Source organism: Molossus molossus, unplaced genomic scaffold (genome assembly GCF_014108415.1).
Source record: "Molossus molossus isolate mMolMol1 unplaced genomic scaffold, mMolMol1.p scaffold_m16_p_4, whole genome shotgun sequence".
NCBI classification, from domain to species: Eukaryota; Metazoa; Chordata; class Mammalia; order Chiroptera; family Molossidae; genus Molossus; species Molossus molossus.
The window spans coordinates 30,233,485-30,377,663 of record NW_023425377.1 but is presented as its reverse complement, the minus strand read 5'-3'; the positions used below and the strand labels follow the sequence as shown (position 1 = coordinate 30,377,663).

Genomic DNA, 144,179 nt, shown 5'->3' with positions numbered 1-144,179 from the left:
CTGCCACCCGCATGACCAACCAGGGCGGGGGACAAACTGCAACCGAGGTACATGCCCTTAGCGGGAACCAAACCCGGGTCTCTCGGGACCGCAGGCCGACACTCTAACCGCTGAGCCAAACCGGCCAGGGCTAGCATGGCACAGCTTTTAACCTGCCTGCCCACTGGAAACTTGGAGCCCTTCCTCAGTTTTTGCTTCTAGGTCTGTGGGTGCCTGACTTGATGGTTAAACTTGCTCCAGGTCATTGCTAGCCTTTTCCTCATGGAATCGGGGTTTTAGCATTGCACGGGGGGCTAGAAGCATGCCCTTTGTCACTGGAGAAGCGAAGAAGTGAAGTGATCAACCCCAGTTCCTCTAACCAGAAGCAGCAGAGCCTGGTTTATGCCTGTCTCCACCCACGTGCGCATGCACACAACTCATGCAACAACCCCGTGCGCACCCCACCCTGCAGGTGCTGGGTATGCTCGGTCCTGCGGTTCCAGTTGTGATGGAGACAGACCCTATCCCTGCTCTCCTCACCCTCACAGCCCTACAGAGAAGACAAACATGAAATGGATACATTGCATTAGTAAAATGTGCACAAATAAAAAAATTAACAAAAATGCGAGCTGTGAGAGTTGTGAAGGAGACATTCAGGTGCTGGGAGAGTGTGGGGGTAGGAGACTGCTCCAAGGAGGAGCTAACATTTAAGCTGTGACCCCCATGAAGACTCCACCTGTGAAGAACTGAACTGATGAGGTAACCTTGTCCCTTGGTCATCCTGTCAGGACCAGCAAAGTAGGACAGAGCCGTTCCTCTCACCCGCCACTCCACACTTAAACCACGAAGGAGAAAATTTCCTCCCACTGCAGAAGCCTAACAACATAGGGAATTTGCTGGTCCCAGAACAGTTTGGAAGATTCATCCAAGATGAAGAAGACACGGTTTACTGCAGGATCCAGCTCACCTGCCTGCTCTCTGGGGAGAGAGTTCACACACCTTGCTCCTACTTTATCGTTAAAACGAGAAGGCAGCCAGGTTTGTGTGGGGGTGGGGACCACAGCCCAGCAAAACAGCTGCTAACTCTTCTGGGCCTCGTTAATGCTTCCCACCTGGTGGAGAAGAGGCCTGCTGGCCACAGCCTCGGGCAGGGCCAGAGCAGCTGTAGAGGGGAGCTTTTCTACTGAGCTCTTTGTCCTGACCTTTCTCAGGCCCTGGTTTGTGCCAGCCATAATTGCTTAATTTATGTATTTCTGGTAAATTTGAGTGTTGCTCAGAGCTATAAAAGACATTAGTACAGGCCTGGGACCCAGGATGTCTAGAGTTGAGCTGAAGCATGACTGTCGATCAGGTCCATGACTCAGCGAGCACCCCTCAGACCTCTGTTGCTGGAGCGTATGGGTGTGGAAAGGTGAGAAAGGAACTTTGTAAAGAGCAACTTGATTTTTTCATGACTGTGGCCCAGAAGCACAAAAGAGAGAACCTGTCTTCATTTCATTTTAGCACCATTTGAGGTTGATGTGATGATCTCCATTTCACAGATGAGAAAACTGAGGCCCAGGGTATTCATTTGCCCAAGCTCACAAAGTACATAACTGATGGAGCTGGGATTTGAACCCAGATCTTTCAGACACTGGACCCTGCCTAGAAATGCTCCTCGAGGGCCAAATGGCCCAACAGAAAATAGATCTAATACTTGCTTCCGTGTTCACCCTTTCCTTCTTGTTCAAGGTAACTTGTTTCAGCAGTTCATTACCCAGCAACACGAGATGAAGGGCCTGAGCAGAAATGGAGAGAGCAGCCTTTCTGTTTGTTTTACAGCTAACCATGGGTTAGCGTGACTAAGGGGAAATACCATTTTGGGGGGGATGGGAAATGCACTGTGGATTTTACAGTCATCTAACTTGGTGATGGGAGGGGTGGGTCTAGAGTCTGAATCTTATTCCTCATCAGCATATGTGAACCTATAACTGCTGCTGGGCCCCTAATCCAGAGATGTCTGTAAACTCTCTTAGGAACAGTCCCTGTCACTTTTCAACCCCAAAAGCCCTTGCGGGAATGCTTGATCTCAAGATGGTGTGTGCCAGCCTGAGGAGGCACCAGGCACTTTGTGAGGTTTCTACTTCTCCAACCCAGCTGTTCAGTTGTGTTTGAGACAAGGATCCAGTCCAAGTGCCAGTATCTCTGTCTGGATAAAAATAGTTCAGTCTTTGAGGCTGATGAATGTGGCTGAATCCTTGAGCAGGAAAGCAGTAGACTGAAAAGCATTCCCCAGCCCTACCCACACCCGTGGACTGCAGAGGACAGGAACAGGAGTGCCCCAGGCCCACTGCGGGTTTAGTGCGTGCTGCTCTTCTGTTTTCAGGGTTCCCAGGCATTCCCTTCTCTTTCTTACTGCTTCTCTGGACCAGTGGGAGTCAGACCTGGGCCAAATGCATTCCCTTCTTTAAGTCTTAGCTCCTTATTGACAAATGGAGTGAGTGATTGGATTGGAATTTCTCTAAGACCGTGTGTAGTTCAAAATCTGTGGTTCCTCTTCATCTACCGTGTTTGTCAGACCAAGGCAGAGGTGGGAGTGAGATGGGTGGGAGGGGACAGTGGGAGCAGTGTGACATGAGGCTGGCAATATGGACTTGCCTTGTCCACAGAGAATTTAAATAATAAAACCAACTAAAGCTACTGTGCTTTTTAGTATGAGCTAGTAATTCTAAACAAGGTCAGGATAAAATGCCCCTCACGGAGGAGTGTTCTGTTCATACCACTCTGCTCTTGGTTGCTAGTGATAGAAACCCAACTCAGAATGGCTCAAATTAAAAAAAAAAAAGGAGTCTATTGGCCCACAAAAGTAAAAAGACCAGGAGATGCAGTTGCATTCAGAACCATTTGTACCCACTGCTCCATGATGTCGTCTGAGAGGTGCTCCTCCATCCCTGACCTCAGCCTATGGTTCATTTTTAGGAATATTTGCCCCTTATTGTACCAATGTGGCCTCCAGTAGCTCCAGGCAGACATTCTAACAGCTGAAGTACCTCTCTGTCCCAAATTTGCAGCAAAGTTCCTGGGTTTTACCTTAGAATTGCCTGGGTTGTGTGACCATCTGGGATCCATTGGGAGATAATCTGCTGACTCACCATCTGCCCACTCAGAGCTCAGGGGCAAGGTCAGCACTTGTACTGAGAATGATAGAGGTGTCCTTTCTCCCAAGGCACAGTGAGGGGGGTGTTACTAGAAGAAGGGGAAACAGATACTCAGCCACTAAAGCAATAAATGTTCATCATATCTCTGCCTTCAAAGATGGGCTCACATTGTTTGTCTGGCTTGGGGTCCCCTTTCCCTCCTAACCTCCCACCCACTTCTCTCCCTTTTTCCTACCTGAGTGAAGATCCCACCTCCTACTCCCAAGAAGTCTTCACCCATCTTGAGTTGTTCTTCCTTTCAACTCCAAAAAATTATTGTGCATGCCTGTCACGGATAATTAACTAAGATCAACTAGTTATTTGTCTTCTATTATAAAAGTAACACATGTTTATTTTAGAAAAACAAAGAAAAGGGAAGAAACAAAAATGTTATCTGTGGCTCCACTATGTAGTGACAAACACCAGTTTTAGTTTCTTATATCCATAATTTTTAAAGTAAAACATATATTTTATATAACATACATGTATATACATGTATACATGCACACATATACACAGATCAACTCAATGAACTTTCACAAACTGAACCCATGTTACCAGCACCCAGAATTTAAAAATAGAATATTATCAACATTCCAGTAACCTCCCACCGTACTCCTTACTCCCCTTAAGGATAACGACCGTCTGATTTCTAAAAGCGTAGATTAGTGTTGTCTGTTTTTGAATTTTGCATAAACCATATACACTTTTAAAAAACATAGTTTGATCATTGTTATTTCAAATTATAGTATAAACATCTCGTTTGTTAAGCCTTTGCAAACACTCTTTTTCTTTTCTTTTTTTATCTTCACCCAAAGACATTTTTTTTTTTCATTTATCTTCAGATAGAGCGAGAGGGAGAGAGGGAGGAAGAGAGAGAGAGAAACATTGATATGAGAGAAACAGATCAACTGGTTGCCACCCACATGACCCCATCCGGGGCCGGGGACAAACTGTGACCGAGGTATGTGCTCCTAGGAGGAACTGAACCCAGGACTCTCTGCTCCGCAGGCCAACGTTCTGACCGCTGAGCCAAACCGTCCAGGGCCAAACACACTTTTAATAGCTGCATAATCCTCAAGGAGGTACTGTAATTTACCTAACCATTCTCCTCTGGCTGCAAATTAATATTCTGTGGACAAAGGCTTTCCTGCTGGCTAGCCAAATCTGAAATATATAGAGCAGGCCATCAGGAAGGGTGGGTTAGAACTCAGGGAGGAGCCACAAGTATAGTCCACAGGTGGAATTTCTCAAAAGTAACTTTAGTTCTGCTTTTCAGGCCGTTCAAATGATTAAATCAGGCCCACTGAGATTATCTAGGATAATGTCCTCTCATTAAAGCTAATTGATTACAGGCTTTAATCACATCTACAAAATGCTTTTACAGCAATATCTAGATTAGTTTTTGGTTGACTAACTGGGGACTGTAGCCTAGCCAAGTTGACACATAAAACTGACTATTACAAGGACTTACAATTGTTCTAATATGTTGTTTAATGTATTCTAGGACCATCCTTTGGCCACTGCTATGCAATGCCACCTTTAACACTAATGAAGTACATTTTCTTATTGTCTGCATCTGTTTCTGGAGTCTCCATTGGCCTGTTCATCTATTCTGCTAATACCACACCATCTTAATAATTGTAACTTTTATAATAAGTCTACACATCTTGGAGAGCAAGTCCTTTCATTCTTATTTTCAAATATAATGTATAAACTGTTTTAAAGAATAGTATTTCATATTATTTCTTTATTTGGTTGTTTCCAATTCTTTACTACTATGAAAAAAGCTACCATGAACATTCATGTACAAGCCTTTGAGAGGACCTATATTTTCATTTCTCTTGGGTAAATATATAGACTTTTAAACAGAGTAACCTAGTAGTAACTTGCCATGTTGGGAGCAAGTACAGGTTGGCACTGTCACAGAACAGGTCTAGGTCCCAAAGTGGAAAGCCTCTACCTTAGATGGGAGCACCTGCCCACCCCAGTCCTACCAGCTAATAAGAGGACAGTTTCATGGTTCTCATTCCATTTGTTGTACTGCACATTATTAACCAGAGAACAGGTGCCTTTCCTCTTCTCATGTCATGTACAGTTTACATGAAACTAAAGCTGATTCAGGATGCATTTATTATGAATGACAATAATGGCTAGCATTTATTAAACATTCAGTATGCTGACCATTTCACATATGTTTTATTACTGAATCCTCACAACATTGTGGAGTTGGAACTGTTGTTTCTCCATTTGGCAGACTAGGAAACTGAGACCCAGAGAGGTCAAGCAACTTCTCCATCGTAAATGGTAGAATCAACATTTGAACCAGGCCTGTCTCACTTCAAACCCTGTGCTCTTAAGTCCATGTTATACTCCACATACTGCCTGACTCATACTACTTGCTTAGTAATATTAATGGTGGTCTATGCTTAATTGCTGATAGCTTTCCAATAAGTCAATTAAGGTATACTCAGATGGCTTTATATTTAATTATGTGGAACTCAAATCAAAAGTAGCTCCCTCCACCCACCCCTAGAGGGGGGGAGGGAATCCTTCAAAAAGGCCACATAGTCCATTCTGTTGTAGATTCAGCCGCTCATTATTCCATCCATTCCCTCATGAAATATTTCTTGAATGAGTGGTTTGTAGGAGACACTGGATGACTCTCAAACATTCCCTCCACCTGTAAGGGGAGCTTTTAGTCAATCACGGGTAGTCTGCTCTTCCCTGGCACTGACAGGTTGAGGGGCGGGCGGGCCCAAGCCAGTTGGGCCAATGGGAGGCAAGTACAGAGCGCTCAAGGCCTTATGGGAAGAGGCCCTTCTGCGCCACGGACAGGCTCGTGGGCCACCATGTTGCAGCCCGAGGAGAGCCCGCGCTACGAGGTGTGCCGAGCGCGGCCTGTGAGAACCCGCCTTCCAGCCGCAACCCCCTCCTGTCTGAGGTACAGCTTTCCTTTGTGGGTTGCTAAGCTGGTGGGGGTCGAGTTGCTAACTCGTGTGAGCCACTTTTTGAAGTACCTGCCCAGGTACGTGGGGTGCCTGTCTCACCCTGGGAGGCAGGTGTCAGCGGCAGGTGGGCCTGCCCAGTTACAGCTCTGAGCAGCCCCCCACGCTGCCCATGCTGACTGTAGGCTCCCTGAGGGCAGGGACACCCCCTAATTTATCTTGGCATCCTTGGGGAACCCTTAGGGAGTGGTTTTTGTGGGCAGCCTGTGTGCCATGTGTCTATGTCTTTCCTGCTTTATTAATTAATTAATTAATTAATTAATTAATTTGATTGGGGTGGGGAGTGAGGAAACATGGATGTGAGAGACACATCGACTGGCTGCCACCCACACAACCCCAACCAGGACGGGGACAAACTGCAACCGAGGTACCTGCCCTTAGCAGGAACTGAACCCGGGTCTCTCTGGTCCACAGGCTGAGGCTCCAACCACTGAGCCAAACTAGCCAGGGCTATCTTTTCTACTTTAAATCATTATTATTTTCCAATTATAATTGACATAAAATATTAGTGTTGAGTGTACAAACCAGTGCTTAGACTTTATATGACTTATTGAGTGATCACCCCGATAAATCTCTTACCCATCCGACACCATACGTAGTTATTACAATATTATGTGTATTTTTTCTCTCAGAAGTGAAGGGTTCGGGGAGGGGTGTTTACATTTTTGAGTAGTTGCTCTCTGTGCCAGGTGTTTGACACATACATACATTAATTTCTTCCTTACAGTGAGAGCCCAAAGCTTAGGTGCACTATTTAAGCTCACACACCTGTCCTGGTGGAGCTGGAAACACACTCTGTTCATGCTGCACAGTTCCCGCAGGCTCTGTGGTGCAGCCCGGAGTGAGCCATCCTTATCCCAATGTGGGTGGTGGCCCCAGACCAGAGGAATCCCTTTCCACCAGAGTAGATGCTGTTAACTAAGCATTAGAATGTATCTTCTGCTCTCTCTCTCTCTCCCTCTCTCTCTCTCTCTCTCTGTTTGTACAGCACTGTGTTTTTTCTCTGGGGAAGAACACATTTGGCTAGCTTGTCCATAGAACCTGAGGACGAATGACTTTATCTTGTCCTCTTGATCGTGGGATCGAGAGAGGAATCAGTCTCTTCCTGTGGGCCGCCTGGCTAATAAGGTATATAATTGCTCTCAGCTGATCCTTTGCCCAAGATGTGAAAGGATGGTAGACTTCTATCTTGTTTGTTCGTACTTATTTGATCTTGGAAGAGTGACCACAATCAGGAAATGTTTAGGAATGGAACCTGAGCCCTGGCTGAGTGGCTCTGTTGGTTGGAGCATCATCCCATACACCAACAAGTTGTGGATTCAATTCCTTGTCAGGACACATACCTAGGTTGCAGGTTTGATCCTTGATTGAGGAGCATAGGGGAGGCAACTGATCTCTCTCTCTCTTTCTTTCTCCCTCCCCTTTCCTCTCTCTTTAAAAATCAATAAATGTATCTTCAAGTGAGGATTTTAAAAAAAGAAAAACAGAATGGAGCTTGAGAAATCCCTCTAAAAGTTCTCTCCTTTTACTACTTTTATAAGTAGATATATAAGGTAGATAGGCAACACTTTCTTAAATTTTAGTTTTACAGTGGCTTAGTGTTATTATTTTATTCTTTCATAGAGATTTTATTTGTTGTTTTTTATTTTTATTTTTTTATTTTATTTTATTTTTTATCCTCATCCGAGGACATTTTTCCATTTTTTGTACACACAGAGTGGGAGGGAGAGAGAGGAAGAGAGAGAGAGGGAAACATCGATGTGAAAGGGACACATCGAGTGGTTGCCACCCGCACGACCAACCAGGGCCGGGAACAAACTGCAACCGAGGCACATGCCCTTAGCGGGAACCAAACCCGGGTCTCTCCGGACCGCAGGTGGACGCTCCAACCGCTGAGCCAAACCAGCCAGGGCTATTTGTTGTTTTGAGGATAAGTACACAGACATTTCAATTTGTGCACAATTTTTAACTTTTTATTTTTTTGGTGCATAAGTTATATAGTTGTAATTCTTTTCTCAACAGTTATTCCAGTGACTTTTCAGCTTAAAATTTGGGGACTAATTCTTCTTAACAGAATATCAAGTACCAATATCAACAAATGTTGACACACTGTTATATCAAAGTCCCACTAATTCATAATTTAATATCATATACTCTACATAATAAAATTTTCAGTCTTTTGCAGCACATTAACAAAGTTACTGGGAAAACTGGTCTACCACACCAAAAATGTTACAGAGTACACATGGAGAGCCAGGATTAAGGAGTGGTTTTCTTTAGGAAACAGTTCTACCAAAATATGGCAATAGAGGTAATTTAAAATGTTCAAGACATATAAAGTGCATGATTGACTCCAAATTGCCACCTAGTATGCTTTGCATAATAGTATATACAAACTACTCCCATCTATGGAATGTTAGTTGACACCCAAGACAATCATATCCTCCCATATTCAATATTCCACAATTTTCCCGGTGTACCAAAACATACCCAGCAAATGATTTCACCTTAAAAAAAGGATTTACACTTAAAAAATGGGATGAGGTGGAATTCCCTACTTCCAAATGTTTATTTTTATTTTTTCCCCAGGATCCAGATGAATTTTAATTTATAAGATAAATTACTGATGTTCAGGAGACATCCACCCTCCTTACTCTTTCTTTTATTTTTATATATTTATTTTTTTGTGGTACGTGCCCCTAGCGGGAACTGAACCTAGGACTTTCTGGTCCACAGGCCAACACTCAGCCGCTGAGCCAAACTGGCCAGGGCCAAATGTTTCTTGAGTTACTAAAATACTTTCATGTACAAAATAGTTGATAAAAATATTCCTCTGGATTGTACAAGAAGGGATATATGGACCACCCATGAGACATGGTATGTGATGTTAATCAGACTTGGCTTCTTTCTCTCCTGCTTCATCAGAGGCTGAACTCATCCTTGTTTTTTGTTTCTCCGTTTTCTGCAGGTAAATCTTGAATTTCTTATCCACTTCCCTCTGTCTTCCCTTTTTTTTTTGTTTGCACTTTTTTTGCCTGCAGATTTATCCTTTTCTGCTGCCTTTTTTGGCTTTATTTCCACTTTTGCAGAAGCTGGTTTATCTGACAACCTCTTCAGTCTCCTTCAGGAGCTCACTTCCTCTTGGGCATCATGGCAGCAGGGCAGGGTAGTTGCCAGGTGCTTGTGAACAGCTGTGCCCAGAGCATTCAAGAAGCTGGGTGGCCTGACAACGACCACTCCTCCCATCGCCCAAGCTGCTGGGACCCGCTGCTAATGGCCGGTGGGAAAGCAGAATAGCTTAGCATAATTATTTTAGGTTGTGGTTTTCATCAAACATTAATTTAAGATATATTACTGATAAAATGCTAATCAGTGTACTAAGCCCTGGGGCTAGGTGATTAACACAAATATATGCCTTGGCCCTGAAGTGCATATAATGTATGGTATTGTGAGCTTGGTTTGAATGTGTCTTGACCATAAGAATCCCTGCTAATATCCTACAATTGGGATTTGGAGAGTAGACAGTAAAGGCATAATCTTTTTTCGTTAAAGATCAAGTGCTGAGCCCTGGCTCAGTGGTTAGAGTATTGCCTGCCAACCAATGAGTCGCGGGTTCTCTTCCGGTCAAGGGCACGTACCTGGGTTGTGGTTTGTCCCCGGCCCTGGTTAGGGTCATATGGAAGGCAACCAGTTGATGTGTCCCTCTTATGTTGATGTTTCTCTCTCTCCCTTCCTCTTATTCTATCTGAAGATAAATAGAAAAATATCCTTGGGTGAGGATTAAAATAATACTAATTTAAAAAAAGATTGAGTGTTGAAAATTTCTCAGTGAATTTTGGTGTTCTGGTTAGTTGGCTCTTTATCTGCCCTCATTATTGAGATTTTTACCTCCCTGCTAAAGTCAATGGTTCTTTTCTAGATATTGGTGATACTAATTACTATCCTTGGGACAGATTTCTTTCCAACTACACATACTGGCAGAGTTCTTTTAGGATCATATTTATTGCAGTGCCTTATTCCCATGATGTAGACGTAGAACAAAATTTCTTACAAAACACCTCACTCGGTCAGGAAAAGTAGTATATTCTGTAAACATTTGTAATTCAAGCTAAAAATGCTGAGACTTTCTGTGGAACTGAAGGTCAAAAGATGGATGTGGCTAGAGCAAGGAGTGCTTGAGAAACATGTTTTCTTCAGCTTTGTACTTAACCTATGATATGTATATGAAATGAATTCTTGAGACTGTCAACATAAGAAATGTTCAAACCTGTGAAGTATTTTGTGCATTTATTTGAGCCAAACTGTCAACAAATGCCAGGAAGCAAAATCTCAACAGACTGAGATAATGCTCCAGAGAATGGCAGTGTTTCACCTTAATTTATACATTACAATCAAAAGAGAAGAGGTACCCAGCTTGTGTGGCTCAGTGGTTTGAGCATTGTCCCATGGACTGAGAAGTCTCGGTTTGATACCTGGTCAGGGCACATGTCCAGGTTTGGGCCCAATACCCTGTGAGGGGCATGCAGAAGGTGGCCAATTGATGTTCTCTCTCATTGATGTTTCTCTCTCTCTCCCTCTCCCTTTCTCTCTCTCTAAAATCAATAAAGAAAAAATATTTTTTAAAAAAGTGAAATGATAGACAAATCCTTCTTTTACATAGGTGGGTACAGGGATGGTTAACAGTCCACAATTCACATAATAATAACAATGAAGGGATTTGTGATTTCCACCCTAGTGCATAGGTTGTGCTGTGAGGGATCTGGAAAAAAGGAAGTTACCACACATTCCAAAGGTATATTATCTTAGATGGAGGGGGGAAAAAAAAGGCACAATTAAGGTGAAGATAGACCTTTGTCAGGGAAGATGCCAGTCTAGGACCTGACTACCTGCCATAAATGACTTGTAGTTAAAAAGTTTAAATTTCAGACCATCCTTTGTTATTTCTTTAGGTCCTTGAGTCTGCAAGGCTGTCACCCAGGCCTTCCCTGAGCTTGTAGGTTAGCATATGGCCCCTTTTCGTCCACAGGACACATTAACCATAAAAGATTTCAGCAGATCTGGTCTTTTAGCTGAATTCCTGGCAGCTTTGTATATCTTAGGTGGTGATACATCTGGTTTGTTTGTGGTTTGATAGTGCCGATCTTTGACTCTTGGCTGTCAGAAATTGTGTAATTTGTGATCAAATAGTTAAGGAGGAAACAGCTAAACTGATCATGGCCTCCTGGTCACAAAGATTATGCCTTGTTTAATCAGACGCATTGCCCAGCTCTGACACACTGTTTATTTATTTATTATTTTTATTTTTTATTGATGACAGTATTAAAGATTTCCCCATTGCCCCCTCCCCCCCCCCCATATAGGCCCTGCCCCACCCCAGGTCTTTGCATGTATGCATATAAGTTTTTTGGTTAATCTCTTCCCATCCTCCCTACTCCCCTTTCCTCTGTGATGTGTCAGTTTGTTCCAGACATCCATGCCTCTGGACCTATTTTGGTCATCAGTTTATTTTGTTCATTAGATTCCACTTATAAGTGAGATCATGTGATATTTGTCTTTCTCTGAGTGGCTTATTTCACATAGCATAATAACCTCGTTTGATCCATGCTGTCACAAAGGTTAAGATTTCTTTTTTTCCCCCTACAACCATAGTATTCCATTGTGTATATGTACCACAGCTTTTTAATCCACCATTCTACTGATGGGCACTTGAGTTGTTTACAGAATTTAGCAATTGTAAATAATGTTGCTATGAACATAAGGGTGCATATATTCTTTCTGATTGGTGTTTTGGGATTCTTAGGGTATATTCCCAGAAGTGGGATTGCTGGGTCAAATGGCAGTTCCATTTTTAATTTTTTGAGGAAACTTCATACTGTTTGTCACAGTGGCTGCACCAGTCTGCATTCCCACTGGCAGTATACTAGGGTACCCTTTTCTCCACATCCTTGCCAACACTTATTGTTTGTTGATTTACTGATGGAGGTCATTTTGGCAGATGTGAGGTGATACCTCATTGTAGTTTCAACTTGCATTTCTCTGATGATTAGTGACATTGAGCATTTTTTCATATGTCTATTTACCATCTGTATGTCCTCTTTGGAGAGTGTCTAGCATGTCTTTTGTCCAGTCTTTTTAAAATTTTTTTTTCTTTATTGATTTTAGAGAGAGATTAAGTGAAAGGGAGAGAGAGATAGAAACAACGATGAGAGAGAACATCGATTGACCGCTTCCCGCATGCCCCACACTGGGGATCGGGCCCACAACCTGGGCATGTGTTCTGGCCAGGAATTGAACCGGTGACCTCTTGGTGCATGGGTCGATGCTCAACCACTGAGCCACACCCTCTGGCTTTGGCCATTCTTTAACTGCATCGTTTGTCTGTAGGAATTCTTTATATATTTTGGAAATTAACCCCTTATTAGATGTATTATTGGCAATATGTTCTCCCATACTGTGGAGGTTGGTTCCCTTTTCATTTTGTTGATCATTTATTTTGCTGTGCAGAAGCTTTTTAGTTTGTACTCGCATTTTTTTTACTTTTTACTTTCTTTCCCTTCCCTAGGAGATGTATCGGCAAAAATACTCTCATGTGAGATGTCTGAGATTTTACCGCCTATTTTTTTCTTCTAGTATTTTAATGATTTTGCAACTTACATTTAAGTCTTTTTTCCATTTTGAGTTTATTCTTATGTATGGTTGTAAGTTGTTGGTCTAGTTTCATTTTTTTGCATGTACCTGTTCAGTTTTTCCAACACCATTTATTGAAGAGACTGTTTTTACTCCATTGTAAAATGTTAATTGACCATAATGGTGCAGGTTGATTTCTGGGGTCTGTTATCTTCCATTGGTTTAAATGCCTATTTTTGTGCCAGTACCAGAGTGTTTTGATTACAGTGACTTTGTAGTATATTTTCATATCCGGTATTTTTATCTCTCCAACTTTGTTCTTTGTCAGAATTGATGAGCCTATTTGGGGCCTTTTTGGTCCCATATACATTTTTGGAATATTTGTTCTATATCTATGAAATATGTCCTTGGTATTTTAATAGGGGTAGTCTTGAATCTATAGATTGCTTTGGGTAGTATGGATATGTTAATGATGTTAATTCTTCCAATCTATGAACACAGTTTATACTTCTACTTGTTTGTATCTTCTGTTTCATTTTTGAATATCCTATAGTTTTTTGAGTACAGGTCTTTTACCTCCTTGGTTAAGTTTATTTCTGGGTACGTATCTTATTTTTGTTGCTGCAATGGTAAATGGGATTTTTTTTGTTTTGTTTTTTTTTGTTTCTCTTTTTGAGAGTTCATTATTGGTGTATAAAAATGCCATCGATTTCTGGATGTTAATTTTGTATCCTACTACTTTGTTGAATTGGAATTAGGATAATGTTGGCGTCATAAAAAGAGTTTGGAAGTCTTCCTTCCTCTTGAATTTTTTGGAATAGTTAGTGTGAGGAGGATAGGTGTTAGTTCTTTGTTTGGTAAAACTCACCTGTGAAGCCATCTGGTCCAGGACGTTCGTTTACTGGGAATTTTTTGATTGCTGCTTTAATTTAATTAGTTATGACACACTTTTTTTTTTTTCCTATTTTCTCAACAATACTTTATTTTATTTTATTAATTAATTTTTGTTACAGATGTTTCTCCTTTTTCACCCACTGATTCCCCCCTCCCCCGTCCCTCCCTGCCCTGTCCAGTTTGTTGTCCATGTCCACTGTTCATGCATACATGCATATTAGTTCTGTGGTTTATCTCTCCCCCACCATCCCCTCTTCTGGGGATTGTCAGTCTGTACCCCACCTCCACATCTCTGGGACTACCCCATTCCTCAGACTGTTATGTTCATTATATTCCACAAATAAGTGAGATCATATGATACTTGTCCTTCTCTGTTTGGCTTGCTTCACTCAGGATGATACTCTCCAGGTCCCTCCATGTAGTCTCAAAGGACAAGAGATCTTTCTTTCTTACAGCTGCATAGTACTCCACTGTGTATATGTACCACAGCTTTTTTATCCATTCATCTACTGATGGACACTTGGGCTGTTTCGAGATCTTAGCTATTGTAAATAGTGCTGCTACGAACATGGGGGTACATATGTTCTTTCTGATTGGTGTTTCAGGCTTCTTAGGGTATATTTCTAGAAGTGGGATCACTGGGTCAAATGGAAGTCCAATTTTTAATTTTTTGAGGTAACACCATATTGTTTTCCATAGTGGCTGCACCAGTCTTCATTCCCACCAGCAGTGTATTAGAGTCCCCTTTTCTCCACACCCTCGCCAACACTTGTTGTTTGATGATTTGTTGATGGCGGCCGTTCTAACAGGTGTGAGGTGATACCTCATTGTTTTAATTTGCATTTCTCTGATGATTAGTGATGTTGAGCATTTCTTCATATGTCTCTTAGCCATTTGTATGTCCTGTTTGGAGAGGTATCTATTTAGTTCCTCTGCCCATTTATAAATTGGGTTCTTTGTCTTCCTTTTGTGGAGTTGTATGAGCACTCTATTTATATTGGAAATTAACCCCTTATCTGATATATCATTGGCAATTATGGTCTCCCATACAGTGGGTAGCCTTTCTGTTTTGATGATTGTATCTTTCGCTGTGCAGAAGCTTTTGAGTTTGATGTAGTCTCATGTGTTCATTTTCTCCTTTGTTTCTATTGCCTTACATGATGTATCAGTGAAAATTCTGCTGCGTATGATGTCTGAAATTTTGTTGCTTACAGTTTCTTCTAGGATTCTTATGGATTCATGAGTCACATTTAAGTCTTTTATCCATTTTGAGTTTATTCTTGTGTAGGGTGTAAGTTGATGGTCTAGTTTCATTTTTCTGCATGTAGCTGTCCAGTTTTCCCAGCACCATTATTAAAGAGGCTGTCCTTACTCCACTGTATGCTCTTGCCACCTTTGTCAAATATTAATTGAGCATATTGCCTTGGGTCCATATCTGGGTTCTCTGTTCTGTTCCACTGGTCTATATTCCTGTTCTTGTGCCAGTACCAGGCTGTTTTGATTACGGTGGCGTTGTAGTATAGCCTGATATTCGATATTGTGATCCCTCCTACTTTGTCCTTCTTTTTCAAGATTTCTGTGGCTATTCAGGGTCTTTTCTGGTTCCATATGAACTTTTGAAGTATTTGTTCTAGTTCTGTGAAATATGTCGTTGGTATTTTGATGGGGATTGCATTGAATCTATAGCTTGCTTTGGGTAGTATGGACATTTTAATGATGTTAATTTTTCCAATCCATGAGCAAGATATGTGTTTCCACTTTTTTATATCTTCCTTTATTTCTTTTTCAATGTCCTGTAGTTTTTTGAAAATACTTTGGTTAAGTTTATTCCTAGGTATCTTAATTTTTTTGCTGCAGTGTTTTTTTAGTTTCTCTTTCTGTGAGTTCATCATTGGTGTGTAAGAATGCTGTTGATTTCTTGACATTAATTTTGTATCCTGCTACTTTACCAAATTCATTTACTAAGTCTAGTATATTTTTGATGAAGTCTTTGGGGTTTTCTATGTATAGTATCATGTCATCTTTGAATAATGACAGTTTCACTTCCTCCTTTCCATTTTGGATCCCTTTTATTTTTTCTTCCTGTCTGATTGCTGTGGCTAAGACTTCCAGTACTATGTTAAATAAGAGTGATGAAAGTGGGTATCCTTATCTTGTTCCTGTTCTTAAGGGAAATGCTTTTAGTTTCTGCCCATTGAGTATGATGTTGGCTGTAGGTCTTTTATATATGGCCTTTATTATGTTGAGATATGATCCCTCTATTCCCACATTGCTGAGCGTTCTTATCAGAAATGGGTGCTGGATTTTGTCGAAGGCTTTTTCGGCATCTATTGATATGATCATGTGGTTTTTATCTTTCATTTTGTTTATGTGGTGTATCACATTTATTGATTTGTGAATATTGTACCAGCCTTGCATCCCTGGGATGAATCTCACTTGGTCATGGTGGATAATTTTTTGGTGTATTGCTGGAGCTGATTTGCTAGTATTTTGTTCAGGATTTTGGCATCTATGTTCATCAGGGATATTGACCTGTAGTTTTCTTTCTTTGTAGTGTCTTATTCTGGTTGTGGAATTAGAATTATGGTGGCCTCATAAAACGAGTTTGGAAGTCTTCCTTCTTTAATTTTTTGGAATAGTTTGAGGAGAATGGGTGTTCGTTCTTTTTAGAATGTTCGGTAAAACTCCCCCGTGAAGCCTTCTGGAGCTGGGCTTTTGTTTGCTGGGAGAGTCTTGGTTACATCTTCAGTTTCCTTAGTTGTTACTGGTTTGTTCAGGTTTTCTATCTCTTCCTGGTTAAGTTTTGGGAGACTGTGTGTTTCTAGAAATTTGTCTATTTCACTTAGACTGTCCAATTTGTTGTCATATAATTGTTCATAGTATTTGTTAATGATCCTTTGTGTTTCTGTGGTGTCAGTTTTTACTTCTCTTCCTTTGTTACTGATTTTGTTTATTTGGGTCCTCTCTCTTTGTTTCTTGGTGAGTCTAGCTAAGGGTCCATCAATCTTGTTTATCTTTTCAAAGAACCAGCTCTTTGTTTCATTGATCTTTTGAATTGTTTTTTGTTTTTCTCTTTTTGGTCCCTATGTCATTTATTTCTGCTCTGATCTTTACTATTACTTTTCTTCTACTTGCTCTGGATTTTTCTTTTTGTTTGCTTTCTAGTTCTTTAAGTTGTGAGATTAGATAGTCAATTAGAATTTTTCTTGTGTCTTGAGGCAGGCCTGTAGTGCCAAGAACTTTCCTCTCAGGACTGCTTTTGTTGTGTCCCATAGATTTTGTGTTGTTGTGTGTTCATTTTCATTGGTTTCCAGGAAGTTTTTAATTTCTTCCTTGATCTCCTCAGTGACCCATTCATTGTTTAATAACATTCTATTTAGCCTCCATGTGTTGAAATGTCTTTGCATGTTCTTGTTGCAATTGATTTCTAGTTGCATGCTATTGTGATCTGAGAAGATGCTTGATATGATTTCAGTCTTCTTGAACTTGTAGAGATTTAGTTTGTGTCCTATCATGTGGTCTATCTTTGAGAATGTCCCATGTGCACTTGAGAAGAATGTGTATTCTGTAGTTTTGGGGTGTAATTCTCTGTAGATATCTATTAAATCCATTTGGTCTAGTGCTTCATTTAGAGTCTCTGTTTCCTTGCTAATTTTTTGTCTAGAGGATCTATCCAGTGATGTCAGCGGGGTGTTGAAGTCCCCTGCTATGATTGTATTGCTGTCAATTTCTCCTTTGAAGTACTCCAGAAGATGTTTAATACATTTTGGTGCTCCCATATTGGGTGTATATATGTTTACCAAGGTTATGTCTTCTTGTTGAATAGATCTTTTCAATACTTATTCCTTTTTGATGACTAAATATTATTTCATTGTTTGGATATACCATTTTTTTATTCATTCATCAGTTGATGGACATTTGGGTTGTTTTCACTTTTTAGGTATCGTGAATAATGCTGCTATGAACTTTTGTGTGCAAGTTTTTATGTAACCATATTTTTTCAGTTCTCTTGGATATATACCTGGGAATGAAATTGCTGGGACATATGGTAATTCTGTGTTTAACTTTGAGAGGAACTGCCAGACTGCTTTACACAGTGGATGCACCATTTTACAGTCCCAACAGCAACATATGGGGATACCAGTGTCTCAACAGCCTTGCCAACACTTTTTATCGTCTTTAAAAAAATTTTTTTTTTTTATAGCAGTGCTGGTAGATGCTGACACTATATTTTGCTGGTAGAAAAGTATAACCACCATATTTTCTCATTTTCAGAATTAGAGGCCTATTTCAGTACAAAGTAAGCATTTGTATCTTAACCTTTGTTTTATTTTTTACTTCATGAAGTTTGCAATTAGAATAGTTGTACTCTTGTGTTATTTACTTAAAGTTATAGGTTAATCTTTGAAATTTTTAAATTGTAACTTGAGTTTTCTCCAGCTCTCAGGTGGATATTATTGAAAGTTCTAGCTATATCTGAAAAAACTCATTATTTAGATAAAATGATACAATTATTTTAATCCCTTTGTTGTATCCCTCTGTCCCAGACTGTATTAATGTCCCAGATAATTAATAATGTTTTGAAACAACTGCTAAACACAGATTTTCAAAAGCATTACTAAACAAATGCAATAGCAAAACTCTCTTCTCTGCTTTATAAGTCACCCCAACCATCACTTTGAAAGCATTTCCAAATTATTTATTAACATTGTGCATTAAACTCTTTGTTCAGAGAGGCCTCTGAGAGCCAGAAAAATAGTAATTGTTTTCTAACATCTTAACATTTTTAAATGTATGGTGGAATATCCTTAACTAAGCACAGTGTTGTCGGCCAATCTCTTGGACCTCTTGGTCTTGCATGACAGAGACTTCATGCTCACTGGTTAGCAACTCACCATTTCCCCCTCCCTCTAGCCCCTGGCAAGCATCACTCTACTCTCTGATTCTATGAGTTTGACTGTTTTAGATATCTCATATAAGTGGAATCATGCAGTAATTGTCATTCTGTGACTGGCTTATTTTCCTTAGCATAATGTCCTCCACGTTTACCTGTATTGTTGCATATTGCAGAATTTCCTTTTTTCCCCCAGTCTAAATAATATTCTATTATGTGTATGTATATATCACATTTTCTTTATCCATTTAATCCCCTGATGGACATTTAGGTTGTTTCCACATCTTCACTATTGCAAATAGTGCTGCAGTGAATATGGTGAGAGCAGATAATCTCGTTAAGGTCTTGATTCCAATTCTTTTGAATATATGCCCAGAATTGAGATTGCTGGACCATATGATACATCTATTTTTAATGTTTTGAGGAACTTCTATACTATTTTTCATAGCAACTGTACCATTTTTCATTCCCACCAATAGCATACAAGGATTTCAATTTCCCCGCATTCTCACCAACACTTGTCTTTTGACTTTTTGATAAAACCACCCTGACAGTTATAAACCTCATGGTTTTGATTTATATTTCCCTGATGATTGGTGAAGCTGAGCATTGTTTTATATTCTTGTTGGCCATTTGTATTCTTTGGAGCAGTGTCTGTTGAAGTCTTCATCCCGTTTTTATTCAGGTTGTTAGTTTTTTTGCTGTTGAGTTGTAGGTTTTTGTATATTTTAGAAATTAATCCCCTATCAGATGTATGATTTACAGATATTTTCTCCCAGTCTTTAGGTTGCCTTTTCACTTTGTTGATTATCTCCTTTGCTGTGCAGAAGTTTTCAGTTTCACATCTCTATTTTTGCTTTTGTTGCCTGAGCTTTTGTTGTCAGATCCATGAAATCATTGCCAAGACGAATAGGATAGGATGACTATTTCCCCCTGTTTTCTTCCCAGAGTTTTATAGTTGCAGGTTTATGTTTAATTCTTTAATCCATGTTATTTTTGTATATGGTATGAGATAAGTTTCATTCTTTTGCATATGGATACCCAGTTTTCCGAGTACCGTTGGTTGAAGAAACTATCTTTATACAATGTGTTTTCTTGACGTGTGTGTTGATCAGTTGACTCTCAATACACAGACTTATTTCTGGGCTCTCTGTTCTGTTGCATTGGTCTATATGTCTATCTTCTGCCAGTTCTATGCTACTTTAATTACTGTACCTTTGTAATATATTTTGAAGTCAGAAAGTGTGATGCCTCCAGCTTTGTTGTTTCTTAAGATTGTTTTGGCTATTTGTGGTCCTTTATGGTTCCCTGTGAATTTTAGAATTTTTTTTTTCCCTATTTCTGTAAAACAAAATGCAATTGTAATTAAAAAAATTAAATTTAGTGTGGTAAGATTGGTTAATAATATTATATGAATTTCAAGTGTGCTATTCTATAATATATCATCTGTATATTGCATTGTGTACTTACCACCCAAAGTCTAGTCTCCCTCTACCACTATATATTTGATCCCCTTTAAGCCCTTCATCTTCCCCCCATCTCCCTTTCTGTCTGGTAACCTTCATACTATTGTCTGTGTCTATGAGTTTTTGTTTGTTCATTTGTTGCTTTGTGTTTTATGTCCCACATGAGTAAAATCATATAGTTTTTGCTTTTTTCCATCTGACTTTTTTTGATAGGGATTGCATTGAATCTGCAGATCACTTCTGGTAGTGTGGGCACTATAACAATATTAAGTATTCTATGAAAAAGGGATGTCTCCATTTGTTTGTGTTTTTAATTTCTTTCATCAGTGTTTTGTAGTTTTCAGTGTACAAATCTTTCATTTCCTTAATTAAGTTTATTCCTAAGTATTTTTTTCTTTTTGGTGCTACTGTAAATGGGATTGCTAACCTAATTTTCTTTTCAGATAGTTTGTTGTCACTGTGTCGAAATGCAATTGATTTTTGTATGTTGATTTTGTATCCTGCAACTTCAATGGATTTGTTTAGTAAACTTGCAGAATAAATTTGAACAGGTATTTTGTGTGTGTATGTATGTGTGGAGTCTTTAGAGTTCTCTGTATAAGATGATGTCATCTGCAATTAGAGAGATTTAAATCTTCTTTTTCAATTTGGAAGATTTTATTTCTTTTTCTTGTCTAATTGCTCTGGCAAGGACTTCCAGTACTATGTTTACTAGAAGTGGCTAGAGTGATCATCCTTGCCTTCTTCCTTGTCTTAAAGGAAAAGCTTTCAAGTTTTTCATCACTGAGTATGATGTTAGCTGTGAGTGTTTCATATGGCCTTGACTGTGTTGAGGTCATTTCCTTCTATTCCTAGTTTGTCGAGAGTTTTTATCAAGAAACAATGTTGAAGTTTGTCAAGTGCTTTTTTGCATTTATTGAGAGGATTATATGATTTTTATCCTTTATTCTGTTAATGGGGTATATCAGATTCATTGGTTTTTATATGTTGAATCATCTTAGCATCCCAGGGATAAATCCACTTGGTCATAGTATATGATCCTTTTAGTCTACTGTTAAATTCGGTTTGTTAATGTTTGTTGAGGATGTTTACATGCATATTCATCAAGGATATTGGCCTGTAGTGTTTTTTTGTTTTTTGTTGTTGTTGTTGTTAGTTTTTTATGTGTGATGTCTTTAGCTTTGGTCATATTGGTAATACTGACCTCATAAAACAAGTTTTTAGGAAGGGTTCAAGAAGGATTGGCATTAATTCTTCCTTAAATGTTTGATAGAATTCACTTTCGAAGCCATCTGATCCTGGGCTTTTCTTTATGGAGAGGTTTTTGGTTCCTGATTCAATCTCCATATTAGTTAAAGGTCTGGTCATACTTTCTATTTCTTTTTTTAATCCTCATCTGGGGATATGGTTTAGAGAGAGGAAGTGGGGGGAGCAGATATTGATGTGAGAGAGAAACATCAATTGGTTGCCTCCCATATGCATTCTGACCAGGGATCCAACCCATAGCCTAGGTATATTCCCTGACTAGAATTGAACCCACAACCTTTTGATATATGGCACAGCACTTGAACCAGCCAAGCTACCCAGCCAGGATACTTTGTTTCTTTATGATTTGGTTTTGATAGGTTATGTGTTTCTAGAAATCTATCAACTTATTATATTATAGATTGTCCAATATTTTGGTGTCTAAGTGTTCATATTACTCTCGTGATCTCTTCATTTTCTGTGGCATCATTTATAGTATCTCCTCTTTTATTTCTGATTTTATTCTATTTGAATCTTCTTTCTTTTTCTCTTAATCTAGCTAAAGGTTCATCAATTTTATCTTTAAAAAAACTATTTTCTGGATTTATCACTATGGAATTTGTCCATGAAGTGACGAATTAGTATGTTTGTGGGAATAAGGAAGGTTCAGGACTTTCTATTCTGCCATTTTGCTGAGTACTAAAATATGGTAACTTTTTTTCTTTATTACTACTGAAATGTATGTGTAGCCCCTTATAGTTCACAAAATCACCTTCACAATGTCTTATCTCATTGTGGTGATTATAGTACCCCCATGAAGGCAGGTATTGTTAACATTCTCATTTTATATATTCAGAATGTTTATGCAAAAACAAACAAAACACCTAACAATTGCCAGAGGTCACACAGCTAATAAGTAGCACGTAAGGGCTTTCACCTCTTGCTTTTTTTTTTTTTTTCTCCCTCTCAGAGCACTCTCTTCTAAATGTAGAATGCTCTTTTAACATATAAAAAAATAACATCTATAAAATTTTCAACAGTTCTTTCCACACTGCTTTACTGATATGAAAAAAAAATAACTTTATTTAATAAGCAATTCTCAGTAACAAATTTGTTATGAGTATCTGGCCCACCAAAGCATCTGTTCACTTTGAATGGAGCTAGACCCTGGAGAATCAGAGCTGAGTCAGGACATGGTGCCTCTCTTTGAGGAGACCTCGCTTTATGGAGTGCAGACAAGTCAGCAGATCATAACATCGTGTGCCGAGTATTGTGAAGGAGGTGTGTGCTGTGTTTATACAGGGTAGGGCATAGGCCCAGAAAAGTCTCCCCAAGATGACATTTGTGTAGAAGAACCCAAACAGAGAAGGGCAGTTCAGCTGGAATGAGTTTTATGAGCCAGATGGTACAGAGGCCCAGAAGAGATATCAAGTGGAAATTTCAGGTGGTCTGGATGATATGATTTCAAAGTGTACTGTGAATACTGAGTTAGAGCATCAGCCCATGGACCAAAGGGTATAGGGTTTGATTCCTGGTCAGGGGCACATGCCTGGGTTACAGGTTCGATCCCTGGCCCGTCAAGATGAGTGTGGGAGGCAACCAATCTGTGTCTCTCTCTCACATCCATGTTTCTCTCTCTCCCCCACCCTTCTTTCTACTCTCTCTAGAAATCAGTGGAAAAAATATCCTCAGGTGAGGATTCACAAAACAAAACAAATTTCAACCTTTACCCATAATTTCTCTCCATTTTCCCCTCCTCCTAGCAACCACTAAGTTATTTCCTTTATAGATTTATCTATTCTAGGTATTTCATATAAATGGAATCATAAAATTTGTGACCTTTGTCTGACTTCTTTCACTTATAATGTGTTGGAAGTTCATCCATATGTTGTAGCATGAATTAGTACTTCATTTTTATGGCTGAATAATATTCCATTGCATATATATATATATATATATATATATATATATATATATATAAAACAATGAACTTATTTACTCATCCATTGATGGACACGTGGGCTGTTTCCACTTTTTGGCTATTGTGGATAGTACTGCTATTATTTGCTTGAGCACCTGTTTTCATTTCTTTTGAGTATATACCTAGGAGTGGAATTGCAGGGTCATATGGTAATTCTGCATTTAACTTTTTGAGTTCAGTAGCTTTTTTATTCTTCACTATTGTGGATTACATTGGTTAATTTTGAAATGTGAATCCTATCCTATATTCCTGTGGTAACCCCTTGGTCATATGTCGTCCTGTTAATATATTGTTAGATTCTGTTTACCAAAGTTTTGTTTAGAATGTTTTTGTATATGTTCATGAGGGATATTAATGTATAGTTTTCTTGTGATATTTGTCTAATTTTGGTATCAGGCTTCAAGGAATGGATTGAGAAATATATCCTCCTCTTCATTTTTGGGGGGTGGGGGGTGGGAGTAAGAATTTCTGTTGAATTGGTATTATTTTTTTTCCTTAAGTTTTTGATAGAATTCACCAGTGAAACCACCTGGGCCTGAAGTTTTTTGTGGAAAGGTTTTGAACTACAAACTCAGTTTAACTGATAGCCCCAGAGCTATTTAAGTAATCTATTTTTTTTTTCATTCTCACTCAGATACCATACAATTTACCCATTTAAAATGTACAATTAGAAGGCTTTCCATATATTCAAGAGGTGTGCAACCATCAAAACAGTTTAATTTTAGAACATTTCCATTAACCTGAAAAGAAGCCCAGTACCCATTAAGCCCCCACTCTTCAATATTCCCTCCTCCAGCCCCTTGAAACCACAAATCTACTTTTTCTTCTATCGATTTGCCTATTCTGGACATTTAATACAGGATGGGGCAAAAGTAAGTGTACAGTTGTGAGTTTGCAAAACACAGTTTATTCTTGAATTATTTATTAATTGTTGCATTGTTTTCCATACAAGCAACTGTAAACCTATTGTGCCCCACACTATATAAATTGATTTGTAAAATATTTGGTTTTTTGTCACTGGCTTCTTTCATTTATCATGTTTTCAAACTTTATGTTGTAGCATTCCTTTTTATTGCCAAGTGTTTTATTGTGTGAATATACCACATTTTATTTATCCTTATATTAGTCAATGGATATTTTAATTGTTTCCACTTTTTGAGCATTATGAATAATACAGTACTGCTATGAATATTCGTATTTTTTTGTGGACATGTTTTCAACTCTTTTGAGTATATACTAAAAAAGATATAATTTGGTATTCAGCTGATTGTCTTCTTCTCATCAATGATAATTAATGAATTTTAATTCATATTTATAGTGAAAGCCTGGGGAAACTCTCCATGTAGGGTAAAAGATGAATAGGCTGATTCCTTTTCTTTGCTAGTATTCTTAGTGACCAGGAAAACATCTGTATAAAAGACTAGATCAACTTAGTCTATGACTTTCCCTCTTCTTTTTGGATCTCAGTCGCCTTGGCACTGCCCTCATGCACTGAGACGATAAATGGAATGCAAGGTGCTTTCTGAGAGAATGTCTGGTGCCTCTGGGGACCCCTGCCAAAGTCTGACAGTTGGGAATATCTGAGATAATGAAAATATAGGCCAGTAACATAACAGCCTGCCCTAGCCCTGTGCATGACCTTTATTAATTAGGATATGTGAGGTTGGAAATTTATATATTGTCCTTGTGTTCACCTCTCTCTGTCATTCACCTTGACTTTTTCTGTACATTTTTGGGGCAAGCACTGAAAAAATTCCCTTTTTCTCTTAAATTTCTCTGAGGATTAAAAAAAAAACAGCTAACATGTCTCCAGCACTTGCTATGATAGGAACTGAGCTAAGCAGCTTAAATAATTTTATCTCATTTAATTCTCTCATTCCTTTAAGATGTTGTATTAGTTCCATTTTTTAGATGTGAAAACAGGCCTAAAGTGGCTATAGAACTTTCCCAAGATCACAGACTTAGTAAATGACAGAACCCAGATTTGTCTCATTATAAAGTTGTAACTACTAAGGTCATAACAGTTCTTAACACTTAGTATTTGTGCAGCACATTCCTGTATATTTAAAATGGGCAGGCATGTGTGCTATTTTTTTTTTTTTACTTGTCATATTGGTGATCTCTTTGCATATGGTTGTTATTTCAGGGCAAGTACAACATATCTAATTAAATATTAGGGGAAAATCTGTTACTATTAAATGAGTAACCCGTTGAGCTGCTAAACTTCAGCTCATCCTTTTACACAGAGCACAATGAAAAGATCTTCTCATAGGCTTTCCTGAAAAACAGCTGCACCTGCCTTTAAGTATTTAAAATACCTTGTGTGTGCCCAGCCAGTATGGCTCAGTGATTGAGCATGGACTCATGCACCAAGAGGTCACTAGTTCGATTCCCGGTCAGGGCACATGCCCAGGTTGTGGTCCAAACCCCCAGTGGGGGGCATGCAGGAGGTGGCCAATCGATGTTCTCTCTCATTGATGTTTCTATCTCTTCCTTTCCCTTCCTCTCTCTCTAAAATAAAGAAAAACAATTTTTTAAAATACTTTGTGTGGGCTCCTCATACAAGTGAAGGGCAATTAAACATTTGCTTATTTGCCTATTTTTAAAAATATATTTATTTAAAATATATTACTTAAAAATATACTTTTGTTATTGTTAATCCTCACCCAAGGATATGTTTCTTATATTTAGAGAGAATGGAAGGGAAGGAGGGAGAGGGAGAGACAGAGAGAAACATCAATGTGAGAGAGATACATCAAATGGTTGCCTCCCACACACACCACAAGCAGGGTCGGGGATTGAACCTACAACTCAGGTGTGTGCTCTTGACCAGGAATAGAACTCGTGACCCTTTGGTGTGAGCGGGCCACTGCTCTAACCACTGAACAACACTGGCTAGGGCAATATATATATTTATTGATATAATTTACATACCATAAAATCTACTCATTTTAATCATACAATTTAATGATTTTTATTAGATTTACTGGTTTGTGCAACCATCAGTATAATCCAGCTTTAGAACATTTCCATCTTCCCAGAAAGTTCTCTCATGCCTATTTTCACTTACGCCCTAATGTTATTCCTAACCATAGGCAATAATTGCTCTGCTTTCTCTATATATAGATTTGCCTTTTCTGGACATCTTATATAATTGAAATCAAATAATATGTAGTCTTTGTGTCACAACTTTTACATAGCATAATGTATTTGCAGTCTGTCAGTATTATAGTAGGCATCATCTCACTCTTTTTAAAAAACTGTTATATGGTATTGTTTGTATGAGTATGCCACATTTTGTTTATATATTTATCAGTTGATGAACATTGGTTATTTCCACTTCCTGGTTGCTGTGAACATTTGGTAGCAAGCCATTGTGTGCGCATATTTTCACTCCTTTTGAATGGATGCATTGGAGTGGAATTGAGGACCATCTTTGATTCGTTGTGGACAGGAACCTCACCTTGAAGTTTTAGTATTGCCATGGTGTTCTTCAGATTGACTCACCTAGCATGCCTGCCACATACTGGGTAGAGAAACTGATCAGGAAATATTTATGAGATAGTCTCATGTTTTATGAACCTTTTGTTTGGTTTTTATGTACACTCCCTCCACCTCTCCCCCACACTTGGAAATAGTTTTATTCTTATCTCAATTCCTTGCAATGGTAGCCAAAATCCTAATGGTTTTGGATGGCCTAGAATAGATTCTTCTTTCGAGCACAGCCCATGTATACTCAAAGATGGTGCTTCATACCATGTCATACTAGCAGTAATAGAATGTAAATGGATTATTTACATTGTGTACACGTTATTATTCTATTGACTATTTCTGGTGAGGTATAGAAGATGAGTAGGTTATAAATGGTCCCTTATTAGAGTCGGCTGGATAGAGTGAAGAAGGTTTTTGGGGTGTCTGATGTGGTCTACATGAACTCTTTTCTTCTGAGATTAACATGTCTGTACCCAAACAAAGTAAAAATGTTTCCCTACCAAAGCTTTGCTTCATTTTAGGAAACAGAAGCCTGATATAACAAGGGGCTGGGTATTTTCACCAAAGAAAATGCTAAAGTTATTAATGCTGTTAAAAGTCACTTACTGCCAAGTAGGAAGATTAGTTGAAGGTCTAAAAAAGCATTCAACTAGTGTAAATAAATGCCTCTGTGTTTTCAACTCCATTCCTACACCTGAATTCTGGCTCTTTACTTGCCAAGTTAAGAATAAATTTTGACTTGCATCATTTTTTACTTATAAACATCTTTCTTCCCCAGTTTGAATATAGCCTGTGTTCTGCCTCAATTGAAGAAATAAGTTTGTTGGTTTTCCTGAGGCTATTGGTGAGACAGGTTCCTTATTGCATAGTATTTGACAAACTAAAAAGTATTTTCATTTCTAGGCAGCTTGTATTTTTTACCATCAACACCTCCAGGGGATAGGATACAGGCTTTTAAGAGAAGGAAATATCATTGTTAAATGACTAAATCAGAACTAAATATGGTAGCAAAAGGGATTAGATTAAATGAGATCATTTAATGCCAAAAGGCCCGACACATAATGTTTAATATGAGTTCATTTAACTGAGTTTGGAGATTCATATTAATAATTTCTCTGTAGTGCTTATGAGCATGGACTTTAGAGCTAGATGCAGTGTTTAAAAAAAAAAAAAGGTCCTACTTAACAACTTCCAAGCTAGGCAAGTTACTCATTTCCTTAGGTCATAGTTTCCTCATGGAAATGCAATGAGGTTGACAGTACTATGGTTGTACTTTATAGTAGCACTTTAAAGGGCCGCTAAGCTTAAATGAGATGATATATTGAAACATGATGTCTGGTACATAGTAAGTGTTCAGTAAATGTAAAACAGTAAAGTTTAAAAGCGGAAAACACCCATAGGAAGCTTATAGACCAGACAAATTCTCTGACATGTAGTAAATGGCCTCATCACAGATGTTCCATTCAAACTTCAATTAGATGGGAGTTAGCAGCTGGGAACCAGTTGTTTAACCTGAGCCCATTTTCTTTTTTTAAACTATTTTATTTTTTTATAAAATGGAGTTCATGTGTTCAACATTTGTTTTCATTTCATTCATCCACTGGATGGGGATTAACTGGTATAATGTATGTGAAGGTATTCTACAAATGTAAGATCAATACATGAAGTGAATGGTAATGTATTAATGTGTATACATACTGGTGCCATATCTGGTATTTCTGCATTGTACCTCAAGACACTGGGAAAGTGTTTGTTCCTACACACATATCTACTCACAGATTCTAGGTGACTGAGGATAGTGATGGTGTTTTTCTTACTTATAGTCTGTCTTCAATATTTATCTAGTTGGTATGTCAAATTTGGCTTTTGAACCATGCTTTTTTCCTTCAGGATGGAGGTCACTTGTGGAGAAGAGTATTATAGGAAAAGTTTGTTAGATTATCCAATTCATGGAGATGATCTGAACACAGTATGTTTTTGGGAAAAATGAATAGATTGTTTAGAATAATTGCGCAACATGGTTATGATATATACTAAATATTTATGCCCTTTTCTGCAAGAGTTCATTTTAAAAATAAGGTAATTTTGACTAGATAACATTTGTTTACATAAAATGCCATTTTCCATGATAGATTGTTATATTTGGAGAAGCCTAAGGAGTAAATTCTTCCTTCCCTCAGTACCCTTTGCAGTAATTGGCACATGACCATTTGAGGCATGGATGGGACAGTCTGTGGGTCTCTAGCACCAGGGTTAAGCTCTTTTTGAATGGAGCCATATTAGCATGGAAATGTTGCCACACCAACATTTAAAGGCCTACTTTAGCATCTTAAGGTATCTGAAGTGATAACTACTTTCAGTAGGAAAAGGAGGAACAAAAGTAGGAAAATTGGGACTGCATGAGTTCTACAGAGCATATTGGAGTCACATAATGAAAAAGCAGATTTTTTTTATTATGATGTTTCTCCATATTTGGCATTGCTATAAATGGCTAACTAACATTTACTGCCAATTCAGTACAAATGTGTGGTTTGGTAATACCAGAACAGCAATTTAAATGAAAAATAAAAGTTAAACATTTCCACACAAGATTTTACAGTCTGACATTTCACTGTGTAGGTAAAAAGACATTTTTTTTTTTTTTACTAGAGATTATTATTCAGCAGAATAAAAAACTACAACTTTTATTTTTAAACAGGAGTCACTGGTTTTAATTTTTACACATTTTAAAATTACTGTGATAAAAAATAATGAAAAAGCTTTTTAATAATGCCGTACACAGTATAATATAGATTTATCCCCATTATATAGCATTTGTTTAATATACAAAATAGAATATTGACACACTTGAATCTATATGTAGTAAAGCATATTATTCGCGGAGGGTATTTTCATACAGCCTTCCATCAGAAAACAACACCCTTCTTTCAGGCATTTCCTAGAGAGAAGCCAATCCTTCCCCAAAGAAACCTGGTCACTAATCCTTGGTGGACCAGGCTGACTGATAATAGTCTGGAAAATGAAACTTCCACTCAAAGTGGTTAAAGTGTCCTTCTTACACTCGTATTTTCCATTTCAACTCTCAAACCAGGCACATAAAAACACATTCATCTATAGCTACAGTCTTCTGAATAACCAACCAAGACTGAAATCTAGTGAGGGCTGCCATGATTAACTTTTGACAGATCAGAGTACAATAATATTGTTCATTCCACGGAGATGTAGTTTTGGGGTGTTTAATGGAATTAAAATGATAAGACTTGATGATAGTAGGTTGTCTAGAATAGTAAAATTGGAATTGCTTTTCCCTCCCACCAGTTCTGAAGTGACATTGGCTTTCCTTTATATATATGCACATCCAGAATGAACCCTATGCTAGTTATAATTACCAAGCTCTTCCAAGACCCTACCATGATGTTAGTTTTCCTTCTGGGGCGCTCTTTTGGATAGTCTAAGAGAATTGGGTCTATATACCCCCAAAGCACTTGCATCCCACAGCAAGGCCTAAAAACACCAAGAGGGTCACTTTTTTCCCACCAGTAATTAAGCCACCTAGGCCTGTCACCAGCTCTCACTAACGTTACTACAAACTTAAATAGTTTGGGATGGCAAGATACCACATACATAGAAAATGAAGCTACTTTCAAATAGCACCATCTTTTTTCACTTAAATCCATAATTATACTCAGAGGAACAACATAATAACTTTCTTCTTTCCCACATACTAAAAAAAAGGGCACAGCTTCTTTTTCCATCTAATGTACAGTCTCCTATAGTTTGTTGTTAAATCATTCTTTTTAACAACAAAGTGCACATAACTTTTGTTCACTTACCTCTCTTTTTTATTAAGAGCTGAGAATGTTGGGACTAAAATATGATTAATGTGTGATATGCTTTCTGGTTTTAACCATATAACATTCTATAAATGAATAATAATTACCCTTCAGAAATTCTTTTTGAAATTTAACACTGTCATTGATGATAATATTCAAGCGGTATTTCTTAGGCACCAAACATTTCACATCCATCTGGATTACAAACCATTTTAAAATACTTTGAGATCAATCAACAATAACCAAAGGAACATTCCCTTTTAGGTAGCATTCAAAAAGCAAATTACTACACTTTTTATTAAATAATTTTTCCAAAATACTGAAAAATAAAAAATAACATTCAAAAAGCATTTAAAGAAAACACAAACATGTCCTCACTTTGTTTGGAAATGAATTCTTGTAGGATAGAAAGGAATTAGTGTACTATTGGCAACCTATGATATTCTGCACTATTTACATATTGCTGGTACCTCTATGCATATTATTGCCAGACTTCTAAAGCCTCTGTTTTTATTAAACTGTTGGAGAGCCTGTATGTGAAAATAACCACGATATTAGATGGTGCCTGTCCCTGTGTAAGTACCACCTTTCTGTCTCCTCTTACACACTTTAGCACAAGGGGAGATTTAGTCAACTAAACCTGTGCTGCCAGACTCATCGTTGGAATAAGGGTGGTCATTCTGGGAGGCAGAGGATACTTCCTCTGTGATCTGAGTGGGATGGAGCCTCAGCCACCTTCACTGCACACAGGGCCAGTCTCCATCTCCCTCTTCCCCTAGAGCAAACCTGTTTGGTTTTTGAGACCATTGCTGCCTGTATGAATGCTTGCACTCGCTATAAATCATATCGGTTATCCATCGACATTTGACCCCTACAAAAAATATATAGCATGTTGTGATAAAACAGTCTCATCTAAAAATCATTCTTATTTTACACTATACAAACTATTTTACAATCATTTAAGTAAATTGCATGTAAAGCTGCAGTAGCCCTTCCCTTCCCAGATTAGTGAATACCAATATGATATATATCTGAAACTATAACTAAATATAAAAATATATTAGAAGTTTCATATTTTTAATATTAGATATTCAGTTTTCTATTACACAAATAATTTGGCCACCTTGAATAGAAATCAGATTTCTGTGGCTTAGTAAATGAGTTTTGAGTTTACAGAAACTTGGTAAGGTGCACACAGAAAGGGCTACTACAGCTTCTATTTTGTTTAAAATGATAATTCTCAACAGTGAGGAGGAAAGATTCACAAGACTTTTGTTAAACTCTATGGCACACATAGGGACGGGAGGGATGTGTAGTTTTACAAACATGGAAGTCTGACATACAGTTCTAAATCACAGAAATCAGTAGCTAAGCTTTCCTGTACCACCAGGAAAGTTAGACCAATTGGTGACAGATGGGAATGTGAAAATGGGTGTCTAGCCACTTCTGCCATATTAGAGATTTATCTTTTTGGGTAAAGTTTAGTGAGAGGGATTACTTGGTCTGATTAAAATCTCTCAGCTTTGTTTCAGCTGATTATATGGAATCATAACTTTAAGTTATACAAACTATAACAAAAGGTCCTGAAAGACAGTATCTTAACCTTCACTCCATCTGACCATTGCAGGGGTAGGGCATTAGGTACAAACAGGGCCTCTTGATAGGTTTTGTTTTTTTTAATCTTTTGCCACCATCATCCACAGTTTACCCAGCAGGTCACAGGAGTAGGTGCTCTTACACCAGTTAGGACGGTTGATTTGCACAACCTATATAATTCTCCACTGAAGCAGATATATACAAAATATGAGCTTTTTTGGACCAGAATACTGGAGATTTGAGTCAATTTTTATGGTCTTCTGATAGCTAAGTGCCATCAGGTTAGAAGCACCAACCCATTTTCACACAGAATATTAATGTTTAGAGTTTATTTAGGAAAGCTATGAACTAGTTGCCCATCTTAAACAGCTGTACAATAACTTGAATACAAAATTATGTAAGAAAAAAATGAGTAAGCGTAGTTCACTGAATATAAAGGAAATTGTTAAAACCAGACAGTAATAGCTATAAAAGGCACAACTTCCCTTTTCTGATATACACTTGTAAACTGTTTTCAGGTTTCCATGCATAAATCAAAAAATGTTATCCTAACTATACAGGGGAAAATACACCCAACAAAAAGTCTAGAAAATTTTGTCCAGCCAACTGTGAAAAATATGAGCAGAAAGTTTATTACACAGAGTTTGGGCACTGGTAGTTTGGGTGCCATCTTTCTCTGACAGTGAAAATTACCCCACACCATTGTTTCTAATTTGCAGGATCCACCAATTCTCACTTTCTACTTTTCCCATCGCTGAAAAACGATGGCTCAACTGCTTCTGTCGCCAAGTCTTGGCCCTCTATAAACCACATGTAGTGCGTATTTAAAACAAAAACAAAAACCAGACATAAACGAAAAAGAAGAAGAAAACAAAAACAACAAAACTGCTATAGGATAAGTTGATAGTTTATACAATAAAAGCTATAAAGTCAACTTTCTTTAAGGCAACCTTTCTTATTAAGGCAGTCACTTTTGATGAAACATAAGTTTTTTTACATTTCCAGTCGAAAATTTTGGTAACTGATTGGTGATGATTTCAGCTAACATCTCTGGGAATTCAATACTCATGCTCTTATCCAAAAATGTTTGGAAGCAAAAGTGAAGGAGATTTTCAGCTACCTACAAGAGAAGATACAGTGATGATTAGTCTTAAAAACCTATAGTAGGAACATCTCATGCTTGTTGGCCTCTACTTTTTAAATAACCTACACAGAATACTCCAATCTCTACTGGAATTCCCCAAGTTAAAAAAAAAAAAAAAAAGTTTAGCCCTGGCCAGTTTGGCTCAGCGGTTAGAGTGTCGGCCTGCGGTCCGGAGAGACCCGGGTTCGGTTCCCGCTAAGGGCACGTACCTCGGTTGCAGTTTGTCCCCAGCCCTGGTTGGTCGTGCGGGTGGCAGCCACTTGATGTGTCCCTTCACGTCGATGTTTCTCTCTCTCTCTCCTTCCTCTCTCTCTCTCCCACTCTATCTGTACAAAAAATGGAAAATATCCTCGGGTGAGGATAAAAAAAAAAAAAAGTTTAATTAAATGAGCACTCAGGTACCAAAGACATCTTGAATCCCTTAAATTGTATATAGAATTATATGGAATTAAGTGTTTCATGATGAACTGCAATACTATGATGCATGAAAGACATCCAGATTTAATGGATTAATCATGCAGAACCAGGGAATTCCATTTTTTAAAAAACAGTGCTATTAAATTCTGTACTAGCATCATGATGTTATATGCACATGACTAGATGAAATGGAATTCCATAACTGGCCTCAGGAAAACTGTGTGCTGAACTGAAGCCACAGCTTGAACTCAAACCATCATCAATAACCACAAATGGGAAAAAAATATTGGTGTATAATTATACACACTAATTAGAACATACTAATTAGAACATACTTCATATCCCAGATAACTCTTCTGAAATTTGGATTTGTGTTTGACACTTACCTCATGCATGGAGTCCAAGAGTTTTGTCAGTTGATAAAACCGCTGCCAGTTCTGACTGGAGTTTCCTTCCCTCTTGACAATGGCTTTCCCTAGCTCTTTGATGTAGGTCATTCTAATTTCATCAAATAGCTCTTGGCTCTTCAAACCTTCGTGAGGAACTAAAAGATTAAGATGTAGTCAATTAAATAATTTTCATGTATGCAAGTAGGGCATTTAATTATTGATAGCATATTTCATGACTTAACATTGTCTATATGCTTTTAATGCACTCTATTAAAACATAAGCATTTCCAAGGATCATGAAACTACAGCAAAGAGAATATGCGCTATCAGGAAATTAGAGGACTTAACCCTAGGTAAATTACTTTGTTTCTCATTGTAAAAAGCAGCTGATGATGATACCTTCCTCTCTAGTTCACAAAGTTGGCTTAAAGACCAAGTAAATAGCCCTGGCCGGTTTGGCTCAGCGGTTAGAGCGTCGGCCTGCGGTCCTGAGAGACCCGGGTTCGGTTTCCGCTAAGGGCGCATACCTCGGTTGCAGTTTGTCCCCGGCCCTGGTTGGTCGTGCGGGTGGCAGCCACTCGATGTGTTCCTTTCACGTCGATGTTTCTCTCTCTCTCTCTGTTCCTCTCTCTCCCTCCCACTCTACCTGAACAAAAAATGGAAAAATGTCCTCGGGTGAGGATTAAAAAAAAGACCAAGTAAATAAAACAGTGACTGCCGTTCTGCACTTCAGAGTAGTTCTAGTACAGACATACAGAAAGCTTCAACAGTGTTTATACCACTAATTACATCTTAGAATATATGTGATATTGCCACCAGTCAATTAGAACCTTAAAGTCAGCTTGTAATACATTTTATTAATCAATGTATTATAACAGAGTTAATATGACTCCAATCTAAAAAGAAACCTGATTTTTTTTTAAAAAAAAAATGATTTTTCTTTATTGATTTTAGAGAGAGAGGAAGGGAGAGGGAGAGATGGAAACATCCATAAAACATTGACTGTTCACCTCCTGCATGCCCCCGACTGGAGATCAGGCCTACAACCCGGGTATGTGCCCCAACCAGGAATCGAACCAGTGACCTCCTGGGGCATGACTCAACAACCACTGAGCCACACTGGCAGGGCTGAAACCTGATTTTTTTTTTTAAATGTAGCCTATATATTTACCTCCTGGGATGAAAATATTCGCCTGCCTTATGTACTCAGAAATACAGAAAATACCTCATGAATTGTGGATCATAAAATTGGTGTAAAATCAGCTTTTTAATACTATTCAAAAACTGATACTAGTAAAGACTGTGAACAGATAGCGTGCTACATGTCTCAAAGTGTATTTCTAGAAACTCTGGTTTTGTGTTAATGGCTAGGGAAAAGAGGATTTGATGGTCCAAATTTAAGCAAAGCTAAATGTTTAATACAAAGTGAGGCAAATTTCTGAATTTCAGATCTTCTCGGAGTTATAATTATGGAATCTCCAGAGAGGGGAAACACTGTTTCCCAAATTTCACCACTGCTGACATCTTAGGAAATGCTGACTTAGAGGAAAAGCAGTGGATTTAGGAGCAAAAGGTCTTAATTTAATTCTTACTTGCCCTGTGGACTGTTTCAGGCTCTTACTCACTAAATTAATTAAACAATTTTTTAAAAATTTAGATATTGGCATAAGACATCATGTAAGACTCAGGCATATAGCATGATTACATATTTGTGTATACTGCAGAACAATCACTACAGTAAGTCTAGTTAGCATCTGTCCCCATGCATTGTTAGAAAAGTTTCTTGTGATGACAATTTTTGACTGTCTTAGCAACTTTCAAATATACAGTGCACTATTATTAACTACAGTTACCATGCTGTACATTATAGCCCCAGGACTTATATTTATAGCTGGAAGTTTGTACTTTTTAACCCACTTCACCAATTTTCCACACCCTTTGCCTCTGGCATCCACCAATTTGTTCTCTGTATCCATGAGCTTGTTTTTATTGTTCGTCTTTAAGATTCCATGTATAAGGGAGATCATATGGTGTTTTGTCATTTTCTGACTGAATTCTTTCACTTAGTGTAATGCCTCTAGGGTCCATTCATCTTGTCACAAATGGCAAAATTTCATCCTTTTTTATGGCTGAATAATATTCCATTGAATATAAATATCTCTCTCACATTTTCTTTATCCATTGATAGACACTTAGCTTGATTCCATGGCTTGGCTACTGTAAATGATTTGGCAGTGAACACAGGGGTGCACATATCTTTTCATGTTAGTGTTTTCATTTTCTTTGGACAAATACCCAGAAGTAGAATTGCTGAATCATATGGTAGTTCTATTTTTAATTTGTTGAGGAACCTCCATACTGTTTTTCATAGTGGCTGTACCAGTTTATATTCCCACCAACAATGCAAGAGGGTTCCCTTTTTTCCACTTCCTCACCAGTCCTTGTTACTGTCTTTCTGATGATAGCTGTTCTAACAGGTGTGAGGTGATATCTCTTATCTCATTGTGGTTTTGATTTGCATTTCCCTGACGACTAATTATGTTGAGCACCTTTCTATGTACTTGTTGGCCATCTGTATGTCCTTTGGAAAAATGTCTATTCAGATCCTCTGCCCATTTTTTAATTTGATTGTTTTCTGGCTATTGAGTTATATGAGTTCTTTATGTATTTTGGATATTAACTAACCCCTTATCAGATACATGGTTGCAAATATCTCCCATTTGGTACATTGCCTTTTGTCTTCTTTATGGTTTCCTTTGCTGTGCAGAAGCTTTTTAGTTTTATGTAGTCCCACTTGCTTATTTTTGCTTTTGGTGTTAGATACAAAAAATCATCACCAAGATGGATGTTAAGGAGCTTACCACCTATGTTCCCTTTTAGGAGTTTTCATTTTAGGTCTTACGTCTTTGATTTTTTTTTTTTTTTTGGTTAATCCTCACCGGAGGATCTTTTCCACTGAATTTTAGATAGAATGAGGGTGGGGGGCAAAGAGAAAGAAAGAGAAATATCCCAGGACCGGAGATCAAACCTGCAATCCAGGTATTTGCCTTTGGCCAGGGATCAAACCCGTGACCCTTTGGTTCACAGGCTGACACTCTAACTTCTGAGCCAAACTGGCCAGGGCAAGTCTTTGATTCATTTTAAGTTAATATTTGTGTGTAGTATAAGATAGTGGTCCAGTTTCATTCTTTTGTGTGTGGCTGTTAAGTTTTCCCAATACCATTTATTGAAGAGACTCTTCCCAATACCATTTATTGAAGAGACTCTTGGCTCTTTTGTCATAAAATAACATTTTAATAATATTCTTCCAGTGCACAAGCACAAAATATCCTTCCACCTGCATCTTCTTCAATTTGTTGCATCAATGTCTTATAGTTTTCAGTGTATAGGTGTTTTACCTTGTTGGTTAAATTTACTTCTAGGTATCTTATTCTTTTGATGCAATTGTAAATGGAATTTACAATTCCGAATTTCACTTTCTACTAGTTTGTTATTACTGTGTAGGAATGTAACAGATTTTTGTTTATTGATTTTGCATCCTTGATACTCAGTTCCAGTAATTTTTTGGTGGAGTCTTTAGGGTTTTCTATACATAATATCATGTCATCTGCAAATAGTGAGTTTTACTTCCTCTTTTTCAATTCGGGTGCTGTTTTGTTGTTGTTGTTGTTTTTCTTAATTGCTGTGGCTAGAACTTCCAATACTACCTTGAGTAAAAGGCAAGGGTGGGCATCCTTGCCTTGTTCCTCATCTTACAGGAAAAGCTTTCAGTTTCTTACTACCGAGTATGTTGTTAACTGTGGGTTTTTATATGTGGCCTTTAACTGTCAAGGTATGTTCCCTCTATACCCACTTTATGGAGAGTTTTTAATCATAAATAGATGTTGAATTTTGTCAAATGCTTTTCTGCATCTATTGAATATCATGAGTTTAATCCTTTATTTTGTTAATGTGGAGTATCTCTCTCACTGGATTTCTATTAGGATTAGACCAAAGAACACATATGAAAATGTTTTGATTCCATAAAGCAGTAATTGGCACTTTTGAGATGTCAGTATTAATGCAAAAATGAAGGCCACTTAATCAGGAATGGTAAGAGCCTACCATATTAGTTTAGTATTAATTTTTTTTTTTTTATCCTCACCCGAGGACATTTTTTCATTTTTTTGTTTAGATAGAGTAGGAGGGGAATAGACAGAGAGAAACATCAACGTGAAAGGGACACATCGAGTGGTTACCACCCACACGACCCAACCAGGGCTGGGGACAGACTGCAACCGAGGTACATGCCCTTAGTGGACACCGAACCCGGGTCTCTCTGGACTGCAGGCCAACACTCTAACCGCTGAGCCAAACAGGCCAGGGCTGAAATGTTAATTTTATACATTATTTATATTACAGGTAATCTAACTATTGCTATTTTTTAAAATGGTGATTGCTTATTTATGTATTTTTTCCTGCTGGTTATTCTAATTCTAAAAATGAGAGAAGTCCTATTTGATATTTATATTTAAAATAATTTCATCCATCCCCAATTATCCTTTGTAGTTCCATGAATTTTTGCTTTATGTTGCTGGAGGCCGTATGTTTAGAAATATTTTTCCTGGTGAACGAATACTTTATGTACATAATGAGTATCTTTAAAGATAGAACTTTTTCTTTTTCTTTTTTGCCTATTTTGATAGTGACATAGCTGCTTCAGCTTTCTTTTGGTTAAAGCAGTGGTCAGCAAACTATGGCTCATGGCCCAATCCCACCTGCAGCCTGTGTTTGTAAATAATGTTTTATTGGAAGACAGCCTTGCCTGTTTTTATGCCACAAGGGTCAGAGTTGAGTAGCTATAATAGACTATATGCAAAGTCAAAAACACTTACCATCTGGCCCTTTACAGAAAGTTTGCCGTTACTGGGCTATACCATGCATAGTATATCCTTTTATTTCAGCCATTAAATATCTTTATTTAGATATATCTCTTGTGAAATTACTAATATGTTTGAATTTATTTGTACCACCTGTTACTTCCTCTTATGATGTTTTTGTCTACACTCCACCCCCCATTTCTTTCCTTCTTTTGGATTGTTTTTTTCTTACCATGTTATCTTCTGTTCCCACAATGGTTTGGTATGTTATATGCATAATTTCCAGTTGTCATCCTTAAAATTTAAACATTCTTAATTTATCAAACTCTCATTTTTGCTTACATGTAATTATTGTGTACTTTTTAAACCCCTGAAGGCATTACTATTATTTTATACAGTAAAGGTTAGTTTTAATTAGCTACCTATTTACTACTTGCTTTGTTCTTTTTATCTTCCTATCTTAAAGATAGGATTACTTCCCCTAAGTATATCTTGTAATATCACTTTAGTAAGGATCTGTGGCAGCAAACTTTGTGTTAGTCTTCATTAACAACAGCAGCAAAGACAATTGATATATTTAGACCATTTAAATTTAAAAGCAATTGTTTGGTATATTTGGCTCAATATCTGCCATGTTTGTAACTGTTATTTGCTCATTGCACTTACTGTTTTTAGTGGTTGCCCTAGAGTTTGCATATACATTGACAACTATAAGTTGCCCCTTAAACAATGTGGGGGTTGGGGGTGTGAACCTCCATGCAGTTGAAAATCCACGTATGACTTCTGACTCTACAGGTGGCCCTTTGTATTTGTGGATTCAACCAACTGCAGTTGGGAATGTGAAAATACTGTTTTTGATCTGTATTTGGTTGAATCTGAGTATGCGAAACCCATGGATGCAAAGGGCTCACTACTTAATTGGAAAAAAATCCATTTATAAATGGACTGGAGCAGTTCAAACTTGTATTGTTACAGGTCATCTGCAATCTAGTCTCCTTTCAAATACTATAGGTAGTGCACAGGTACCTTAAAACAGTATTCCTTCCTCCCATCCCTTTTAACATTGCTGTCACTCATTCAACTTGCCCATATGTTGTAATCATCTAATACACTGTTATTATTACTTTAAATAGTTATGTTAGATCAATTATGAAGAATAATAAAACTTTATCTTCATCTATTCCTTTTCTAATACTCTTCCTTTCTTTATGTAGATCCATGTTTCTGACCTGTATCATTTTCCTTTCAAGAACTTAACTTTTAACATTTTATTAAAGGCAGGTCTGCTGGTGACTAATTCTCTCAAGGTTTTGTTTGTCTGAGGTCTTTATTTTGCCTTCACTTTTGATGGGTAATTTCACTGGATACAGAATTCTAAATTGGTGATTTATTTTTATTTCAACACTAAATGTTTGATTCCACTTTCTTGCTGTATGGTTCCTGATGAGAAGTCTCATGTATTTCTTACCCTTGGTTCCATCATAGGTAAGCTGTTCTTTTCCCTCTCTGGCTACTTGTAAGATTTCTACTTTATTTTTGGTTTTCTGCAGTTTTGAGTAAAACAGACCTAGGTGTAGATTTTGGGGTATTTACCTTTCTGTCCTTAATTTTGGAAAATTATTAGCCATCATTACTTAAAATATTTCTTCCATTGCTTGCTTTCTTTTACTTCTGATATTCCCATTAGTTGTATGTTACACCTTTTGTTGTTGTGCCCACTGTTCCCCTTTTTTTTTTCTTTGCAATAGAGAGTTTGGTAAGTTTCTATTAACAGTCTTCAAAGCTCAATGATTCTTTCTTTGGTGTGTCTAGTATTCTAATGATTCAACAGCATTCTTCATTTCCATATTATAGTATTTTTAATTCTTAAAATTTCCACCTCTCTGCTGACAATATCTGTGTTCTTACATTTTGTTTACTTCTTCCATTACAGTCCTTGACATATTAATAATCAGGAATTTCAAATTCCCTGATAATTACAACATCTGTGCCATATCTACATTTTATTCTAATGCTCTTTCCCTTCAGGTTGTGTTTATTTCTTTGCTTTTAGCGTATCTTGCAATTTTTTGCAAAAAGCTGGAAATTATGTCAGAACTAAAGTAGACTTTTAAGTGTGAGATCCCTGGGCTGTGTCCTTTAGAAGTGTTTCTGAACTTTTTCTTCTCCCTTCTCTTAATGATACAGAAAGGTAGAGGTGGCTGGAATGATCTATTCCCCGGGTCAGATAAAGCTTTGTTACAGCATAAGGGCAGTTTTCTCAGGTCTTCACAATGAGAATCTGTTGGGGCTTCAGGACGTAAATTCCAAGAAAGTATGGGGAGACGAGCCCGCGCCAAGACTGGGTTCCAGAAGTTCTTAACTCTCAAGCTATTCCTTTTTGGGTCTGCAGAACTCATCAAAATTACCAAAAGTGTCCCTACCAGTTACTGGCTCCAGAAACTTCTGTTTCCAGTAAGCTGATCTTGGCTGTGCTTCTCTGTATTTGCCTGTTTCTACAGATTTTGAGGTGGTGGTTTGCCTTGTAATCTCAAGTCTCTGATGGATCTAAGAAAAGTCACTGATTTTCAGTTTGATAAGCTTTTTCTTATTGTGATGATAACTTTGAAGCTGTTTATTTGTCAGAACTAAAACTGAAACCATCATTCGATATTTTTTTCTCTCCTGTTCAGTGATTTTCTTGTTAATTTGCTGTTCAGACAGCTGGATTTTATTAACATACTATGTGGAATTCATTGCACTGGCTAGATATAGGGTTTGGTGTCTTTTTAAAATTCTGCAAAGTTTTTAGCCATCATCTCTGTATAATGCCTTTTCCTATTTTCTTTCACCTTTCATTTTGGTTTTCTGATGATTATGTTAAACCAGAGCTTTTTTCAGCTGGTGTACTGTGAATGGGTTACCAATGTGTTGATAGTGATTTTGATAATGATTTGCTGGTTGCCACTAGTTGCAAGTAGCCTTTCATTTATTTGTGTGCTATGCTGTACGAATGCTATTGTTTATGTTCATTATGACATGAAAATTTTGAGTTGTAAAGCATTGTTTTAGACTTCCTCCCTTAATCATGCCTCCTATCCTCTTGTTCATTTACATACATACATAACATATATAGGCATTTAAAAAAATTGCATTTCAGCTCATTTCTTTAGATTTATTCTTTAAACTTTTTTTCAGTTTAAATATCTGTTCAAATTTGTTTAATCTGCTCTTAGATCCATCCATTGTTTTTTCAATTATATTTCTGACCCTCTCTTTAAACTTACTAAGTAAACTACCTTACCAGGTTCTGCAAATACCCTCTAAGAGAAGGCTAGCTTCAGAGTGCATCTTACTTCTTTGGGTTCCTGCCTGCCCTTAGTTTGTAGTCCAGCATTCTATCAGAGTAGAAGTCTAATTACATCTTAGGGTATGTATTTTCATCCTTGTGATTTTATTCTTTTTTTAAAAAAGAATCAGTGATATGTACCAGTTCAATTTATTTTTTATTATCTACAATTAAAAAAAATACATATAACTCAGCCCTGGCCAGTCTGGCTCAGTAGTTAGAGTGTTGGCCCGTGGACCAATTAGTTGTGGGTTCAATTCTGGTCAAGGGCACATACCTGGTTGTGGTTCACCCCTGGTTGGGGTTGTGTAGGGGGCAGCCAGTCGATGTGTCTCTCTCTCTCCCTCCCACTTTGAAGATAAATGAAAAAATATCCTCGAGTGAGAATTAAAAAAACAAACACATAAAGCTCAGTGAATCAGATATGTATAAAACTTGAACCATGCTCCCCCCCCCCCCCAATAAGATTGGTTAGTATTTTGGCCCTGACTTATACCTGGATATTAATCAATATCATGATCAGAACATTAATTATTTGCTCAAATAACATCAAGCTCACTTCCTTAATAAGTGTACTGCCGTTGGTAACCTGAAAAGATACATATATTTTAAAAGTATTCAGCCATCAACTCAGTATTTTATAAACACTAACCTGATACATAATTTTTGCTGGATGGCCTGAAGTTTATAATACCAACTGGTTTACACTCTTATTGTTGAAAATGCCAAAAATGCCATAATTTCACTAATATAGACAAGATACTTTGTATTTTTCAAAAGTTGTCTAGTTTTAACTAAGTATGCCTTTAGTAGCTGAAAGTAGTCTCACTAAAGTTTATATACCACTAACTTTATCTAAACTTTCAAGATAGTTTTATAAACTCTCGTTGCTGTTTCCTAGACACAATACCTCACCCAACAGTCCAGCTCTGATGCTGCATTAACCAATCCTCTAGCAGTAATCAAGCACACCTTTTGTAGGATGTATCTTTTTTCCCCCAGAATGTCTTATACATGGTAGTACTCATTGTATAAGTAAAATTTTTGACAAAGTAACAATGTAGTAGAGAAACAAAACAAAATTCATTCCAGTTGGTTTTCTTTTTCCACATCTCCGATAGAGGAGGTGTTATCAAAGGTCACAAGGAGGAGGAAGTCTACACATTCCAGATCAACAGAGACCTCTGTGCAACTCATTTACTTCTCTATTTCTCCATGATACCTATTTGTCTCACTGATCTTGGTATCATTTGCTGTGCATTTCTAAAATTTTACATTTATGAAAACCTGACTAGCAGGAAATAGTAGACTTGATGTAAGTATTAGTGCTATGTATAGAAATAAACCTTTGTTTCTAGACTTCTGTATTTCATGCTTTTGGCACATTTAGAAGTGAATAGGTGTTCTACAAACCTGATGAGAGAAGCAGTAAGGTTTTCATGCAGAGATACTCTTCATAAGACACCTGAAGCCTGTGTAACTCATTGGAAACAAACAGCATATGTTTACATTGTTCATACATGCAGGGTAGCTTCATTCTCTGCCTGTGAAAGACAAATATCAATGTTTGAATTAGAAATAAATAGTGCTCGTTCCAAAAATGTACATTTTATTTTAGTCTTATTTTGCAAAACTATGAACTCATAAAGGAAAATCTATTGCTATTAATGCTAATTCCCTATAGATCAGAATTTAAGGAAACTGCTTAAAACTTGTTCCTGAGTCTACAGCATATAGAGACCAATGAACAACCTAATTTTACATTGCAGAAGTTGTTTTTCTATCATGCATGATATATATTGTTTTAGTTATGTGCTTAAAATTTATTACTCCTACAGGATATATTACCACTTGCTCATTTAAATCAAGGTTTTATGGTAGCATTTGAATACGTATGGCCAATTACACACAGTTTTAGATCCTACCTATTCAAAAATTAAAAGGTATGTTTTTCACAGCATTCCATTCTTAAGTCAGCTCTGAGTGATGCTGCATATAGTTACGCAGGGGTCAGAACTCGACTCTAGACTTTCTGATATGCCAAATATGCCTCTGACAGACATTATATGACTAAATATTCTCTTAACTAAAGGTACCAAATGAATTCTCAATTAGAATTCTCAACAATCATGATCACATCTACATAGATCCCTAAAGTTTCCTAACTTCTTAAATGACACTAGAGCCTGAATCTGGGCCCAACTCATAGTTTTAAAAATACTTCAAGATCTATTTTTGTCAGTTTTGACAGAAAGTGATCTTGGACTTAACAGAAAAAAACAACTTTTCTCTACTGAAGATAGAGTTCTCTTCTTTATATTACAGTCAGACATGAATGGCATATTGCCACAAAGATGACAGAGGAGCTCTGTGACTCTTCACATTTAAAATCTGCTTTACTATGGAGGCACCTTCCCAATACCCTAATAGGAATTGAGCATTCCTTTTCTGGGAGGTATCTTTTAGTTTCTAATATGTTGTAATTTCAACACAGTTATAGTGTAGTAGAGTAAAAAATCATTCTAGTTGGCTGTTAAAAAAATATATATATATTTTCCACAATTTTCTGAAACCCAAATCTGCCTATCACAGACACCAGAGTAGTGTGGAAACACAGTGGCTAAAAGAATGTGAAGTCAGAATGGCCTCTTCAAAACTATTGTTCAAATAAGCCATTTATCCTCCAAAAGAGCTGAACATACTTTATGTAAGGAATGTATGTGGCATGATCAGGTTATGCTGTGATTGTTTAAATCTAGATGTGAGTGTTGCCAAAATAAAATAAAAATCTCGAATTAAGATTAATTTTATAGAAGAGAAGGATAAATTGGTGTTTCATATAACTCTCCATTCAGTTTTAATCCCAATCAAATGACTTAAAATTGCTTTTTAGACAGTGACTGTAAATAAGCATGGCTGGATTCTGAAATAAGCAAGTACTTAGGGATTTTAAATGTCTTTGAGTTTACATATATTCATCAGTTAATTTAAAATTTGATCAAACAACTTAAATCTTGTTAAACTGTGATGCAGTGGTTTGAACAGTCCTCTTTTTGGCAACAGTCAGTCAAGGTGACTTCCTTCTCTGACACAGGTACCTTAAGAGTGTGTCTGTACGAAGATCTGGTCTGGTCAGTGCCTCTGTGGAGGACAGAGATATGGCCCTTCCTTGGAATACAGACTCTGGCTTATGTATTTCACATTGCTTCTCACTATTAGGCTTGGTCCTTTTCCTTTAGGTCTCAGTTCAAATGATACCTCCAAGAAGCTAATAGCTACCCTATCTGAAATAGACCTCTCCCTAGTAAAAACTCATAATCTAAAATTTTACTTATTTCGTAGTTGTATGTGTCTCCTCCCCTACTAGAATGTAGGCAGTAAAGGTGAGGAGCCTTGTCTTATTCTCTCTCTGCTATAGTACCAGGAAACACAAATTAGGGGTATGAGTATTTGTTGTTCCCCTTTAATCCAGTCTCTCCATCATGTTATCCTTTAAAGTATGTTTTAATTGATTTTTTTTTTTTTTTTTAAAGAGAGAGAGGAAGGGGGAGATAGAAACATCAATGTGAGAAACATTGAGCCGGGACTCAAACTGGGACCTCTCAGTCCATGGGATGATGCTCATCCACTGAACCATACCAGCCAGGCATCATGTTATCCTCTTTTTAAAACCTTCCACAGGCCCCTTGCTCCTAGAATAAAATCTAAACTCTATTCCATGGCCTATAAAATCCTGCTTGACTTGGTCCCTGCCCACTTACCTAAACTCATCCTCAGTGGCTCTCTCTCAATTCCTCACATATGCCAAGGTTGTTTCTAGCCTTTGCATTCATTTCTTCTGCCTGAAATGCCATCTCTTCCAAATAGTTCTATTTAGTGCTCAGCTATTTAGAGAGGTCTTCTATGGTCCCCAAATCTAATGTAGCACATACCCCTCTCTCCTCCCCTCTATCACACTATTATATCATGGCTAGCCAACATAATTTTGGTCATATGGTTTTCCCCCATCAGAATGTTAGCAGGGGCATAATCTATTGTATTCATTATTAGAGCTGAAGCTCCTAATACAGTATCAGGTACTTGGTAGGTACTCATATAGTTATAAATATCACCAATAGAGAAGAAGCAATACCAAGTTTAACTCAATAGTTCAGCCAGTTTTGTATGCAACTAGCCTAATAGAGGGGAAAACCTAAACTCTGCTTTAAAAAAAAAAAAAAATGTTTTTATTGATTTTTTAGAGAGAGAAACATGGATCTGCTGCTTCCCGCATGCCCCCTACTGGGGATCGAGCCTGCCACCAGGCATGTGCCCTGACCGGGAATCAAACGGGACCTCTCAGTCCATGGGTCAATGCTCAATCCACTGAGCCACACTGGCCGGGCAGAATTCTCTCTATTTTTTTTTTTATCCTCACCCGAGGACATTTTTCCATTTTTTGTTCAGAGACAGAGGGACACATCGAGTGCCTGCCTCCTGCACGACCCAACCAGGGCCGGGGACAAACTGCAACCAAGGCATGTGCCCCTAGCGGAAACCGAACCTGAGTCTCTCTGGACCGTAGGCCGATGCTCTAACCGCTGAGCCAAACCAGCCAGGGTTCTCTGCTTTAAATATGCATATTTATCATGCCAGATACATGGTCTTGGAATTATTTCATAGTAGTATATAGTATAAAGAAAATGTGTCCTGAATCTAGAATTACCCTACTACTCGCTCCTTCTTGTACAACAGCTAAGAATTTCCTTTAAAATATCTGGAGCTAGTATCATCCAGTCTCTATTAAAACAAAATAATGTGAGCTTAATACATCATAAGGCAGGCCTTCCCATTTAACACTCAGCTCAAAGATGCTTTTTTATAATTTCTATTAATTACTTTTGTGCCTGGAACACACAAGAGATAAAACAATGTTTGCTTTATCTTCACAGGATCTCTCTTTAGGTTGTCTTCATTGCTTTCATGTCTCCTTTTCACTTTCCTCCAAATATCTCCTGTTCATGAACTGATGTTAATGTCTAAACTCCTTGCCACTCTGGACATATTTAAAGTTATCACTGTTACTTTTAATATGGCATCCAGTTCTGAACAAACTACTGATGATGCTGGACTCATATAGAGTGCTATGGCACTATTATTCTAATAATGTGGTTTAAGAATTCATTACTTTTTTTGAACCCTTGTCAATACTAAGTATCTAGAGCTCACAATTAAAGAAATGTCCATCCTTTTTTCACAAAAATCCCCTTCATTCTTTGCTCAGGCCATAGATGTATGTGTGTTTGTGATTTCATATGTATTCTAATAAAAGAGATAAGCTGTGGGCTTAAAAAGTAGTATTGTAAGGTAGAAAGTGGTAAGAGCTTAGCATACATAGCAGAGAGGTCTTTTATGGTGATGTGAACATCGTGAGCTGAGGGTTGTGTATGGAAATTGGATCTGAGTGGGAAGAGGGGTATGTGAAGGAGAACGAGAAAGTAAGGCCAGGTCTGGAGAGAGAAAATCATGCTGCATGTACTGGTGGTCAATGAGATGTGAACATACTGCGCTTAAGGAAGAAAAAAATTAGTCAACGTGATGGCAGATACACTAGAGGCAGAAAACTAATTAGGAAACAACTGCAATAAGCTAAGGGAATGGACATCTGAAATATTTCACAGATAGAAGCATAGGCCTAGAAGACCAGAGAATGAGCTGGTTTATAAAATCTTCAAGCTTGGTTCTCTCCCAATTAAAAAAATATTTTTGTTCCCATGTTCTTTCCAAGTAATAAACTCTGAGTGAGCCGGGGCATGCAGAGATACCTCTTCTCTCTGGATTTGTACTTCCTACCCTCTCAGCCACGAGGTCAACATGAATTAGGTATCATGCTTTTCCTTACTGGAATAGGATTATGTAATTAAAACAATACACCACAAGATTCCTTTTTACTTGCTATAGCCTTTACTAACACAGAAATGCTCACTGTTTAAGTAATATTGCCACATGTACACCTTATACCTGGCTTGTCTTAAGCACTGATAAACAACTCTATTTCAGGTTTTCCCAGATACCTGGTAGCACTGATTCAGTCTTGAATGATCACAATAGCAGTCCATCGGGAAAATATCAGCTGATTAAAATACCTTATGAATACAGGGGAAATGATTCACAAATGACTTACTCATTAATAATCAAATCAGGAGCAAAACACAGCAGGTTTGCACCTGCTTGTTTGTATGATCTCCATCCCAGGGCAAATGCCATGAGGAACATCCATGAATATTGCAGTAGGATCATTTGGTCATCCAGGTGTAAGTTCCTGAATCCTGAATTAAGAGAAATAAAGATGTGAGAAAAACTAGTTGCCAAAGAGAAGATAATTTCTCTGGAAACTGCCAAAGACCAGATATGAATTAGTCTTGTCTTAGGGGACCTCTAACCAATAGAGGAAATGAAGAACCAAGTGGGCTCAGTTTTCCTTTGTCACATGACATATGAAGATCAAAGCCCATGCATTCAATGTTCAAAAACTTAAGAGCAGTTAATTTTTGTCATCTTTTTCCTACTTAAGTTAATATAAACTAAACAGTAAAAAAGAAAGCCAAGAGTTTTGGCCTGGGACATTATTCATTAATGAATTTAAATGGAAAACTTTCCCCTGATCTTTATACCTCTTTCTCCCTTGTAGGGATGATAGGTCAGTCACTTCAGTCTTGTTCTGTCTCTAGTTGTGTGTACAATTCCCCTCTAACTGTCAAGTTAGAGAAGTTAGAATATTCTATTTTAGTACATTTTAACAAAGTGTCATCACGTCTGATTTTTACCAATTTTAAAAATAACCAGATTATTACAAGTGATACAGTGAAGGAAAACTGAAATCTAAGCAATATTTTACATTTTCTTCTCCCACTTCAGTGTAAAAGGAATTTTGAGTAAATTCTGTAACTCTAGTAGTGATGTTACATCGTCCTATCTGAAATTACTGTGCTCTGAGGAATAATCTGAAAAGCAGGGAGCAGTGTACAACTTTTATTATAGCCTCTCCACTCTCCCATAACTGAGTATGAGAAACAAGACACACCATGGGACCAGGATGACAAAGATTCAGAGTATTTTTGTTTAAGAAAGAGACTCAGAGATAGAGAACAAACTGGTGGTTGCTGGAAGGGGATGGATGAAACAGGTGAAGGGGAGTAAGAGCTACAAACCTCCAGTTATAAAATGAACCACAGGGATGCAATGTACAGCACAGGGAAGAGTCAATAATATCTTAATAACTTTGTAAGGTGACAGATGTTAGTAGACATATCATAGTGATTATTACATCATAAGGTATAAAAACAGACACCTGAAATTCATACAATATTGTATATATCAACTATAATTTTTTAGAAAAGAAAAATACAAAAATGTGTGTCTTCGTTTTGTCATCTTTTGCATTTTACCTGGTATTGCCTTTGCCCATTTCACCGCTGCAATCACTTGCCGTCCACCTAACATGTTGAGGGTGGTCATGATCCGCCAGGTTGTATCTGGAATAGAGCTATCATATCCTGCAAATAACACCTCGGGTTCAATGACCTCCAGCAGTGACACCAGGGTAGGTGTGAGTTGTGGTAATGTTGCAGGAACTACTGTTTTGTTAAGATTTTCGCAAGTTTCTTGTGGGATTCCTGTAGTGGTGGCCTGCTGAATTCCTTTTATCTTTTTCTTTGTTTTTCGAGCTGTGGGTATTTAAAAAATACACAGAAATGAGTTGTGATGGGAAGGTGGAGGTGGCAAAGTTTATTCAGGAGGTATTAGAGAATTTTTTTCTCTGAAAGAAAAGGACCAAGAGAAACCCATTTGTATATTAATTTTTGCTACAAAGTAGTTACTTCTTTGTTAAAGTTATACTTTATACAAAGTAACTACATGTCTTGCAATACTATGTTAAAGCAGTCTAAACAAACCACTTTCATAGATTCATTAATTTCTGTCTCACTTGCACTTCAAAGTCAAAATTTTCATCGTTTATATAAGGGAAATTACTTTTACTATCATTTACATTGAGTAGAATGGTTCCATCTGGTAACGTCATAAGCCTCTTTGCCTTTAAGTCCCCCTTGACTCTCTATACCAAAAATAAAGCTATATTTGGAATGACTATAATATACCTTAAAATGAGGTAAACGTGGGATAACCATTAAAAACCTTATCTATATGAAAATGCTAGGCACTTCAGGCAGTGAAGAAGGCTGCCTTAAAATATTTCTTGAGAATTATTTGGTATGGGGCACCAGTATCAAAATATACCCCTTATAGTACACTTATGGAGAGAATTAGATTCAGAGAGCTGGTGGCTTCTGCAAACTTACTCTGGGTTATCATGAAACTGCCTGGCTTAGGGGAAACACTCCAAGGAACATAAGAATAGTTCTAAAGATTGTAAAAAAAAAAAAAAAACACTATGAAACACGCGGCTCATCTATATTGTTCTTAAGTATTATGGTCTGCTATACACTGGAATAATTAAACACAAAAATGAGCCTTTTACACTAAAATCACACATATGCAAAACACCATTAACTGAGATATTTAAAAGCCTTTCAGTTTTTCTACAAATTATCAACTGCATGATATGTGCTAATATATTATTAAATGACAAACTGGAACTATGTAATCACACCTATAAATCTACTTATATTTAAAAACACACCCATAGTATGCACTAAATAGCTCTCACAGTTAGTCTCTCTTCTATCAAAAGGACCACATGGCTCCCATTCTTCCTCTGATAGCACCATGTCTTGTTAGATTGGTCTTTCTAAAATACAAATCTGATCATGTCTCTGACTTATTTTCACCTAATTCCTACTTAGCTTTTTTAGATTTAAAATGCAATGTTGCTTCTTCTAGGACAGAATTAATCGACCCTCCGCCTCTCTGTGGCTCTTTTCCTTTTGCAGTGTGCCATCCCATTTTGTGATGACTCTGTAAATAAACTAGAATACAGGTCCTGTTGTATTGTCTAGTGCCTGTCTTCTTGGTGAGTATGGCTGAGTAAAAGTGCTACCACAACAAATACTAAGCTATTAGATCACCATCATCACCTTCATGGAACTTGCAATTTCAATTAAAGCAGAATTCCTAATTTTCCGAAGGAAAGTTTTTAAATGATGAGATCAATGTTAATTATACAACTTGTTATATACACAGGAATATGAAAATCAAGCTTTTAACTAATTTCAGGTTTCTTCTTTACTTTGAAAAACAAAACCCATCCAAGGCCACCTTGAGGAGTTCTACAAAAATAACGTTGCTCCAAGTTTTGTAATTATTATAGAATTTCCTTTTTTTAGTGCATAGTCTGGCTATACTGAATTGAGTAATAAGAGCTGGTGAATAAACTTAAGCAAAATATGAAATATTAATTTAAAAACTAAAAACTTCTTTTATTGAGCAGAAATATGAAATTGTGCTCATCAGGCACACATATACTGTTAACTAAATTATTACATCTGCTTATATTTTAAAAAGTGAAATAAATTCTTATATGATGCATAGACAGTTCTCTTCAGGCCTTCACATTACCTTCCAGGTTCATTCCAGCTTGAAGACATTTTCGGTAGCGGCATGCTGGGCAGTTTTTTCTTCGAATTTTATCAATGATACAATCATTTCTTCCAGCACAAAGATAATTGTGCTGTCCTATATGGAAAATAAAGGCACTGTTAAAATTTCACAGGTCTTAAAGATATTTTTTCTGGAGTGACTGTTTTTGTTTTAGGTGGAACAAAGGCATTGATTGAGGAAGGTACAGTGGAGTTGCTTACATTGCCGTTACAATGTTGAAAGGTCTCATTCTATTTAACAAATTAAACATGATTAATTAAAAAAAAACTTTACACAGCATACATATAGAAAAGTGCATTTTCATAAACTGAACGTCTCCATGTAAGCAGCTCTCAGATCAAGAAGCAGAACAACAGTACCCCATAAACACTCAGGCACTCCCCACCAAGGGTAACCTCTTTCTTGATAAATTGTACTTTAAACAGTTTCTTCTTTTAACAGTTACAGGAGATGTCTATAATTCCTATTTTATTATTAGTTCTGACATACTGATGCTTAAGGACTAAAACTGGCTTTACAATACTGCGAAAATCCCAACGAGTCAGTGACTTTCATTCGACATTATGCACCACATGCAAATAAAATGCGCTCCCCTACCAATTTCAAATGAGTGATAGTTTACAATCTTGAAAGTTAAGGTTGCCATCAACTAGTTAGGTGAACACAGACTTGGCAAATTAAACTCCTGTATCTAGATCTTATAGAGAATTGTTAATTATTTCACATCTTATATTTTAGAATATAAGAATGTTTGAATTCACCACTGATCCCAAATATTAAAGACCACTACTGTCTAAAATCTTGTGGTACCCAGGTATACGTAACGTGTTAGAGGTAGAAGTACAATTTTCACTTGGCAAAAGTTTTCACGGAAAAGTTAAAAGGAAAAGACTAGCTATGGCTCAGCAGTTAGTGTCAGCCTGTGCACCAAAGGGTCATGGGTTCGATCCCAGACGGGGTCCAAGCAGGGGGCAACCTATCAATGTATCTCTCTCACATCGATGTTTCTCTCTCCCCACCTCACCCTTCCTTCCAGTCTCTAAAAATCAATGGAAAAAATATCATTGGGTGAAAAAATAAATAGGAAAAGACTGAAAGTCTCCCTGCCTCCTCCTATATGCACAATCCTATAATTTTCTTTTTTATTAGAGAAAGATAGAAACACCAATTGGCTGTCTCCTGTACACCAACCCCTCTGCCTGGGGATCGAACCTGCAGTCTGGGCACATGCCTTGGCTGGGAATTGAACCAGGACCTCTTAGTCCATGGGATGATGCTCAATCCACTGAGCCATGCTGGCCAGGCTCTTGTAATTTTCTTTTAATCTGATTATTGGATGTTGAAGAAAAATACCTGAGGATCTACTGGCCTGGCAAGAACAAAGGATCCTTCTGCACAAGACCAGCGTGTCAAATACACTAGACAACTAAGAGTCTACAAACCTTATACTACAGGAGGTGGTCTTCACAAGACTACAAGCTATTTCTCTTCTCAAAAATAAATTATATTCAGAGGAAAGCGAAAAATTCAATTCACTAGGTTTACTATACCTAGTTTTGATTTTTAGGAAAAGACTCTTTCTGCATAGAACAACTTGAGACTTGCCTTGGCTGAAAACAAACTATATTTACTTCTTCCTGATATGATAAGTCACAGTGCTCTTTAAGCATTCGTTTTGGGTAGATGGTTAACTGTATCAGGTTCAATTCTTTGTGAGCAGTAGGCCACTGAGTTGACTAATGGCCCTGTTCCAGAACTGCTGTCCACTGCCAAATGTCCAAACCAGCTGTTTCAATGCCTTTCTACATTGTGTGTGTTTCCTTGCTGTTTTTCTTGAACATAAAGTGCAAGCATCAATGCAATAATTCTATCCTCTATTAAAGCAAAAGTAGGAACAACAGATGTATCCATACTCGAAGCAGTTATAAAGAATTTCTACTCTATGAGAATATCAACAAATTACTGTCCTGCAGTTAATGAGAAAAGACTTGACAAATTACTCATTGAGAAAAACAGAAAATATTCTAATGCTTTATTTATGTCCAAGCAAAATATAAGGATGTGCATATTGTGCTAATAATGATTTCTTTATCCCAGGTATGTATTAGCTATCTAAGAATCTGAGCTAGAGGATCAGGGGGCACTGAATCTTTAAGTTAAGTTAGTCCTATCTGGTTATTAGTATGAAGTTGGACAAGTCTGTGTCTCATTTATAAAATGAGGAGTGATCACTATTTTACAAGGCCTGGACATGAACCACTAAAGTCAGTCATCAATCATTTTAAAAAAGACAGAGGGATGTCTTAGTTTGGAGTCCCTGGTCTTATACCATTTGGGAAATTCCCTTTCTAACTAATAGAGAGTAGATGACAGGAAAAAGCCTTCAAGCCAGCTAGAATTTCTTTTTCTTTATCCTCACCTGAGGACATTTTTGCATTTATCTTCAAATGGGTTGGGGGGAGGCGCACATCGATGTGTCTGTAAGAGAGACACACTGACTGGCTGCCACCCACATGACCCCAACTGGGGCCGGGGACAAACTGCAACCGAAGTACATGACCTTAGCGGGAACCGAACCCGGGACTCTTTGTTCTGTGGGCCAATGCTCTAACCGCTGAGCCAAACCGGCCAGGGCCCAGCTGGAATTTCTTAACATTGTTTTGTTTGCATCATATTTATTTTTGTGGGTAAATCTATTTTTGGCAAGTGATTCTAGTTTTTATTTGTGGTAGATTTAGTAACCAACCTCCAAGATGGTCCCCAATGGTCTGTGTAGTCCCTTTCCATACTCTATCAGGATTGGTCCATGTGACCAATAAAGTATGGCAAAAGTGTATGTCACATCTGAGATTAAGTTCTAAAGACACTGTTTCCATGTTGGTAACTTACTCTTGAGGATCATTTGTTTTGGGGGATGCCAGCTGTTATGCTGACAACAGTCCTAGAGGAGGCCCACACAGTGGGGAACTGAAGCTTCCTGCCAAAAGCAATGTTAATGGGGTGGAAGTGGAGCCTTTGGATGACAGCAGCCCCAGCAACAGTCTGAATGGAACCTCACGAGTGTCCCAGGACTACCCAGCTACAAAGCTGCTCCCACATTCCTGACTCTCAGAAACTGCATGACATAGTAAATGCCTCTTGTTTTAATTTACTCATTTGGGGGGGGTAATTTGTTATACAGCAACAGATAATACAGTAGGGGATAGTAAAGGTGTGCGTGTTTTTTTTTTAAATAATTTATGTTTAAAAAAGAGTGATCTAGCCCTGGTCTATTTTGCTCAGCAGTTAGAGCCTTGGCCCGCAGACCAGAGAGAGGGGAGTTCTGCTAAGGGCACGTACCTCACTTGCAGTTTGTCCCTGGCTCCGGTTGGGGTTGTGTGGGTTGCAACCAGTCGATGTGTCTCTCTCACGTAATGTTTCTCTCTCTTCCTCCCTCTCTCCCTCCAGCTCTATCTGAAGAGAAATGCAAAAGTGTCCGCGGATAAAAAAGAGTGATCTAAAAAATGTTAAGCCTTGGCTAGTTTGGCTCAGCGGTTGGAGCGTTGGCCTGCGGACCAGAGAGTCCCGGGTTCAGTTCCCGCAAAGGGCACGTACCAAAAAAACCCAAGGACTTTTGCCCTGGCCGGTTTGGCTCAGCGGTTGGAGCACTGGCTTGTGGTCCAGAGAGACCCGGGTTCGGTTCCTGCTAAGGGCACGTACCTCGGTTGCAGTTTGGCCCTGGTTGGTCGTGCGGATGGCAGCCACTCAATGTGTCCTTTTCACATCAATGTTTCTCTCTTCCTCTCTCTCCCTCCCACTCTATCTGAACAAATAATGGAAAAATGTCCTCGGGTGAGGATAAAAAAAAAAAAAAGATAAATAAAAAAAATGTTAATAAATAGGGCAGTGATGCATAGACATGGACAAGATCCTGAAAGTGGTACAGGGAATTGGTAACACAGCAAAGGGCATGTTCTAGGGTTTTTTGCAGTTTGTATACCTTATTTGAAGTAGCCAACTTTATTTTTGTTTTTTTTTGTTAATAATCCTCACCCGATGATATTTTTTCCATTGTTTTTTTTAGAGGGGAAGAGGGAGAGAAATATCAATGTGAGAGAGACACATCAATTGATTGCCTCCCTCACAACTCCTACTAGGACCAGGGATCAAACCTGCAACCCAGGTAAGTGCCCTTGACTGGGAATCGAACCCATGACCCTTTGGTATGCAGGTCGACACTCTGAACCATGCCTACAGTAGCCAACTTTTAAATGTGAACTGTGACGGTCAGGGCACATACCTGGGTTTCAGGCTTAATACGGGGGGCGGGGGGGGGGGGACGTGCAGGATGTGGCAGCCGACTGATGTTTCTATCTCTCTCTAAAAAAATCAATAAAAACATATATTTTTTTAAATTTTAGGGAGAGAGAGAGATAGAAGCATTGATGAGAGAGAACACTGATTGGCTGCCTCCTGCATGCATCCCGCTGGGGATTGGGCCCACAATCTGGGCATGTGCCCTGACTGGGAATCGAACTGGTGACCTCTTGGTGCATGGCTCGACGCTCAACCATCAAGCCACACTCTCTAGGTAATAAGAACATTTTTTTTAAAAAAACCCAGTGTGATATAGTAGAAAGTGCACTGGTAAGGTGCCAGGAAGCTGATGATCTGAATCGCAGCTCTATTTCCTAACTATGTGATCTCAGTAATGTTTATTAACTTTTCTGAGCCTCTGCTTCCACATCTGTAAATCTGGAAAATTAGCACCTGTCTGGCTGGGCTTCTATAAGGATTAAAGGCAGTTGTGTAGAAGGTTCTTCCAATAGTGCCTAGCACATTGTAAGTACTCAATAAATGATAGCTATTAAATAATGCCTGTGTAATAACTTTCATCTCAGAATCTAACTAGATTATAAACTGCCAGGTGACAGATTTTTATCATATATCTCTCAGGGAGTCAGTGTGACACTGAGGTTAAGAGCCTGTTTGGAGATAGCTGTTTCAATCCCAGTTGCCAGCTACACTCTCTGAGCCTCAGTTTCCTAGTCCATCAAATATGAATCATAATAGCATCTAAGAGTTCACGGCTGTTAATTAAATGGTATGATCTTTTAAAACACAATACATGGTACATGGTAAATTAAAAATTAAATGTATTTTTGTACAAAGGGGCTTGAGGGAAAAAGGATCACTGAACTAGTAGTATACATCAAAAGGAATGAAGCTGCCCAAAGTTCTCTTTTGTATGCAGAAGAATGACTTACAGAATATCGAAAAAAAATTCAAAGTAGCTATCCTTGATTTGAGTTGTATGGACAATAAATAAGCCAAACTTCTGCAAATTTTCTAAAAACAGTTCAATGTTTGGGTATTTATTATAATATGCCAATTTTTGGGGAAAACTTAGCACTCCATTTATAACACCTGCTACAAAATGATAAGTGTAATGCATATCATACGACCTATATCTTCATAATTTTTAAAAGGTGTGCCAAAATATGCATCTGGGTTTTAAAACATTTCCATCATATCTAGATAGGTTGTCAAAGGACTACAGAATTTTAGAGCTGAAAGGGACCTTGGAGAACATTAAAATCCAAGTAAAGGATTTCCTTAACACAGTCCACATTTAAACCTCTTCTTATTAACCATGTAATCTAGCCATCACACTTAACTGAACTATTTGAATGATAAACATTTTGAAAAAGTAGAGCTAATATTTAATTAAATTTTACCCAAAGACAAATATAAGAATTTAATTCTAAAGCAGAGATTAAGATCAGAGGGCATATAGCTTGCAGTGAGAAGTATATTTAGCTTTCTTTTTAAATTGCATTTGGATGCTTTTAGGTAGGACACGCTTGACTTTGTAATAGCAATAGCTGCCCTCCTTCCCCCAGTTGTATTATATTTGGCCAGAATGACACAGTGGGTCCCTGCAGGCATTTGAATTTGCAGCCCTGTTTTAAAGAATATTTTAGTTAAAATGGAGAAAAATGAAAAAATAATTTTTTTAAATACCCTATTTCTTTTAAGGCTCCACAATCTCACTCTCACTTTCACTTTCAGAAATCAATTTGTTGATATTATTTATGTACAGCAATACTGTACTTCTGTTATCACTGCATTTATATCATGGAAATAACTAACCAGTTAAGAAAGTGATGATTCAAGTAAAGTGAGGAAAGAAGAAACTTCCTTCTCTAGGGTTTGCTGTAAATACTTTGTTAGAGGCATTTCATTAAGCAAGGGTGGGCTTTACTCAGGACTGTACTCAATAGCTGGGAGTTACTAACCCAGTCAAAACCTGCTTCCCTATGCTCTAAGCGGGTAGCGAGTAATTTTATAGTTTGCTAATGTATTAAAAAAGTAATCCAAACAAAAGAAAATGACTCGTCTAAGTCTTAAGGATGCAGACACAAATCTAGCCAAATGATAATAATAATCCTTCTCATACTGTGAATGAACAATTATTTCTTTAAAAATTAATATAATCAGAGTAATCGTTAGGTAATAATCCACTCACTCAGGCCACACTGCCTTCAAACTGCTTTACAGATGACTGAATTACATCATTTTTCTCAAGAGTATTCACTGGCAATATCAGAAAATTTTAGTGACTTCCAATAATAATTTGCTATGGAAGGAATTTCTCCTTCTTTAAAGAGCTGATACTCTTGTCCTTGTCAGCAGGCTGAGTGTACACCAAGGGTCAAGTTTATATTAATACAGTATTTGTAAAGTCAAATCACCATCTCCAAAATACCTTTTCTGACCTCCTCGGGCAGTTGATCACTTGCTCTTCTGTATTATAATCTCTGTACCTTGGTAACTCACCTTTCACCTGAAGTAGACTGTGACCTCCCAGAGGGCAGGGATCAAGTTTCATGTTGTGTTTATACCAGTGAGCACAGTGCCCTGGCCCAATAGCAGAACAGCGTTTCCCCCTAGTTCTGTCACTCATTTTTGCCAGGCTGAAACAGTTGGTGACTTTAAAAACAACTAATTTATAGGAATTAAAGCCCATGACTCTAATACAATGAGTACTGCTATTGCCCGAATCTAATACCGTTATTTCTCATGATGCCACTTCTTACAGTTACCTACTGTTCTCTGACCAAGCTCCTTCCTTTCAGTTTACACTTCTATTTTATTCTAGTTGTTTTATGTTGCTTTTCAAAATATTTCTTTCCCCCTAAAGACCCTCCTCTTCCCCCTTTACTGACTTTTAGCCTTAATAAGCTTTGCCTATAACAGAAATTTCAAAATCCACCCTGAGAAATAAGAACCAAATAGAGGGAAAATAAAACTCTTCAAAACACACACTACCTTCCACTGCTCTTTTGAAGAAGACTTTACAGCTCCCACAGGTCAAGACTCCATAATGACATCCTGAAGCTTCGTCAGAGCACACAAGGCAGAGTTTGGGGGGTGGTCCCGTTGCTGCTGAGCTGGATGAAGGAGGAGAGCTTACATCAGGTCTCATTCCAGGGCTAAAGAAGGAAGAAAGCAGTGTTATGATTTAGCTGTCATGACTGTCAAAGAAAAACAGTAACAACACATCAAAATATAGTTCTCTTAGCTTCTCATTCCACAGTGAGCATGTTCACACTGAACTCTGGCCTCAAGTACCAGCAAGCATCAAAATATGCTATCTAACTATAGTCGAATAATTATTTTGTTCTTTTATACAAAATTAAGATCTAATCTCTTAAGTATCCCATAAAAAGTTGTGTTTCACTTAGAAATTACAATGTTGAGTTGCTTAGAATTTGTTTATACTTATAACCACCTTTATTAAGGTGTCCTTTATCTACAATGACACTCATCATTTATAAGTACACACTAGATGAGTTTCATTAAATAGATAATTGTATAACACCACGATCAAGAGATAGTATATGTCTATTCACTCCCCAAAGATTCCTCCCACCCCTTTAATTGCTTAACAGTGGTTTCAACCTTCCTAAATGCTGCGACCATTTAATACAGTTACTCATGTTGGGGTGACCCCCGGCCATAAAATTATTTTCATTGCTACTTCATAACTGTAATTTTGCTACTGTTATGTCTTAGGTGACCCCTGAGAAAGGGTCGTTCAACCCCCAAAGGGGTCGTGACCCACAGGTTGAGAACCGCTGGCTTAGAACATCAACCCCCCCCCCTATTTTATTATCTCGTGCAGGCATCTTTTATAAATGCAGTTAAGTCTCATTACAATTCCACTCATGTCCTCCACTTGAGTTAAAACTTCTTATGAGAGTTTGGTCCTACATCTCTCATTGCCAGTGTCATCCTAGCTGAAACCAGGGTTTCTTATGACTCACAGAAGACTAATACAGAAGCATTCCTTTCCATAACTTTCTTGTCTGGCTTGCAGTACAGCTGGAAAACGCACTAGGCTTTCAATAGTAAGGACCCTCTGCCCTCCCACTCAATGTGCCCTGAAGAAAAAGATGGAGAATGGGAATCTGGTTCTCCTACTAGGTCTCATTTTTCATTTTGCAGACTTTTCACCACAATGAGTGCAGGTCTAGTATTTTAAGACAAACATTCTTTTCCTAATTTTTGTTTTTGGGAAAAAACCCTCAAAAAAACTTAAAGAATTGTACAGTGGATATATACTCTAATTGTACTCACTATTTGCTTATAAAAATATTTATAAACCAGCAAAATAGCAATCCTTTTAATGCTAAAGGAAAAATGAACTATAAAGCACTTCATAATAGATCATACAATGCTTTCCAATGTTGTATCTTCCTAAGGAATTTTGATCTTTCCTGCTAACTTTAGAACCAAACTTATTGTATTATATTGTACAACTCAAAAGTTTCTAACCTTGTAACTTTCTGTAACTAAAAGACTCTCTAAAAAGAGTATCTGGAGACTGCCTATTCCTTTTCTGGTTTTGTGTTTTTAAAAAATATGAATGGTGGCAATCTGTTGATTGTGGAACTATACATATTAAAGTGTGTTCCACAATGATTTATCACCTATATAAGTTCATAAGAATACCATTACTTCTCTCTAACATAAAAATAAAAACGTTAAAATATATTTTTATTGTTTTTTTTTAGGGAGAGAAACATGGATGTGAAAAGAAACATCAATCAGCTGCCTCCTGCACGCCCCCTACTGGGGATCAAGCCCACAACCCGAACAAGTGCCCCAACAGGGAATCGGACCAAGATCTCTCAGTCCACAGGACAATGCTCAATCCACTAAGCCACACTGGATGGGCTCTAAAATTTTCTTAACTTGCCTACTCTGTTAGCTGTCCCTTTGTTGTTCTTTATAACTGCAGCCAATAACAGTACAGCAGGTCTTCAAATAATGTCATTTTGTTCAATGTTGTTTTGTTATGTACATCATTTCACTTAAAGTCACAGAAACTATGGATGACATTAAGTGAGGACTCAGTGTATTAAATCACAATTACAAACATGCTAAAATTCACAGAACTAAAGAAATTGTTTTGACATGGTTAGAACTATATTTATGAAGTGACATCTTTGTCCTGTTTTAGAAATAAAAGTGAAAAGGTAATTATAGAATGACAATTTGTTTTATAAATGTCACTTTTAGTAATTAGGCCTCTAAACCCAAAAGTTCCCCCTAAATTCTGTCCTCAAAGGAAGCTTACTGCACCTTGCCGACCCTGTTTGTCTAAGAGGCTTAGCCAACAAGACAGCATTCCCACCATCCCAATTCTGGGAATAGGACCCAGGGTTTCATACTGTTCTCTGACGACTGGGAAGAATTTCTGGATGCTTCCACACCACAAGGTATTGATTTCCTACTAGCTCCGAGAGAGTGGACTGAGTACACAGTGAAAGCCTACAATGAGGAGATAACCTGAAAGGACTCTGCTGTAGGTGTGGATGAGCCACCCTTGATCAGCGAGAACTTGTGTGACTACAGTGGGGAGCTGCTCTGGGCCAGAGTTGTACAGAGTAGGAAGGCCTTGGAGTGAATGAACGGAGCAATGTGTTATAAAGATGCTCCTATTCCTGCTCAGCCAATCTTGTCATCTGACATCTATTTTTAGGGACCAACCAGTTGTTTGTGTACTTAGTTTATGGAAAATAAATGCAATATTTAAATATTTGAAATTCTCATGTAATACATATATGTATTTAAATTTTTTCAAGTATTTGTAGTACTTTCTAATTTTAAAACACTTTTATGAACAGAATCTCACCTTCCCTCTCAACAACCCTCTAGAGGAGTTCATGCAGTAGGAGGAGGTCGATGAGGGAGCCTGTCTGTGATCAAAATGACATGCTCTACCACTTAAAAAGCTTTGAGCCTCAGTTTCCTCATGAGTAAACTGGGAAGGACGTCATGGTGTGTGTGTTGTTGTGAAAAGAGGACATGTAGAAAGTCAAGCACAGAGTTCCTGCAGCTAGCTGGCACTCGATAACTGTTTATTCTTTTCTCTTTCAGCAAAACTGGAGATTTTATAAAAGGCATTATACATGTATTATATAAGTAGAAAGTAATATTAAGTCTAAAACCTAGAATAGTATTCCCAAATTCTCACTTATAAATTAGATCATCTGCAAAACATGTTCAGGCCACTGAACTGTAAGCTACAAATAACAAAAGGTAAAGTTAAAACTAAATGAACAAATGGATTGATAGCACTGTAGCTAAGAATCTGGAGCTTAAGTCAGGCTTTTGGTATCCCTTCAGGCAGTCATTCTGGGCTAGTACATCAGATAAGAACTGAGTACGTGGAAAGTTGCCAAGTATACCACAGACATCAGTGGGAAAAAAATCAGTTTTTGTCACACAAATATGAGGACTATGATGGCCTGTAATAAACACCATTAGGAGAGTTGGATAAATGCAAAATGGTATTCACTTGCAAACATAACCCTGTAATACTGCTAACAGGGCTAGGGTACAAGAAAATGGTTAGAACTGAAAGGAAAACCATATGGAATCACCATTTTTTAATGATACATGACAGAAAGACATAAGCACACCATAATTTAATAAATGCATATTACACTCTCTTTGCATGAAAAAGCTAAAATGTTATGGTCTTTGCTCAATGTGTGTTTACAGCCATGCCAAACATTCTGAAGATGCTGAGGTTCTGTTAAAACTGACTACATCTGCGGTGCTTTCTTTTAAGTGTGAAGACTCATAGGAACAAAAAGCTTTGTTCCAGGTATTACACTTGAATATGTTTCCCATTCGGAATGGATACTGAGTTATTCCTAAGGCTACTAAGTTTATAAGAGAAAGAACATGTGTAAAATAGGGTTTTTCTATCTAATTCTCTTGTTAAAAAAAAAAAAAAAAGCAACCGATGGAAGGAGGATCACTGATGGACAGTCATGGATGGATTGTAAAAATTAATCACACACCTTGAGAAGTAAAATGTGCAGGTAAATCACATCCTTTCATTCAGCACACACTTCCTGGCACCTGAATGTACGGTGAGCACACAAAGGTCATATCTTATAAGAAGTCATGTGATGCATGAAATACACTACTGGAATGGTGATGAACCTTGTAACTCTGATCTAGGTAGGAGAAGCAGAATATTTTTTAGCTGCCTCTGTGTCATAGTACTACTAGGCAGAGAATCAGCTACATGAACAGACAAATCTGGTTTCAAATCCTTACTCCAGGGTTCTAACAACTATGTACCACAGTGGTTAGCTGACAACCCCTGAGTCTGTTTCCTTATTAGTACCATTTTAGGAATTTTTGTGTGGATGATATATCACATTTATATAAAGTACTGGGCACACCCTTGGTGATCATCAAACAATACTCTTTTATCAACCTCCTACCCCATTCACTTCTTTTTTCTCCCTCCCCAATTCCTCCTCCCCTTCTGGAGTATCCTAGGGGAAGAGAAGTGCTATAAATAGCTAGGGGAAGGTTAATGGTCCCTTAGAAGCTTAAGTTTAGATATTTTTTTATATTACACCAAAAGTTGACAACTTATTTTTGTAAAGATTAGTGTTCCAATGTGGAATCTGAAACCATTATCAGTGAACTTTTTGTAACTCTTACATTAAAATCCATTGGTCTGCCTTGCACTTTGAAAGGATCTTTTACTCATGCATGATTTTGTACTATCAAGCATTAGTCATTTGGGAAATATTGGCTCCCTGAGTTATGCAGACCTTCCAAGTGTTGACACAGTTCATTACACAGTATAAAGGAGTCACATCTGTCAGGCTGACAGTGGCAGTTAATGTCTTGCAAAGTTCTAAATTTTGTTTGAAAGTTCTAATTTTTATCAACTGGCAACAAATACTGTCAGTTGTCTTCCTTGAAGTGATAAGCTCACTTCAGTCATTTCTGAGAAAACGTGCCAAATAAGCAAGTCTTAGAACTGTAGTTTGTCCATAGGATGCCATGAAAAAAGGGGCCTGCTCAGCTCCCAACTTCATCTCACATGTGCTCCCCTCTGAGACAGCCGTCAGGTGCTACATGCAGCAGTGAGGGCTTTCTGCCTCTTCCCATTGGTCACAGAGAGAGATTTAAGAGACATCTATTCAAGGGTAGAGATTTAACAGAATTAGTATTTTGCTTCCTCAAGGGTATTCTTACAAAGAACTTTCTTTTTTAACCATGAATGCATGGTGAATACAGTGACTGCTGTACCCTAAGATGCCAGCAGTTTTACTAATCATTGTTTATGTACCATCCAATGTAAATATCAACAAAGAGAAAAAGGCAAATAAAAACTATGTATTATCATGAAAATTGTTCTGAAAAGAACTTGGGGTCTCCCTGGGGTCCATGGACCACATATTGAGAATCACTAATAGTAAGGACTCTTAAGTTAAACAGGCTAGAGAATTCATTACCTAACTGCAATGTAGTAGCTTGGTGAGCTTTTAATCTCAATTGCCCTATTTCTAAATGGGGACTGACAAATTGATACCAGTACTGCTTACTAAGTAAGAGGCTTTCCCCCAAAGAGAAAGGAACAGAGATGATCACTCTTACAAACCCAATTGGCATGGTTGACTTACCCTTCAAGTACATTTAATAAACAGTTTTTCAATGAAATGCAATAAACCCATTTGGGAAAAAAGCAAAAGCTTATGATCACCTTAGAGAACAAGTATTAATTCACATTTCTTAACAGTATTAAGAAATCCTGTAAATAAAACTGCTACAACTGTATTAACTTTTTAGCAACTACAAGTGGAATTAGTATATTCTCATTGGTTTACCAATTTCGTCCCAATACCATAAAGCAGTGGCTCTCAACTGGGAACAGTTTTGCTCCCCAGGGGACATTTAGCGCTGACTGGAAATGCTTTTGGTTGTCAAACCTGGGGAGATGCTACTGGCATCTAGTGAGAAGAGGATAGGGTACTCCTAAACACCCCACAATGCAGAGGACAGTCCCCACAACAAATAACTATCCAGCTGCAAACGGTAGCAGTGCTGAGGTTAAAAAACCCTTGCCATAAAGCTATAAGCAACAAGAAAAAAATTCAAGAAGAAACCAGAAACATTTAAAAATCTTCTGAACTATCTTTAAAAATGGAGCAATGCCCTACTGAGGCAGCTCTAAATATTATTTGATTCAAGTCCAAAAAGAGATTCAAAACAGAGCTGAGGCCAAGGACTAGACAGGTCTAGTGATTAACTTGAGTAATTTAACTTTATTTTTCCCTCTAGCACAAGCTCTAAATGGTGGTTTTTATATATTAAAGTCACCTGCACTTTTCTTATCTTTGCTCATTAGGGAAAATGTAAATACTCAGCTATATACACCAGGCGATTGTATTTTCTGACTGCCATTTATCCCTGAATTAGCTAAAGGATTTGTTGGTACTACAAAATTATGAATGTGACATCGTCCAAGAAGGCAACAACAGGTTTGAGACAATGGCACACTTATTGCCTACTTATATATATATCCCACTATATATGCAGATACCTACAGAATAGCACTGTAACCGAACCAACTTAAAGGGAAGATAACATTATTTCCCTACTCCCTAAAAATAAAATGTAATAAAATTACAACTACATTGGTATATGAGGAAAAACAAGCCATGAAACGATGTAAAAAGTTAATCACAGGTTAGATTTAAGCTCAAAAACAACTCCACAGCCATCAGTTTTAACCCTAGATATGTATTTTATTGAATTCTGTAATTTTGAACATTTACTGTAATTTGTAATATAACTGCTATGAAATACTTGAATAAAGGTGACAAAAACCAACAAAAACCACTCATTTCCACCTTAACCACAACAGTAACATTTCTAAATATCTTATTCCATTCTTAGAGGGACTTAAATTCTTCTCACTATACTTAGTAACATTTCTAAATATCTTATTCCATTCTTAGAGGACTTAAATTCTTCTCACTATACTTAGTAACGTAAGCTTAAATGCACAGATTTTTACCAATCCCAACCCCTTTTCCACACTATTTATTACTCCCTATGACACTATACCATGTACCTTTTTCTTCTGGTTCACTTCTGCCACCACTATCTTAATGCCTTCCCTCTCCTCATGCCTTAACCACTGCAATGGCTTATACTAAGCACTCTCCTGGCTCTGGCTGCTTCTCCTTCCATTCTACCCACCACACTGCTGAAACTCCTTCTGCCTATCATTACTGAAAGTCTCCGGGCCCCTCCACTGTATATAGTACAAGCTCAACGTGGTCTACAAACTGGTTCTTCTCTCTCCAATCACGTCGTCCCAACTCCTCTACAGCAGCCAGTTGGTTTCTCTATGATCTTAGGTAGGGATTGTGCATTCTACAAATATTTATGAAGTGACTGGAGTGTCCACTATATTTTTTCTGATCATGTATCTCTAGGTTCCCTTAAACACTGCCATGTATCACTTTACACAGGTGATCCTATGATACCTTCCAATGTATGTTTCTATCAATAATTCCTTTAGGTAGTCCAGCATCTTGTATAATGCCCAGTATATGTTACTTTATTTAACCTATTTATAGGTTATATCTTCATCTGTTCTGCAAAAGAATTTGAGGCAGCTAACATGGTAGATATTTATGAGATTGTGCCCGGAATATAGATATCTACATGCAAGCTCTTTCCTTATATACATTATGCCCTTTAATCTTCTCCACAAAGCTGAGGTGCATACTATTTTCATTGTTTTACAGATGAGGAAACTGAGGTTTTGATAAGTTGACTTGCCTAAGGGACATAGTAACGAACAGTAAGGATTCAAAACCAAGGTCTTTCTGACACCAAAGTTAGCACCACCTCCCTCACTGTGATCAAGTGGTGTTAACTGAGATGCTGAGGTGAATCTATGTCTTCACAACAATGCTTTTACTTCACGGGCTGAGATCTGATGTCTCAGTGATATACAGCGAAAGGTAGCACACTCCCCATGCCTGCTTCCAGTTATAATCTGCATATCAAGACTTTTGTCCAGGTAAGGGTTGCCAGAGCAGGTCAAGTTGGTAAACACAGTTGACTTAAAATTGTGCAATAGTCTGTATTTGGCTAATTCAAATGATCCACAAACTAATATACGTATACCTCATACCGCATGATTAGCACAATTCCTAATCCTTACAAAGATATTTGTCAAATAAAACAAATACAGAACAGCTATTTTTAAATTCATATTTATGTCACTATAAAGTAATAAAACCCTCAGAACTGACCTCGACTTGACCTAAGGCCACATACTCCCTCTCTCCCTTTCTTCAGCCCAGAGCCCAGGTTTCAATTATTAGATTTTTACATTAGTGTGAGAACTTCTTGGTTTTGCTATCATGCCAGTCTAACAATACCATGAGGTTTTGTTGGTGGGGGTTATTTTTTTTGGTTGGTGGTGTTTTTTCTATCTTCATTTCCCTCAGGTTTTGATGATACTCTCCCTTCACACCCTGGTTCCTAAATACCCACCTAAACAACTTAAAGGAATAATTTTAAGTATTCAAGAGAAAGTGAAAACATTGGCAAATTTGTCCTTAGAAGGAAGAAATAAGAAAGTAGTCTTTAGAATGATATGGACATCTGCAGTACAGGCGGTTAGAGGAAAATTTGAGACCAAAAATGTTTTCAGTAGGTGAAACAAAACCAACCCATAGTAATAGTCATATTGGAAACCAACTGACTGATTTTTTTAATGCTAAGTTCCATGGCTAGGTTCCTTAATAATTATCTCAAATTATCCTTACTACTGGCCCATTTTACAGATGAGAATACAGAGATTAAGCCATGTGTTTGCCTGAAGTCATGATAGCACACTAGATTTTGAATTTAGCACTGCCTGGCTCCAAAATCCATGTTCCTCACCCTCAAGATCGTGTTGCCTGGCAGGTACCTGCATGGTACTATCTGCTCAGCTTGATGGTTTTAAATAGTGTGTGTCACCAAGTAGATGTCTTGAGGTAAAGTTAAACATAAAAAATAATTCCTCTTCTGACTATCCTTGGTATCAAAATGGAGTAGAAATGATCTAAAATTAAATGACATGAAAGCATGCAGGTCACTTCCATTTTTTTTTTATATTCCTGTTATATTGCCTTAAATCTAAAATTAACATACTCATATTCTAAATTAAGATAATGCCACACTAGCCACTAAGTACAGAATTAATATGGAGACCATGTATCAAAAGTCTGAATAGAAGCAGGAATACCAATTTTGCTCTGAAGCAGTATTTTTCACTAATGTATTGGAACTTGGAGTTTTTTGAGATGCATTTGATTTTTCTAAAATATGCTGCTCCACCAAAATATCCAGGTGGAGATATAAAGTGATGTGAATAGTAATTTGTACTTTTTTGGAAAATGGATAACACTTAAGTAAAATGAACTTAATGGTATACAGCCTTAACTAGAAAGCAACTGTCTAGCCACCCCCCCCTCCCACACACACACACACACTACCAGTTTTATGGCTGGAAGGTTTATATCTATTGACTAGAAAAAAATATGGGTATAAACTAACATATCAACTGATGTTTAAAAGACCAATAAAACAAAAAAAAAAACTGTAGTTATTCAATTTAAGGGCACTAATTATACAGTACCATAATTACGCATTCAACCTGGTTATATAATAACAGCTACCATTTATTTGGCACTCCTTCTGAGCTAGGCATTTGATATACATCGTCTATAATCTTCATCACTATCCTTAAAGATAATCTTATTTTACAGAAGCATAAATTAAGACACAAACATTAGAGAACTGTCCCCAGAATACCATATAATACTATTGAGAAGGCTAAGTTTACATTTGAATTCAAGATTCCAAATCTGCTGCTTTTTAAGTTTTTGGCACATACAAATGATAACATTTTGGTTATTTAACTGTATGGTAGATTAAATTAGAAGGAATTACAGTGATACTAACTACAGGATATTAGAGCTATTTCACAGATTCTAAGGTCAACTGATGCCCAAAGTAATAGTTACCACAAATCTAGAATACTTTTCACCAATATCCATTTATTATCTATTTACCCTGCATTATCCAGATATAAAAAAGGTTGGCAGCATTTTAAAAAACTATATTTGAATTGTGCTAAAATTCAGTAATTTCTTTACTTTGGTAAGATCCATTAAATAACAGCCAAAAAGTACTGAAAACATAATGTATTGTGGCATTGTATATAATATGTACTCTGACTTATATTTGTCCACATACCCTTTTTCTAGCTATCATGTAGTTTCACTTTTGCAAATTTAACAATAAAGAAAAGTAAGCTTGCTGGGCTGGTGTGGCTCAGTGTCATCCCATGGACTGAGAGGTCCCTGTTCGATTCCCAGTCAGGGCACACACCTGGGTTGCAGGCTTGATCCCCAGTATAGGGCGTGCAGGGGGGCAGCCAATATATGTTTCTCTCTCTCTTCCTTGCTCTCAAAAAAATAAATAAAAACATATTTTTTAAAAAATAAAGAAAGAAGCATTTTTAAGTTGAGTTCTTATGTAAGCAGTAGCTTCTGTGTGCAGGAAACAGAGCCTGCTGAATACCAGTGCAGATAAGATATTCCCAGCAAACCATTGCTCCAAAGTCTGAGAGAAATGAAGCTTCTGAAAATAAAGTCCTCAATTTAAAATATCAAGTGTTTTTTAGACTTGTTACTTTCAACAAAATTATCACTTCAAAATATTTCACAATTCAATACAGTTAAACACAGCAACAAAACATTATAGGGTTTTGAGAGGGGCAGGGGAGAAAAGGAACCAATAAAACAGTGACTTTGGCCCTGGCCGGTTTGGCTCAGCGGTTAGAGCGTTGGCCTGCGGTCCGGAGAGACCCGGGTTCGGTTCCCGCTAAGGGCACGTACTTCGGTTGCAGTTTGTCCCCGGCCCTGGTTGGTCGTAAAAAAAAAACAGTGACTTTGACAAAATTTTCATCTATTGTTTAAAACAGAACACAAGACATTTACCACCTGCCAAAACATGAATCACAAAATTGATATTTTAAGGACAAGTCATTAATTTGTAACACAAATATCTGACAACTCTGGACTAAATGTTTCATTGTTGATAAATGATTCTCCCACATTAATACTGAAAGCTGACAAGTTTTTAGAACAGTAAAACAATACATCACAGTGTGGACTGTTACCTGTTAGGTGGACAGTCAATGCACGAGCATCACGACTTCATGCTTAGACTGTTTGGACACCCCAAGTGTTCATTTGGTTTTTTACTTACCCATCACTTTCTGTAAGAGCCACAGACTGGATCTTAATACTTCAGCCATAAGAATTAAGAATACCAAGAGCATTAGAAAGAATCTTTCAAAATTACATGGAGGTAGTTAGCAAAAGTTTGCCTACTTTTAGAACCTGAGGAGGAAATTCACCCCCTCCTCAAAAAGGGGGACAGAAGGATGTAAATAATATCTGAGAACATTTCTGTTGGAAATTTTAATTTTTTTCACAGTGCCCAAAAAGAGTAAACTAATATAAAGGAATTTTTTTGTGTGTGATTTCTAAAATGTAGAGTAAACCCTAAATCTGAGAGGAATGAGAAACAGTGACCAAGGGGAACTTAACACAATGGAGAACAGGAAGGGCTCATGTCTTTTGCCACTTCAGTGGACAGTGGAAATGACTGGTGGGCCTGAAGGTCAGAATAGGAAGCAATTCGCTGTCGTCGCACCCCCTCCTCCCAGCATCAACACACAAACATCAAGGACAGGGGAGCGGTGACAAGCTGAGGCGGTTCTAGGTGTGGACATGCTCCATTTTTTACTCATGTGGGAAAGGTGAGCTAAAAACTCAATATGATCCTCACACTGGAGAAAACTCATTATTGTGTCCATAAAGCTCAAACTATTTTTTTCGTAGTCCATCTACTCCAAGATTATTGCTTCACGTCCACTTGGAAATATACAACTAGGCCAAATAAAACTAAATTGGAAGATACTTTTAAAATTATAAACCAAAGAACTTCCGCCAATGGACAGACAATGGTGTGGGAAGGCAGGAAAAGGCAGGCTTGGGGAGGAGGGAGTCAATGGGGGGAAAAAGAGGGGACATCTGTAGTACAGTCAACAATAAAGAAGTTTAAAATAAATAAAATTATAAAAGTAATACTTAGAAAATTTGAAAAACACCAAAAAGTTTAAATTGGAAAATAAAACCATTATACTTTTATTAGAGAAAACCAGTAAATGCTTCTATACATATCCTTAATCTTTAAAAAAAATTGTATATATTTATTTTTGGGATAACACCATAGAGGACTGCTTTGCATGTAGCTTTTTATATGTGAGGCACTGCCCATCTGTTGTTCATCAGTTAACATTTTCAGAAAAACTCCTGTCAATAGATAATGTTCCATTACATCATTCTTTGATGATTGCAAAGTATTCAGCTGTAACTTAGCCATTCCCTCATTTTTGGTCATTCTCTGTTTTTGTTTTCTCACTATCATAACTATCACTGCAGAAACCTTCACAAACATCTTTGATTACATATTAATTTCCTAGAAGGACAAGGAAAGCCAGTGGACAGATTCAGGGCTTTTCAGGGCTTTTTGCACGTTGTTAAACTGCCTACCCTCCCTCTCTGGAAAGCAGGTACATGCATTCTACCATCTTCGCTCCTAACACATCTGGTCGATAATTGATGAAAATTGCCTATTTCTCTACTGTGGGTTTGTCTTCTCAATTTGTAAGAATTAAGAATTTCAACACGGTCTATTGAGGATTTATCTAGAAAGTTCTAATTTTAAGTCTTATTTTAAAGTTCTTCAAGGCTGATGGTATATATGCCTGTGATGTTCAGAGCCCTTACTATTTGCCCACGTGATAATACTTCTTTACTCTTTAAAGTGTGAGCTTGAAAATAAAATGGCCAAATGTAGTCCTGGTTAAAGATGATATTGTTAGCACATGCTTTTAGTTCAGCTCCCTCTGGAAGCCAGTAAAACGAAAGGAATGACATTTGTTTTTAAAGGTTTTATAAACCTCTAAGAATGAAGACAAGAGAAGTGATATTTTGTTAATTATATCACAATAATGCTGGGAGGAAAAAGAAAAGAGGTAATTACCAGCAACATTTTATACTGAATTGGGCGTTCTGGGGTCTATTAAGCCACCAGGGGGAAAGCTAAGAAGCAGCCTACTTACTAAGACAGAACTTTCAAGAGGCTCAGAAATTCGGGATAATAGCAGGGGTCAAAATCAGTTTCAAATCTGTAAGAATATTTACAGGTTTCTCTTTATAGAAATGGAGGCCAGGTTATGGGGGCCAATTTGCCTGTAAAAAAAAAACACCCCAAAATATTGCATAAAAAAGAATTTTGAAAAATCTTAAAATCACTAGTGAGCGGACAGCATTATTAAGGACTTAGGCTAAAATCTCAAGGAAAGCACCATAATCACCTCAGTCACCTGTGCTCTGAGAATATTTACAAATTTAGACAAATTTGAGTTTCAAATCAAAGGACAGAAAACCCACTAGAAAAACAGACCAAAAAAACTTACACATAGTTTACCAAGTAGGAATTCCAAATGGCCAATAAACATATGAAAAGTTACTCAACCTCATTAGTACTCAGGGAAATGCAAATTAAAACCACCACGAAATACCATTATCCACCCACCAGAATGGCAAAAATTAACCATTTGACAATAAGGGTCTGAGTTTAAATGGCACATCGCTTTGGAAAACAGTTTGACATTATCTATCCTGTATAGTTGAAAACAAGAATATGCTATGATCCAGTAACTCCACCACTCGATATCTACTCAAAGAAATTAATGTGTCTACACAATAAAATGTACAAGCATGCCAACAGCAGCATTGTTTGTAGTAAACCAAAAATAGAAACGACTTGAATGTTCATAATAATGGAATGGATGTATAAATAGTGGTACAAGTCTATACAGCAAAGAACTACAGTTTCATGTAATAACATGGATGAGCTGTGCAATGTACAGTGAATTAAACCTAATATTCTACTCATTAAAATTCAAAAACATGTGAAGGAAGCTACATTGTTTAAGGATGTATGTATAGGTAGTAAGAAAAGCAAAAAAATAATCATCATAGGCGTCAAGATAGTGGTTACTACTGGGGAGGGAAAGAAAAATGGGACTATAATTTTGGAAGGTCACACCAGAGACCTCAAGTATTCATTAAAGTGTATATACATGGATTTTTCATTCTTTTGTATATTTTGTTTCATAGTAAAAAAAAAAAAAAAAAAAAAATCTAAACAAACAAGAAAAGAAACAGGTAACTTAATCCTTATATTACCTTCTCTACTCCAGTCATTGATGACTTTCCTTTTGTTGTCTACATTCTGGAGTGCCTATACTGGTCCTATACTTGTCTTATCTTCTCTATTTTCTATCTTGTTTTTGCTCTTATTTCTGTTGTTGTTTTTTAACCTTCATCTATCAGGCTGTCTACTGAGCTTTTTTTCATTTACACTTTTATCTTTCTAATTCTAAGAGTTAGATTTTATTCTGTGCGCTCCCCCTTTTCAAAACCCTTTACTCTTATTTGATGAATGCAGTATTTTCCTTATCACTGAGCATTTAAATGATAGTTTTCTATTAAGTTCTCTCTGTATATTTTCTTTTGTGGTTTGCTTTTATCTGTTTTTGAAAGTAGAAGCTATCCTCCCTTTCACTGGATCCATTCCCTCCCTCCTTCAAGGCAGAAGATTTGGAAACCTTTCTTTGTAAAGAGCAAAACAGAAGGGCTCTGGACTGAAGGATTCCAGATACAATAGAAGGTAGCAGTATCTACCCAGGATGATGCACTGAGCTGTTATACACCCAATATCAATGAGTTCATATAGTCTGAAGAACAGAGAGGAAAAAAATACTGAAGAAAAATTAACAGTGCCTCAGGGACCTGAGAGACAATACCAAATGGCCTAATGTACATGTAAATGAAGATACAGACAGAATAATAAGACTGATAAGGGAGTGAAAAGATATTCGAAGAAATAATGGCTGAAAGGAAACAATTTACAAAAAAAAACAAAAAACACCAAAAACCCTCTTTCTATATATTGCAATGAACAATTCAAAAATGAAATTTAAAACTGTCATTTATAGTTGCAGCAACACATACACATAGAAAATAGAGGAGTATATGAGGGCGATGGTGTGCAAGAGCCGAGGGAAAGCTAGACAACACTATTCAGAGACTGAAGAAGGTCTGACTAAACGGGGGTGGGGTGGGGGGGGTCTACATACAGTGTTACTAGGTCTGGTCTCCCCAAGTTGATCTATAAATTCAATGCCGCATCAATCATAATCCCAGTAGGGTTTTTTTTTGGGGGGGGGTATAGAAATTGACAACTTGATTCTAAAATTTACATGGACATGTGGACTTAGAAGATCGTATACCTTGCCTTTTGTCTTCTGGGGAAGGGTTAAATATCGCTAAAGATGAAACCATTCATTTGTCAAATATTAGCCCTCCCCCAGAAAGCAAAGGCAAGGTATAGGATCTTCTAAGTCTGTATTTACATGTAAATTACAGGTATTCATTTACCAAGTATTTTTGAGTATAAATATATAATAAAGGCAAATTATCCATTAACACTGAAACAATTCTTACGTCTGTGGCATATATAAAACTCTTCTTTTAAACTCTTCTTTTAGATGTTTTATAAGCTACTTTAATTTCAAAATAGTAATAACCTACATTACTTGATTTACACAAAAACCTGAAATATATTAAACAAGTCACTGCTCCAAAGAATCAGCCACTGGATAATGGAATGTTAAAGGAAAAAGAAAACAATGTAAAGGAAACTACCTTTTGGTAAAGGCTTAGTTGGATGTGTAACTCAGAATTACAGGTATATTACAGGTATTCTTTAATTTATGAAGTCTCATTTGAATACTTTTAAAAATGAAAGGTAAATGCGCTGATGGCTCATCTCAAAAGGAGATGCTCTAGCTAAACAAAGTCACCAGAACAGTGAGTCTGAGAAGAGGAGCTGAAAGCAGAAGTCCATCGCTCAGCAACCAGAATGCTAATAAAAATGACCCAAGTAGAAAGAACGACACCCACCATTGGTCTTTTCAGGGGCATCTGCATACAATGCTCACACTTGCCCTCAAGAGCATCCCTTCACAAAGCAAGAAGACAAGTCTTCTAATTGCCAAAATGCTTTTAACAGAACATGGCATCATATCCTTCAGTGTTACCATATTTTGCTTTACAACCAGAAAGTTGAAAGTGTTATTAAATATTCTTAGAGAATTATTATTCTTGTATTAATAAAGTAGATTCATTGGTAAAGAAAAAACATATTTCCAATAAATTGTGATTGAATATATAATCATTCAATTTACAACAGATAATAAAGGCGAATGGCCTCCATGAATTCAGGCTTGACATGAGTAGTTTTGTGGCAAAGAAAAAAGAGAGGAAGATCAGAGAAATGAATGTCTTTCAATCACATCATTTCCTGGCTCACACCCATTTGATGCTTGACCAAGATGACATGATTGTTGAGTCATAAGCTGTTCCACTGACGCCATGTTCAGAATGACAGATTGGTCTCTCAGACCTTCAACAGAAACCCAGGACAGCCACAATCAAAACAGAGTGAACAACAAGGTGCCATGCAGGTGTTTCACAGAAATAAAGTTCTGAGCTCTGGCCAGTTTGGCTCAGCGGTTACAGTGTCGGCCTGCAGTCCAGAGAGACCCGGGTTCGGTTCCCGCTAGGGGCACGAGCCTCGGTTGCAGTTTGTCCCTGGCCCTGGTTGATCGTGCGGGTGGCAGCCACTCGATATGTCCCTTTCACGTTGATGTTTTTCTCTCTCTCTTCCTCTCTCTCCCTCCCACTCTACCTGAACAAAATGTGGAAAAATGTCCTCGGGTGAGGATAAAAAAAAAAAGTTCTGAGACATATTTTCTTTTAAGGATAACAGAATTTCTTTTCTTTTACCTCATTTAATCTGTTAACCTCCTTAATTTACAATTAATTGTTGCTAACTTTTATTTAGTATGTGTCAGGCATAGTGCCAAGTGCTGTACAGAAATTGTTATTTTCATCTTGGTGATCGATGACTTTGAGAATGGGTTCTATTAATATCAACACTTTAAGGACAAGAAAACAGGCTCAGAGGGTCAACTGTCCAAGGCCACAAAGGTAGTAGCTCTGTGAGATCTGGAATCTAGATTCTCAGACCTCTTGCTAAAGAGTTTCTTCACTGCATTCTATTGCTGCTGTCCATTTTGATGACATAGACATAATATTTACTATGGATACACAGATGAATAATCAACTTTAGGAGAAGTTAGAAAAGTTATCAAAAAATTTCATGGCAGTAAGAAAAAATTTTATTGGCAAAACCAAATGAAGGTGATAGCCCCAAATATTTTGAGATGGAAATTAGAAAATACTTAGCAAGGAAGGAAGGAAAGAAGGGTGACTGGGTTCTTAACCAAGAGCTAGGAAATGTACTGTGTACTCAGGATTGTAAGTAAAGATAGACAAAGATTCTGTTTTCATGAAGCTTCCATGGCCCACTGTAGGACTTACACTAGGAAATGGGCAACTATAATACACTGTGATTCATGCTGCCATGGGAGGGTATGGAAGGGCCTTCAGTTAGAGAAGGTGTCGAGGACATCCTCCTGGAGGACATGACATCAATGCTAAGAGCCAGAAAGGTTAAGTCAGGGAGGGAGGTCGAGGAATAGAAGATAAAATGCAGAGGCCTCTTAGTAGACAAAGCATAGCTCATCTGGGAAACCCAAAGTAAAGGCAACAGAATAGAACCAACAAAATCCTATGAACAGTTGAAAATATTGTCCAACCAAGGTTCCAAAGCGATCTGGAAGTCATAGGCAAATGTAAGACAGCATCTAAGGAAGTTGTTAAGATAAAAATCTTAGTAATACCAAGTGCATACTGCATTTTCATATTTAGATTGGAACAGCATTCTGGTGCAGAGCAGACTGCCCCACCAGAAATGGGCAGCCACAGAGAGCCCAGATGTCCTACCACCAACTCAGTGGGTGACCATCAACAACTCGTTTAGCTTCCCTGGACTTCAAGCTCCTCCTTCTGAGACTCACTGATAAAGCCACTTATCTTGCAGAAGGCAGAATGCTGGACCTGATAGTTTTCTCAGGATTCTTTCAGTTCTAAACCCATAACTCTCTAACTTAGATACACAATGGCAAACAACAAAGATGAACAATAACAACACTATCTTAATGAGAACCAGTAATAGTAGCTATACTGTGTATTAAGGACTTGACATTCCTTACCTTACTCAATCTTCACAACTACCTAAGGTAAGTTCTATTATTATCCCCAGACAGACAAGGAAAATGCAAACTTAGAGAAGTTACCTACCCAAGGACACATCACATAACTAGCATTTAGTGGAGCCAGATTTCTCTTCTAGGTACTCCAGCCAGAGTTCATGCCCTTAACTAGCAGTGCGTGCTCTAGGGTGCCTCTTTTATGCACTGTCAGCAGCAACAGTTCAAGTACTGTTACCCTGTATACATTCATAATACTTAGCTTTTTCAAAGTATTTTCACACTAGCATTTCATCTTAGCTTCATAATATTCTTGGAAGGTGGAGAGAGTAAGTATTGTTAACCCCAATGAGAGATGAGGTAACTGAAACTCTTGCAAGGTCCTGCAGGGATTCAGTGGTGCACTGGGGCTAGAATCCAAGTTTCATGACCTCCCTTTCTGTGCTCCTCCTAATACAGCAAATTACATGGATTCAAAAGGCCAGCATCAGAGAGAGCTATATTGCAAATGTTTTCATTTAACTTTTTGTGGTTAATTAATTTATAAAAGGATGATTAATAAAAGATTTTATGTACCTTTATAAATCAGTGATTTTATGCTCACAATTTTTCTAAATTCTGTTTTTATTATGTTCTTAAAAGGTATAACATGAACATCCTTTAAGCTATTATTACTGTGATACAGTGCTTAGCATTTAAATATTATATTCTGCTATGTCTAGTTTGGGGAATCCAGGCTTTAAAAGGACTAAATTAGACATGAAAGAGAAAAACAGGTAGACTCCCAACTGTCTTCCATACTTATAATTGTATAAAAGTTTGCGTTCTCTCACATGAAGTCAGTTAATCTTTATTTCAATGTATCCTGTTAGCACACAAGTGAATCAAATAACCACATCAAAATAACAGCAATGAGAACAATTAATACTGAGTTCTTACTATGTGCTAGACATCAATCTAAGTATTTTATAAATATTAGTTCAGTCTAATCCTTACAAAAAACTTACCTTATTCAATCCTCACCACAACCATATGTAGTAGATAGAATTATTATCCCCAAACAGACAAGGAAAATGCAAATTAAGAGAAATTACCTGCCCAAGGTCATATAACTAGCATTTAGTGAAGTCAGCTTTCTCATTTCTCATGTGTTAACAGCCTTTTTTTTATGGATGAAGAAAGGTTATTTTCCCTAAGAAAGTCACCCAACTAGAAACCAGCTGTATCTGGATCTCAAATGAAGTGGACCACTCTGGATGCCAAGCTCTTAACCACTATGCTACAAATACAATGTTACGCCTTTAATAAAGGGCAGATTATTAATGAGGCATACATTGCATGCTGTCAGGATCCTAAATCTAGGTTATCAAAGTAAGTTACTAAAAAGCTAGATAATCAGCAAGCAAATGAGCTGATACCCACTTGGTTAAATGAGATAGCAGCTGTGGTCCACTAGGGGGCTATGTTAGGGTCACTGTTTCACTGATTTCCTTTCCCCTCTTATAACAAGCTTGGAATTCCATGGCATCTGCCACTTCGAACATGGCACAGCCTCCTAACCAGTGCCCAACTTGGTCCTACAGACCTCAGACCTTCAATCCAGAGTAATCTCCAGAAAGAAAGATGAGACAAGACAGAAGAGGAAAATAGGTCTCTATTCAGCTACTCAGTAAAGTCAGTCTCATTTTGTTTATGATTTTCTGTCTATCATGCCATCAATACTTTAACATAATTTGATAAAAGGTCTAGGGCTTTGAACAATATAACGGGAACTGGATTTTTGTGATTTTGGAAGAAAATTATAAATCTAGGGAAATTAAAATTACCCAAATTTGAAAATATTTGCATTACAAGGAAAAGACAACCACCAAAATAATGTTCAGATCCCAGGAATGGCTAAAATGAAACATGCTTAAAAGATGTTAAGAAGGGATAGCAACAAAACTTAAAAGACTAGACTTAACTTCAGAACTTAACTATACTTAGAAAAACTAATTACGTAGCAAACAGTTTTTCAATTCAGGCAGAAAATAATTAGGAGAATCAGAAAATCAAGTAAGAATCTTTTATAATCAAAGATTGCTTGGTAGAAACAATAAATGATACCAGGACCACTGAAAACTGATTTCTGATGTTACCAAAGCAACAGTAAGAGGGTGCCCTTTTGTGTGCCCAGTGTTGGACGACTTACAAGACAGGCTGTAATAAGTAGACCTGTGAAAGAATGTGAAAGAAGTCGCTTCCAGAAAAGAAGCTTTTTTTTAAAAAAAATTTTTTTTCTTTACTGATTTTAGAGAGAGAGAAAGGAGGAGGGAGAGAGAGAGACATGGAAACATCGCTGAGAAAGAACATCTACTGGCTGCCTCCTTCATGCCCCTCACTGGGGATCAGGCCCACAACCTGGGCATGTGCCCTGACTGGGAATCAGGCCGGTGGCCACTTGGTGCATGGGTCGATGCTCAGCCACTGAGCCACACCAGCCAGGTGAAAAAGCTTTTCTTAACAAGGAGTTTACTCCTTCACTCCCTCTCTTTTATTGATGCTTAAATATAACAGTATATAAAATGTATATTTGATATAGATAATGCCAAATATCCACATATTCATAAATATACAATCTTTTGCAATTATCTTTACTGCAACTTAGTCTAACCATCTTTTACTAAAGTTGTAAAAAAACAAAGACGAAAGTTCAAAAATTTGATTGAATAAATTGTAATCATTACCATTTGTAAAAACTGAAACTGGAACTAGTACTGGCACTTCCCCCTCTCCTTCTGTTAAAAAAAACAGAGGAAACTTGCTCGTGAAAACTTATAGCTTACGCCACTGTCACTACTTCTAGGCTCCAATTCTAATGTTAATTATTTTTACAGGGTTTTTACATTGTTAAAATAATTAAAGGCCTTCTTTTTCACTTGTACATCCCACTTAAATTACATGACATTTCTAATATCTGTTATAAACATCAGACATTGGTTTTTTGGGAAATCCATTTCACTATACATAAAACTGAAGATTGCCAAGAGCTTCAATAGGTATGAACTTTTTCTACCCTAGAATTTTAGCCTAAAAAGCCTACCTCTTTCCACAAATTAAGAATATGTGATCACATTCCCATTGTAGAAACTTAGGCACACTAAACACACAGGAATATAATTTTGGTAAAATGACATTGATATTTTCAGGCATGTAATAGCTCTATCAAACCTATGCTACTAAAATAAAATTTTTCATGCAACCTCTCAAAAACCAATCACTTTGTTTTGTAGAGGATAAAACCTGTGTTTCCTGAGTTAGCAAATACAGTTCTCCAGTCTGTGCCCAATCTCTACCTCCTAAACTGAGCTCTTGCTCCTTTAAATATCCACTCCAGTGTCAGCTTTCAATCTCTGTCCTCTGACCAGGTTGTCCGAATTCCTGTCTACTTATATTTTTTGGTCTGAGGCCTTGACCCTCAAAACATAGGTAGCCTGACAGAGTTAACCCTGCACACGGTTCTTCAGTATTCAGCCCCAATCTCAGGGCCTCCATGAAGGTCTAAAATTTTTTCCAGCACATAGCTATGATGGTGGATTATCTGCCAATTTTGCCTCACAGCATCAACTCACCTTTCTGGTAACACACTTTGGAGTTTCAAATATAGGATATGAAAAGTGACTTCTAATAAAACTACTGAAAATGCCTACTGAGACTAAACTACAACATACACTGGGTTACTTAAATCAGGGCAGTAATGTTGCAAGGTACTGTAACACTATTTAAAAAGCTGATTTAATGATCAAAGAATATGGTACAGCATATTTGATCCTTATTATTTGTAGATTACATATTTGCAAGTTCACCTACTTGCTAAAATTTATCTGTAACTCCAAAATCAGTACTTGCAGCACTCTCCTGGCTGTTGTGGATAAGCACGCAGTGGCAAAAACTTGGGGCTGCTCAATGCACACTTTCCCAGCTGAAGTCAATCAGAATAACCCTGCCCTCTTGTTTCAGCTTTCATTCTGTAAACAAGTGTCCTTTTCATGGGCTATTTAGTACCATATTTTTTCTATTTTTGTGTTTTTTTTTGGTTGGCAATTTCCCTGTTTAAAATGGCCCCCAAGCACAGTGCTGATGTGCTTAGTATCCTAAGCACAAGAAGGCTGTGATATGCATTAAGGAGAAAGGAAGTGTGTCAGATAAACTTTGATCAGGCACAATGTACTGTCTGTGAGTTCAATGTCAAGGAATAAACGATATTTATTAAATAAAGTATCTTTAAACAGAAACATACATAAAACAAGGTTACGTACTAAGAGGTTGGCAAAAATATTGTGACCAGAGGCTTGTAGGAACCTAAACCTACATCCCCTAGGAGCAATGGCTCAATATTTGCTGATTCACTGTTCCTTGAGACTATTTTAGAACATAACTAGAGTGAATAATGAGAATTGACTCTATATCCATATGATGAATGTCTATACCTCCATTAAATAGGGTGATGTAAATCAAGGTCAGCAAATGTTTTCTGCAAAGGGCTAGACAGTAAATATTTCAGGCTCTGCAAGACCGCGTGTTACATATTCTCTTTTGCTAACCTGTTTGTTTTTACACTTAAAAAATAAAAACCATTCTTCACTTGGGTTCTAAAGGGCCAGGTTTGGCTTATGGGCTGGAGCTGGACCCCTGACAGAGATCTAGAAGCAGTATCCACATCTACCCATTATCCATATTCATTATGCATACCCACCTCCCCATCAGTGTTCATTCATCCTCCATTGTTCACTCCTCCATTCAACAGAGACTACTACATACATCTCGTTTTTGCCAGGATAGTAATTGCTTTTTCTTTTTCTAAAAATCTAAGGCCTAAACTTAAAATTTGTTTATAAATGCAAAAAGATAATGGGTCATATTATATTCATAAATATTTTTCCACAAATGGTCTTTTGGATTATTGACAAAGGAAAATATCCAAATAAGTATGCCATTCTAGTAAAATTTTACAAATTTCTAATTATTGCTGAGTAATGTGTGGCAAAACTGAAGGGGGTGGGTGGAGGAAGAGGCCACTTCTTTTATACGTTTTTCTCTTCTTGGCCTTCCAATGCCCTGAGAAAGGATGGGAAGAGTCAAAGATGATCGTGCTGTCTTCTGTGGTGGTAGTTAAAAAAGTGAAATAAGCCAATCAGAGGAAGACAAATACCACATTATTTCACTTATTTGTGGAATATAATGAACAAAATAAGATGATGAACAAAATAGATCCAGAGACATGGAAATAGGGATCAGACTGACAAACCTCAGAGGGAAGGGGGTTGGGGAGGGCAGGAAGAAATAAACCAAAGAACTTATATGCATAACCAATAGACATGGAGAGCAATACAGTGAAGGCAGGGGGCTGAGAGTGTCAAAGGGGAAAAAAAAAGGGACACCTGTAATTTTTTAAAAAACTAACTATTTAAAAAAATGCAAACACAATCTTCCTCAGCTGCTTTGCTATACAAAATCCACTGACACCATTTACCTGTCTGTCCACAGTCTGAGGATGGCTACTCCTCTAACTGCTTCATTTCAGGCCAAGATTGAAGGCAGTCTCCTTCCCTTCACTCTGCCACCGCCATCACTCTCCTCACCATGGATCAGTCATCCTTTATATGTCTGAGATGTTAGGTTGAGTGGGCTCCTCTTTCCATCCCCTAATTTTTGCTACCCTTTATCACTTTAGAGAACTCGACTTCTTCTAGGTCTACATTGGAACCTGGCTCCCTTCCTCCATCCTGGCACCCACCACTATCCACTGTTGGATGATTCTAATCACACCCAGTTTCTTGCGTCAGTTACTGTGGTCTAAAACAGTACTTCCTAAAACTCAACTTTTCTTCTACTGCCTAACTTGCTCCTTCTCTACATCTTTCATTGTCTTGTTTCCTTGCCTTCAAACCTCCTCCATTTTCCTGCTTACTTTTTCATTTATTCATACAGTTAACAAATGTATATGAGTTGTCTCTCATGTACCAGGCACTGGGGTATACCAGAGTGAAAAATGCAGACGTGGTCTTCTACTCTCACAGAATTATTAGAACAGTGGGAGAGAAAGACAAGTCAACAGACAGTTGCAACACAGAAAAATGCTAGGATAGGGGAAATGCCTGGCACTGTGATGGTACTGAGGAGGGCGTCTGAGCCAGATGTGGGACCAAGGAAGGGGCGTGCTTGAGGATGTAATGTTTTAGCTACCTGGGAGTTTTGGCTACCTGGGAGGAATTGGCTACACAAGTCGAAAGGATATGGGGGGTTAGACATGGGGTGAAGAATAGGGAACAGCATTATGCAAAGAATAGGGCAGGAAATAGGGAAGTAAAAGCAGTTTGTAAAGGGTTACACCATAAAGGCTTACCAGATGATAAAAGCCCTTGTAAGTCACAGTAAACTGTAACACTGTCCTAAGACAGTGAGGACCCTAAGGTGTTATAAACGGGGAAGATCAGATGAACACCATCTGTATGTCTGAAAACTCCAGTTATAGTATAGAGTACAGACTGAAGGTGACAAGAGAGCTAGTCAAGATTATGATGCTACAAGGTTATGGCAGCCTAAAATTAAAGCTAGAGGAAAGATAAGTAGTAGGTGGTTTGTGAAGTATTCAGTTAGACCTATGAGGCTTGATGCCTGAAAAGAGAGAGAGAGAGAGAGAGAGAGAGAGAGAGAGAGAGAGAGAGAGAATGTGTGTGTGTGTGTGGTGGGGGGTAATTGAAGATTACATCTAGATTTCTACACTGGGGAATGGGATTGACAAAGTACTATTTGTACATATGCCAAGACAGGGAATATAGGAGCAAGAAGAAGCATAGCTTGGAAAAAGATGATGAATTATTTTGGACACATTGAGTTTGAGAGGCCTCTGACCCACCAAAGAGAAAATACTCAGTAGGTTATTGGAAATACAGTAGTTCTAAGACCCACAGTGGAGGCCTGATACTGTGGATAGTGCCAAACCCTATACATACTATGTTTTTTTCTATTCAGACCTTTTCTCTGAAGCACTTTATGGCTTTTCTTGGGCATATCAAAATGGCTAGCATCACTACTCATGCACTCTGGGGCCATTATGAAGTATAATAAGAGTTACCTGAACACAAACACTGCAATTCCACGACAGTCTAAGTTGATCTGATAATTGAGACAGCTATGGGCGGAGAGCGTGTACGCCGTGGCTATGACAGACAAAGGGATGATTCATGTCCCAAGTGGGATGGCACAATATTTCATCACACTACTCACTACAGAATGCAAGTTTCAGCTTATAAATTTATTTCTGGAATTTTCCATTTCATATTTTCAGACTGGGGTTGACCACAGAAAGCGAAACTGCAAATAAGAAGGGACTACTGTAGGGGTCAGGAGGTCAAGAGAATGTGTCTGAGCTGGAGATACAGATAAGATGGGTGTCCATTACATATGGATAGATAATAAATGAAGCAATAGGAGAGAGAGGGTTACTCAAGGTGAGGGAAAAAAGTAAGAAGAGGACCTAGAACAGAGCTCTAAGAAACTGTAGAAGGACGAGGAACTTGCAAAGAAGAGGCCAGCGAAATAGAGGAGGAAAATGAGAGAGTATTATGTTACAAAAACCATAGGAAGAAGCCCTTACAAACAGAATCCTGGTGTCTAGCAGGGTGGTGCATAGTAGGTCACTGGAAAGTACCCATTAAATTTAACAAGAAGTAACTGGTAACTTTGGAAAGATGTCAATGGAGTGTACAGAGAAACCAGTGATTCTCCAAGGTCAGCTGCCTCATCATACTTCATCATACCTTCCAAACGACTCTCAACATCTATCCCTGTATTTCCTTCTCCACTGCCACTACTCACTCCATTTCATGCTTGCACTTGCCTGATCTTTGTGACTGGCTTGTATCATGACTGCCAGAGTAATTTTTCTAAGATACAGCTTACAAAGCAATCCTGGCTCAAACGGATAATGGTTCTTGACTATACTCAGAATAAAAATCTGAATTTCTTAGCACGACATTCAATGAATTCCATTATTTGGTTCCAATATATAAATCCGGCCATTTTGCCCCATTCGAAACAGTCTACCTCCATATACCTGACTTTGTAAAAAATGCTGACCTTACATTTTTTTAAAACAATTAAAAAGTCAAAAAATTCGCCCTGGCCGGTTTGGCTCAGCGGTTAGAGCATCGGCCTGCGGTCCGGAGAGACCCGGGTTCGGTTCCCGCTAAGGGCATGTACCTCGGTTGCAGTTTGTCCCCGGCCCTGGTTGGTCATGCGGGTGGCAGCCACTCGATGTGCCTCTTTCACGTCGATGTTTCTCTCTCGCTCTCTCTCTTCCTCTCCCTCCCTCCCACTCTGTCTGTGCAAAAAATGGAAAAATGTCCTCGGGTGAGGATAAAAAAAAAAAGTTAAAAAAAAAAAAGTCAGAAAATTCCAAAATGGCCCTGGCCGGTTTGGCTCAGCGGTTAGAGTGTCGGCCTGCGGTCCAGAGAGACCCGGGTTCGGTTCCCGCTAAGGGCGCGTACCTCGGTTGCAGTTTGTCCCCGGACCCGGTTGGGGTCATATGGGTGGCAGCCACTCGATGTGTCCCTTTCACATCGATGCTTCTCTCTCTCTCCTCCCCCTCTCTCCCTCCTGCTCTACCTGAAGATAAATGCAAAAAAAAAAAAAAAAAAAAAAAATCCAAAATGGCGGCAGAGTGAATGGACGCTACACAGACTGTCTCCCAGGACCAAACTGGAATTACAACTAAAACACAGACAAATCGACGGGAAAAAGAAACAGAAAAGCACCTTGCGAGGATCATATAACCAGGAACACTGATTCGATCCTGGTAGGATTGCGGAGGTGGGGGGGGGGGGGCACTGGGAGCCCACAGACAGCAGCGACCTTAGCTGTGAGCAGCACCCTCGGGTTAAACTCCCAATTGGCTCCACAGCACAGAGCGGGAACAGACGCTAAAATAGCCACAACCACTCACCTTGGGCTCTGGCAGAGGGTGGGTGGACTGGACTGGAAATGTGTGGGGACACTCAGGATTTGGAGGGGGCTCAGAGCTTTTCCTGAGTTCCAGCCATGCAGGACAGTGGCCATATTGCTCCTACCCAGGTTTCTGGGGAGAAGCAGCGGCCCCTCCCTCGGAGATTCAACCCCACCCTGTGGGCCATTGAAATGCAAATTGAGGCTCAATAACAACCAGCATCTGCCCAACCCACGGGAAATCCCCTTATGCTGAGCACCTAAGGGAGTTTTTCATTCAAATGACAACCCAAAACTCTTCAAGTAACCACTGCTGATAGCCTCTAGGCAAAAAGCTAGAGGATAACTGTACCATTCCTGGGCTAGCAATTCTAACCAAGAAAGTATGACTTGACAGTGGTGTTTAACGTGGGTCCTCCCTGCCTCATCCAAACCCAGGAGAGGGAGCCACAAACAGCAGAACACCAACACCCACAGGGAAAACTTGGCAGGCTCCAAAGCCCACTGTGATAGCCAAAATGGTGAAACACAGAAACAAAAGCCAAATGAAAGAACAAGAGACCTCTACCAAAGATGAGATAAATAAGGTGCCGTTAAGCAAGTTAACAGAACTAAAATTCAGCACCATGATCTTGAGGAAGCTCAACAGCATGAGTAAGGACATAGAGATGTTGAAAATCAACCAGTTGGAAATTAAAAACCACCAAGAAGAAATGAAGAATAACATATCAGAAATAAAGAACATATTGGAAGGTCTAAACAGCAGAGTAGAGGAAGCGGAGGACCGGATCAGAGAATTAGAAGACAGGGTAGAAAAAAAATCAACCAATCAGAAAACCAAAAGGAAAAAATGATTAAAAACAGGAAGACAGATTAAGAGAACTGTGGGACAAATGGAAATGTAATAATATTCGCATCATAGGAGTCCCCGAAGAAGAAAATGAGCAAGGGTTACAGAATATATTCGTAAAAATTAGTGACAGAAAACTTCCCTAATTTGTTGAAGGAAGAAGGCATTCAAGTTCAAGCAGCACAGAGAACCCCAAGTAAGAGGAACCCAAGCAGGCCCACACCAAGACACATAGTAATCAAAATGCCAAAAATTAAAGACAAGGAGAAAACCCTAAAAGCAGCGAGAGAAGCAACAGATTACCTACAAAGGAAACCCCATAAGGCTCTCAGCTGACTTCTCACAAGAAACACTACAGGCCAGAGGGAATAGCATGATGTAATCAAGGTCATGAAAAACAAGGATCTGAATCCAAGACTACTCTACCCAGCAAGGCTGTCATTCAAAATAGAAGGTCAAATAAAAAGCTTCCCAGACAGAAAAAGGCTAAGGGAATACTTTAGCACCAAACCAGCACTGCTAGAAATGTTAAAAGGACTACTGTAATTAACAGAAGAAATAGAAAGAAAAATATAACCAAACTAAACAAAAATGGCAATAAATGAGTACACATCAATAATCACCTTAAATGTAAATGGACTGAATGCTCCGATAAAAAGACACAGAGTAGCTGATTGGATAAGAAAGCATGACTCATCTATATGTTGTTTACAAGAGACCCACCTCACAACAAAAGACTCACATAGGTTGAAAGTGAAGGGATGGAAAAAAATCTTCCAAGTAAACGGAAAGAAAACAAAAGCTGGGGTAGCAATACTCATATCTGTTAAAATAGATTTCAAAACGAAGGCCATAACTAGAGACAAAGAAGGCCACTAGATAATATTGAAAGGATCTATCCAACAGGAAGATATAACCTTGAGAAACATATATGCACCCAATACAGGAGCACAAAAATATATTAAAAATCTTCTGGAGGACTTCAAAAGAGAAATCAACAGCAATACAATCATAGCAGGGGACTTCAACAACCCGCTGACATCACTGAATAGATCCTCTAGACAAAAAATTAGCAAGGAAACAGACTCTAAATGAAGCAGTAGACCTGGTTGATTTTTTCTACCGTCTTCTAATTCTCTGATCCGGTACTCCACTTCCTCTACTCTGCTGTTTAGAACTTCCAATGTGTTCTTTATTTCTGATATGTCATTCTTCATTTCTTCTTGGTGGTTTTTAATTTCCAACGCGTTGATTTTCAACATCTCTATGTCCTTACTTCATTTAAATAGCAAATGGTTTTAATAGATATCTACAGAGAATTACACTCCACAACTACAGAATTCACATTCTTCTCAAATGTACATGGTATATTCTCAAAGACAGACCACATGATAGGACACAAATTAAATCTCTACAAGTTCAAAAAGATTGAAATCCTATCAAGCATCTTCTCAGATCACAATGGCATAAAACAAGAAATCAAATGCAACAAAAACATGCAAAGACATTTGAACACATGGAGACTAAATAGCATGTTATTAAACAATGAATGGGTTACCATGGAGATCAAGGCAGAAATTAAAAAGTTCCTGTAAACCAATGAAAATGAACACACAACAACACAAAATCTATGGGATGTGACAAATGCAGTTCTGATAGGGAAGTTCATAGCACTACAGGCCTACCTCAAGAAACAAGAAAAATTTCTAATTGTCTAACCTCACAACTTGAAGAATTAGAAAGCAAACAAAAAGAAAACCCCAGAGCAAGTAGAAGGGAGGAAATAGTAAAGATCACAGCAGAAATAAATGACATAGAAACAAACAAAAAAACAAAAACAAAAAACAATTCAAAGGATCAATGAAACAAAGAGCTGGTTTTTCGAAAAGATAAACAAGATTGATGGATCCTTAGCTGGACTCACCACAAAACAAAGAGAGAGAACCCAAATACACAAAATCAGAAATGAAAGAGGAGAAGTAACAACTGACACCACAGAAATACAAAAGATCATTAACAGCTACTATGAACAATTATATGGCAACAATTTTGACAATCTAAGTGAAATGGACAAATTTCTAGAAACACAGTCTCCCAAAACTGGACTAGGAAGAGAGAGAAAACTTGAACAGGCCAATAACAACAGAAGAAATTGAAGATGTAATCAAGACTCTCCCAGCAAACAAAAGCCCAGGCCCAGATGGCTTCACGGAGGAGTTTTACCTAACATTCAAAAAAGAACTAACACCCATTCTCCTCAAACTATTTTAAAAAATTCAAGAAGAAGGAAGACTTCCAAACGTGTCTTATGAGGCCAGCATAATTCTAATTCCAAAACCAGAAAAAGACACTGCAAAGAAAGAAAACTACAGGCCAATATTCCTGATGAACATAGACGCCAAAATCCGGAACAAAATCAGATCCAGCAATACATCAAAAAAATTATTCACCATGACCAAGTGAGAATCATCCCAGGGATGCAAGGCTGGTACAATATTCGCAAATCAATAAATGTGATACACCACATAAACAAAATGAAAAATAAAAACCACACAATCATATCAATAGATGCTGAAAAAGCATTCGACCAAATCCAGCATCCAAAACACTCAGTAATGTGGGAATAGAGGGATCATATCTCCACATAATAAAGGCCATATATGAAAGACCTACAGCCAACATCATACTCAATGGGCAGAAACTAAAAACATTTCCCTTAAGAACAGGAATAAGACAGGGATGCCCACTTTCACTTCTTTTATTTAACATAGTACTGGAAGTCTTAGCCACAGCAATCAGAAAGGAAGAAAAAATAAAAGGGATCCAAATTGGAAAGGAGGAAATTAAACTGTCATTATTTGCAGATGACATGATATTATACATAGAAAACCCTAAAGACTCCATCAAAAATCTACTAGACTTAATAAATGAATTTGGCAAAGTAGCAGGATACAAAATTAACGTGAAGAAATCGATGACATTCTTATTCACCAAAGATGAACTCACAGAAAGAGAAACTGGAAAAACAATCCATTTACCATCACACTAAAAAAAATTAAGATACCTAGGAATAAACTTAACCAAAGAAGGTCCTATTTGCAGAAAACTACAGGACACTGAAAAAACAAATAGAGGAAGATATAAAAAAGTGGAAGCACATTACCTTGGTTCATAGATTGGAAGAATTAACTGCTTTGGGTAATATGGACATTTTAATGATGTTAATTCTTCCAATCTATAGATTCAATGCAATCCCCATCAAAATACCAACGGCATACTTCACAGAACTAGAACAAATACTTCAAAAGTTCATATGGAACCAAAAAAGACCTCGAATAGCCACAGCAATCTTGAAAAGGAAGGACAAAGCAGGTGGGATCACACTACCAGATTTCAGGTTATACTACAAATCCACTGTAATCAAAACAGCCTGGTACTGGCACAAGAACAGGTATATAGATCAGTAGAACAGAATAGAGAACCCAGAAATGGACCCAAGGCAATATGCTCAATTGATATTTGACAAAGGTGGCAAAAGCATACAGTGGAGTATAGACAGCCTCTTTAATAAATGGTGTTAGGAAAATTGGACAGCTACATGCAAAAAAATGAAACTAGACCATCAACTTACACCATACGCAAAAATAAACTCAAAATGGATAAAAGACTTAAATGTTACCCGTGAATCCATAAAAATCCTAGAAGAAAATGTAGGCAACAAAATTTCGGACATTATACGCAGCAGAATTTTCACTGATATATCACCTAAGGCAACAGAAATAAAGGAAGAAATGAACACATGGGACTACTTCAAACTATAAAGCTTCTGCACATCAAAAGAAACAACCATCAAAATGGAAAGGCAACCCACTGTATGGGAGAACATCATTGCCAGTGATACATCAGATAAGGGTTTAATTTCCAAAAAATATAGAGTACTCTTACAACTCAACAAAAGGAAGACATAGAACCCAATTAAAAAATGGGCAGAGGAGCTGCACCTCTCCAAACAGGACATACAGATGGCCAAGAGACATATGAAGAAATGCTCAACATCACTAATCATCAGAGAGATGCAAATTATAACAATGAGGTATCACCTCACACCTGTCAGAATGGCTGCCACCAACAAATCATCGAACAGCAAGTGTTGGCAAGGGTATGGAGAAAAGGGGACTCTAGTACACTGCTGGTGGGAATGCAGACTGGTGTAGCCACTATGGAAAACAATATGGTGTTACCTCAAAAAATTAAAAATTGAACTTCCATTTGACCCAGTGATCCTGCTTCAAGGAATATACCCTAAGAAGCCTGAAACACCAATCAGAAAGAAAGATGTACCCCCATGTTCATAGTAGCACTATTTACAATAGCTAAGATCTGGAAACAGCCCAAGTGTCCATCAGTAGATGAATGGATAAAAAAGCTGTGGTACATATACACAATGGAGTACTGTGCAACTGTAAGAAAGAAAGATCTCTTATCCATTGAGACGACATGGAGAGACCTGGAAAGTATTATCCTAAGTAAAACAAGCCAAGCATAAAAAGACAAATACCACATGATCTCACTTATTTATGGAATATAATGAACATAACAGTCTGAGGAATAGGGTAGATCCAGAAACATGGAAGTAGGGTACTGAATGACAAACCCCAGAAGAGGGGGTGGTGGAGGGAGGGAAGAGATAAACCACAGAACTTATATATGCATGTATGCAAAACCAATGGATATGGACAACAAAGCCAGGGACGGGGCAGGGGGATGGGGAGGAGGGTGTCAATGGGGTGAAAAAGGAGAAACATCTGTAACAAAAATAAAATTAAAAATAAAAAAATAAAAATAAAACAACAACAACAAAAAAAAACATTTAAAAAGTCAAGATTTTCTTTTGGGCATATAGGTGAGAATAATTTCTTCTTTTATTATTATTCTTTTTAAAGGATGGTTCCAGGGCTCTCTATTTATTGCAGCACAATGAAGAGACAACTGACAGAGCAGAGCTGTCATGTAACACAGAAAGTCCCCGTGGTGCTCAGGCATGAAATACATGACTTAAAGAGAAGGAAAACATGTCTTGTAATATTTAGTAATGCATTTTATAAATGCTAATCTGTTATATTAGAAAACATTTCCACCCTATTATCAGCTCATTCATTCTACAACATTATCAGGTAAGTAAAATGACAAGAGAAAGAAAAAAAGAGATAATGGCTTTCTTTTTAAAGGTTCCCTCCTACCAATCTTGCAGAAGCTGTCCAATGGGTTCCAACTGGAAGATGGTAGTTTGTACATACTGCACTAAACCAGCAAGAGTTATAGCTTTACAGTTATACTATATGCTTATTAGGAAATAATTATACAGGTCAAAAGCCATTTAAGAATTTAAGACCAATTTTAATCCAAACAGACAGGCCTATGACACATGTAAGGCAGTGTTAAAGGTGACCTAACAAATTAAGCAGGTTTTGTTACGTAATTTTAGGCATAGCTGAATCCCTTTAACATTGTCATCCTCTTGACTTTGTTGTTCTTTGTAGCTTTCTAAGATTTTGTACAATCACACACATGGACGACATGCACACACTTAATACGGTGCAGTGATAATAAAATATGCTTAGCAAAGATGTTCCCTTTTACAACCTACTCTGCTTGCCATGGTACCACATTATAATACATGGTGAATGAAATAAAGGATACATAAATATATGTGTTTATATATAAAGACACATAAAAGATAATATAAGTAAAATGATCCTGGGATTGATCAATCATCAGAAGATTACTGTGCACTTTATAAATCCTATATCCCAAACAAATATTTATTTTTAAAAATCTCCTTAGTAAGAATGGCACAGTGAAAATTTATCATTGTGAACTCAGAGTTTCAATTAACAGCAGGAATTGATTATCGTACACATCAGGGTTTACAGAAGAATGCCATGAAGGCTGTTACCCTTCTATAATTACAATTTAGCATGTTCTCAATTAGAGAAAAACCATTTTCACTCATTTTGCTGATATCTCAACATCTATAATACACATTTCTTACCTTTTTTACATGCTGGTTTTATTTTTCAGCCACAAAATACTGTTAATATTTAAATATGATAGCGTACTCCCATAACGGCCACAGCTATTATGTTACCAACAGTTCTTGGAAGAACTTTATCAGAAGCATTTGGAGGGCCTTCTCAAATTATAGATTACTGATCTCAACCCCCCCCCCCCCCCCAAATTCTGATTTGGTGACTAGCTACAGAATCCAGTTTTTACTCATAATTTTGTTACATAATTTTAGTCTTTTTGTAGTAATTAGAGGTGACAACATATAATTTATGTTATATATACACGGAGCACAAGATCAAAATAATTTCTAGTTGGTGCCTCTGTCACTGTTAATTGTTTAGTTTAATTCAAATCAAGATGAATGTCTTCACTGATTTTTTTTTTTTTTTTTTTTTGTAAACTGCCATGGATACTTTTTAGAGCTAACAGCCAATTTCTTAGTATTATTTGCATCATCAATTATTCTAATTTTTAGCTCATTGCTGTAATTTAAAATAAAGCATCACTGCATGAAATGGAAAATGCTAATCTCAGCTTTGACTTGCTTTTCCAGTTTTCAAGAAGTAAGGAGGTCCACTTATTTGAGGTCTTAAAGACTGGTAACAATAGAGAAATTCAAACCAACACTTTCTAGGTACAATGTAGACAGAACCACAGGACTTACTAACTTGAGCTTCATAAATAAGCTTTAGTTAGGTCCAAGAAATTCCTCAATTTTAATATTAAAATATTATAAGTATATGTGTTTCATACATTTTTTTTCTTGGGGAGGTCAGTTACTTTGATCAGATTCTCAAAGAGGTTTATGGCCTAAGAAAGCTTAAAAATACTGATTCAGGGAACAGAACTGAAAGGTTCTCTGAAATGCACTGTACACTCTAAGAAGTTTATTTTCTTAAAAATTTATTTTCTTAGCCCTGGCCGGTTTGGCTCAGCGGTTAGAGCATCGGCCTGTGGTCCAGAGAGACCCGGGTTCGGTGTCCGCTAAGGGCACGTATCTCGGTTGCAGTTTGTCCCCGGCCCTGGTTGGGTTGTGTGGGTGGTAGCCATTCGATGTGTCCCTTTCACTTCGATGTTTCTCTCTCTCTCTCTTCCTCTCTCTCCCTCCCACTCTATCTGAACAAAATTGAAAAAGTATCCTCGGGTGAGGATAAAAAAAAAAATTATTTTCTTATTTTAACACTGAAAGACAGGCAGGCTATCTAAAACCAAATGTCCTGTTCCCAGTTCGCAGTTTTATTAGTTTTAAAGCTCACTGAAAGGACAGGCATTTAAGGGAACTTATAAAGGGAAACATATGCTAACTCAATAAATATCTTTTTCTGCTAAAGAAAACTTACTAATTAGTTTTAATAATCAAATTTTACATCATGCAGGTAAACTCTACCCTGAAAGACTTTCAGATATGGAAAAGATTTTAAAGTGTATAAAGGTGAATGATGTAAACTACTATATTACTGTAATCTTAAGTGTTATAGTTTTAAGTATATAAGGCTTTATTGTTTAAAATATTCTTCTTAGATTTTAATGTTTTAAAATAAATTTTAATTTGAACAGAATTTCCTTCATACAATTTACAAATAAGTAAAAAATATGCAAAAATATTTTAGAAACCTTCCGATTAGTTATTTGATTCCATAAAACTATTCTAATCTTAATTTAAAATAAAACAAAAACCTAAGCACAGGCATTTTTTTGAGTTATGGATACAATATAATAGAATATTCAATAATACCATTGGGTCTTGACTAGTTTTTCAATAAAAATTGTTCAGAATTCAGCAGCCTCCACTTTTCACACATAAATGACACTCAGCTGCCTTAGGTGCTTAAATGATTCACCAGCTCTGAACAAATGCTTTGGGCATAATACATTTTTTTAAAATGTATCTTCATTGTTGAAAGTATTACAGATGTCCCTCCTTTTTCCCCCGTTGACACCCTCCTCCCCAATCCCCCCCCCCCCCAGACTTCTCCACACTGCTGTCTGTGTCCATTGGTTGTGCATATATGCATATAAGTTCTTTGGTTTATCTTTTCCCGCCCACCCCCACCCCTTTCCTCTGAGGTTTGTCAGTTTATTCCTCACTTCCATGTGTCTGGACCTATTGTGTTCGTAAGCTTATTTTGTTCATTAAATTCCACAAATAAGTGAGATCATGTGATACTTGTCTTTCTCCGACTGGCTTATTTCACTGAGCATAATACTCTTCTTTTTAAAGATTTTTTTGGTTTTATCTTAAAGTAGTGTTGGACAGTAAGGTAAATGCATTGAAAGTAGGTCAGAGAAACTCCAAAATATAATCCCAAATAAATCAGACAGGGGAAGCCAATTTGAAAAATTCCTTTCAATGAGTAAAACTCCCTTTTAAAAACTTGTCGTTTTATGAGAGGTATTCAGATCCAGTGAAACAGTACTAATAATTTCCGGGGATTCCTAAAAGATCTTGCAAGTCCTAAAAGATCCTATAAGGTACTTAATAAATTAGTACGATTGTGCCTTTTCCCCATGTTTAAAAAAGCGGAAATGAACAAGTTAAAAGGCATTTTCCTAACCCTGACTGCAAATCACAAGCTTGATGCTGCCTGAAGCCAGCTGGCATGGAGCCCATTTACAGTAAGTTGTTTACTCCCTGTCTACCAATCACACCACAGAGAAGGAATGCCTACAGACGTACTCAGACTGTCTTTTCAAGATAGAGCAACAGAGAAAGGGGTTTATGAGCTTGATTAAATTCTCAGAGGTATTATTTTTAATACTGCTTCCAAATATTCCAATACAGTTTTCATAACTCAGCATTTTTAAGTCATATAATCGCCCTTCAGTAGACAACCTTAAAATAACAGCTTATCAGTGTAATGGGCAGTGTCCTCTAATCATTTTAAGTACCTTTTTAATACGACTCTTAAAGGCCACAATATCTATCTAAAATGGATTTGAACTTAGTAAGACTGAAACCTTTAAATAAGCAGTATTTAGTATAAAGACTGAGAATAATGAGAGGAATAGAATGTCCAGAGAAGGAATAGAAAACAGAAAAAATGAACTCTTGAGAGTCATGAGAGAAGTGGGTAAGAAAAACAATGATTCAAATAAGTAATTCCAGAGATCAGGTTTGCTGTTTGACCCTTGGAGAGATCCTCCCACCCACACTGGCCAGTTCAGGGATAACTGGGTCATAAGAAACCTTTTTCTCTTGGACCAAACTTGTCTACTATAGCTGTTCCCAAGGTTACATGCCATCACTGGCATCAGGTTCCACTGAAAAGTTCAGAATATATCTTCCCCTCAATGTGTTCAATGAATGTTAAAATGAGTGACAGACATAAAAAGGGAATGTCTCAAGTTATCCCTATCAACATCAACTGTCAACAAGCATTTTGTAAAAAAAAAAACCCTCAAAAAACAGACAAACAAACAAACAAAAACAGCTCAAAAGGCCCTAGAAACCAAAAGTACTTTTTAAGCCACACATCTGTGGCAAAGAGATGACAACCACAGAAATGACGGATACCTTCCACATTCCCTCTGGAAAGATGAAGCTTGTATCACCACAGAAACATCCAGCGCTGCTACTCTGGAACAGGCAGAAAGCACTCTTGTGTGGGACTTAGCTTCTCTGGCTCCTTCCATTTATGTGCTTCTTGAGGCAATTTTTCAGTGGGTTCTAAAGACCTACACTTTTACTATTACAGTATCCTAAATAAACTATTTCATGACAGCTGTTTTCTAGTATCTCAGCAATATGACCTAATTCCCAAGGCCAAATGTCAGAGCAAATTATTTTATTAACAATATAAGATTATTTGGACCCTCAGAGCTAGTCTGGATTGGTTTATCTATTTTTGTTTGTTTTCCCTATCTGTGGTTTTAAGCCCATTACGTCCAATATTTTTTGGAGTTTTAGTTGCTGCAACCTCTGGTTCTATAATAATATTTCTTCTACTACATCTTTCACTTTTTTGTGTTTCTCGTAATTTCCATTTCTTCAAAAAAAGGTGTGCAAATTCTATTAAATAACTCACTAAGTTATCCTACACTGATTTCTAAATTTATTTTTTGGGGGAGGGAGCAGTGTTAGTGTTAATGATCAGCATACTTAGGCTAATCTTTTTTAGGAGACCAATCAAAAGAGAATAGGCCCAGAGAGTACTTGGACTAGCTGTAGTTCACAGCACACACGTTATCTCTAAGATCTCTCTAGGGTGTTAGGTTTAGATTAGACTTCAATCAGTAGGTAAATAAAATCAAATTATATCTTTGTTTTTAGTTAATATCTGGAAAGGTGCTAGATTCATGGCCTGGGAAAATACATAGTTTATAAACAGGATTTCAAAATAATGCTGAGGAAGTGGTTTTCTCACTTCTTCAGTCACTTCTAAATTCAAAGGGCTAAAAATCGTCAACTACTCATTAAATAGGTTGAAAGTTTTATTTTATAAATGTAATGTACTCTCAGTACATCTGCTCAGGAAAGTTGGTTTGTCAACACAATGATCAACAGCTTGTGCTATTTATACATAGTACTGATAAAGAAAATTCAAATGTAATAGGTTGATAAATATAATTATGATAGGAATAGTTACATTCCCAGATAAATTTCTAACCTTCATTTTCCCTTTAAATTTTAACCAATGGGTGGGGTGGGGGGGAGCAGAAACAAAAAACACTGTTTTTTGTCAGTTTAACAAAACAACATTATTCTATACAAAATTGAGCATCACTGCATGAGAAAGCAAGAAACTGAAGAAAACAAAAAGATGCACATTGTACCTATTAAGTGAAAAATAATTCTCTAGTTAAAATTTTAAAAAATAATTCTGTGCCCTGGCCGGTTTGGCTCAGCGGTTAGAGCGTCGGCCTGCGGTCTGGAGAGACCCGGGTTCGGTTCCCGCTAAGGGCATGTACCTCGGTTGCAGTTTGTCCCCGGCCCTGGTTGGTCGTGTGGGTGGCAGCCACTCGATGTGTCCCTTCACACTGATGTTTCTCTCCTCTCTCTCTGTTCCTCTCTCTCCCTCCCACTCTACCTGAACAAAAAATGGAAAAATGTCCTCGGGTGAGGATAAAAATAATAATAATAATAATAATAATAATTCTGTAATCTTCAGCTTGTAGCTGAATTAAGGAAGGGCACTGAAGCTGAGGCCATTCTCTACAAATTGGCGAATACTATACTCCCTTTTTTCTTTTCTTCACATCCTCCATTACTTTTTAGCACGTTTTTCAGAATAGTTCCTTAAAATAACATCTCTAACACTCAATAAAAAAGAAAATACTGTGGTAATATATTTGTTGTCCTCAATGAAAAAAGCATGCCTTCATTATTTTATTTTAATTTACTTGTCTGCTGTTTTAAGGCGGCCCATCCATACCTCATATATCTTCCCATTTTCCCCACTCCTCACCTTCCCTTATATAGCAGACTTCCAGATCTAAAACTCATTCTGAAATTCTGGTTTAATAGTTAATAGTATTAAATAAGAGATAAACAAGAAAAATTTAAGCAGTATTTTCTTGAACACAGCCAAGTTAAGATATCTCAATTTTTAGGTCGTTACATACTACTGAAAAGGAAACTTATTTTCAGTTAAATATGTTAGGATTAGGTTAAGTGGGGTTACAAGGAAATGAAGGTAGATATTGCTTCTCTTCACATCCTTTTTTTTATCAGCTCTTCTCATTCCCCACCCCAAGAAACAAAACATTTGTATAACTGCAAGTTTTGTTTTTTATTCATCCTTTCAAATGTTTTGCTGCCCAAAGACATTATTATTTAACATTTAGAATGTAGAGGACGCCTCACCAAAGATGTGGGCTCAGCAGTGGAAAGGTCACAAGAGGACATGAGAAAGGAAGAAGGACCCTGGGACATCTGCATTAACAGCAGCAAGTACTCCACACAAGTAAATGATTTAATTCTGAAGAAGGATAGCGGTAATGCCATTTTGATCATGAGTCATGAATATGCTAGCATCCTTTAAACACTTCAGCCATTACAACCATTTAATATCTGGTACTATTAAATATTTATGGAAGGAATTCTGTAAATGTTATCAAAAACTCTGAACACAAGAGCCCCCTAATTGTTCTCTTTGCCTGTAGTTTTAACCTGCTCTAATCCATTTCTTCTAAAACAAGTTTCAAGACTCTAGTAGCAAAATCCTTTCTTTTAAAAAATTAAACTTTAGCCTGGCTGGTGTGGCTCAGTGGTTGAGCGTCGACCCATGCACCAAGAAGTCGCCGGTTTGATTCTTGATCAGGGCACATGCCCAAATTGCAGGCTTAATCCCCAGTGAGGGGCGTGCACGAGGTGGCCTATTGATGTTTCTCTCTCACACTGATGTTTCTCTCTCTCTCCCTAAAAAAATTAATAAAACATATTTTAAAAATTAATTAAACTTTATGCAGAACCCCCAATACATAAAATTTATACACTCAAATGTATAGCATTAATCTGTACAGGAAGCAGTCGGGCAGATCAGTGAGGCTGTTTTGACAAAACCAGTAAAACTGAAATTGGAATGTCAGGCTTACCTTCAAATTCTGTATTTAAACAGAGTTTAAAAACCACTATCCTAAACCACCTCCTTTTGTCTCCATTATCAGCCCCAATACCTATTTCTAAACCTCAATCAAATCTTCTTCTCCTTGTACAAATGAAGTCCAAACTTTAACAAGGCCCACCAAAATCTGAACTCACCTCTCTCTCCTCACTTTCTTGTAGGAACTCTCTTCCAGTTGGGATGTTTTCTGTGTCCCTCAATAAGCCAAGTTTATTCATTTAAAAAAATGTTTTGAGTACCTATAATGAGTCTCTAGACTTTTGCTTAGTTTGCTCATTACTGCATTAGAATCTTTCTCAACAAAAGCTTTCTCCTCTTACTTCCCAAATTACTCAAAGACTCATGAATCCTGACATGACGCCTTTATTAATGAATGGACCACATGGCATATAGTCGTCAAGACCACTAATAGAGAAATGTACACAACTGTTTTATTGGCTTGGAGTTTTAAAAATCAATCTTTTATTTCTAGTGAAGAAAATAAAACCCACATCTGAATTTTAAAAATGAAGATCTGAGTCCCATGCATTTTATAGAAAAAGCTTATGTAACTACATACAGTGTGCCTTAAGTGGTATTTGTGGCTTCAGCTTACTCCATTGGGTAATTAAAAATTTCAAAGCCACAATCTGGCACACAGAAAAACTACTAGGTTACAAAAGAAAAGCCACATTTTCACACATCATTAAAGAATAATTATCCCAAGTGTTTTTTCATAGCACAATATTTGATCCAACTTTTGAAATATATGAAATGTCATGAATTCTCATCTCTTCCCTATTTGTAAACTTAGTAAAACTATTTCTAGTGCCTTGTATATGATTCAGTTTTGAAAGATGTGTAAGTTCCTTCTCTGCAACTTTCTGAACTATCAACCTATTTTTTTTTTTTAGTTTATAAAAGATGCCTGCCTTGTTTTGGAATGAATTAGAATCAGCTTAAAAAGATGAATGAATTTGAATCAGCTTAAAATGATAAAAAATTCAAGATGGTAACTTAAAAGAGAATGAAGTTTTTAGGTTTATCAACTGTATTTCTGTGGGAGTAGCTTACTAGATCACTGTTAAATTATTTAGAAACACAAAATATTCAGGATCCTATAAGACTTTTATCTTTGTTTGCTGATGAACTTAAGCCTAGCATAAAATTTTCTTCTGCCATATTAAAGAAATAATGTCAATATGAAAATAAAGAAATATGGTGTTTAATCATATAGGTGCCAAAATTGGTACCAGGCATGGTCTTATGTATGAAATTTAATGAAATATTAATGATAATGTTTCACCTACGAATGTTTCTACGGCTCCTGTTATCTCATAAAGGGATTCTGTAAAACAACTGATAAATAATAAGCAAGTGACTTACATATGTGTAAGCTCTACATAGGTTATCTCCACTATAAATCGACAGCTACTGCTATCGGAGACCTAAAGAGTTTTATTTTTTTTAGTTTATCAAGTGAAAAATGGGAATGAACAAAACACTACATCAAAGTAAATATAACTTTAAATAAATAAAATATCCCACAGAAGAAGGAACAGGTAGGACAATTCTGGATGGAGCCTTTTCCTTCAGCAACTGGAGAGTCTACTGGATATTTAGTAATCTAAAAATCTCCAACAAAGTCTAGATGGCTTAGCTGGTGAATTCTACCAAATGTTTAAAAGAAGAATTAACAATAATCCTTTCCAAACTCTTCCAAAACAATAGGAGAGAAGGGAAACACTTCATTACTCACACCGAGGCCAGTATTACTCTGATATCTAAGCCAGACAAAGGTATCATAATAAAACTACAGACCACTATCCCTTATGAAGAAAAATGTATAGTCAACAAAATATTGGCGAAATGAATCTAGAATCATTTAAAAACAATTATAAAAACCATGACCAAGTGAGAGTAATCCCAGGAACACAAGGTTGGTTCAACATATGAAATCAATTAATGTAATAAACTATATCAAAAAAATAAAAGGCAGAAAGCACATGATCATCTGAAGGTAAAGCATTTGACAAAACCCAACATCCTTTAATGATAAAGAAACTCAACAAACAAGGGGAAAAGGGAACTTTTTCAATCTGATAAAGGGCATCTATGAAAAACCAACAGCTAAAACACACTTAAACCGAAAAATGTCCCCTTAAGATCAGGACCAGTTCAAGCATGCCCACTCTCATCACTGCTATTCAGCATCACACTGAAAGTTCTAACTAGGGGAATTAGGCAGGAAATAGAATTAAAAAGCTCCAAAGTGGAAGGAAGAAAACTGTATTTTCAGATGACAAGATCTTATATACAAAAAAGCATAAAGAATCTATCTAAAAACCCTACTAGAACTAATGAAAGAATTCAGCAGTTACAGGATACAAAATCAACACATAAAAATCAGTTAAATTACTACACAATAGCAATAAAAAAAATCTGAAAATAAGATTAAGAAAAATTTACAATTGCTTCAAAAATATTTCAATCCTTAAGAATAAATTTAACCAAAGAAGTATAAGAGTTGTATATTGGAAACTGCAAAACATTATTGAAAGAAATTAAAGACCTATACAAATGGAAAGATAGTCTATGTTCATGGATTGGAAGAGATCATCGTGTTAAGATAGCAGTACCCCCTAAAGGTTTCTATAGGTTCAATGCACTCTTTATCAAAATTCCAACTGCCATGTTCAGAAATAGACATGCTGATTCTAAAATTAATATGGATTTGCAAGAACCAAAGAACAGCCAAAATAATCTTGGAAGAAACAAAATTGGAGGATTTACATTTCCCATTTTCAAAATTTAGTATGAAGACACAGTAACTGAAACAGGATGGTACTGGCATTAGATCAGACATATTAACCAATGGAATAAAATTGAGAGTCCTAAAATAAACCCATACATTTATGGTCAGTTTATTTCATCAGGGGTATTGAAATCAGTCAATAGAGAAAATACAGCTGTGTCTTTAACACATGGATTTGAATTGTGCAGGTCCACCAATATGTGGATTTTTAAAAATGCAGTCAACTCTCTGTATCCCCAGGTTTCACATTTGTGGATTCAACCAACCGTGAATAGAAAATATTATTATCAATCAGCTATTGGGAATCCACAGGGGTCCTGGAACCAATCTCCTGTGGATATTGAGGAACAATTTAAGTTTTTGAAAAACCCAAAGTTGCACATGGATTTCTGATTATGCAGGGGTTGATAACTCTAACCCTGCATTATTCATGAGTCAACAGGATTTCTGAACATAAATCCTGATCTTTTGCATTTTGCTGGAAAATGGAGGAGTTCGTATCATTGCAAAGTAGGGAATTAAGACAATGTGGCCTCATTTTGCAGGAAAGATAAAAATAACAAGGCCCCAGTTAGCAATCCTGAGTCAAGCAACTTGAAGGAATTTTCTCTTCTTCCTCTTAGGAAGGCACATTTTCCACCAGTGAGAATTCTTAGTTGCAAGTAATAGAAGCTGACTCTTGAGTGATAAAGCATAACAGGAGGGTGTTTGTTTAGGATAGCTTGCAGAATTCTTAGCTTCAGGTAATCTTTCAGAAGAAAGATCCAAAATCACACTGCAGAAATGATCTGATGGGGAAATTACTGCTGCCCCCACCAAGCAGCAAATTTGCTACTTCTGAACTTAAAATACTGCAACCACTTCTATCACCAACCCATTGCTGTTCTGCCTTTTGTCACTAGCTTCAGAGTTCAAGTCTGACATGAGTGCCACTGAGTGGCAGAGCCAGGGTGACATGCCTATTTGTCCCTGCACCATTACCAAACTGTTTTCACTGCTACAGCTTTATGGAGAAAGTCTTCACATTTGCCTGTGGATGTTCTTCTATTTCAACTTTACTTTACCCTTAGGTTTAGGTGCATCTCTTACAAACAGGAGAGTCTTGTTTCTTATAGAGCCTGACAATGTTTCTCTCTTAAATGGAGAGTTAGTTCACTTATATTTATAATGATGACTGACACATGTAGATTTCTTTCTACAATACTATTTTGTGATTATATTTGCACTATAGTTGACCCTTGAACAACATGGATTTGAACTGCAAGGGTCCTTTTAAATGTGATTTTTTTAAATAAACATGTACAATACTATACATGTCTTTTCCTTATGATGTTCTTCGTAACATTTTCTTTTCTGTAGTTTATTTTATTATAGGAATATAATATATAATCCACATAAACATACAAAAAGTGTGTTAACTGACTGTTTATTGGTAAAGCTTCTGGTCAGTGTAGGATATTAGAAATGAAGTTCTAGGGGAGTCATAAGTTATACGTAGATTTCTGACTATGCAGGAGGTCAGCACCCCTAACCCCTACTTTGTCCAAGGGTCAACTGTGGTTTTTTCAACAAATGGTGCTAGGACAACTATGTATTCACATACAAAGAAATAAAGTTTGACCCCACCTCATACCACCTACAAAAATTAACTAAAAATGAATCAGACTTAAACGTAAGAGCGAAAACTATAAAATTCTTAGAAGAAAACATAGGTGTAAATTTGTGACCCTGGATTAAGTAACTTTTGTTTTTAAAGATATGACATCAAAAGCGCCATCAGTAGAAGAAAATACAGATAAACTGTGAGTTCATTAAAATAAAATTCTTTTCTAAGTCAAATGACATTATCAAGAAAGTGCAAAGACAATCCTCAGAATGGGAGCATATATCTTTAAATCCTGTATCTGATAAGGGTCTAGTATCCAGAATATATAAAAAACTTTTACAAACAATAATAAAAAGACAACCCAATTTAAAAATGGTCCAAGAATTTGAATATACATTTCTCCAAAGATACAGAAATGGCCAAGAAACATATACAGGATGGTGCAAAAGTAGGTTTACAGTTCTGAGTATGCAAAACAGTTTATTCTTGTATTACTTATTAATTATTGTATCATTTTCCATATCACATGAACAACTATAAACCTACTTTTACCCTACCCTGTATAAAGATGCTTAGTATCGTCAGTTATTTGGGAAATGCAAATCAAAATCAAAATGAGATACAACCACTCAGATGGCTATTATAAAAAAGACAGATAATAACAAGTATAGGCAATGATGTGGAGCAATTGGAATTCTCATACATCACTGGTGGGCTGGAAAATGGTACAGCCACTGTACAAAGCAGTTTGGCAGTTCCTCAGAAGGATTACCATATGAATCAGTCATTCCCCTCCAAGGTATCTATGAAATAGAAATTAAAAAGAAGGTCACCACAAAAATTTATACTGTAGTCCCACTTATCTGGTTCTGCTTTCCATGGTTTTAGTTACCCACGCTCAACCACAAAACAAAAATATTAAATGAAAAATTCCAAAAATAAACATTTTGTAAGTTTTAAATTGCACACCTTTCTGAGTAATGTGATGAATCATCCCTTTGTCCATTGTATCCATGCTGTATACTAGTTGTCCATTCGTCATTTAGTAGCATTCTCAGTTACCAGATCAACTGTCGTGGTATCTCAGTCCATATGTTCAAATAATCAGAAAGGACCACAGTAGTGGCACTGGTGATTCAGATATGCCAAAGAGAAGCCATAAAATGCTTCAAGTGAAAAAGTGAGTAAAGTACAAGATATTTTGAGAGACACCACATTTTCCAACTTTTATAGCCTATTCTTATTGTCCTATTTTATAGCCTAATTTTATTAGTTATTGTTGTTGATCTCTCACTCTAATTTATAAACTAAACTTTATCACAGGTATGTATATATAGGAAAAAACACGGTATATATACGGTTTGGTTCTATCCATGGTTTCAGGCATCCATTGGGGGTACTGGAATGTATTCCCCATGGATAAGGGTGAACCAGTGTACATGAATGTGCCTAATAGCATTATTCATAATAGGTAGAAAGTATAAATAACCTAAATGCCCATCAGTTGATGAGTAAACAAAATGTGATATATTCATATAATGGAATATTACTTGGTCATAAAAAGGAATGAAGTACTGTTAAATGAGACAACATTGATGAATCTTGAAAACATGTTGACTGAAAGAAGTTAGACACAAAAGGACACACTATAAACCATTTATATGAAGTTTCCTGCATGGGCAAATCAACAGAGACAAAAAGTAAGATTAGTGATTGCCAAGGATATTGCTAAAGAATATCTCCCATCAACAAAGAATAACCCAGAACAAAACGTCAGTAGTACTGAGGCTGAAAATCCCTGTTTTAAATTTAATCTATTAAATAGGAAAATATAACCAATCACATAAAAGTATATTAGTATTATTTTGGGATATTGTACTCCAAACTTATTGGAGCTCTAATTCTTCATTCATTTTGACAATATCAAATCAGAGAGCAATGGGAAGTTTAAGTATATCAGTCTCAAATTTAGAGTGTACTTTAAAAGTCATCAATTTTAAGACATCTTTAAGATCTTGCAATTCAAATAAACATTTTTTTTTTTTTGGTACGTGACCCTAGTGGAGGCCAAACTCAGGACTCTCTACTCCGCAGACCCACGCTCCAAACGCTGAGCCAAACAAGCCAGGGCCGAATAAAAAACAATTTTAAGAGGCATTTGACCATATAAAGATTTCAGAAAATCTTTTTTAATTTTTGAGGTAACACCATAGTGTTTTCCACTGTGGCTGCACCAGTCTGCATTAATTGCCAATGATACATCAAATAAGGGGTTAATTTCCAAAATATACAGAGTGCTCATACAACTCAACAAAAGGAAGACAGAAATCCAATTAAAAATGGGCAGAGGATGCTCTGGCCAGTTTGGCTTAGCAGTTAGAGCATCGGCCTGCGGTCCAGAGAGACCAGGGTTCGGTTCCCAGTAAGGGCACGTACCTCGGTTGCAGTTTGTCCCCAGCCCTGGTTGGTCATGCGGGTGGCAGCCACTCAATGTGTCCTTTTCACGTCGATGTTTCTGTCTCTGTTCCTCTCTCTCCCTCCCACTCTACCTGAACAAAAAATAGAAAAATGTTCTTGGGTGAGGATAAAAAAAATATTTTAAAAAAATGGGCAGAGGAGCTGAATAGACACCTCTCCAAACAGGACATACAAATGGCCAAGAGACATATGAAGAAATGCTCAACATCATTAATCATCAGAGAGATGCAAATTAAAACAACAATGAGGTATCACCTCACACCTGTCAGAATGGCCGCCATCAACAAAGCATCGAACAACAAATGTTGGCAAAGGTGTGGAGAAAAGGGGACTCTAGCAATGGAGTACTATGCAGCTGTAAGAAAGATCTCTTTATCCTTTGAGACGACATGGAGGATCCTGGAAAGTATTATCCTAAGTGAAACAAGCCAAGCAGAGAAAGACAAATATCATATGATCTCACTTATTTGTGGAATATAATGAACCTAACAGTCTGAAGGACAGGGTAGTCCCAGAGACATGGAAGTAGGGTACAGACTGACAATCCCCAGAAGAGGGGGTCAGAGGGAGAGATAAACCACAGAAATTATATGCATGTACGCATAACTGATGGACATGAACAACAAAGCTGGGGACAGGGCAGGGAGGGAGGGGGAAGAGGGTGTTAATGGGGGGAAAAGGAGAAACATCTGAAACAAAAATAAAAGAAAATCTAGGCTGAATAAGCAATAATGGGCTAAATGTAGTTTCATCTTTTTTATAGCAATAAATTACATGTCTACAGAATTTTGAGGAAAAAATTAAACAACTATTAACCAAGAAAAAAATAAATAAAGATTTCAGGAAATCTGAATGCCATCACAGTGTTTTTACTTTTTTTTAATCTTCACTGGAGAATATTTGTCCACTTAACTCCAGATAGTGTGAGGGAGGGAGGAAGGGGGTGGGGGAGAGAGAGAGATGTCAACTGGTCGCCTCCTGCATGACACTGACCAGGGCTGGGGACTGAACCACAACTGAGGTATGCACCTTTGACCGGGATCGAACCCGTGACTCTTTGGTCCGTGGGCTGACACTCCAACTGCAAAGCCAAGCTGGCCAGGGCTTTATAACATTTTTAAAGGATGTTTCTTTTGTGGACATCGTCTACCTAGATTTTAGCTTTGAGCCAAATTTCCTTGGGGCCAGGACTTCAAAACTAGGTGGGTGATGTAAGGTCATGTGTGCAGCCTGCTGTAGAGGCTCTACACAATCATGTGTGCAACTGCAAGACAGTAGTGAGCAAGCACACTGGTACCTGTGCAATTTTCTAACCTTTTCCTTGGAACTGGAATCTGACCACTCACCAGTCTTTTGATTGTTCTTTGTAAGATGAGATAAAAAGTGTTCACAAAAGCTTACAAAGGGAGCATAGGTGAAGGTGTTTGAAAACGAAGAACTGAAAAACCTCCACTGAAATGTCTTAACTTACAAAATACATGCACTTTTGAAAAATATGAGAAGTAAATATTCATGTGCATAATTCTATGAAGCAGAAAGTACTTTAGTGGAAAGAATCAGAAGTCATGACCTACTTTCAAATCCTGACTCTGCTGAATTTAACATCCAAGTCACTTAATCTCTATGAACCTGTTCCCTCATTCAAAAAACTAGGGATAATTTAAACCTGCTTTAAGTATGAGGATCAAACAATAATATAATTTGTCAGAGACATTATGATAATGACTTGCCTAATAAAGAATATATTTCAACAGAAGTTTTTTGTTTTGTTTTGTTTTTAATGAACAGAGTTGAAAATTCATGCAAAAGAGGAGATTAAAATGGAAACTGGCTCTCTGGTTTAAGATATTATAAAATTAAAGCAGCTTAATGGATCTTCATAGTAATAGTCCCGCCAATCCCACTTCTCCAACCACCCCCCAAGATGGTTTCTGGTATCTATTTGGAAGTAAAATGCCCAAAGAGCTCTGAAACATAGAGGATGTTATCAATTTATTAAGCTCACTCTCTTCATGTCATCTGGGCTGACAGCCAGGAACCAATGACAAGACAGTGCCCTCTACACAGCCTCCAGGCAGAGGGAGCCTACTTTTTGTTTTTTAAAGACCTATAAAATGTTAATTCTGTGGTGTGATATAAATTATCATCCTTCGCCCTGGCCAGTCTGGCTCAGCGGTTAGAGCGTCGGCCTGCGGTCTGGAGAGACCCGGGTTCGGTTCCCGCTAAGGGCACATGCTTCGGTTGCAATTTGTCCCCGGCCCTGGTTGGTTGTGCGGGTGGCAGCCACTCGATGTGTCCCTTTGCGTCGATGTTTCTCTCTCTCTCCCTTCCTCTCTCTCCTTCCCACTCCATCTGTACAAAAAATGGAAAAATATCCTCGGGTGAGGATAAAAAAAAAAAAATTATCATCCTTCTCCAAATTCACTAATTATGAATATGTCATTATTATTTGGCCACCTTTACTTAAAATGAAGGGATAAATTAATTTTGGGAATAATATCTCTTCTGGAACAGAACAATAAGTTGAATTTCCTAAGCTGCATTTTTAGGAAAAGGAGTCTTCGAGACATATAGCCAATTTTTAAGGACACTGGCTATGATCTATTAGAACAGGCTGCTCCTTCCAGGCTTTGGCAGTGACTGGCATTTAGCTGAGGTTGTAATGGTCCGGTGTCAGGCATTACTGGTGCTACCCCTACTCAAACACCTACTTACCTGCAGCTTCGTGACACAGGCAGAAGCCCCAAAACTCCCACTTTGAAGTTTTTACTCACTCTCAAGAATTTAAAAACCCTGGCTGGGTAACTCAGTTGGTTAGAGTATTGTCCTGATACTCCAAGGTTGCAGGTTTGATCCCTGGTCAGGGAACATACAACAACCAACTAATGAATGCATAAATAAGTGGAACAACAAATAGATGTCTCTCTTTCTAAAAATCAACAAATAAAAAGAATTCAATAAAACAGCAATTAAAGAAAAGAATAACAACACTAATGGTTAAAGAAAGTGAAATTAGGTCTATACAAAAGCAAATTATCAGGAATCTGTAAGTGGTTGAAATTCAGTATCTAAGAGTTAAGGCAGTCTGACCCTGGAGATGTATCAATTTAGAAAAAAGCTGTTAAAATTTGTCCTTTAAATGTCCATGGATTCTTTAGACCACAAATAAAAAGGCGCAAGGCATAGAGGGCTATTAACAAAAGTCTATAAATATAGAAGATTAAATGTTTTGATACTAAGTAAGTCCTTAACTGACCAAAGATCACTAAAGGGTTTAAACTTTATTTTGGATTCTGAAGTACTCTTTAAAAATAAAAAAAAAATTTTTTCATTATGTGTACATCCTCCATTACCTGAGGTTATCAGACAAATTAGTAATATCTTATATACCAAAATGAAAAGTTAAGCTTTCTTAACAGAAAACTCAATTCAAATTTTGAAAATTACTTTTCTTTTAAATTCTCCCATTTTTATTCCATTCTGAAATATACTTTTGATTTATAACTAAAGGAGATTCTTACTATACAGTCTAGCATTTCATTAGAAACCATTCTGATCTCATTTCATGTCGTCTTTCTTTCTTGTTTCAAAAGACTGTGAGCTCCTGGGCAGGAATATGGCCTTTTCGCTTTAGTCCTAACAGGCACGGGAGTGCTCAGAAGGCAGAGGACCAGTGCTTGTTGACACACATTACCCACAGCAGAAACTGCAGCTGTGGTGCTGAGGAAGCAGAAAAGTATGAAGCCTAAGAACCGTGGGGTTGGCAAGACACACCCCATCTCTGTCACTTGCCAGATGGGTGTCTCTGGTCCACTTGTCTCACCTCTCTTACCTTTTGTGTCTCTATCAATAAAGCAGTAGAAGCCCTGGCTGGTTCGGCTCAGCGGTTAGAGCATTGGCCCACGGACCAGAGAGTCCAGGGTTTGGTTCCCGCTAAGGGCACGTACCTCTGTTGCAGTTTGTCCGTGGCCCCGGTTGGGGTCGTGTGGGTGGCAACCCTTTGATGTGTCTCTCTCACATCGATGTTTCTCTCTCCCTCCTTTTTTCCCTCCCGCTCTGTCTGAAGATAAATGCAAAAATGTCCTTGGGTGAGGATAAAAAAAAAGTTTAATAAAGCAGTGGTAAATTATACTTTTCCTTCAGCATTATCATTAGATAAAATCACAAATGTGAGTGTTCAGCAATGGTCAGAGTTCTCTGTGACTATAACTTACCACTATCTATGCCACTGTTGCTAAGGTTAAATACTAATCACATTGTTTTCCTTTCCTAAGGAACTCTTCTGCCTACCCTCAAGCTGCAGAGCTGATCTTCTCCAACCTTTTTCCCACCTCTCTTCCTCAGCCTTCACCTAACACGAAACAGTAAATTTCAAAATTTCTCTAAGGGATTCCCCGAGTTTTATCATAAGCTGGTGACCATCTTGCTCAGATAATATGTGTCTTTAAACCTTGTTGCAAGTTTTAGCATATAAAAGCTGGGGAGGATGAAACTGATCCATAATAAGAGTCCACACCATTACTGCTCCGCCTTCTGAGCCACACACATCATTTAACATACTAGTTTGTTCAATGAGGCAGGGTAGCTCCACAATACCAAAAAGTATTCCTTTTAGCTACTTTTGTAACTAATATTTATTCCATGGTCTAATCTCAATTTTTTAATTGAAACAAAACACAGAAGCTGTCTTGATTTCTAAATATTTTTTAATTTACTTAAATAGTACCATGAAAAACCAAAATGTAAATATTTCACACCCACCACAAAAGTAAAAGACTAACACTCCCACATGTTGGTGAGGATGTGGGGCAAAAAGAATACTTACACTACTTGGAAATAATTTGGCATTACCTAGAAGTTGCAGATGTATACCTTATGACCTAGTTATTCCACTTCTAGGTATAAATCCCTAAGAGAACAAAGTATGAATCAAGAGACATCTTTACAACAGCAATATTCAAAATAGAAAATGTCAGTTAACATTTGGTATTTTTTAATTCTTAATTAACATGTACATTGTTTTCATGAACATTATACTACTGCACACTTAATAGACTACAGTATAGCATAAACATAATTTTTATATGCACCAGGACACCCAAAAATTCATGTGACTTGCTATACTATGATATTCACTTTATTGTGATGGTCTGGAACTGAACCCACAACCTCTCCAATGTATGCCTGCAGTATATTATTTAGGCATGTATAAATTGGTAGTAGAATCTTAACACAAAGCAAAAACAAACAAACAAACAAACAAAAAAAAAACCCACAAAATTCAGTATTACAGTTACCCCGGGTCAGGAGGAGGACAACATGACTGGAAAGGTGTGCATACAGTGAGCTCCAAAGGTAAGAGTCATGATTTCTTCTTTAGGTTCGGTGGTGAGTACAAAGTGCTTGCTTTATTATTCAGTAAATCATATATATAAGTTATATGTACTTTTGCCTATATGTATGAAATAATTCATTAAAAATGTGGTTCCTAAGGTAATATAGAAAAATGTTTTCAAGACAGCTCATATATTCAGTTTATCTTTTGCATCTTTCAGTCTCTAGTCTTATTTTACCACTGTATTAACATATAAAATATGCTACTGCCTGTATGGCCTTTTCAGGATATTGACTGTTCCAATATTTATATTGTTTAACTTTCCCATATTCTAAATCATTAATAATTTGTCTCAGCCTCAAATCAGTGCAGAGAGTATTTTACAGAGGGGTAAATGACACCAAAGGATTAAAAACTTATGGTGACTCATAAAGGAAGATAGAAGAAGGGAGCTGAATTGAAGCCTGAGATTCTCAGGTCATGTTTTATTGAGTATCTACATTATGTGCTTCTTTTCCCAAGCTCCTTGGGCCTTCATATTCCACCTATTTTCTGAAGCCCCATATCATAACATGAGATGGTTACCACGAAGAGATGAAAACCACAACTTTCAGTAATGGGATGATGGAATGCAGGCAGATGCTAGATTCAGCACATTGCCTTGCCCGACTCCGGGCTGATATCAGGTCAGCAGCTATATTTGAATACACGTCTCCGAAATCCTTCACAGGCCCTTACCCTAGAAGAAAGTCTAGTCATACATCTACTCTTAAATTGAAGATTTCAGGAATTTTATGCAGAACAAATTAATGAAAGCTAGTCACACAGATAACATGTAATTTTTAAAGAAAAATATAAGAAACCTAAATAATGCTTCTCATGTTACTTAAGACAATTTCAAAACCTTTCTAAGACTTAAACCTACAGAAATAGTTGAAAGAGTAAGGGGGAAAATACACACACGCACACTCAGAGATGTACACTGTAACAGCAAAAAAATTAATCTTCCAGGACTTTTCAATAAATCTTGTTATAAAGACGATTGGCTGATCAAGATGACACCAAGTAACCCTTCAGAACTAGATGAACTAATGAGTTAAGAAGCATATGAGAAATGCATTAAATTTATTAAGGAATGAAAATGAAACCCCCTAAATAAAGGGTATAGAACAACTTTTAAAAAGTTAAACTCCCTTCAATAAAGATATGGTTAAATACACTACAGTATATCCATTTAGCTATTAGAATGAAGTAGTGAAAGATGTCCATGATACATTTTTTTTTCCTTTTATTGATTTTAGAGAAAAAGGAAAGGAGAGGGAGAGAGAGATAGAAACATTGATGAGAGAGAACATCGACTGACCACTCCTGCATGGCTCCCCCCCTGGGGATTGGGCCCACAACCTGGGCAATGTGCCCTGACTAGGAATTGAAACGACGACCTCTTGGTGCAGGGGTCCATGCTCAGCCACTGAGCCATATAGGACAGGCACCATGACACATTTTTAAGAGACATAATTTATACACATATAGACATTAACAAATTAGACTGTTACTAAAAAATTTTTAAATTTAAAGATTATGCACTTTTATTTATAAGTACTGTTGACCCTTAAACATGGGTTTCAACTCGTGGGTCCACTTATATGAGGAATTTTTTCAATAAATGTGTACAATACTGGACTGTAAATGTATTCTCTTATGATTTTCTTAACTTTTTTCCCCTCTGCTTACTTTCTTGTAAGAATACAGTATATAATACATGTAACATACAAAATATGTGTTAGTCAACTATTTATGTTATTGGTAAGGCTTCCAGAAAACGATGGATTATTTGTAGTTAAGTTTTGGGGGAGTCGAAAGTTACATGCAGATTTTCCACTGCATTGGAGTTCAGCTCCCCTACCCCCACACTGTTCAAGGGTCAACAGTAAACTGTCAAATTCCAGAAAAGTTTTAAAAATATCAAAAGTAATCAAAAGAGTAGCTTCTATCATAATTAACCTGCATTACTTGTTAAATGTATTAGTAAAAGGTAAAAAAAAAGTTCAAGTGTGAAGTGTTTTTGAAAACCAAGGGGAAAAACTATTTCAAAATAGTTGTATTAATTTCTTAATAGTCTTTGGATAAATATTTGAGAGAATGCAAAACACAGGGCTGGGTTTGGTATTTTGCAACTTTTCACTATTTCTCCCCTTTTAAAGCAGGCACAGTGCTCTACCATATCTTCATAAACCCTCAATGTTAGTTAGCTTTAAAAGAGAGTACCCCCGAAATTAGGCCTGTGCCAATTAGGATTTTTCTACGGCAAACTAGAAAAAAATGATTACTTATCAGAAAGTTGAAAGGTGTGGAGAAAAAAAAAAGTCAAAGTAAACTTAGAGGATATCAGAAAACTGAAAAAGTTGTATTTGACACACAAAGGCAGTGGGACACCAGTCCTGACGTAAGGATAGCAGGGTTTACAAAAGGCGCAGTGGGGGCTGGAGAGGAAGAATGACGGGAAGGAGGAGAACACGGAAGACACTGCTCCATGAGAGAGACAGGGAACACTGGCTTCCTCTGCATCCAAGGCAGGTGCTGGGACTGAGGCACACTTGAAAGGCTCTTTTGCCTCTAATTAGTTTACTAACTTTTTTATCCTCACCGAAGGACATTTTTGCATTGATCCTCAGATACAGCAGGAGGGAAAGAGGGAGGAAGGGAAAGAAACATCGAAGTGAGAGAGACACATCTAGTGGTTGCCATCCACACAACCCCAACCAGGGCCGGGGACAAACCGCAACCGAGGTACACGCCTCTAGCAGGAACCAAACCCGGGACTCTCCAGTCCTCAGGCCGATGCTCTAACTGCTGAGCCAAACTGGCCAGGGCCTTACCAACTTTTTACAAAAAAAAAAAAAAAAGAATAAATGGTCCTGGCTGGTTTGGCTCAGCAGTTAGAGCGTCGGCCAGCAGATCAAAGAGCCCTGGGTTTGATTCCGACCAAGGGCACATACCTCGGCCCATGCTGGGGTCATGCGGGAGGCAACCAGTCAATGTGTCGCTCTCATATTGATGTTTCTCTCTCTCTCTCTCTCTTCCTCTCTCTCTCCCTCCTGCTCTATCTGAAAATAAATTGAAAAATATCCTCTGGTGAGAATTAAAAATAAAAGAGTAAACGCCTGAAATTCCACCATCACAATTTCATTCCTTCCTTAACACCTGAGTCACTTGTAAAAATACAAATACCCCTCAGTATTCAACTGTTATCTTTCACTGATGCAGCTTCTTTTTCATGGGCCACTAAAACAAAGCAGGGTATGAAGGGCACTGTATTCCTGGTCCTGGAGGGAAGGATGGGGTACCTCCCAAAAAGGTCATGACTCAATATGGTAGGCTTTGAAACTTGCCTCAAGCCAGCCTTAGGCGGTATCTATGGAGTTGTTGTGAGCCTAGGAGAGACCTGACCCACAGGAAATGTCAATCTGTGTAGGAAAGAGCCACCTGATGATGCACTGGACTGCCCTTCCTCCCACTCTTGCTTTATCATTCTCTCTCCTCTGGGAATACTCTTCAGCACCTGCTAGAGTTAATTGTTTCTTAATTATTTCATGTATCTGCATAGTCTCCCCAGTCAGATAACAAGAACCTTTGCTATCAGAAAGAACATATGATTCTACTTTCCTCCCCCTGAATACAAATTGCAGCACTGAACAGGTGGAAGGTCCTCAGTAATACATTTATTCACCCACCTGATTGGCAGGTGATAGTGGAGAGAAATACTCTTCTGCTATCTCTTTATTACCTGCCACTTCTAAGCACTGAACTTTACTTGCCTGTTAAAATTTTCTTCTTTCTAACTAACTGTCCTTCCAAACTAAAATTCTTTCCTCAGCACAGTCTATTTTTGTTGGTTCTGCAAATATGTATTGGCATAAAATTAGCACTGAATGTTTTGGGAAAATATCCCTGAGTCCCAAATATGATTGGGGAAGCCAACATTTCCCTTGGTCTATGGTTGAACTGGTCTTTGTAAAGAATGAAATTGAGCCCTGGCCGGTTTGGCTCAGCGGTTAGAGCGTCGACCTGCGGTCCGGAGAGTCCCGGGTTCGGTTCCCGCTAAGGGCACGTACTTCGGTTGCAGTTTGTCCCCAACCCTGGTTGGTCGTGCGGGTGGCAGCCACTCGATGTGTCCCTTCACGTCGATGTTTCTCTCTCTCTCTCCCTTCCTCTCTCTCCCTCCCACTCTATCTATACAAAAAATGGAAAAATATCCTCGGGTGAGGATAAAAAAAAAAAAAAAAAAAGGAATGAAATTGAGAAATGTTGATTTTAAAAAGGCAAAAACTGAAATACATAAAGATCAATTTAGTTAATAAAAAAAAGACAAAGGGCTTCTAAGCCAAATACTTTCATTGTCCACACTAAAATATTTTATTCATTATTAATCAAAAAACTATAGCCAAACATTTTCTTAGCTTAATATGTAATTATTAAATGTGAAAGGCAGCTAAGGTGCAGAGAGATCAACTGACTTGCTTGTATTCCCACGATGAGCTAATGCCAGAGGTGGTTTGACCTCAGCTGTCCTTGAAAAAACTTAATGGTACCTCTCCTGAGAAAGGCAATGTAATAAACTCTGTTAACATTTCTGATTGAGTGGATTCTGAAATATCTGGCTGTGTGTGATTTAAGCTAATCCAATTTTACTGTATGCTGTGTGTTCACACCCCTTTTTCTACTTCCTGTTAGTAGAACGGAGAGATTTAAGTGTTGAGTTTCTACTCAACATGACAACTGTTTTCAACACAAGGAAAAGTAATTCATTGTTTTACTTCTAGGTGGCACCTTTTATTTTTTTTTAGAGCAGTCAACATACAACTGTGTATGTTAAATGATACTGTTTTATTTTTCCCTATCCCAAGTAATACCTGACATATCCAGGTGTGACAACTCCCAAATCTAGTGTTAAGCTGCCCATTGTGTTTAAGAGGGGTAGAATTTTTTTTTTAAATCTAGATTTGGATTGTGTCTAATGTTACAACTCTCACCCCATTTTATATCTTTTCCAGTGAGTAGTGACTTCATTTTGAGGCCACAATTAGTCAAATTTCTCTTCCCTAACACACTTCCCTTCCTTCCTTTTTTTTTTTTTTTTTTAATCCTCACCCGAGGATATATATTTCCATTTTTTATACAGATAGAGTGGGAGGGAGAGAGAGGAAGGGAGAGAGAGTGAGAAACATCGACGTGAAGGGACATATCGAGCGGCTGCCACCCGCACGACCAACCAGGGCCGGGGACAAACTGCAACCGAAGTACGTGCCCTTAGCGGGAACCGAACCCGGGTCTCTCTGGACCGCAGGCCGACACTCTAACCGCTGAGCCAAACTGGCCAGGGCTCCCTTCCTTCCTTTTTATTCCAAGGAAGTAACTGGGTCTTGCACCTTTACTGAAGTGTGGGAGACAGAAATAAAAGCAGCTTTTTATATTAATAAAAGAAATTATTTATGTACTTAGCAGGTACCTAGCCCTTTCTTTACAATAAATTACACATAAAAAAAAAAAATCTGAGGTTCAGGTGAATCAACCATTATGAGTGCCTACCAGGAAAGTTAAGTAACTTGTGCAGGAGTGCAGAAAAAAAGTGATAGAGCCAGAATTTGAATCTCAGTTAGTCTCTAAATCCCATGTTTTTATCCCTTGGATTTCGATGACTCTGCCTTTCCAGCTTCGGCAAGTTTTGGAAGCAATTAGAATATCACCAACTGAAGGATCGAAATTTCAATACACCCAACACCTGTAACTACTGTGACAGATTGCCAAAAAAGAAGACTCCTCACTATGGTCATGCCCTTTTCAGTATAACTTTGTAGCTCCTCCTCCTCTAAATCCATACTGGCCTTGTAACTTGCTTTGACCAAGAGAATGTGGTAGAGAAAAAGAGTTGTCCAAAGCCTCGGCCTTAAGAAGCTGCAAGCTTCTGCTGGTTCTTTTGGAGCCCTACTGCTACTCTGTGAACCAGCTCTGGAGAGCCTGCTGAATAAGGAGAGTGGCTGATTGCATTCATGCCACAGTCAACCAGCCAGCTGCCATGGGCACGCTGAGTGAGCCCAGCTGAAATCAGCTGCACCTGTCCTGTTCAGACTTGCCCAGCTGACCTATGGACTCATGAGAAATAAGAAATTATTGTTATTTTTAAACGACTACATTTTGGGGTGGTCTCTTATAGAGCAAATACTACCTGACACAAGTACCGAACAAATCCACTTTGAGCAAGCAGAGAAAGTGAAACAAAAAGTTACTTCTAAAAAAATGGGCCCTTCCATGAAAACCTTGTTAATATGAAAATGAGACATGTTCAACAAATCCTTTGTTACTTGACTTAAATTTTCAAAATAAGGCTGAAACATGTGACTTGATCCACTCAAGAATGTGCAAGGTGCTTCAGAGTATAAGTTTAGATATGAACATGAGCAATTACACATTTGAAAATGTAAGCCCAGAAAGTAAAGTCCTTTTAATTGTGGGATTTAATTCATACTGAATTATATAAAGCTATTTTTAAAGTCCTTCTTTGAAGAGACAGAACCTTTGTATTATAATAGGACTTTCAGAGAATTAATATTCTCTTTAAGAAGAAGCCAAAGATATATAAAGAGATCAGATAATAGAGGCAATGAAATTATTTATAAAACCCCAAGAATTTGAAGCCATGAGAAGATTTCTCTTATTCAGACTTATTCTGATTTACCTTAATCAAGTTCCTAAAAGTTTCAAGTAGTGGAAGAGTGTCTCTGAACAGAGGAACATGGTGGGAAGAGAGTAGGAGAGAGCCAGATGGGAAGCACTCAGCACTCATTCTAACAAAATATCTATCACATATGCATTTTTCAGTTCCTCTTCAAACTTAGGGCCAAAAAAATGTGATAATGGTACAGAGGTTAAAGTCTCCATTACATAACTATAATTACAGGCCTACCTTGAAGAGATTGCTGTTTTGGTTTCCAACTACCACAATAAAACAAGTTGCAATCTTTTTTGCTGGCGGAGGGTCTTTCCTTCAATTTGTACAAAAAATAAATTTAAAAAATGCAACATCTGGGGAGCACAATAAAGGAAGCACAATGAAACGAGGTATGCCTGTCCTCACTGTGAAAGTTAAGATCACAATGAAGCCAGTTTAAGAACTATCAATTAATGAAAAAGGGTTATGAACGGGTTGGAATGGCACAATGAGCAGAGTTCTCAAGAAGGAACCTTTGGCATTAAGAAGCTATCTAATCTTAGCCATCTCACTACAAGTTAGAGCTAGTATTTCATGAGTGCCTTTTAACTGCCAGACACTGTGCTATGTGGTTTACATGCATTATCTCATTGTGCCCATTTTAAAGGCAAGGGAACTGAGGGTTTAGCAGTTCTCAACCTGTGGGTCGCGACCCCTTTGGGGGCTGAACAACCCTTTCACAGGGGTCACCTAAGACATAACAGTAGCAAAATTACAGTTATGAAGTAGCAACAAAAATAATTTTATGGTTGGGGGTCACCACAACATGAGGAACTGTATTAAAGGGTAGCAGCATTAGGAAGGTTGAGAACCACTGGTTTATAGGGTTATGAACTTGCTCAAGGTCAAGGTCACAAAACTGTTAAAACAGATTCAAAACCACAGAGTCTGACTGCAGAGTCCTCATTCTTACTTATAATACTATACTAATTGTACAAGCCTTAGTTTCCTCATGTGAAAAGTGAGGACCAGATATCAAGACTGGATCCAGCTGGAATTCTGTGGTTCTATGACAATGACAGGAGCAAACTCCACAGTGGTTTGTTTTGAGCAGTGATAGGGACTGGCACCTTTCCCTAAAAAGGAATGTCCTTGGAGTACATACTAACATTAACCACTCTAGTCCTTTCCTTCTGTGCACTGACATGCACAGTGGTGAAACTGGTTGGGGAAACAAGTATGCTATCCATCAGCAAGCACCACCATGGTAAGTTCACTGCCTCCCAACAAAGGTCTGGCTGCCCTGGGCTTTCTCTAGTGTTGGCCAGAGTAAGCACTAAGTAAATGTTGAATAAATGGAAAAATATCCCTCAGCCTCTGCTGGAAAGAGCCTGAAATTGGATACCATTATGTCAATGTTTTCTACAAATCTTTTGAATGTAACATCGATAGACCATAAGCTCCACAAGGACAGAGACAGACTTGCTCACTACTGTATCCTTTGCAACTTGAATTTTTTGCATATAGTAACTGCTTAACACAAGTGATGTTATCACTGATACTGGATTTACCCCTAAAAGAGGTAAAATATATGATTAAATGCAAGGCCATGCTATTTGTTTCCTCTTCTCCATGGTTTTTGTTCACATAGCTAACCTAAATTGAATATCTTAAGTGTTAAGTGCTGTAATGAAAACATTCCTTGTCCTTAAGAAGAATGAATCTAGTTGAAGAAATATATCAGAAATATATAAAGAAAAGAGTATTAATTCAATAAATATTTATTGGGTACCTACTATGTGCTAATCACTGAATTAGGTATAAAGAACTGAATGGTTAGCAGTTGCCACAGAAAACTTTCTGATGAGGCACAGGGTACTATGAGCTGGGCTACATAAAGTCAAGTGTACAAAGTAAGTGGTCAGTAAACTGCGCTAGAAGGTTATACAATGTTAAAAGCAGAGAGGGGCCTGAGTTCCATACTGCAAAGTCCTCAGTTATATCACATCACACAATGGCATGTTGTGATCAATTTTTAGTATTTGTGGTGAGGAAGTTGTTACTCATGATTTGTTTATTTTCATTGGAAACAAAAGTATAAACACTGCCAAGTTAGACTGTGACTTAATGTAATCATTATAAAAAGTAATCTGGAAATGTCTGTTAAAATTTAAACATATAGCCCAGCCAGTGTAGCTCAGTGGTTGAGCGTCAACCCATGCACCAAGAGGTTGCCGGTTCGATTCCCAGTCAGGGCACATGCCCAGGTTGTGAATCCAATCCCCAGTGGGGGGCATGCAGGAGGTGGCCAATGGGTGTTCTCTCACATCAATGTTTCTATCTCTCTCTCCCTCTCCCTTCCTCTCGCTCTAAAAAATCATTAAAGAAAAAAAATTTAAATGGGAGAAACATTAAAAAAAATGTAAATATATATACCTTTGTCTCAGCAACTCTACTTTGGGGGAATCTATACTTAGAAACACAAGTTGCTGTAGGAAAGGATACATAGAAATGGGTGCTTATGAAGCCTTGTTTATAGAGGCAAAACTCATGAAACAACCTGAATGGAATATTGTATAACTATTAGAATGAATGGGATCCACATCTGTGGATCTGAAAGGATGTTCAGGGTGCACTGTTAGGAGAAAAAAGCAAGCTGCAGAGAAAATGGCATAAAATGTTCCTATTCTTATTTAAAAGCAAACAACCCAGGATACTTTATGGAGGCAGAGAGGTGACAGGCAGGAAGGGAAGGAAGAAAAAGGAAAGGAGAGGTGATATAAATAAGTTTCTAAACTTTTCTTGGTATAAATTTACTGAAGGAATGAACACATTATGTTTGTAAATTTTGAAAAGGCATTTGCAAAATTCATAATGAATAAAAACAATTACAAAAGAGCCAGTTCACAGATTGTCCCTATAATCTCATTTATACTCAGATATACTTTCTTGCGTAAAAGATAGATCAGATGGAGTGGCATGAAACTGCATAACTCAAATCCTTCCAGACAGTGGAACTAGAATTTAGAGTTTTCCTTTTATTCCATGAGTCTCTTAGAGTTCTAACTTTCCCCTCTGCCTTCATTTACTTACTCAGTTCTCTTTTAAATATGTCTGTGGTGCCCCCAAAGCACTGTGCAGTACCATTAAATGACATCATCAATTTTAAGGGTCACTCATCTCTAATACACTGAATTAGAGATTATTTCACCTATTTTTCTTGCCTTTTCTTTAAAACTATTTCTTCTTCTTTGATTGTATGTAAAAGCTGGTACCCATAGTTTGCACCAACACGAGACCATTGCATGTGTTTAGTTATAAGAAGCATTTTCTACCTAAATGAAAACTCTATTGACCTCCATGCTAACCGAACTAGGAGATTTAGGGCTAACAAAAGAGTAAAAATATAAAACCAAAAATAGCAATAAAGCAGATCTGCCATGCTACAAAGCTCTTTATCTCCATCTCCTTAGTCATTTTGGGGGAGAAAGAATATTTCAAAAAAAGGTTGTTTTCAGTACAAACACCGGAAACTTCAAGTTCTTAAGCCACGAAGAATTTCAGCACTAACAGCATGGTTACAAAAGGTATATCCTATTTTTAGTGCAACTGAATGTATCTTTATGATTTCAAAGGCTGGGTGGGGTCCATTCCAATCCTAGCATTTTATAAATAATGAACATGACTAAATTTTGAAAAACAGTAATGACAACCAAAATTCACTTATTTTTTAATGCTTTAAAAAAAAATGTTTTCATTGATTTTAGAGAGAGAGGGAGGGAGAGGGAGGGAGAAAGAAACATCAATCGGCTGCCTCATGCATGCCCCCTACAGGGATCGAGCCTGCAACCAGGGAATGTGCCCTGACCAGGAACTGAACCTGTGACCTCTCGGTGTGTGGGACAATACTTAACCAACTGTGCCACACTGGCTAGGGCGACTTCATTTTTAAAAGTACTTTCACTAAGAGCAGAAAATTTATTTTCAGGTTATGAGGAATAAAAATAGAAAATATGTAAATTTTATGTAACTTGAACTATTTTATGGGTATAAATAATTTTAGTGGACTAGTGTTGTTTTCATCATAATGATTGTCATCAGACAGTTAATTCCCTGATACATGGAGAACAGGAATGGGAAACTGAACTGTTTTGGAGACTGTTGCAGGAATTTATATTTATTTTATATCTGCTATCATCACAGGCCAAAGCAAAGACAGGCCCACCTTACTTGAACATAAACAATAATGAAAACAAAAATTAGGTGTAGAGGTGAGTAATCTCTATTTTTTCTATACTATGCCAGGAAAAGGGAATAGATAAGTTGTTAACATAAAGCTCCTTGATAGCTTAAAGAAAACAAATCAGGACTTAACCACTTGAGCCCCATCCATTTCAGATTAGTAACCGTGGGAGCTAGGAACTTATTTCAGGGATATTCAACACAGTTTTAAAACTTCTTCTATAGAAATACCTACATGGTTGTGTGTGTGTGTGTGTGTGTGTGTGTGTGTGTGTGTTTTAATAACCTCAATAAAAACAAATGTAATTTTGGAGAGAATAAAATTCTATATTTCTGGAAGTACTCAAATCATTTGTAATCATAAAAATAGGGTAAATGATCAAGCTAAGGAATATATTCAATACATTTTCTGATTAAGCAAGAACATGTAGGTGTTACTGTAGTGTCATGAGTGAGTCCAGTTTTCTTTTATGGCTTACAAGGTGGTTTTGAAAGCAATTTCAAAAGAGGAATAATACATATATTTTCCCAAGGTGGAGGCTTAGAAATACAACTTTCATTTTGGGTTTTCTGTTTTAAAAAAAAAACTAATCAATTTTATAGTAACAGCTTGTCCTTAATAAACTCAGCTGGGTTCCAGGTGACAAATTTCACAGAGTTCAAACTAAATTTTTTAAAGTTTCCCTTTTATTTTATTATTTTTTTCATTTTTATTTTTTTTTTTATCCTCACTCGAGGACATTTTTCCATTTTTTGTTCAGATAGAGTGGGAGGGAGAGAGAGAGACAGAGAGAGAAACATTGATGTGAAAGGGACACATCAAGTGGCTGCCACCCATGATCAACCAGAGCCGGAGACAAACTGCAACTGAGGCATGTGCCCTTAGTGGGAACCGAACCCGGGTCTCTCTGGACCACAGGCCAACGCTCTAACCGCTGAGCCAAACTGACCAGGGCTAAAGTTTCCCTTTTAAAAAAGCTGCCTACAAACAATAAGTTACAGTTTACACTGATATATTTACCAATTTAAAATGCCATTTAAGCCTGGCCAGTGTGGCTCAGTGGACTGAGCATCATCCCACGGACTGAGAGGTCCTTAGATTCCTGGTCAGGGCACATGGTGGGGTTGCAGGCTGGATCCCCAGTAGAGGGCATGTAGGAGGCAGCCGATCAACATTTTTCTCTCACATCAATGTTTTGTATCTCTCTCTCCCTAAAAAATAAAAACACATTTTAAAAAACAAACATTAAAATGCCATTTAACGTGTTTCTGTACTTTGCTCTTTGTCATATAAAAAAAGAGATTTATAACTTTGGTTTAATCCATCAAATTTATCTAACTCAAGTTTTTTTCAACCACTTGATCAGTAAAGAAAAAAGTCAGTAAATGTAGTTTACCACTAAGTTTTTTAATTCCCTCAAATTTATGTGCTTAGGATAAATTGTGGTATTCAATAAAGTCAGGAAGCTCTGTTTCATACAGCTTTGCTGAATATAATAAATGTAAAAAACTTTAAAGCTGATAACTTCATTCTCATTTTCAGGCAAATTAAAGTTCTTAATGAATAAGAATCTTCACTGTTTTTTTCTTTTTTAAAGACTACCAGACAGTGAAACAGAAGGGGAATATTCTAGCATTTATTAATAAAAATATAACAATTTGGGTGAAGTTATCAATATGGCTATTAAATGTACATGGCTTAAACTAATATCCGACAAAATACATCGAAAAGCTAACAAAAACAATCAATGTAAATATAATGATCTTGGCACTGTAGGGCTTTAAATAGTCTGTATGAAATTGGGATCCATGTGCCTTCAAGAATCACACACAGTAACACTGAAAAAGTTTAAATAATTGATGAACAGAAAACAACTACACAGGCACAGATGCCTTAATGTACTCAGCCAATGAGGGTCATGCTGGTTTGTGCTCAATAGACTTGGCAGGGCTTTAAAAATTCCATCCTGAATTTTTATAGTACATTTTAATTTTCAAAGTCAACACCCAAGCTGTAAGGCAGAAATGCTGGGTGTAAAATGCCATTTTACAGAAGCTGAAACTTGACAGAAAGCAGTAAGAGACTACACAAATATATGTAGGAGAGCAGAGGCTTGATCCCATTTCTCCTTTATCTATTTAAAGATTCACTAATGACAAAAATTTTTAAAGATCCAGGAGGAATTTCTAACATTGTATTAAATTATTTCCCTACAGATCAGTATTAACTTTTCCTATTGTTTTCTTTTTTTCTCTTTAAATGTCTCACCTATAAAATTTAGGTAAAGCCCTAGCCAGTTTGGCTCAGTGTTTAGAGTATCAGCCCACGGAACCAAGGGTCTTGGGTTCAATTCCCAGTCAAGGCCACTCACCTGGGTTACAGGTTTGATCCCTGGCCCTGGTCAGGGTTGTGTGAGAGGCAACCAGTTGATGTCTCGCTCTCACATCGATGTCACCCTCCCCCCCCCACCTCTGTGGCCTCCACTCTCTCAAAAAAAAAAAATCAGTGAAGAAGATCCTTGGGAGAGGATTAACAAAAAAAATTAAGGTAAATAACAGCTGACTGTACTACATAGGTGTTGACAGAATCAATAACTTAATATAGAAACTAAAATAAAAAGCTTCTTAGGGCTGTTAAGGGGGTTAAATGAGATGAATGCATACAAAGTCCTCTGGCTCAGTGGATTGCGCGTCCTGCCATGGACTGTGAGGTCCTGGTTCAATTTCCAGTCAGGGTATATGCCTGGGTTTTGGGCTCGATCCCCAGTAGGGGGCATGCAGGAGGCAGCCGATTGATGTTTTTCTCTCACATCTATGTTCCTATCTCTTTCTCCCTTCCTCGCTCTCTCTAAAAAAATCAATTAAAAAAATAATAAAGTCCTCAGCACAGTGCTGCCACATAATCAGTGTTCAACATAGTTAGGAAAAAAGGGTTAAAAATATACAAGAAAGAATGTGGATACTGCATATTTTAAAAAGTCTAAACTAGTTGATTTCATAACACCTGGCTAGTCTGTATTATGTTTCAGGTCTCTAGAACTAAAGACCAGATGTTAAAAGAAGCCTGCTGGGGAGCTGAGAACTAGGATATTCAACCCAGCAACACCACTAACTAATTCTGTGATCTTTTTCTAGACACTCTCTCTGAGTCTCACTTCCTCATCTGAAGAAATAAGAGTGTGGGGAGTAGATGAGCTCTAAGTCCCTTTAAGTTTTCATCTGAAATCATTATACCTAACACATAAATCCAGTTCTGAGACCCCAAGGGCCCCTTCACCTTTCTGGCACTGCCAACAACAGTGTTTACATGTCTATGTAAGACCAACTACATTATTTGAAATTCTTATCTCATAAAAATACCAAATCTGGGTTCATTTTTTTCCTCTTTTACTTTATAATACACACACAAAAAAAATCAAAGAACCAACTTTGTATAACATTCCCTACCACAATTTCCTCTGTTACAAAAGTGATAGGCTAAGAGGACTGTGGACTTTTATTTTATTTTAATTAATTATTTATTTTTATTTTCACCCAGAGACATTTTTGCATTTATCTTCAGATAGAGTGGGAGGGAGAGAGGGGGGAAGAGAGAGAGAGAGAAACATCGATGTGAGAGAGACACATCGAGTAGTTGCCACCCACGTGACCCCAACCGGGGTGGGGACAAACTGCAACCGAAGTACGTGCCCCTAGCAGGAACCAAACCCAGGACTCTCTGGTCCGCAGGCCAACGCTCTAACCGCTGAACAAAACCGGCCAGGGTGAGGACTGTGGAATTTTAAATAGAAACACACACACACACACACACACACACACACACACACACAGACATTTTGAAAATACTTATTATATAATTGTAAAAAAAGTACTTTGACTCCAAAACACTTAATTACTCAAGGTCATAAACTGGCTCAGCTCAGCCTCAGGACTCAGGTTTGATTTTCAGTCTAGTTCTTTTCTAAGATTTCTACTATTTAATAACTAAATCAAATTGTTTGGAAGGGATTCAAGAGTTTTTTTTTTAAAGCACCAAATTTGCGATTTAAATCATCTTAAAATTAAGAAAGCCCTTATCCCCAGTAATTATAAAACAAAACAACAAAATAAAAGTGTTCTTAACAAACTGGGAGAGCTTTAATGTTCAACATGTGACCATCATAAGGTCATAAGTCACTGCATTGCCCCAACCATGAATAATAAATCATGAACTAAATTGTCATTTCACAACAGCTTTTAAAAATTGGCTATCAAATATACTTTCATAATAGACACAGTTAAATATTATGGAAAAATTATGAAATCAACTAGAATAAAGGCTAATTTTATTAGAAAAAGAAATAAAAGTTAACATTTATTGCAACTGTATGTCCTAAACACTGCATACTTACGTTCAACTTTCAAATTGTTAGTTATAAAAATAAAAATTCAATGTAAGATACTGTGATAAACATTTATGACTAATCATATCATTAAACCTTTCTCTCTGTGTGTGTGTGTCTCTCTCTCACTATCCATCTCTCTCTCTCTCTCTTCGGTGCCCTACTGGGTAAATGAAAAAAATTCTAAAATAAGAGGTATGTTTATTAAATTTGCTGCACTGTAGACACTATTAATCTTGTTGAAACTTGTTCACAAGAAAAAATATTTTAAAGCACTCAAAATTAGTATTTGAGTTACTCTGTAACAGCATGTTTAAGCATGCAGCTCTACCAAGAAAATCAGTCATTAATATTTAAACTGGCCAAGATAAATCAGGTGATAACACACTTCCATTCAAAATAATTGATTTTAAGGATTATACTGCAATATAAACAGTTTAAAAGACTGTCTAGCAATTGCAGAACCCCGTAATTTATTCTATATATGTATCATTAAAAAAGAATTTAATTTCTTCAATAATCCAGCAGAAAAACACACAACCCATGGAAATATATTACTAATGAAACAGGTTGCATTCCATAATCAGATGACAATGAACATAAAAGTGTGCTATGAAATATGAAGTGGTTATAACAATATAATACACCAACCTTGTTTCAACTACATTCCGGTAATTAGATTTTCATTGATTAAGTAGCAGCCTAAATAAAAATTCGACAAGTATGAACTTGATCTTAGCTGAAGTAATCTAAAAAGAATTAAAATGTTCATTCCATCCTTTATTTTTGGTAATAAAACCTAGCGAAAGCCAATGTCATAACCCTGTAAACAGGGCTATACTGTCACAATTAGCTTCAGATTTCTATCTCGAAAGAAACTAAATTGTAATCCTGGCTGATACACTACCTTATATATAAACAGAGCCCCACATTTCTCTTTTCAGTCCTCTGAATTCACAACAGTTGGTCCAAATTGTTGGTTTTTGGAAATGTTCTTGGTATTTCTAAACTTATCTTCTACCATTCCACACTTCTATTGCTCCTTCCTCTTCTGTCACCCCTCCACGTTCCCACCCCCTCCCACAACACCCATTAATTCACAAACTTCATTGGAAATCGTGTATTTAAAAGACATTTGTGATGATAGCAAGGAAAAGAGAAGACAATCTGTCAAAGTTACGTTTGGTGGTTGCAATCACTGCCTACGATAAATTTTGAACTGTGATAAAATTGCGCATTTTCTAAACTACACCTTAATGTGTAAAATGAATACAAAAATCACCATTAAAAGCCACACTCTAATCTAGTGTGGCATAGAAATGATCACGCACAATTCAAAGGGAAAGGGACACTTAATGGATCTTTTCTTTAAAATAGAAAAATGGAAGTACTTCACAGGAATATTTTTATTTACTTTAAAAATACAAAACCCAAGTAGAATAAGCCAGGGAAAACAACGAGAGCAGTTGACTCTTTGAAACTACAAAAATAAGGAGAGTCTGGGTTTTTAAACCCTTCTGTAAAGGTCAATAAGTAATTGTTTTTTTGTGTGTTTTTTTTTCCAGTTATAGCTTCATTCAACATAATATTTCTTGAAAATTATTTTGCAACACAATTCACAAATATATATATTTTCCATGACTCAGAAATAGGGAAGCAAGCAAATACATGTAAATACTGCATTACACAATTATCAGGATGTCTTCAGAAGGTTGTAAAAGCACAAACCTATTTTTCCTATTTAATTTGCTCACTTAAACAGTAGTACACGTGAGAACTCACTGCTATTTAAAATTAGGTGTGATCTTTAAAGAAAGAAAAAAATGTGTTTTAAGAAATATGCCCCAGACTTCTTTTAAGCCTAATGTAAATTAAAATTTTTCTAATGACTAGGCTGTGTCAATCACATGCAGGCCAGAGTGGATGACTTATATAACCAACCAATTAATACAAATGCTCTTTCACATCAGGCATTCATACTAAAATAAACCCTTTTGATCCAATCTCTAAAATCTCAACGGCCTCTAAAGTAATCTCTGCCCACATATAAATTCCACTATTAATACAATTTGCATTTAACCTACATTTATGCAAAGTATATTTCAGAATAAGTCTTTCATAAAATGTATAGACATTCAATGATAAAAGTGGTCAGATTAAAATATCTGCAACACCAATGGACAAAACCAAAACAGCATTATAATAAAAATGTTATCAATTACAAAAATATCACGGGATAGCTAAAGAAACATCACAAGAAGTAATTTTAATAAAATCTGACCACATGTTGGTCACACATTTCTGTATCAGAGTCATTCCACACTAAATTGAAACACCTGAATACACAGTGTGCATTTTCTTTTTCAATTGTTTACTAATAATAGTCATAACAAAGTAACAAAGTTTAAAAAAAGATTCTTACCATAAAGCTGAAAATGAGTAAATAAATAAGCAAAAGCAAATTTCCTTTAAATCTCAGCAATCATTTCATATGGGTGAATATCAGAATACTAAGTTTTAAAAAAGACACAGAAACACTCATTGCCAGACCACTGGAAGGTTGGGGGTTTTGAGGGGGAGGTAGGATGTAAAGAAAGTATCGACTAAAAAGGTAGTAAATAAAATCAAAACATAGTATTTTCCTTATGCCTCCTCTACTGAGAAAACATTCACCACAATGTTAATAAGAAAAATGAGAAAGGGACAGAATTTGCTTCACTCATCCTGTGTTTCTATAGGTCTTCAATTTCACTGTCAATAAAATTAGACACAGTTGCAATTAATAATGAGAGGTTAAAATTGACAAATTTTTATAGCTTCATTAGGTGTCAATCATGAGAGCCCTAAACCCTAACACTGAGTTTACAAATTCATCTTGTATCATTCTTTCTAATAATCGTATGCTTCAGAAACTGGTCAACTGTTTAACATTGAAGTTTCAAGGTAATCTCAATAAAAGCTCTAATTCCACCTGAAACTATTTATTTCTCTGCCCCTTTGCAGGAGTTTGTTTCATCATAATGCTGAATTGAAACAATGTTGAAAACCAAATTATGCAGAAATGTGCCTTCATCTGTATTACAAATTTATGCTAAATTTACTGAATTTCAGTATTTAAAAAGCATAGTAAGTTAGAATGGCTAGTTCATTTTACTTAAAGAATTTATTTGAACATTATTAAGATTTCTCTTGTTTTACCATCAATGAACTTAAAACTTACAAAAAAAACTTTACTATGCTCCATCGGGACATTCATAATTTTATAATTTAATGTGGTAATTGGACATTTCATTATGTTGATACATCAGAAGGAACTACCTTCCACCCTGGTCAGTAAAGTTCAGTTGTTTGAGCTTTGTCCCATGCACCAAGAGGTCATCTGTTGGGTTCCAGCCCAGGGCTCCATCCCCAGTAGGGGGCCTGCAAGAGGCAGTAGATCTGTTTCTTTCTCTCTCTCCTTCTCCCCCCTCTCCCTCTTCCTTCCTCTCTCGCTAAAATCAATAAAAACATATTCTTTTTAAAAAAAATGAGTTTAAAAATAAAAAGGAACTACTTTCCCCCTCAAAACTGTGTGAATTATTTTTTAAGCATTCTGAGAAAAAGCAATCCTAGGTGTCATGTTAAAAAGTCAAATTATGACTTTTTTTTAACTTAAAAGGAATGCAAGTGAAGTTATTAGTGGCATTTCATATTTTTATATCAAAAGTCAGAAACTCAGTATTCAATACAGTTGTGGTCTCAACATGTAGATTTATCTGTTAATCATTCAGGGTCACTGGTCATACCTAATATTTAGTATGAGGAGAAAGCAACCAATTTTAGTTTATATCAGGGTTATTGTTTGGAAACAATAGAGTAATTCAATGATGGTTAGAAAAGAAACATTGTTTCAATTTATTTGGAAGAAGCTTTGTTCTGGGTAATCATAATTCCCAATGTTAATGCCAAAAGGTGTAAAATTTTCAAACATTACCAGATGATTCTGTATAAGATATTACACCTTTTCATTAGGACACAAACTACAGGTTACAATGCAAATCATAACTACTGATTATAATTCAAATCACACATTGGCATAAAAATTATCATTGCATTGGGTATTAAAGGATCTTGAAAGAGCCACATCATCATTGCTTTGCCTACCATCATAAGGTTGCTATAAGGCTCAAATTAAACACATGAAGAAGGTACTTTACACATCATAAATTACTATAAAAGTATAATGATTTTTGGATAACTATGTTCACCTCACTTATGTTCCAGATCCCAGATATAATGGGGCTTAATGAAAGTTCACTGTAAATGGAAAATAAGTCTTATTCCATGACATTTTATAGTAAGGAAAACAATAATAATACCTTAGTAATTATCAGACCAAAATGCATTAATAATCCCCAAGAGTTTCCTAAGATATATTATTTTACTTTGTACAATTACATGTTTTATATAAATCAATGTAATAACTTCCTACAGATAGCTTAGTCAAATCAACCAAGCACATTGAACCATGAATTCCATTGGCAAAATTTTGAGATTGAAAATTTTAAAACTCAGCATGTCTTTTAACATTTAAACAGAACAGTTTATGTGACAGTAAAAAATCTCAAATCTCATTAGTAAAAACACTTTAAACCTTCAATTCAGAATGACAGTAATACAAAGTTGTAGTAGTGTTCTTTTAAATGAAGATGATTATTATTTAAGTAATAGATTAGTAGGTCATTTACATTTAGATGCACAAGAACCAAGTTGTTATTTTTTAAATAAGAAACAACTAAGCCTTTTAAAGGAACAGAATATAGCCTTAATCTAAGTCTAAAAAATTTCCCCAACAAGAAAAGCTTCCTATTTAAAGACAGAAAAAAAAAAAGAGACACCTCAGTGTTAGGGCATCCCTTTAACAGAAAAAGTATTTTAAAGAGAGTTTTAAATAAAATCTTCAATGATTAGTTAATGGGAACAATGACTACCATGAACATTTCAGAAAAAAAACTTGAAACGTTTATGTACAAATAAATCACTAGGCCTACTACGACTTTAAAAAAGGAACCCCACTGATTGTCTCTACAATCCCATTTTTATATTTTCCTTCACACCCAAAAATGTTATATACAACCTGGTATTTACCTGAATTGGGGATGGGAGTGTGGGTAGAAAACTTAACCCAACATATACATCTAAATTTAGAACATTTCCCCAGTAATTCCATTTTAACAGATCCTTTTGATGTCAAACAGAAATGTCAATATACTTATAAATGACAGAAAAATGAAGACAAAGAAACACATCAAACAATAGCTGAGAATTGAAGCTTAACAATGTTGGCCATTAAGAACTTGTGGGAACATTTGAGAGTAAAATTTTGTTTTGCACCATGTTACCACCTTCTTAAAGAGACTGATTGATCAGCAGAAAAGACTTGGCTACTTTAGGTCAGGAATCCCGTGGGCAAGTCCTAGGTCTCATATGAGAGTCCCTACACTGTTCACTGCACTGCTTTGACTTATTGTTAATACTTCTAATTTTTAACCCTTTAATCTCAAGTTAACAATTCACAAGTGTGCAGATACAGCAGCACAACTTTTGATTATGTGAAGTATGAAGGGTACTTTTCATTGTAAGGTAAGCGGTATTCTAAAACAGCTTAAATGAACATGCACAAGGAACATATTATACCTGTAGACACCACACACTTTGAATTTATATAATTTTTACTTAACATACCTGTTAAGGAGCAATATTATTTTAAATTTTTAAATAAAATTTTTAACCACTAGCCAATGGAATTCTGAATGCCAATATTCAGACAAAAATTTGAAATGGTTATATACAGAAAAATCACTTACGCTGTCTACCATGCCTATTTTAAAAGACTACTTAAGCTTACTCACATGAAGAAGCACATTAATTGCTGGAAAACACATAAAAATATATGAATATTTAAATCTATCAATCTGTCTCAGACATAATAAATTTAAAAAACAATAAAACAATCTTACCTTGAATAGCCATTAGAGAAAACCGATCGACCAGGGAAATTCAGAGTCCCCAAGGAAGTCAAGTTGTCATCTCCAGATCCTTGGCACCTATTCCAATTTTCTGACCCAACAGGGATTGGTGGAATGACATTAAAAACAGGTTTCTGATCCTGCTGTTGAGAAAGGGATGCTGTATTCATGTCATAGTGGTACATCTGTCCCCCAGAGGTACTCACACCATGAACAGAAATGGCAGACATTTTATTACCAATTATATTTGCCCCAGAAAAGCTACCCTGACAGTAAACTGGGCCCAGTTTCTCCTGCTTAATTACTCCAGGGGTGCAGAGTTCGATGAAATCTTCTTTTTCTGTTTTCACTTGGGGCAGTGTCACACTGCTGGTGCTTGGTAAGATCAGATCTCCACTATCCTTAATTTTAGGCGTAGTGTCCGGTAAAACGAGAGGCTTACAGTCCTCATCCAAAAGGAATGGATCATCCTCTCCTGCCAAAGGAGAAAGCAAACAGTTTTCATCAATCAAGAGGTCTGATCTCCAAGGGCTCTCGTTCATCTCTTTACCTGGGGACGCAGAAGAAAACTCCAAATCCTGCAAAATGTCAAAGGTTCTTTGGTCTGTGGTATACAACTTCACATTGCCCCCGTTGGTGCCAGTATGGATCTTCAAACTCTGCTCTTCTGAAGACACATCAGGGTGTGTTTTTAGAAACTCTTCTGTGGGGGCAGAAGAAACAGTAGCGGATTCTGAACTCTTGGGGTTCTCTGGAATACTGGTCGACTTATTGAGGTTTGCAATGCTTTCTTCCAGAAGCTGAAAGTCTGTTTCCCCAGAGGAAAGGCTGATTTGGCCCTGCTGTGGGACTGCCAGGTCATTTCCCATCACTTTTGTTTCTGTCTCTCCCATATACAGTCCCATTGAGAGTGAAACTGCTTGGGACAGATCTGGCTGCTGCGCATTGCTTGCTGAGCCTTTTGGAAAATCAACCAGAAGTCGTTGCTGCTTTGAGTCTGATTGAGAAGCAGCAGCAGCCAGTGAGGACGAAGATGCAGTAATCTTCACAGTAGCTCCTCCCCTTAGGGTTTTATAGAAGTCAATCACATTTTCCCTCTCCCCAACAAGCACATTTTGGGGGATTTCTTCTCTACTAGAGGAGCTTAAAGATTCCTTGGAGTCCATCAATGAGTATCAGCTACAGAAAAACAAAAGGGGGGGGGGGGAAACATAATAAGCTATGAAGTCACATTATCTCTGTGATCCGATTAGTAGCAGCCTGTTAAATGAACCTTTTAGTTAATTCCGAATCTAATTCCTTGTTATCAGAAGAGTCATTTCTGTCTTCCAGAATAAAAAAGCCATGTCCCCTGGTCCCATTCAGCGTGCCACACTTAAAAATACAACGCAATCCATTTGCATGGCTGAGAACAAAATTTTATCAAACTAGCGTGGCTATTCATCCTGACATAGAACTGTAACTTCGTTAATTATAGACATTATAATTCATTACATCTGATTATTCTAAGGGTTCACATTGATGTCAAAATATTTAATTAAAAAAAAAAAACTATGATCATAAAATTCCTGCCTCCTTTCAATCAAAGCTATTTGCTTTTCTGAGAATCAATATGCATACAATTTGATAAATACTATGCTAGAATTCTCTGTCTGATTATTCCCAAATTCCCTTCTTACTAGCTAATCACAATAACCTTTTAGTACAACCTACTGGTGAACCATCCACATTTTATTTTAAAAATAAACAATGATCTGCTTATCTTCCAATAGGCTAGGAAAAGGCTCTTATTTTTAACTAGTACTTCTTACTAGTACCTGTTGAATAGTCTACCTTCAAATTCTGGACATACGAAATGAAATACATTGTATAAAGGCCAACTAAAATTCAGATTTTAAAAAACAGAATAGAATACGTAGTAGCTTTTCACTACATCTTTAGCTTATTCAAATATAACAAATGCAGTGCCTCTCAATCCGTACAACACAATAAAATATAGATGAAGCCACATTCCTTTAAAAACTGCTTAAAACCCTCAGTATAAAATAATATATCTCTAACTAAAGATGTTTCCTTTCCAAATATCGAAGTACTGAACAAGAGAAAAACCCAGAACTGTAAAATCACATTCATATAAATCCAGGTATAAATTCCAACAAAATGCTCAGAATAATTTTCTCTGCATTCTAAACCTTCCACCTATGCCAATTCTGAACCAATTCTGAACCAATTCTCAAGACGGTTAGGTTACTAATATACTGTTAATAATCAGGATTTTTTATATAAAAAAAACAGGCACTGATAAGCATGTTTGCGACATTATAGAGAAATCTCACCCAATGAAAGAAAACTTTCTGCACGGAGTCTTTAGGAAGCAAACTTCACCGGCTCCCTGACAATGCCGCGTGGTGAAGGCAGACAGAAGAGTGGGATCTGTCCCTTATAAATCTTGACGGCAAACTACTTATCTCCCCGCCCCTGTTTAATCGATAACGATCTCTAAACAAAGTATCAAGAGGAACCTAATGAATTTCCACGCCGCTTTGACAGCTGCCTTCAAACTCGAAACCAAAACAATGCCTCATAAAACGAAAAGATCCCTCCCTCCAACGACGTTATCCCCCAGTTTACATTGCAAATAACTCTGGCACCTTAATTGGCCTTAACGAACCAAGCCACAGGGTTTTAAGTGGCATTACAAGGCTGCCATTATCAAGCCTGCAACCCAAACGTCAAACGCGCTGGTCAAAAATCTCACCAGAAAACGATGACAGCTAAGGAGGGTCCTTTCTGGAAAGGATCACTTATAAAAGTCAGGAGCGAAATGCTGCCAAGTACCTAAGAACCAACCCTCGGCTTGGCGGGTGGGGGGAGTGCGAGGTTAAAAGAGAAATGTGTCCAGACCTGTTGAGTTCTCTCCTGACACGCCCACTCCTACCGATAACACCAGCCCTGGCCGAAGTCTCCAAGTTGCAGGCTGTCAGCCCCCTGTGTGTGCGCTCACGCACTCACACCCCGCAAGCCCGCCACAAGTGAGACGCGCAGGAGCCCCGACAGAAACCCTGTCCGCTCGGGCGCACCAGGGTGGAGTGGAAACACTCGGGCGAGTAGAATTCACACGCAGCCCAGCATTCACCATAAAAATGGGTGTCTGGGCGGCCCCCCTGGGAAGGAAAAGGAAGGGGACTCGAAAGGAAAAATAAAAACAAAACAAGCCAGGATTCCGCTCCACAGACCTAGAGGCTGGAACCCCGGGGGCAGCTCAACGAGGCTCCACTCGCAGAAGCAGAGCTCAGGTTCCTCCCCCTCGGCCCGAATGGGGGACGGCGGCCCAGGGAGAGGAAGAGCCCAGCGCTGTCACCCGCGCACTGCCCTTTCGTCACCGTCACCCGGCCCTCGCCAGCCCCCACCCCCACTCCCCGAGGCTAATAAAAGTTTGCAGGCTCCCGCAGTGGCCCCCGAACGGCACCTCAGGAGAGCGAGTGCCTCTTACCTCCGCTTGAGGTGCCGCTCACCCGCCACCGTCCGCCGCTTCCACCGCAGCCGAGATAAACAACTTAACGTGTGAAAGCAAGAGGGAGATATTTTTTTCTAAAAAAAGGAAGTAAACAGCCGCCCCCTTCTCCATAGGTGGGGGGAGCCCCTATCCAAGAAACTCTCGCATTTCCCGGCTGACAAGCCAGCCCCCCGCCCCACACCCGTCTCTTCGGGCTGGGTCTCTCCGGCGCGTGTCCTCAGTCCCGGTGCCTCGCCGCTCCGGCCGCTCCGGCTGTGTCGTCTCCTTCCACCCACTAAAGTCTGTCCCCGACGGGCGGCGACTCGGGCTCCCGTCACAGACTCGAGATCGCAAAATGGAGGAGGAGGAGAGGGGAGGGAGTGCGGACACGCGAAAGGGCCGCCCTGCCGCGGCGAGCGAGCGGGACCGAGCGGGGGGCGGGCGGAGGCGGTGCCACGGCGCACACTCTCGCACACACACGCGCTCCCACTCCACCCCCGGCCGCTCCCTGCCCGAGGGGCCGCGCGGCGGCGGCCGCGGGGAACGGTGCAACCTGTTGGCGACGCTCGGCAACTGCACGGGCGGCCGCATCCCCTGCCCCCACGCCCTCCGCGCGGGCCCCGCCACCCTGGCCCCGACGGCGCCTGCACGCCCGCGACCCGGCACGGACCCCGCCCAGGCAGCCCGCCACCGCCACCGCCACTGCCACCGCCCCTGGGGCACGCGGGGGTAGTCCTCGCCCACCCAACCCCTAGGAAAAGGAGAGGCGGCGGCAGCAGGGGCAGATCTAGTCTCTCCGGGGCACGCTTAGGAGGGAAGCTGAGTTTCTCTAGTTTCTCTACTGCCTCCTTCCCGCCCCCGCCCAGCTCGCGACTCTCGACCCATTCGGGAGCTCTCCTGGTCCCTCCGCGGCAACCGCCGCGAGCGGCCCTGTGGGTGACAGCGGGATGGCTAGGGGAGACGGGGCACGGGGCGCGGCCCGCAGCAGAGGCGCGGGGGTGGTCCGCGCCCCCGTCCCCGGGCCGAGTTGCACGAAGTGTGTCACTTAGCACGGGGCTACAGGGTTGCACGGAAACGGTGCCGCAGCGTCTTGGCCGCGCTCAGGGCCGGCCGGCCTGACACGCCCTCTGGGGAGGCTTCAGGGAGGGCAGAGCCGAGGAGGGGGTCGGCGCATACGTACTCTGGGCCGGGGGCAGTCGCGTGCCGGCAGGTCCCCCACCCCCGCATCGTTTGGGCGGCCGGGTCTGCAACCGCTGCCGCCGCGCTCTCGCACCCGGAGAGAAGTTGCAAAGCAGAACCCACCCTCCCCCGCGCCCCGGCCGTCCCCCACCCTCTTCCCTGAGTCTCCGAGGCGGCGGCGGCGGCGGCGGCGGCAGAAGGAGGCGCAGCCTGCCAAGTTCAACCCCCACCCCGCCCTCCCTCCCAGCGCGCTCACACTTGAAGGAAGTTGCACGCCAAAAGCAAAACCTCCGGCAAGGAGGATTTCTTTGCACTTTTTTTTTTCATTATTTTTGAGGAAAGCAGGGGGTAGCAGGCCTAAACGCAAATTGCAGGCGAAACAGTAAGTTGCTTGCAAAGTATGCGCTCACCCCCAAACTCCTGACCTCTCCTTCCACCCCCTCCAGGACCCGCTTCCCAGCGGCCCGTGGAGGCCCCTCCTCGAATCTTGACTTGCTACACTGGACTCCTTGCGTCGCCCACCCTTTCGTGTTGATGGGACCCCAGCCCCTCCAAATAAAACAAAACACACGCAGCTTTAAAATATCAGCATTAAACTCCCTCCAGCTGTTCCCGTTACGCGCCTCCCCTTCAGTCCGAGGGAAACACATGGCCAATCCCCTAGGAGAGGGGCTGGGCGGGGGCGTCCGCGCAGCCGGTCCCCGCCCCAGCCCCCTGCCCCAACTCGCCGTGGCTGGGGGGCTTGGACGACGCCGTGGCCGGGCCTCCTACCTTGTGCAGCACATACTATGATTTTTGTGACTCGGGGAAAGGTGGTGCTGTGTTGCTTTAGGGTTTCGGGAGGTAACTTTTGCGCCCCCACAGGTGACAGCGCTTGCCAGCTCCTGACGGGGGCGGAGGCTGCCGCAGCTCCACCTAGTTGGTGCCCGGAGCCCGGCCGCAGCCACTCTCTTCTCAGGCCGCGCTCTGACTCCGACGGCGGCCGCCTCTGCTCTGACATCTTCAAGAGGATTGGGGAAACGCGTGCCGGAAGCCGGCCGCCGCCATCTTGGTAAAGGACGCTGACGCCGCCCGGCCGCGCGGCCACCATCTTGGCAAAGGCTCCGGATTTGGGCATCCGAAGTCACCATTCCTGGGCCCTGAGGGGGTCGCTGCCCCGCGTGTGGTCGGATCTGAAAGGACCGAGCGAGGCTTTTAGCAGGCTTCCTGCCCCTGGACGATCCACGCGGGCCTCCTCCAGACGCGGCCAGGGCCGCCATCTTGGCAAAGGGGGAGAGCCCGCGGCCTGGGGAACGAAGAGGGCACCGAACCCTTGCCAACTAGAACCTCCGCCGGTGCAATTTTAATGAAGGGTGCCGAGCAACCCAGCTGTGAACAAAACCCTCCTTTGAATCCAGAAGAGGTGACTTCTCCTGTCCCTGCGCTTCGTGCAGGTCACCTAGAGGAGGGCCCTGCCTTGGGTGCCCAGAGTGGACAGTAAACTAGAACTGACTCGGAGAACTCGCCTCTGCCTCTTGGCCAGGGTTTCCACTTTCCAAGTCTCCAGTCCTAGAATCAGATGTTTCTGTGGATTGGGTTCCAAAACCACCAACAATATCATGAGGAGAAAACCAAGAGCCAATCTTAGAATAATGTTATGCATGTTTTGAAAGGCAGTTAAATAACTCATGCTAGTGTGATTATCCTTCTGAATATGCTTAGATGTTATACTTAGATGTTATTTCTATATAAATACTTCATACATATAAATATGTATAATTTATATGTAAATACTTCATAGTGCCAGGCCAGTATGGCTCAGTAGTTGAGCATCGACCTGTGCACCAAGAGGTCACGGGTTCGATTCCCCGTCAGGGCACATGCCCAAGTTGTGAGCCAAATCCCCAGTGGGGGGCATGCAGGAGGCAGCCAATTATGTTCTCTCTCATTGATTCTTCTCTCTCTCTCTCTCAAATCAATAAAGAAGAAAACATAAAAAAATATATCATATATATAACTATTTAATATATATATGGATTATAAGTTATGAAACTTCTCCCCAAAGCATTAACCAATACCTAATTGAATCTCTGCTCTAAGAATAGGCCTCATTTCTCTTACTTGTTCAAATTCTAGGTGGTAGATACTGTGCTTTTTAAAATAATATCTAATTTAATAAGAGTTGCCAATTCGCTTTTCCCCACTCATTTTTTTTTCTGGATGTCCAGCAGACCATCTTGAAATGGAAGAAGATGCATTGTTTTAAATTAGATATTACTCTAATTTTTCATGAAAATTAGAAGAAACTGAAGCTTACAGAGGATGATGCTTATCCAAGGTCACATGCTTATCCTAGGTGTGGAGGGTAAAATTACACAATATATTTCTTCTTTGATATCATAAAGGATATGTAAATCCCATGACAGACTTTTAATAAGAGTTTATGGAACTTATAAGAAAATAAAATCCACTGTACCAGAAAGGATATGAGAGTAAACATTGTAATAATAACAGCAATTCTAACGATAGTAAACTTACCAACAGTTTTCTGAGCTTCTGTCTGCTGGGCACTGTTTAAAGTATTTTATACATACCATATTAAGTCTTTAGCTGTGACAATTACCAATGTGTAACCTTTGGAAGTTATTAATTATTGCATGAGGATAAGTAGGATGAATCCCCATCGGGGGAATTAATTGATTGTCTCAGAAGTAGAGGTGGGAATGAAGGTGAGATGCACAAATTCCATCATGGGAAGAACCTGATCTGTCTTACTCATTGCTGTATATCCTCACAGAACAAAGTCCAGTGCATAGTAGGTGCTCAGCAAATATTTTACAGAGTTATTATAAAACACCGAGTCTAGGAGCTATAATATCACTTTTACTAGGTTTTTGCAGAGGCCAAATAAGTTAATGAAAGGTATATAAGTATTAAGATCCTCTTTTTTATCATCTCATGGCTAAACACCTGAGTGCTTCCATTCTACAAAAACAAAAAGCAGAACAGAAGCAACTAAGACTGCCCTGGCCGGTTTGGCGAAGTGAACCAAAGGGTTGAGGGTTCAATTCCGGTCAAGGGCACCTACCTGGGTTTCAGGCTCCATCCCCAGCCCCGGATGTCTCTTCCTTCCTCCCTCCCTCCCTCCCTCTAAAAATCAATGGAAAAATATCCTTAAGTGAGAATTAACAACAAAAAAAGCAACTAAGACCCATTATTATGTGTTTTCATAGTCACCTGTACTTTGGTAGCACATTACAATGATAGTTCAGTTCATTATTTGTGGGCTCATTAACTTTCTGTCTCACCAGTAGAACCTAAGCTCAGTGAAGGCAGGACCTGTGTTTCTTTTTTTACCACTAGATCACTACTGCACAGTAGGTGCTCAGTGGATGTTTGTTGAATGAATGAGTGACTTAATGAATGGATGGATGAGTGTATGGATGGATGGATGGAAAGGGCCTGAGAGAAACTATATCCTAAGGCCATTAAAACCTTAAATCTAAATGGTAACCAAACTACCTTTTACATTTATACAGCAATTGATATATTGTCCAAGTTAGAGCTCCCATTCTGTTCACATCTTTTATTATTTCCATTCCCATTAAATCATACAAGTCTCGTCCTGGCCGGTTTGGTTCAGCAGTTAGAGCCTCAGCCCAAGCACCAGAGTCTTGGGTTTGAGTCTGGTCAAGGGCACATACCTCGGTTGCAGTTCAGTCCCGGGCCCTGGTCAGGGTCCTGCCGGAGGAAACCAGTCAATGTGTCTCTCTCATATCACTGTTTCTCTTGCTCTCTGTCTCTTCCTCCCTCTCTCCCTTCCGCCCTCCCATTCTGTCTGCAGATAGATGGAGGAATATCCTTGGGTGAGGATTAAAAAAAAATACAACATACAAGCCTCACTGTCAGATTACTCCTCAAAACATCATGAAATTATGTCATGATCCTACTCATGTAACTAATCATGGTGTATGTATGCAATAAGAGGTCAAAGTTGCCAATAAATTATTACTGTTAATGTTCGGGAAAATGCTGAAGCTATGCTAAATGGGGAAGAAGGAAAGCAGTTATTGTAGTTTTGTAGTTAAGACTGGGTTTTGAGCCCTGGTAGTTTGGCTCAGTGATTGGAGCATCAGCCTGCAGACCAAAGAGTCCCAGGTTCGGTTCAGCCAAGGACATGTACCTTGGTTGTGGTTTGATTCCCAGCCCTATTCTGGGTTGTGCAGGAGGCAGCCAACTGATGTGTCTCTCTCGCATTGATATTTCTCTCTCCCTCCCACTCTGTCTGAAGATAGATGGAGAAATATCCTCAGTGAGGATTAAAAAAGAAAGATTGGCTTTGACATCATATCTGAGATGTAAATAGCAGATTTTAAATTCTAGCTGTGACCCTGAACAAATTATTTGACTGGATGATTAGAAGCACATGAGATGTTGTTTGGGTGTGATATCTAGTAATCTTAAATAAAATGATATTTCCATATATGTAATAAAAATGAAGCACTAAAAAGACTAGGAAAATGCATCAAATGTCATGTCTGCAGGAAATAGAATTACATTTTAATATAATTTAAAATTTTCAGTGAAAATCTATAATAATTCCCTATTCCAATGTATACAGACCCTCACATTCCATTCTGGTATTTTAGACAATCTTTTCCCTACTGCTTTCTAGTCCAGGCAAAGTCTTCTAGATGTTGCAGTTGGACTGGTATTTGATTAAATTAAAAGTTAAAGTAGGGCAATCATTAAAAAAAAATTATACTTGCAAATTTTAAGCTTTAAAACCTAAAACTTAGAATTGAACATTTGTTTTCTAATCTTTTGATGAAGGTCTTAAGCTTTTGTGAGCCCACTGACGAGAGTTTTCTGTCTTTGTTCAGGTATAAACTATAGTACAGCATTACAGAAGAACCAGACTGGCTGGGTCCCCTCCACCTCTATGAGAAATGTAACATTGGGTAACCTAAGGATCTGTGCCTCAGTTTCCATCATCTGTAAAAGGAAGATGATAATAGTACAAACTCAAAGTATTATAAAGATTAAATAAGTTTGCCCTGGCCAGTTTGGCTCACCAGTTAGAGTGTCGACCCGTGGACCAATGATTCCCAGGTTTGATTCCAGTCAAGGGCATGTACCTTGATTTTGGTTCAGTCCTCGGCCCTGGTCGGGGTTGTGTGGGAGGCAGCCAGTTGATGTGTCTCTCTTACATCAATGTTTCTCTCTCTCTCCCTCCTTCCTTGCTCCTACTCTATCTGAAGATAAATAGAAAACTATCCTTGAGTGAGGATAAAAAAAAAAACAAAAAACGATTAAGCAATTTCAATATATGTGAAGTGGTTAGACTAGTTCCTAGAACATATTATGTGTTTAATCATCATTAGCAATTATTATTAATATTCAGTATTACTATTTTCTCCATTTAAAAAATAGTGGAGCACGAAAATAAAAGTGCTTACAAAATGAGAATGTAGATTTCTAAATTTTTATGATTCATCCCCCCTGCCCTCACCCTGATCTTTTAAAGTTGTCTTACACCCACCTCATCTACTAGCAATTGTTTACATGGCAGTTTTCCATTTAGATTGTATAGAACAACCACTATTTCTTTTTTAACTCATATTTCATTATATATCATTACTTAATATTTACTTAAGTAATTACAGTAACAAGCACAAATGGAATAAGCATGTTTTGAGGGGGGAAAAACACATGGAACTATTGGTAAGCATATAGCTCAACAGGTGGGAGAAGAAATGTATAGAGTTTAAGAACTGACCCTGGCTCCAGTGTTCAGCACGTGGGTATCAGTCAGTATATTTTCCAGGGAGAATGGAGAACTTGGATCAGTTGAGATGAATGTATTGATTAGTGTTAGTC

The 144,179-nt window shown here is 38.0% G+C and overlaps 1 protein-coding gene across 7 annotated transcripts; it reads right to left on the bottom strand.

Annotated features, from left to right (window-relative positions):
- Positions 1–32,411: 32,411 nt before the first annotated feature.
- Positions 32,412–139,270, bottom strand: NR3C1 (nuclear receptor subfamily 3 group C member 1). 7 transcript variants are annotated; one of them, XM_036240882.1, is made up of 9 exons: positions 139,092–139,270; positions 133,637–134,824; positions 59,234–59,400; positions 51,884–52,000; positions 49,756–50,034; positions 48,492–48,636; positions 43,742–43,872; positions 34,139–34,296; positions 32,412–33,311 (listed from the first exon to the last, which is right to left on the bottom strand). In XM_036240882.1, the coding sequence occupies exons 2-9, from the start codon at positions 134,809–134,811 to the stop codon at positions 33,159–33,161; spliced, it is 2,325 nt and encodes a 774-aa protein (XP_036096775.1). In that variant the 5' UTR covers positions 134,812–134,824; positions 139,092–139,270; the 3' UTR covers positions 32,412–33,158. The 7 variants fall into 7 exon arrangements, with proteins under 7 accessions (XP_036096775.1, XP_036096776.1, XP_036096779.1 ...); XM_036240883.1 differs by lacking the exon at positions 139,092–139,270 and adding an exon at positions 138,322–138,341; XM_036240886.1 differs by lacking the exon at positions 139,092–139,270 and adding an exon at positions 137,139–137,541 and having other exon boundaries at positions 59,237–59,400.
- Between the last annotated feature and the right edge of the window lie 4,909 nt (positions 139,271–144,179).

Bases quoted from the DNA above. Each gene is read 5' to 3' on its own strand.
- NR3C1 (XM_036240882.1), bottom strand. From the start codon at position 134,811: ATGGACTCCAAGGAATCTTTAAGCTCCTCTAGTAGAGAAGAAATCCCC. The intron at 59,401-133,636 runs GTAAGATTGTTT...TTCCTTCTTTAG, and splicing joins TTCTCTAATGGCTATTCAAG to CCCTGGAATGAGACCTGATG. The intron at 52,001-59,233 runs GTGTGTGTTTTG...TTTTCCATATAG, and splicing joins CAAAAGAGCAGTGGAAGGTA to GACAGCACAATTATCTTTGT.